This window comes from Vicugna pacos, unplaced genomic scaffold (assembly GCF_048564905.1).
Source record: "Vicugna pacos unplaced genomic scaffold, VicPac4 scaffold_20, whole genome shotgun sequence".
Lineage (NCBI taxonomy): Eukaryota > Metazoa > Chordata > Mammalia > Artiodactyla > Camelidae > Vicugna > Vicugna pacos.
In genome coordinates, this window is record NW_027328741.1 from 58,186,044 (window position 1) to 58,330,222 (window position 144,179).

Here is a 144,179-nt window from a genome sequence, read left to right on the forward strand (position 1 = left end):
TCATGTACGGAACCCGGAATGCCATGTTGATGGAATTCATGTAAATTATATATCTATTAGGTTGAATACACTCCAGAAGTATTCTTCTGTGAAAAATGAATGAATTCGAAACTTGTGTTAGGGAAAGCTTGTGAAAATGTGTACACGAGTCTATATGAAATAAATCCTTTTATAGAGGATGAAAAATCAGTAATCCACATGGTCACAACTCAGGAATGCATGTATGTCGAATCCGTCATGCATGTAACATGTACGGAACACGGAATATCATGTTGAAGGAATCTATTCAAATTACATATCTCTAGGGTAGAATTCGCTCCAAGAGGGTTTTTCTGGGATCAAAGTGTGATTCTTGAAACTGGTGATAGGAGAAGCAACGAAGTCCAAGGAACTATTTCAAAGTGCATAAATAACTTGTTTGGTGGTTGAAACATCTGTCATGCGCATGTTCACAGCTCAGAAATGCATGTTTGAGGAATCCGTGATGCATGAAACATGTTCGGAATACGGAATGCCATGGTTATGTAAACAATGTAAATTACATGTGTATTGGTGAGAATTCGCTCAAAGAGAGTTTTCTACTGCCAAATGTCCGATTTTAGAACCTGGAGATACAAAAAACTTATGAAGTCAGAGTAAATATTTCAAAGTGTAATATATGCCTTCTTTGGTGGATGAAAGTTCACTAATCCACAGCTCACAACTCAGAAACGCATGTTTCTCGAATCCGTCATGCATGTATCATGTACGGAACCCGGAATGCCATGTTGATGGAATTCATGTAAATTAAATATCTATTAGGTTGAATACACTCCAGAAGTATTCTTCTGTGAAAAATGAACGAATTCGAAACTTGTCTTAGGGAAAGTTTGTGAAAATGTGTACACGAGTCTATATGAAATTATTCCTTTTGTAGAGGATGAAAAATCAGTAATCCACATGGTCACAACTCAGGAATGCATGTATGTCGAATCCGTCATGCATGTAACATGTACGGAACACGGAATATCATGTTGAAGGAATCTATTCAAATTACATATCTCTAGGGTAGAATTCGCTCCAAGAGGGTTTTTCTGGGATCAAAGTGTGATTCTTGAAACTGGTGATAGGAGAAGCAACGAAGTCCAAGGAACTATTTCAAAGTGCATAAGTAACTTGTTTGGTGGTTGAAACATCTGTCATGCGCATGTTCACAGCTCAGAAATGCATGTTTGAGGAATCCGTGATGCATGAAACATGTTCGGAATACGGAATGCCATGGTTATGTAAACAATGTAAATTACATGTGTATTGGTGAGAATTCGCTCAAAGAGTGTTTTCTACTGCCAAATGTCCGATTTTAGAACCTGGTGATACAAAAAACTTATGAAGTCAGAGTAAATATTTCAAAGTGTAATATATGCCTTCTTTGGTGGATGAAAGTTCACTAATCCACATGCTCACAACTCAGAAACGCATGTTTCTCGAATCCGTCATGCATGTATCATGTACGGAACCCGGAATGCCATGTTGATGGAATTCATGTAAATTATATATCTATTAGGTTGAATACACTCCAGAAGTATTCTTCTGTGAAAAATGAACGAATTCGAAACTTGTGTTAGGGAAAGCTTGTGAAAATGTGTACACGAGTCTATATGAAATTATTCCTTTTATAGAGGATGAAAAATCAGTAATCCACATGGTCACAACTCAGGAATGCATGTATGTCGAATCCGTCATGCATGTAACATGTACGGAACACGGAATATCATGTTGAAGGAATCTATTCAAATTACATATCTCTAGGGTAGAATTCGCTCCAAGAGGGTTTTCCTGGGATCAAAGTGTGATTCTTGAAACTGGTGATAGGAGAAGCAACGAAGTCGAAGGAACTATTTAAAAGTGCATAAGTAACTTGTTTGGTGGTTGAAATATCTGTCATGCGCATGTTCACAGCTCAGAAATGCATGTTTGAGGAATCCGTGATGCATGAAACATGTTCGGAATACGGAATGCCATGGTTATGTAAACAATGTAAATTACATGTGTATTGGAGAGAATTCGCTCAACGAATGTTTTCTACGGCCAAATGTCCGATTTTAGAACCTGGTGATACAAAAAACTTATGAAGTCAGAGTAAATATTTCAAAGTGTAATATATGCCTTCTTTGGTGGATGAAAGTTCACTAATCCACATGCTCACAACTCAGAAACGCATGTTTCTCGAATCCGTCATGCATGTATCATGTACGGAACCCGGAATGCCATGTTGATGGAATTCATGTAAATTATATATCTATTAGGTTGAATACACTCCAGAAGTATTCTTCTGTGAAAAATGAACGAATTCGAAACTTGTGTTAGGGAAAGCTTGTGAAAATGTGTACACGAGTCTATATGAAATTATTCCTTTTATAGAGGATGAAAAATCAGTAATCCACATGGTCACAACTCAGGAATGCATGTATGTCGAATCCGTCATGCATGTAACATGTACGGAACACGGAATATCATGTTGAAGGAATCTATTCAAATTACATATCTCTAGGGTAGAATTCGCTCCAAGAGGGTTTTTCTGGGATCAAAGTGTGATTCTTGAAACTGGTGATAGGAGAAGCAACGAAGTCCAAGGAACTATTTCAAAGTGCATAAGTAACTTGTTTGGTGGTTGAAACATCTGTCATGCGCATGTTCACAGCTCAGAAATGCATGTTTGAGGAATCCGTGATGCATGAAACATGTTCGGAATACGGAATGCCATGGTTATGTAAACAATGTAAAGTACATGTGTATTGGTGAGAATTCGCTCAAAGAGTGTTTTCTACCTCCAAATGTCCGATTTTAGAACCTCGTGATACAAAAAACTTATGAAGTCAGAGTAAATATTTCAAAGTGTAATATATGCCTTTTTTGGTGGATGAAAGTTCACTAATCCACATGCTCACAACTCAGAAACGCATGTTTCTCGAATCCGTCATGCATGTATCATGTACGGAACCCGGAATGCCATGTTGATGGAATTCATGTAAATTATATATCTATTAGGTTGAATACACTCCAGAAGTATTCTTCTGTGAAAAATGAATGAATTCGAAACTTGTGTTAGGGAAAGCTTGTGAAAATGTGTACACGAGTCTATATGAAATTATTCCTTTTATAGAGGATGAAAAATCAGTAATCCACATGGTCACAACTCAGGAATGCATGTATGTCGAATCCGTCATGCATGTAACATGTACGGAACACGGAATATCATGTTGAAGGACTCTATTCAAATTACATATCTCTAGGGTAGAATTCGCTCCAAGAGGTTTTTTCTGGGATCAAAGTGTGATTCTTGAAACTGGTGATAGGAGAAGCAACGAAGTCGAAGGAACTATTTCAAAGTGCATAAGTAACTTGTTTGGTGGTTGAAACATCTGTCATGCGCATGTTCACAGCTCAGAAATGCATGTTTGAGGAATCCCTGATGCATGAAACATGTTCGGAATATGGAATGCCATGGTTATGTAAACAATGTAAATTACATGTGTATTGGAGACAATTCGCTCAACGAATGTTTTCTACTGCCAAATGTCCGATTTTAGAACCTGGTGATACAAAAAACTTATGAAGTCAGAGTAAATATTTCAAAGTGTAATATATGCCTTCTTTGGTGGATGAAAGTTCACTAATCCACATGCTCACAACTCAGAAACGCATGTTTCTCGAATCCGTCATGCATGTATCATGTACGGAACCCGGAATGCCATGTTGATGGAATTCATGTAAATTATATATCTATTAGGTTGAATACACTCCAGAAGTATTCTTCTGTGAAAAATGAACGAATTCGAAACTTGTGTTAGGGAAAGCTTGTGAAAATGTGTACACGAGTCTATATGAAATTATTCCTTTTATAGAGGATGAAAAATCAGTAATCCACATGGTCACAACTCAGGAATGCATGTATGTCGAATCCGTCATGCATGTAACATGTACGGAACACGGAATATCATGTTGAAGGAATCTATTCAAATTACATATCTCTAGGGTAGAATTCGCTCCAAGAGGGTTTTCCTGGGATCAAAGTGTGATTCTTGAAACTGGTGATAGGAGAAGCAACGAAGTCCAAGGAACTATTTCAAAGTGCATAAGTAACTTGTTTGGTGGTTGAAATATCTGTCATGCGCATGTTCACAGCTCAGAAATGCATGTTTGAGGAATCCCTGATGCATGAAACATGTTCGGAATACGGAATGCCATGGTTATGTAAACAATGTAAATTACATGTGTATTGGAGAGAATTCGCTCAACGAAAGTTTTCTACTGCCAAATGTCCGATTTTAGAACCTGGTGATACAAAAAACTTATGAAGTCAGAGTAAATATTTCAAAGTGTAATATATGCCTTCTTTGGTGGATGAAAGTTCACTAATCCACATGCTCACAACTCAGAAACGCATGTTTCTCGAATCCGTCATGCATGTATCATGTACGGAACCCGGAATGCCATGTTGATGGAATTCATGTAAATTATATATCTATTAGGTTGAATACACTCCAGAAGTATTCTTCTGTGAAAAATGAACGAATTCGAAACTTGTGTTAGGGAAAGCTTGTGAAAATGTGTACACGAGTCTATATGAAATTATTCCTTTTATAGAGGATGAAAAATCAGTAATCCACATGGTCACAACTCAGGAATGCATGTATGTCGAATCCGTCATGCATGTAACATGTACGGAACACGGAATATCATGTTGAAGGAATCTATTCAAATTACATATCTCTAGGGTAGAATTCGCTCCAAGAGGGTTTTTCTGGGATCAAAGTGTGATTCTTGAAACTGGTGATAGGAGAAGCAACGAAGTCCAAGGAACTATTTCAAAGTGCATAAGTAACTTGTTTGGTGGTTGAAACATCTGTCATGCGCATGTTCACAGCTCAGAAATGCATGTTTGAGGAATCCGTGATGCATGAAACATGTTCGGAATACGGAATGCCATGGTTATGTAAACAATGTAAAGTACATGTGTATTGGTGAGAATTCGCTCAAAGAGTGTTTTCTACCTCCAAATGTCCGATTTTAGAACCTCGTGATACAAAAAACTTATGAAGTCAGAGTAAATATTTCAAAGTGTAATATATGCCTTTTTTGGTGGATGAAAGTTCACTAATCCACATGCTCACAACTCAGAAACGCATGTTTCTCGAATCCGTCATGCATGTATCATGTACGGAACCCGGAATGCCATGTTGATGGAATTCATGTAAATTATATATCTATTAGGTTGAATACACTCCAGAAGTATTCTTCTGTGAAAAATGAATGAATTCGAAACTTGTGTTAGGGAAAGCTTGTGAAAATGTGTACACGAGTCTATATGAAATTATTCCTTTTATAGAGGATGAAAAATCAGTAATCCACATGGTCACAACTCAGGAATGCATGTATGTCGAATCCGTCATGCATGTAACATGTACGGAACACGGAATATCATGTTGAAGGAATCTATTCAAATTACATATCTCTAGGGTAGAATTCGCTCCAAGAGGGTTTTTCTGGGATCAAAGTGTGATTCTTGAAACTGGTGATAGGAGAAGCAACGAAGTCGAAGGAACTATTTCAAAGTGCATAAGTAACTTGTTTGGTGGTTGAAACATCTGTCATGCGCATGTTCACAGCTCAGAAATGCATGTTTGAGGAATCCCTGATGCATGAAACATGTTCGGAATATGGAATGCCATGGTTATGTAAACAATGTAAATTACATGTGTATTGGTGAGAATTCGCTCAAAGAGTGTTTTCTACTGCCAAATGTCCGATTTTAGAACCTGGTGATACAAAAAACTTATGAAGTCAGAGTAAATATTTCAAAGTGTAATATATGCCTTCTTTGGTGGATGAAAGTTCACTAATCCACATGCTCACAACTCAGAAACGCATGTTTCTCGAATCCGTCATGCATGTATCATGTACGGAACCCGGAATGCCATGTTGATGGAATTCATGTAAATTATATATCTATTAGGTTGAATACACTCCAGAAGTATTCTTCTGTGAAAAATGAACGAATTCGAAACTTGTGTTAGGGAAAGCTTGTGAAAATGTGTACACGAGTCTATATGAAATTATTCCTTTTATAGAGGATGAAAAATCAGTAATCCACATGGTCACAACTCAGGAATGCATGTATGTCGAATCCGTCATGCATGTAACATGTACGGAACACGGAATATCATGTTGAAGGAATCGATTCAAATTACATATCTCTAGGGTAGAATTCGCTCCAAGAGGGTTTTCCTGGGATCAAAGTGTGATTCTTGAAACTGGTGATAGGAGAAGCAACGAAGTCCAAGGAACTATTTCAAAGTGCATAAGTAACTTGTTTGGTGGTTGAAACATCTGTCATGCGCATGTTCACAGCTCAGAAATGCATGTTTGAGGAATCCGTGATGCATGAAACATGTTCGGAATACGGAATGCCATGGTTATGTAAACAATGTAAATTACATGTGTATTGGTGAGAATTCGCTCAACGAGTGTTTTCTACTGCCAAATGTCCGATTTTAGAACCTGGTGATACAAAAAACTTATGAAGTCAGAGTAAATATTTCAAAGTGTAATATATGCCTTCTTTGGTGGATGAAAGTTCACTAATCCATATGCTCACAACTCAGAAACGCATGTTTCTCGAATCCGTCATGCATGTATCATGTACGGAACCCGGAATGCCATGTTGATGGAATTCATGTAAATTATATATCTATTAGGTTGAATACACTCCAGAAGTATTCTTCTGTGAAAAATGAACGAATTCGAAACTTGTGTTAGGGAAAGCTTGTGAAAATGTGTACACGAGTCTATATGAAATTATTCCTTTTATAGAGGATGAAAAATCAGTAATCCACATGGTCACAACTCAGGAATGCATGTATGTCGAATCCGTCATGCATGTAACATGTACGGAACACGGAATATCATGTTGAAGGAATCTATTCAAATTACATATCTCTAGGGTAGAATTCGCTCCAAGAGGGTTTTTCTGGGATCAAAGTGTGATTCTTGAAACTGGTGATAGGAGAAGCAACGAAGTCGAAGGAACTATTTCAAAGTGCATAAATAACTTGTTTGGTGGTTGAAATATCTGTCATGCGCATGTTCACAGCTCAGAAATGCATGTTTGAGGAATCCCTGATGCATGAAACATGTTCGGAATACGGAATGCCATGGTTATGTAAACAATGTAAATTACATGTGTATTGGAGAGAATTCGCTCAACGAATGTTTTCTACTGCCAAATGTCCGATTTTAGAACCTGGTGATACAAAAAACTTATGAAGTCAGAGTAAATATTTCAAAGTGTAATATATGCCTTCTTTGGTGGATGAAAGTTCACTAATCCACATGCTCACAACTCAGAAACGCATGTTTCTCGAATCCGTCATGCATGTATCATGTACGGAACCCGGAATGCCATGTTGATGGAATTCATGTAAATTATATATCTATTAGGTTGAATACACTCCAGAAGTATTCTTCTGTGAAAAATGAACGAATTCGAAACTTGTGTTAGGGAAAGCTTGTGAAAATGTGTACACGAGTCTATATGAAATTATTCCTTTTATAGAGGATGAAAAATCAGTAATCCACATGGTCACAACTCAGGAATGCATGTATGTCGAATCCGTCATGCATGTAACATGTACGGAACACGGAATATCATGTTGAAGGAATCTATTCAAATTACATATCTCTAGGGTAGAATTCGCTCCAAGAGGGTTTTTCTGGGATCAAAGTGTGATTCTTGAAACTGGTGATAGGAGAAGCAACGAAGTCCAAGGAACTATTTCAAAGTGCATAAGTAACTTGTTTGGTGTTTGAAACATCTGTCATGCGCATGTTCACAGCTCAGAAATGCATGTTTGAGGAATCCGTGATGCATGAAACATGTTCGGAATACGGAATGCCATGGTTATGTAAACAATGTAAAGTACATGTGTATTGGTGAGAATTCGCTCAAAGAGTGTTTTCTACCTCCAAATGTCCGATTTTACAACCTCGTGATACAAAAAACTTATGAAGTCAGAGTAAATATTTCAAAGTGTAATATATGCCTTTTTTGGTGGATGAAAGTTCACTAATCCACATGCTCACAACTCAGAAACGCATGTTTCTCGAATCCGTCATGCATGTATCATGTACGGAACCCGGAATGCCATGTTGATGGAATTCATGTAAATTATATATCTATTAGGTTGAATACACTCCAGAAGTATTCTTCTGTGAAAAATGAATGAATTCTAAACTTGTGTTAGGGAAAGCTTGTGAAAATGTGTACACGAGTCTATATGAAATTATTCCTTTTATAGAGGATGAAAAATCAGTAATCCACATGGTCACAACTCAGGAATGCATGTATGTCGAATCCGTCATGCATGTAACATGTACGGAACACGGAATATCATGTTGAAGGAATCTATTCAAATTACATATCTCTAGGGTAGAATTCGCTCCAAGAGGGTTTTTCTGGGATCAAAGTGTGATTCTTGTAACTGGTGATAGGAGAAGCAACGAAGTCGAAGGAACTATTTCAAAGTGCATAAGTAACTTGTTTGGTGGTTGAAACATCTGTCATGCGCATGTTCACAGCTCAGAAATGCATGTTTGAGGAATCCCTGTTGCATGAAACATGTTCGGAATATGGAATGCCATGGTTATGTAAACAATGTAAATTACATGTGTATTGGAGAGAATTCGCTCAACGAATGTTTTCTACTGCCAAATGTCCGATTTTAGAACCTGGTGATACAAAAAACTTATGAAGTCAGAGTAAATATTTCAAAGTGTAATATATGCCTTCTTTGGTGGATGAAAGTTCACTAATCCACATGCTCACAACTCAGAAACGCATGTTTCTCGAATCCGTCATGCATGTATCATGTACGGAACCCGGAATGCCATGTTGATGGAATTCATGTAAATTATATATCTATTAGGTTGAATACACTCCAGAAGTATTCTTCTGTGAAAAATGAACGAATTCGAAACTTGTGTTAGGGAAAGCTTGTGAAAATGTGTACACGAGTCTATATGAAATTATTCCTTTTATAGAGGATGAAAAATCAGTAATCCACATGGTCACAACTCAGGAATGCATGTATGTCGAATCCGTCATGCATGTAACATGTACGGAACACGGAATATCATGTTGAAGGAATCTATTCAAATTACATATCTCTAGGGTAGAATTCGCTCCAAGAGGGTTTTTCTGGGATCAAAGTGTGATTCTTGAAACTGGTGATAGGAGAAGCAACGAAGTCCAAGGAACTATTTCAAAGTGCATAAGTAACTTGTTTGGTGGTTGAAACATCTGTCATGCGCATGTACACAGCTCAGAAATGCATGTTTGAGGAATCCGTGATGCATGAAACATGTTCGGAATACGGAATGCCATGGTTATGTAAACAGTGTAAAGTACATGTGTATTGGTGAGAATTCGCTCAAAGAGTGTTTTCTACCTCCAAATGTCCGATTTTAGAACCTCGTGATACAAAAAACTTATGAAGTCAGAGTAAATATTTCAAAGTGTAATATATGCCTTCTTTGGTGGATGAAAGTTCACTAATCCACATGCTCACAACTCAGAAACGCATGTTTCTCGAATCCGTCATGCATGTATCATGTACGGAACCCGGAATGCCATGTTGATGGAATTCATGTAAATTATATATCTATTAGGTTGAATACACTCCAGAAGTATTCTGCTGTGAAAAATGAATGAATTCGAAACTTGTGTTAGGGAAAGCTTGTGAAAATGTGTACACGAGTCTATATGAAATTATTCCTTTTATAGAGGATGAAAAATCAGTAATCCACATGGTCACAACTCAGTAATGCATGTATGTCGAATCCGTCATGCATGTAACATGTACGGAACACGGAATATCATGTTGAAGGAATCTATTCAAATTACATATCTCTAGGGTAGAATTCGCTCCAAGAGGGTTTTTCTGGGATCAAAGTGTGATTCTTGAAACTGGTGATAGGAGAAGCAACGAAGTCCAAGGAACTATTTCAAAGTGCATAAGTAACTTGTTTGGTGGTTGAAACATCTGTCATGCACATGATCACAGCTCAGAAATGCATGTTTGAGGAATCCCTGATGCATGAAACATGTTCGGAATACGGAATGCCATGGTTATGTAAACAATCTAAATTACATGTGTATTGGTGAGAATTCGCTCAAAGAGTGTTTTCTACTGCCAAATGTCCGATTTTAGAACCTGGTGATACAAAAAACTTATGAAGTCAGAGTAAATATTTCATAGTGTAATATATGCCTTCTTTGGTGGATGAAAGTTCACTAATCCACATGCTCACAACTCAGAAACGCATGTTTCTCGAATCCGTCATGCATGTATCATGTACGGAACCCGGAATGCCATGTTGATGGAATTCATGTAAGTTATATATCTATTAGGTTGAATACACTCCAGAAGTATTCTTCTGTGAAAAAAGCACGAATTCGAAACTTGTGTTAGGGAAAGCTTGTGAAAATGTGTACACGAGTCTATATGAAATTATTCCTTTTATAGAGGATGAAAAATCAGTAATCCACATGCTCACAACTCAGGAATGCATGTATGTCGAATCCGTCATGCATGTAACATGTACGGAACACGGAATATCATGTTGAAGGAATCTATTCAAATTACATATCTCTAGGGTAGAATTGGCTCCAAGAGGGTTTTCCTGTGATCAAAGTATGATTCTTGAAACTGGTGATAGGAGAAGCAACGAAGTCCAAGGAACTATTTCAAAGTGCATAAGTAACTTGTTTGGTGGTTGAAACATCTGACATGCGCATGTTCACAGCTCAGAAATGCATGTTTGAGGAATCCGTGATGCATGAAACATGTTCGGAATACGGAATGCCATGGTTATGTAAACAGTGTAAATTACATGTGTATTGGTGAGAATTCGCTCAACGAGTGTTTTCTACTGCCAAATGTCCGATTTTAGAACCTGGTGATACAAAAAACTTATGAAGTCAGAGTAAATATTTCAAAGTGTAATATATGCCTTCTTTGGTGGATGAAAGTTCACTAATCCACATGCTCACAACTCAGAAACGCATGTTTCTCGAATCCGTCATGCATGTATCATGTACGGAACCCGGAATGCCATGTTGATGGAATTCATGTAAATTATATATCTATTAGGTTGAATACACTCCAGAAGTATTCTTCTGTGAAAAATGAACGAATTCGAAACTTGTGTTACGGAAAGCTTGTGAAAATGTGTACACGAGTCTATATGAAATTATTCCTTTTATAGAGGATGAAAAATCAGTAATCCACATGGTCACAACTCAGGAATGCATGTTTGTCGAATCCGTCATGCATGTAACATGTACGGAACACGGAATTTCATGTTGAAGGAATCTATTCAAATTACATATCTCTAGGGTAGAATTCGCTCCAAGAGGGTTTTCCTGTGATCAAAGTGGGATTCTTGAAACTGGTGATAGGAGAAGCAACGAAGTCCAAGGAACTATTTCAAAGTGCATAAGTAACTTGTTTGGTGGTTGAAACATCTGTCATGCGCATGTTCACAGCTCAGAAATGCATGTTTGAGGAATCCGTGATGCATGAAACATGTTCGGAATACGGAATGCCATGGTTATGTAAACAATGTAAATTACATGTGTATTGGTGAGAATTCGCTCAAAGAGTGTTTTCTACTGCCAAATGTCCGATTTTAGAACCTGGTGATACAAAAAACTTATGAAGTCAGAGTAAATATTTCAAAGTGTAATATATGCCTTCTTTGGTGGATGAAAGTTCACTAATCCACATGCTCACAACTCAGAAACGCATGTTTCTCGAATCCGTCATGCATGTATCATGTACGGAACCCGGAATGCCATGTTGATGGAATTCATGTAAGTTATATATCTATTAGGTTGAATACACTCCAGAAGTATTCTTCTGTGAAAAAAGCACGAATTCGAAACTTGTGTTAGGGAAAGCTTGTGAAAATGTGTACACGAGTCTATATGAAATTATTCCTTTTATAGAGGATGAAAAATCAGTAATCCACATGCTCACAACTCAGGAATGCATGTATGTCGAATCCGTCATGCATGTAACATGTACGGAACACGGAATATCATGTTGAAGGAATCTATTCAAATTACATATCTCTAGGGTAGAATTGGCTCCAAGAGGGTTTTCCTGTGATCAAAGTATGATTCTTGAAACTGGTGATAGGAGAAGCAACGAAGTCCAAGGAATTATTTCAAAGTGCATAAGTAACTTGTTTGGTGGTTGAAACATCTGACATGCGCATGTTCACAGCTCAGAAATGCATGTTTGAGGAATCCGTGATGCATGAAACATGTTCGGAATACGGAATGCCATGGTTATGTAAACAGTGTAAATTACATGTGTACTGGTGAGAATTCGCTCAACGAGTGTTTTCTACTGCCAAATGTCCGATTTTAGAACCTGGTGATACAAAAAACTTATGAAGTCAGAGTAAATATTTCAAAGTGTAATATATGCCTTCTTTGGTGGATGAAAGTTCACTAATCCACATGCTCACAACTCAGAAACGCATGTTTCTCGAATCCGTCATGCATGTATCATGTACGGAACCCGGAATGCCATGTTGATGGAATTCATGTAAATTATATATCTATTAGGTTGAATACACTCCAGAAGTATTCTTCTGTGAAAAATGAACGAATTCGAAACTTGTGTTAGGGAAAGCTTGTGAAAATGTGTACACGAGTCTATATGAAATTATTCCTTTTATAGAGGATGAAAAATCAGTAATCCACATGGTCACAACTCATGAATGCATGTATGTCGAATCCGTCATGCATGTAACATGTACGGAACACGGAATATCATGTTGAAGGAATCTATTCAAATTACATATCTCTAGGGTAGAATTCGCTCCAAGAGGGTTTTTCTGGGATCAAAGTGTGATTCTTGAAACTGGTGATAGGAGAAGCAACGAAGTCCAAGGAACTATTTCAAAGTGCATAAGTAACTTGTTTGGTGGTTGAAACATCTGTCATGCGCATGTTCACAGCTCAGAAATGCATGTTTGAGGAATCCCTGATGCATGAAACATGTTCGGAATACGGAATGCCATGGTTATGTAAACAATGTAAATTACATGTGTATTGGAGAGAATTCGCTCAACGAATGTTTTCTACTGCCAAATGTCCGATTTTAGAACCTGGTGATACAAAAAACTTATGAAGTCAGAGTAAATATTTCAAAGTGTAATATATGCCTTCTTTGGTGGATGAAAGATCACTAATCCACATGCTCACAACTCAGAAACGCATGTTTCTCGAATCCGTCATGCATGTATCATGTACGGAACCCGGAATGCCATGTTGATGGAATTCATGTAAATTATATATCTATTAGGTTGAATACACTCCAGAAGTATTCTTCTGTGAAAAATGAACGAATTCGAAACATGTGTTAGGGAAATCTTGTGAAAATGTGTACACGAGTCTATATGAAATTATTCCTTTTATAGAGGATGAAAAATCAGTAATCCACATGGTCACAACTCAGGAATGCATGTATGTCGAATCCGTCATGCATGTAACATGTACGGAACACGGAATATCATGTTGAAGGAATCTATTCAAATTACATATCTCTAGGGTAGAATTCGCTCCAAGAGGGTTTTTCTGGGATCAAAGTGTGATTCTTGAAACTGGTGATAGGAGAAGCAACGAAGTCCAAGGAACTATTTCAAAGTGCATAAGTAACTTGTTTGGTGGTTGAAACATCTGTCATGCGCATGTTCACAGCTCAGAAATGCATGTTTGAGGAATCCGTGATGCATGAAACATGTTCGGAATACGGAATGCCATGGTTATGTAAACAATGTAAAGTACATGTGTATTGGTGAGAATTCGCTCAAAGAGTGTTTTCTACCTCCAAATGTCCGATTTTAGAACCTGGTGATACAAAAAACTTATGAAGTCAGAGTAAATATTTCAAAGTGTAATATATGCCTTCTTTGGTGGATGAAAGTTCACTAATCCACATGCTCACAACTCAGAAACGCATGTTTCTCGAATCCGTCATGCATGTAACATGTACGGAACCCGGAATGCCATGTTGATGGAATTCATGTAAATTAAATATCTATTAGGTTGAATACACTCCAGAAGTATTCTTCTGTGAAAAATGAACGAATTCGAATCTTGTCTTAGGGAAAGCTTGTGAAAATGTGTACACGAGTATATATGAAATTATTCCTTTTATAGAGGATGAAAAATCAGTAATCCACATGGTCACAACTCAGGAATGCATGTTTGTCGAATCTGTCATGCATGTAACATGTACGGAACACGGAATATCATGTTGAAGGAATCTATTCAAATTACATATCTCTAGGGTAGAATTCGCTCCAAGAAGGTTTTCCTGGGATCAAAGTGTGATTCTTGAAACTGGTGATAGGAGAAGCAACGAAGTCCAAGGAACTATTTCAAAGTGCATAAGTAACTTGTTTGGTGGTTGAAACATCTGTCATGCGCATGTTCACAGCTCAGAAATGCATGTTTGAGGAATCCGTGATGCATGAAACATGTTCGGAATACGGAATGCCATGGTTATGTAAACAATGTAAAGTACATGTGTATTGGTGAGAATTCGCTCAAAGAGTGTTTTCTACCTCCAAATGTCCGATTTTAGAACCTGGTGATACAAAAAACTTATGAAGTCAGAGTAAATATTTCAAAGTGTAATATATGCCTTCTTTGGTGGATGAAAGTTCACTAATCCACATGCTCACAACTCAGAAACGCATGTTTCTCGAATCCGTCATGCATGTATCATGTACGGAACCCGGAATGCCATGTTGATGGAATTCATGTAAATTATATATCTATTAGGTTGAATACATTCCAGAAGTATTCTTCTGTGAAAAATGAACGAATTCGAAACTTGTGTTAGGGAAAGCTTGTGAAAATGTGTACACGAGTCTATATGAAATTATTCCTTTTATAGAGGATGAAAAATCAGTAATCCACATGCTCACAACTCAGGAATGCATGTATGTCGAATCCGTCATGCATGTAACATGTACGGAACACGGAATATCATGTTGAAGGGATCTATTCAAATTACATATCTCTAGGGTAGAATTCGCTCCAAGAGGGTTTTTCTGGGATCAAAGTGTGATTCTTGAAACTGGTGATAGGAGAAGCAACGAAGTCCAAGGAACTATTTCAAAGTGCATAAGTAACTTGTTTGGTGGTTGAAACATCTGTCATGCGCATGTTCACAGCTCAGAAATGCATGTTTGAGGAATCCGTGATGCATGAATCATGTTCGGAATACGGAATGCCATGGTTATTTAAACAATGTAAATTACATGTGTATTGGTGAGAATTCGCTCAAAGAGTGTTTTCTACTGCCAAATGTCCGATTTTAGAACCTGGTGATACAAAAAACTTATGAAGTCAGAGTAAATATTTCAAAGTGTAATATATGCCTTCTTTGGTGGATGAAAGTTCACTAATCCACATGCTCACAACTCAGAAACGCATGTTTCTCGAATCCGTCATGCATGTATCATGTACGGAACCCGGAATGCCATGTTGATGGAATTCATGTAAATTATATATCTATTAGGTTGAATACACTCCAGAAGTATTCTTCTGTGAAAAATGAACGAATTTGAAAGTTGTGTTAGGGAAAGCTTGTGAAAATGTGTACATGAGTCTATATGAAATTATTCCTTTTATAGAGGATGAAAAATCAGTAATCCACATGGTCACAACTCAGGAATGCATGTATGTCGAATCCGTCATGCATGTAACATGTACGGAACACGGAATATCATGTTGAAGGAATCTATTCAAATTACATATCTCTAGGGTAGAATTCGCTCCAAGAGGGTTTTTCTGGGATCAAAGTGTGATTCTTGAAACTGGTGATAGGAGAAGCAACGAAGTCCAAGGAACTATTTCAAAGTGCATAAGTAACTTGTTTGGTGGTTGAAACATCTGTCATGCGCATGTTCACAGCTCAGAAATGCATGTTTGAGGAATCCGTGATGCATGAAACATGTTCGGAATACGGAATGCCATGGTTATGTAAACAATGTAAATTACATGTGTATTGGTGAGAATTCGCTCAAAGAGTGTTTTCTACTGCAAAATGTCCGATTTTAGAACCTGGTGATACAAAAAACTTATGAAGTCAGAGTAAATATTTCAAAGTGTAATATATGCCTTCCTTGGTGGATGAAAGTTCACTAATCCACATGCTCACAACTCAGAAACGCATGTTTCTCGAATCCGTCATGCATGTATCATGTACGGAACCCGGAATGCCATGTTGATGGAATTCATGTAAATTATATATCTATTAGGTTGAATACACTCCAGAAGTATTCTTCTGTGAAAAATGAACGAATTCGAAACTTGTCTTAGGGAAAGCTTGTGAAAATGTGTACACGAGTCTATATGAAATTATTCCTTTTGTAGAGGATGAAAAATCAGTAATCCACATGGTCACAACTCAGGAATGCATGTATGTCGAATCCGTCATGCATGTAACATGTACGGAACACGGAATATCATGTTGAAGGAATCGATTCAAATTACATATCTCTAGGGTAGAATTCGCTCCAAGAGGGTTTTTCTGGGATCAAAGTGTGATTCTTGAAACTGGTGATAGGAGAAGCAACGAAGTCCAAGGAACTATTTCAAAGTGCATAAGTAACTTGTTTGGTGGTTGAAACATCTGTCATGCGCATGTTCACAGCTCAGAAATGCATGTTTGAGGAATCCGTGATGCATGAAACATGTTCGGAATACGGAATGCCATGGTTATGTAAACAATGTAAATTACATGTGTATTGGTGAGAATTCGCTCAAAGAGTGTTTTCTACTGCCAAATGTCCGATTTTAGAACCTGGTGATACAAAAAACTTATGAAGTCAGAGTAAATATTTCAAAGTGTAATATATGCCTTCTTTGGTGGATGAAAGTTCAATAATCCACATGCTCACAACTCAGAAACGCATGTTTCTCGAATCCGTCATGCATGTATCATGTACGGAACCCGGAATGCCATGTTGATGGAATTCATGTAAATTATATATCTATTAGGTTGAATACACTCCAGAAGTATTCTTCTGTGAAAAATGAACGAATTCGAAACTTGTCTTAGGGAAAGCTTGTGAAAATGTGTACACGAGTCTATATGAAATTATTCCTTTTGTAGAGGATGAAAAATCAGTAATCCACATGGTCACAACTCAGGAATGCATGTTTGTCGAATCCGTCATGCATGTAACATGTACGGAACACGGAATTTCATGTTGAAGGAATCTATTCAAATTACATATCTCTAGGGTAGAATTCGCTCCAAGAGGGTTTTCCTGTGATCAAAGTGGGATTCTTGAAACTGGTGATAGGAGAAGCAACGAAGTCCAAGGAACTATTTCAAAGTGCATAAGTAACTTGTTTGGTGGTTGAAACATCTGTCATGCGCATGTTCACAGCTCAGAAATGCATGTTTGAGGAATCCGTGATGCATGAAACATGTCCGGAATACGGAATGCCATGGTTATGTAAACAATGTAAATTACATGTGTATTGGTGAGAATTCGCTCAAAGAGTGTTTTCCACTGCCAAATGTCCGATTTTAGAACCTGGTGATACACAAAAATTATGAAGTCAGAGTAAATATTTCAAAGTGTAATATATGCCTTCTTTGGTGGATGAAAGTTCACTAATCCACATGCTCACAACTCAGAAACGCATGTTTCTCGAATCCGTCATGCATGTAACATGTACGGAACCCGGAATGCCATGTTGATGGAATTCATGTAAATTATATATCTATTAGGTTGAATACACTCCAGAAGTATTCTTCTGTGAAAAATGAACGAATTCGAAACTTGTGTTAGGGAAAGCTTGTGAAAATGTGTACACGAGTCTATATGAAATTATTCCTTTTATAGAGGATGAAAAATCAGTAATCCACATGGTCACAACTCAGGAATGCATGTTTGTCGAATCCGTCATGCATGTAACATGTACGGAACACGGAATATCATGTTGAAGGAATCTATTCAAATTACATATCTCTAGGGTAGAATTCGCTCCAAGAGGGTTTTCCTGGGATCAAAGTGTGATTCTTGAAACTGGTGATAGGAGAAGCAACGAAGTCCAAGGAACTATTTCAAAGTGCATAAGTAACTTGTTTGGTGGTTGAAACATCTGTCATGTGCATGTTCACATCTCAGAAATGCATGTTTGAGGAATCCGTGATGCATGAAACATGTTCGGAATACGGAATGCCATGGTTATGTAAACAATGTAAATTACATGTGTATTGGTGAGAATTCGCTCAACGAGTGTTTTCTACTGCCAAATGTCCGATTTTAGAACCTGGTGATACAAAAAAATTATGAAGTCAGAGTAAATATTTCAAAGTGTAATATATGCCTTCTTTGGTGGATGAAAGTTCACTAATCCACATGCTCACAACTCAGAAACGCATGTTTCTCGAATCCGTCATGCATGTATCATGTACGGAACCCGGAATGCCATGTTGATGGAATTCATGTAAATTATATATCTATTAGGTTGAATACACTCCAGAAGAATTCTTCTATGAAAAATGAACGAATTTGAAACTTGTGTTAGGGAAAGCTTGTGAAAATGTGTACACGAGTCTATATGAAATTATTCCTTTTATAGAGGATGAAAAATCAGTAATCCACATGTTCACAACTCAGGAATGCATGTTTGTCGAATCCGTCATGCATGTAACATGTACGGAACACGGAATATCATGTTGAAGGAATCTATTCAAATTACATCTCTCTAGGGTAGAATTCGCTCCAAGAGGGTTTTCCTGGGATCAAAGTGTGATTCTTGAAACTGGTGATAGGAGAAGCAACGAAGTCCAAGGAACTATTTCAAAGTGCATAAGTAACTTGTTTGGTGGTTGAAACATCTGTCATGCGCATGTTCACAGCTCAGAAATGCATGTTTGAGGAATCCCTGATGCATGAAACATGTTCGGAATACGGAATGCCATGGTTATGTAAACAATGTAAATTACATGTGTATTGGTGAGAATTCGCTCAAAGATTGTTTTCTACTGCCAAATGTCCGATTTTAGAACCTGGTGATACAAAAAACTTATGAAGTCAGAGTAAATATTTCAAAGTGTAATATATGCCTTCTTTGGTGGATGAAAGTTCACTAATCCACATGCTCACAACTCAGAAACGCATGTTTCTCGAATCCGTCATGCATGTATCATGTACGGAACCCGGAATGCCATGTTGATGGAATTCATGTAAATTATATATCTATTAGGTTGAATACACTCCAGAAGTATTCTTCTGTGAAAAATGAACGAATTCGAAACTTGTGTTAGGGAAAGCTTGTGAAAATGTGTACACGAGTCTATATGAAATTATTCCTTTTATAGAGGATGAAAAATCAGTAATCCACATGGTCACAACTCAGGAATGCATGTTTGTCGAATCCGTCATGCATGTAACATGTACGGAACACGGAATATCATGTTGAAGGAATCTATTCAAATTACATATCTCTAGGGGAGAATTCGCTCCAAGAGGGTTTTTCTGGGATCAAAGTGTGATTCTTGAAACTGGTGATAGGAGAAGCAACGAAGTCCAAGGAACTATTTCAAAGTGCATAAGTAACTTGTTTGGTGGTTGAAACATCTGTCATGCGCATGTTCACAGCTCAGAAATGCATGTTTGAGGAATCCGTGATGCATGAAACATGTTCGGAATACGGAATGCCATGGTTATGTAAACAATGTAAATTACATGTGTATTGGTGAGAATTCGCTCAAAGAGTGTTTTCTACTGCCAAATGTCCGATTTTAGAACCTGGTGATACAAAAAAATTATGAAGTCAGAGTAAATATTTCAAAGTGTAATATATGCCTTCTTTGGTGGATGAAAGTTCACTAATCCACATGCTCACAACTCAGAAACGCATGTTTCTCGAATCCGTCATGCATGTAACATGTACGGAACCCGGAATGCCATGTTGATGGAATTCATGTAAATTATATATCTATTAGGTTGAATACACTCCAGAAGTATTCTTCTGTGAAAAATGAACGAATTCGAAACTTGGGTTAGGGAAAGCTTGTGAAAATGTGTACACGAGTCTATATGAAATTATTCCTTTTATAGAGGATGAAAAATCAGTAATCCACATGGTCACAACTCAGGAATGCATGTTTGTCGAATCCGTCATGCATGTAACATGTACGGAACACGGAATATCATGTTGAAGGAATCTATTCAAATTACATATCTCTAGGGTAGAATTCGCTCCAAGAGGGTTTTCCTGGGATCAAAGTGTGATTCTTGAAACTGGTGATAGGAGAAGCAACGAAGTCCAAGGAACTATTTCAAAGTGCATAAGTAACTTGTTTGGTGGTTGAAACATCTGTCATGCGCATGTTCACAGCTCAGAAATGCATGTTTGAGGAATCCGTGATGCATGAAACATGTTCGGAATACGGAATGCCATGGTTATGTAAACAATGTAAATTACATGTGTATTGGTGAGAATTCGCTCAAAGAGTGTTTTCTACTGCCAAATGTCCGATTTTAGAACCTGGTGATACAAAAAACTTATGAAGTCAGAGTAAATATTTCAAAGTGTAATATATGCCTTCTTTGGTGGATGAAAGTTCACTAATCCACATGCTCACAACTCAGATACGCATGTTTCTCGAATCCGTCATGCATGTATCATGTACGGAACCCGGAATGCCATGTTGATGGAATTCATGTAAATTATATATCTATTAGGTTGAATACACTCCAGAAGTATTCTTCTGTAAAAAATGAACGAATTTGAAACTTGTGTTAGGGAAAGCTTGTGAAAATGTTTACACGAGTCTATATGAAATTATTCCTTTTATAGAGGATGAAAAATCAGTAATCCACATGGTCACAACTCAGGAATGCATGTATGTCGAATCCGTCATGCATGTAACATGTACGGAACACGGAATATCATGTTGAAGGAATCTATTCAAATTACATATCTCTAGGGTAGAATTCGCTCCAAGAGGGTTTTTCTGGGATCAAAGTGTGATTCTTGAAACTGGTGATAGGAGAAGCAACGAAGTCCAAGGAACTATTTCAAAGTGCATAAGTAACTTGTTTGGTGGTTGAAACATCTGTCATGCGCATGTTCACAGCTCAGAAATGCATGTTTGAGGAATCCCTGATGCATGAAACATGTTCGGAATACGGAATGCCATGGTTATGTAAACAATGCAAATTACATGTGTATTGGAGAGAATTCGCTCAACGAATGTTTTCTACTGCCAAATGTCCGATTTTAGAACCTGGTGATACAAAAAACTTATGAAGTCAGAGTAAATATTTCAAAGTGTAATATATGCCTTCTTTGGTGGATGAAAGTTCACTAATCCACATGCTCACAACTCAGAAACGCATGTTTCTCGAATCCGTCATGCATGTATCATGTACGGAACCCGGAATGCCATGTTGATGGAATTCATGTAAGTTATATATCTATTAGGTTGAATACACTCCAGAAGTATTCTTCTGTGAAAAATGAACGAATTCGAAACTTGTGTTAGGGAAAGCTTGTGAAAATGTGTACACGAGTCTATATCAAATTATTCCTTTTATAGAGGATGAAAAATCAGTAATCCACATGGTCACAACTCAGGAATGCATGTATGTCGAATCCGTCATGCATGTAACATGTACGGAACACGGAATATCATGTTGAAGGGATCTATTCAAATTACATATCTCTAGGGTAGAATTCGCTCCAAGAGGGCTTTTCTGGGATCAAAGTGTGATTCTTGAAACTGGTGATAGGAGAAGCAACGAAGTCCAAGGAACTATTTCAAAGTGCATAAGTAACTTGTTTGGTGGTTGAAACATCTGTCATGCGCATGTTCACAGCTCAGAAATGCATGTTTGAGGAATCCGTGATGCATGAATCATGTTCGGAATACGGAATGCCATGGTTATTTAAACAATGTAAATTACATGTGTATTGGTGAGAATTCGCTCAAAGAGTGTTTTCTACTGCCAAATGTCCGATTTTAGAACCTGGTGATACAAAAAACTTATGAAGTCAGAGTAAATATTTCAAAGTGTAATATATGCCTTCTTTGGTGGATGAAAGTTCACTAATCCACATGCTCACAACTCAGAAACGCATGTTTCTCGAATCCGTCATGCATGTATCATGTACGGAACCCGGAATGCCATGTTGATGGAATTCATGTAAATTATATATCTATTAGGTTGAATACACTCCAGAAGTATTCTTCTGTGAAAAATGAACGAATTCGAAACTTGTCTTAGGGAAAGCTTGTGAAAATGTGTACACGAGTCTATATGAAATTATTCCTTTTGTAGAGGATGAAAAATCAGTAATCCACATGGTCACAACTCAGGAATGCATGTATGTCGAATCCGTCATGCATGTAACATGTACGGAACACGGAATATCATGTTGAAGGAATCGATTCAAATTACATATCTCTAGGGTAGAATTCGCTCCAAGAGGGTTTTTCTGGGATCAAAGTGTGATTCTTGAAACTGGTGATAGGAGAAGCAACGAAGTCCAAGGAACTATTTCAAAGTGCATAAGTAACTTGTTTGGTGGTTGAAACATCTGTCATGCGCATGTTCACAGCTCAGAAATGCATGTTTGAGGAATCCGTGATGCATGAAACATGTTCGGAATACGGAATGCCATGGTTATGTAAACAATGTAAATTACATGTGTATTGGTGAGAATTCGCTCAAAGAGTGTTTTCTACTGCCAAATGTCCGATTTTAGAACCTGGTGATACAAAAAACTTATGAAGTCAGAGTAAATATTTCAAAGTGTAATATATGCCTTCTTTGGTGGATGAAAGTTCAATAATCCACATGCTCACAACTCAGAAACGCATGTTTCTCGAATCCGTCATGCATGTATCATGTACGGAACCCGGAATGCCATGTTGATGGAATTCATGTAAATTATATATCTATTAGGTTGAATACACTCCAGAAGTATTCTTCTGTGAAAAATGAACGAATTCGAAACTTGTCTTAGGGAAAGCTTTTGAAAATGTGTACACGAGTCTATATGAAATTATTCCTTTTGTAGAGGATGAAAAATCAGTAATCCACATGGTCACAACTCAGGAATGCATGTTTGTCGAATCCGTCATGCATGTAACATGTACGGAACACGGAATTTCATGTTGAAGGAATCTATTCAAATTACATATCTCTAGGGTAGAATTCGCTCCAAGAGGGTTTTCCTGTGATCAAAGTGGGATTCTTGAAACTGGTGATAGGAGAAGCAACGAAGTCCAAGGAACTATTTCAAAGTGCATAAGTAACTTGTTTGGTGGTTGAAACATCTGTCATGCGCATGTTCACAGCTCAGAAATGCATGTTTGAGGAATCCGTGATGCATGAAACATGTCCGGAATACGGAATGCCATGGTTATGTAAACAATGTAAATTACATGTGTATTGGTGAGAATTCGCTCAAAGAGTGTTTTCCACTGCCAAATGTCCGATTTTAGAACCTGGTGATACACAAAAATTATGAAGTCAGAGTAAATATTTCAAAGTGTAATATATGCCTTCTTTGGTGGATGAAAGTTCACTAATCCACATGCTCACAACTCAGAAACGCATGTTTCTCGAATCCGTCATGCATGTAACATGTACGGAACCCGGAATGCCATGTTGATGGAATTCATGTAAATTATATATCTATTAGGTTGAATACACTCCAGAAGTATTCTTCTGTGAAAAATGAACGAATTCGAAACTTGTGTTAGGGAAAGCTTGTGAAAATGTGTACACGAGTCTATATGAAATTATTCCTTTTATAGAGGATGAAAAATCAGTAATCCACATGGTCACAACTCAGGAATGCATGTTTGTCGAATCCGTCATGCATGTAACATGTACGGAACACGGAATATCATGTTGAAGGAATCTATTCAAATTACATATCTCTAGGGGAGAATTCGCTCCAAGAGGGTTTTTCTGGGATCAAAGTGTGATTCTTGAAACTGGTGATAGGAGAAGCAACGAAGTCCAAGGAACTATTTCAAAGTGCATAAGTAACTTGTTTGGTGGTTGAAACATCTGTCATGCGCATGTTCACAGGTCAGAAATGCATGTTTGAGGAATCCGTGATGCATGAAACATGTTCGGAATACGGAATGCCATGGTTATGTAAACAATGTAAATTACATGTGTATTGGTGAGAATTCGCTCAAAGAGTGTTTTCTACTGCCAAATGTCCGATTTTAGAACCTGGTGATACAAAAAAATTATGAAGTCAGAGTAAATATTTCAAAGTGTAATATATGCCTTCTTTGGTGGATGAAAGTTCACTAATCCACATGCTCACAACTCAGAAACGCATGTTTCTCGAATCCGTCATGCATGTAACATGTACGGAACCCGGAATGCCATGTTGATGGAATTCATGTAAATTATATATCTATTAGGTTGAATACACTCCAGAAGTATTCTTCTGTGAAAAATGAACGAATTCGAAACTTGGGTTAGGGAAAGCTTGTGAAAATGTGTACACGAGTCTATATGAAATTATTCCTTTTATAGAGGATGAAAAATCAGTAATCCACATGGTCACAACTCAGGAATGCATGTTTGTCGAATCCGTCATGCATGTAACATGTACGGAACACGGAATATCATGTTGAAGGAATCTATTCAAATTACATATCTCTAGGGTAGAATTCGCTCCAAGAGGGTTTTCCTGGGATCAAAGAGTGATTCTTGAAACTGGTGATAGGAGAAGCAACGAAGTCCAAGGAACTATTTCAAAGTGCATAAGTAACTTGTTTGGTGGTTGAAACATCTGTCATGCGCATGTTCACAGCTCAGAAATGCATGTTTGAGGAATCCGTGATGCATGAAACATGTTCGGAATACGGAATGCCATGGTTATGTAAACAATGTAAATTACATGTGTATTGGTGAGAATTCGCTCAAAGAGTGTTTTCTACTGCCAAATGTCCGATTTTAGAACCTGGTGATACAAAAAACTTATGAAGTCAGAGTAAATATTTCAAAGTGTAATATATGCCTTCTTTGGTGGATGAAAGTTCACTAATCCACATGCTCACAACTCAGATACGCATGTTTCTCGAATCCGTCATGCATGTATCATGTACGGAACCCGGAATGCCATGTTGATGGAATTCATGTAAATTATATATCTATTAGGTTGAATACACTCCAGAAGTATTCTTCTGTAAAAAATGAACGAATTTGAAACTTGTGTTAGGGAAAGCTTGTGAAAATGTTTACACGAGTCTATATGAAATTATTCCTTTTATAGAGGATGAAAAATCAGTAATCCACATGGTCACAACTCAGGAATGCATGTATGTCGAATCCGTCATGCATGTAAAATGTACGGATCACGGAATATCATGTTGAAGGAATCTATTCAAATTACATATCTCTAGGGTAGAATTGGCTCCAAGAGGGTTTTCCTGTGATCAAAGTATGATTCCTGAAACTGGTGATAGGAGAAGCAACGAAGTCCAAGGAACTATTTCAAAGTGCATAAGTAACTTGTTTGGTGGTTGAAACATCTGTCATGCGCATGTTCACAGCTCAGAAATGCATGTTTGAGGAATCCGTGATGCATGAAACATGTTCGGAATACGGAATGCCATGGTTATGTAAACAATGTAAAGTACATGTGTATTGGTGAGAATTCGCTCAAAGAGTGTTTTCTACTGCAAATGTCCGTAATTAGAACCTGGTGATACAAAAAACTTATGAAGTCAGAGTAAATATTTCAAAGTGTAATATATGCCTTCTTTGGTGGATGAAAGTTCACTAATCCACATTCTCACAACTCAGAAATGCATGTTTCTCGAATCCGTCATGCATGTAACATGTACGGAACCCGGAATGCCATGTTGATGGAATTCATGTAAATTATATATCTATTAGGTTGAATACACTCCAGAAGTATTCTTCTGTGAAAAATGAACGAATTCGTAACTTGTGTTAGGGAAAGCTTGTGAAAATGTGTACACGAGTCTATATGAAATTATTCCTTTTATAGAGGATGAAAAATCAGTAATCCACATGGTCACAACTCAGGAATGCATGTTTGTCGAATCCGTCATGCATGTAAAATGTACGGAACACGGAATATCATGTTGAAGGAATCTATTCAAATTACATATCTCTAGGGTAGAATTCGCTCCAAGAGGGTTTTTCTGGGATCAAAGTGTGATTCTTGAAACTGGTGATAGGAGAAGCAACGAAGTCCAAGGAACTATTTCAAAGTGCATAAGTAACTTGTTTGGTGGTTGAAACATCTGTCATGCGCATGTTCACAGCTCAGAAATGCATGTTTGAGGAATCCGTGATGCATGAAACATGTTCGGAATACAGAATGCCATGGTTACGTAAACAATGTAAATTACATGTGTATTGGTGAGAATTCGCTCAAAGAGAGTTTTCTACGGCCAAATGTCCGATTTTAGAACCTGGTGATACAAAAAACTTATGAAGTCAGAGTAAATATTTCAAAGTGTAATATATGCCTTCTTTGGTGGATGAAAGTTCACTAATCCACATGCTCACAACTCAGAAACGCATGTTTCTCGAATCCGTCATGCATGTATCATGTACGGAACCCGGAATGCCATGTTGATGGAATTCATGTAAATTATATATCTATTAGGTTGAATACACTCCAGAAGTATTCTTCTGTGAAAAATGAACGAATTTGAAACTTGTGTTAGGGAAAGCTTGTGAAAATGTGTACACGAGTCTATATGAAATTATTCCTTTTATAGAGGATGAAAAATCAGTAATCCACAGGGTCACAACTCAGGAATGCATGTATGTCGAATCCGTTATGCATGTAACATGTACGGAACACGGACTATCATGTTGAAGGGATCTATTCAAATTACATATCTCTAGGGTAGAATTCGCTCCAAGAGGGTTTTTCTGGGATCAAAGTGTGATTCTTGAAACTGGTGATAGGAGAAGCAACGAAGTCCAAGGAACTATTTCAAAGTGCATAAGTAACTTGTTTGGTGGTTGAAACATCTGTCATGCGCATGTTCACAGCTCAGAAATGCATGTTTGAGGAATCCGTGATGCATGAAACATGTTCGGAATACGGAATGCCATGGTTATGTAAACAATGTAAATTACATGTGTATTGGTGAGAATTCGCTCAAAGAGTGTTTTCTACTGCCAAATGTCCGATTTTAGAACCTGGTGATACAAAAAACTTATGAAGTCAGAGTAAATATTTCAAAGTGTAATATATGCCTTCTTTGGTGGATGAAAGTTCACTAATCCACATGCTCACAACTCAGAAACGCATGTTTCTCGAATCCGTCATGCATGTATCATGTACGGAACCCGGAATGCCATGTTGATGGAATTCATGTAAGTTATATATCTATTAGGTTGAATACACTCCAGAAGTATTCTTCTGTGAAAAATGAACGAATTCGAAACTTGTGTTAGGGAAAGCTTGTGAAAATGTGTACACGAGTCTATATGAAATTATTCCTTTTATAGAGGATGAAAAATCAGTAATCCACATGCTCACAACTCAGGAATGCATGTATGTCGAATCCGTCATGCATGTAACATGTACGGAACACGGAATATCATGTTGAAGGAATCTATTCAAATTACATATCTCTAGGGTAGAATTGGCTCCAAGAGGGTTTTCCTGTGATCAAAGTATGATTCTTGAAACTGGTGATAGGAGAAGCAACGAAGTCCAAGGAACTATTTCAAAGTGCATAAGTAACTTGTTTGGTGGTTGAAACATCTGTCATGCGCATGTTCACAGCTCAGAAATGCATGTTTGAGGAATCCCTGATGCATGAAACATGTTCGGAATACGGAATGCCATGGTTATGTAAACAATGCAAATTACATGTGTATTGGAGAGAATTCGCTCAACGAATGTTTTCTACTGCCAAATGTCCGATTTTAGAACCTGGTGATACAAAAAACTTATGAAGTCAGAGTAAATATTTCAAAGTGTAATATATGCCTTCTTTGGTGGATGAAAGTTCACTAATCCACATGCTCACAACTCAGAAACGCATGTTTCTCGAATCCGTCATGCATGTATCATGTACGGAACCCGGAATGCCATGTTGATGGAATTCATGTAAATTATATATCTATTAGGTTGAATACACTCCAGAAGTATTCTTCTGTGAAAAATGAACGAATTTGAAACTTGTGTTAGGGAAAGCTTGTGAAAATGTGTACACGAGTCTATATGAAATTATTCCTTTTATAGAGGATGAAAAATCAGTAATCCACATGGTCACAACTCAGGAATGCATGTATGTCGAATCCGTCATGCATATAACATGTACGGAACACGGAATATCATGTTGAAGGGATCTATTCAAATTACATATCTCTAGGGTAGAATTCGCTCCAAGAGGGTTTTTCTGGGATCAAAATGTGATTCTTGAAACTGGTGATAGGAGAAGCAACGAAGTCCAAGGAACTATTTCAAAGTGCATAAGTAACTTGTTTGGTGGTTGAAACATCTGTCATGCGCATGTTCACAGCTCAGAAATGCATGTTTGAGGAATCCGTGATGCATGAAACATGTTCGGAATACGGAATGCCATGGTTACGTAAACAATGTAAATTACATGTGTATTGGTGAGAATTCGCTCAAAGAGTGTTTTCTACTGCCAAATGTCCGATTTTAGAACCTGGTGATACAAAAAACTTATGAAGTCAGAGTAAATATTTCAAAGTGTAATATATGCCTTCTTTGGTGGATGAAAGTTCACTAATCCACATGCTCACAACTCAGAAACGCATGTTTCTCGAATCCGTCATGCATGTATCATGTACGGAACCCGGAATGCCATGTTGATGGAATTCATGTAAATTATATATCTATTAGGTTGAATACACTCCAGAAGTATTCTTCTGTGAAAAATGAACGAATTTGAAACTTGTGTTAGGGAAAGCTTGTGAAAATGTGTACACGAGTCTATATGAAATTATTCCTTTTATAGAGGATGAAAAATCAGTAATCCACAGGGTCACAACTCAGGAATGCATGTATGTCGAATCCGTTATGCATGTAACATGTACGGAACACGGAATATCATGTTGAAGGGATCTATTCAAATTACATATCTCTAGGGTAGAATTCGCTCCAAGAGGGTTTTTCTGGGATCAAAGTGTGATTCTTGAAACTGGTGATAGGAGAAGCAACGAAGTCCAAGGAACTATTTCAAAGTGCATAAGTAACTTGTTTGGTGGTTGAAACATCTGTCATGCGCATGTTCACAGCTCAGAAATGCATGTTTGAGGAATCCGTGATGCATGAAACATGTTCGGAATACGGAATGCCATGGTTATGTAAACAATGTAAATTACATGTGTATTGGTGAGAATTCGCTCAAAGAGTGTTTTCTACTGCCAAATGTCCGATTTTAGAACCTGGTGATACAAAAAACTTATGAAGTCAGAGTAAATATTTCAAAGTGTAATATATGCCTTCTTTGGTGGATGAAAGTTCACTAATCCACATGCTCACAACTCAGAAACGCATGTTTCTCGAATCCGTCATGCATGTATCATGTACGGAACCCGGAATGCCATGTTGATGGAATTCATGTAAATTATATATCTATTAGGTTGAATACACTCCAGAAGTATTCTTCTGTAAAAAATGAACGAATTTGAAACTTGTGTTAGGGAAAGCTTGTGAAAATGTGTACACGAGTCTATATGAAATTATTCCTTTTATAGAGGATGAAAAATCAGTAATCCACATGGTCACAACTCAGGAATGCATGTATGTCGAATCCGTCATGCATGTAACATGTACGGAACACGGAATATCATGTTGAAGGAATCTATTCAAATTACATATCTCTAGGGTAGAATTCGCTCCAAGAGGGTTTTCCTGGGATCAAAGTGTGATTCTTGAAACTGGTGATAGGAGAAGCAACAAAGTCCAAGGAACTATTTCAAAGTGCATAAGTAACTTGTATGGTGGTTGAAACATCTGTCATGCGCTTGTTCACAGCTCAGAAATGCATGTTTGAGGAATCCCTGATGCATGAAACATGTTCGGAATACGGAATGCCATGGTTATGTAAACAATGCAAATTACATGTGTATTGGAGAGAATTCGCTCAACGAATGTTTTCTACTGCCAAATGTCCGATTTTAGAACCTGGTGATACAAAAAACTTATGAAGTCAGAGTAAATATTTCAAAGTGTAATATATGCCTTCTTTGGTGGATGAAAGTTCACTAATCCACATGCTCACAACTCAGAAACGCATGTTTCTCGAATCCGTCATGCATGTATCATGTACGGAACCCGGAATGCCATGTTGATGGAATTCATGTAAGTTATATATCTATTAGGTTGAATACACTCCAGAAGTATTCTTCTGTGAAAAATGAACGAATTCGAAACTTGTGTTAGGGAAAGCTTGTGAAAATGTGTACACGAGTCTATATGAAATTATTCCTTTTATAGAGGATGAAAAATCAGTAATCCACATGCTCACAACTCAGGAATGCATGTATGTCGAATCCGTCATGCATGTAACATGTACGGAACACGGAATATCATGTTGAAGGAATCTATTCAAATTACATATCTCTAGGGTAGAATTGGCTCCAAGAGGGTTTTCCTGTGATCAAAGTATGATTCTTGAAACTGGTGATAGGAGAAGCAACGAAGTCCAAGGAACTATTTCAAAGTGCATAAGTAACTTGTTTGGTGGTTGAAACATCTGTCATGCGCATGTTCACAGCTCAGAAATGCATGTTTGAGGAACCCCTGATGCATGAAACATGTTCGGAATACGGAATGCCATGGTTATGTAAACAATGCAAATTACATGTGTATTGGAGAGAATTCGCTCAACGAATGTTTTCTACTGCCAAATGTCCGATTTTAGAACCTGGTGATACAAAAAACTTATGAAGTCAGAGTAAATATTTCAAAGTGTAATATATGCCTTCTTTGGTGGATGAAAGTTCACTAATCCACATGCTCACAACTCAGAAACGCATGTTTCTCGAATCCGTCATGCATGTATCATGTACGGAACCCGGAATGCCATGTTGATGGAATTCATGTAAATTATATATCTATTAGGTTGAATACACTCCAGAAGTATTCTTCTGTGAAAAATGAACGAATTTTAAACTTGTGTTAGGGAAAGCTTGTGAAAATGTGTACACTATTCTATATGAAATTATTCCTTTTATAGAGGATGAAAAATCAGTAATCCACATGGTCACAACTCAGGAATGCATGTATGTCGAATCCGTCATGCATATAACATGTACGGAACACGGAATATCATGTTGAAGGGATCTATTCAAATTACATATCTCTAGGGTAGAATTCGCTCCAAGAGGGTTTTTCTGGGATCAAAATGTGATTCTTGAAACTGGTGATAGGAGAAGCAACGAAGTCCAAGGAACTATTTCAAAGTGCATAAGTAACTTGTTTGGTGGTTGAAACATCTGTCATGCGCATGTTCACAGCTCAGAAATGCATGTTTGAGGAATCCGTGATGCATGAATCATGTTCCGAATACGGAATGCCATGGTTATGTAAACAATGTAAATTACATGTGTATTGGTGAGAATTCGCTCAAAGAGTGTTTTCTACTGCCAAATGTCCGATTTTAGAACCTGGTGATACAAAAAACTTATGAAGTCAGAGTAAATATTTCAAAGTGTAATATATGCCTTCTTTGGTGGATGAAAGTTCACTAATCCACATGCTCACAACTCAGAAACGCATGTTTCTCGAATCCGTCATGCATGTATCATGTACGGAACCCGGAATGCCATGTTGATGGAATTCATGTAAATTATATATCTATTAGGTTGAATACACTCCAGAAGTATTCTTCTGTGAAAAATGAACGAATTCGAAACTTGTCTTAGGGAAAGCTTGTGAAAATGTGTACACGAGTCTATATGAAATTATTCCTTTTGTAGAGGATGAAAAATCAGTAATCCACATGCTCACAACTCAGGAATGCATGTATGTCGAATCCGTCATGCATGTAACATGTACGGAACACGGAATATCATGTTGAAGGAATCTATTCAAATTACATATCTCTAGGGTAGAATTCGCTCCAAGAGGGTTTTTCTGGGATCAAAGTGTGATTCTTGAAACTGGTGATAGGAGAAGCAACGAAGTCCAAGGAACTATTTCAACGTGCATAAGTAACTTGTTTGGTGGTTGAAACATCTGTCATGCGCATGTTCACAGCTCAGAAATGCATGTTTGAGGAATCCGTGATGCATGAAACATGTTCGGAATACGGAATGCCATGGTTACGTAAACAATGTAAATTACATGTGTATTGGTGAGAATTCGCTCAAAGAGTGTTTTCTACTGCCAAATGTCCGATTTTAGAACCTGGTGATACAAAAAACTTATGAAGTCAGAGTAAATATTTCAAAGTGTAATATATGCCTTCTTTGGTGGATGAAAGTTCACTAATCCACATGCTCACAACTGAGAAACGCATGTTTCTCGAATCCGTCATGCATGTAACATGTACGGAACCCGGAATGCCATGTTGATGGAATTCATGTAAATTAAATATCTATTAGGTTGAATACACTCCAGAAGTATTCTTCTGTGAAAAATGAATGAATTCGAAACTTGTCTTAGGGAAAGCTTGTGAAAATGTGTACACGAGTCTATATGAAATTATTCCTTTTATAGAGGATGAAAAATCAGTAATCCACATGGACACAACTCAGGAATGCATGTTTGTCGAATCTGTCATGCATGTAACATGTACGGAACACGGAATATCATGTTGAAGGAATCTATTCAAATTACATATCTCTAGGGTAGAATTCGCTCCAAGAGGGTTTTCCTGGTATCAAAGTGTGATTCTTGAAACTGGTGATAGGAGAAGCAACGAAGTCCAAGGAACTATTTCAAAGTACATAAGTAACTTGTTTGGTGGTTGAAACATCTGTCATGCGCATGTTCACAGCTCAGAAATGCATGTTTGAGGAATCCGTGATGCATGAAACATGTTCGGAATACGGAATGCCATGGTTATGTAAACAATGTAAATTACATGTGTATTGGTGAGAATTCGCTCAAAGAGTGTTTTCTACTGCCAAATGTCCGATTTTAGAACCTGGTGATACAAAAAACTTATGAAGTCAGAGTAAATATTTCAAAGTGTAATATATGCCTTCTTTGGTGGATGAAAGTTCACTAATCCACATGCTCAAAACTCAGAAACGCATGTTTCTCGAATCCGTCATGCATGTATCATGTACGGAACCCGGAATGCCATGTTGATGGAATTCATGTAAATTATATATCTATTAGGTTGAATACACTCCAGAAGTATTCTTCTGTGAAAAATGAACGAATTTGAAACTTGTGTTAGGGAAAGCTTGTGAAAATGTGTACACGAGTCTATATGAAATTATTCCTTTTATAGAGGATGAAAAATCAGTAATCCACATGGTCACAACTCAGGAATGCATGTATGTCGAATCCGTCATGCATGTAACATGTACGGAACACGGAATATCATGTTGAAGGGATCTATTCAAATTACATATCTCTAGGGTAGAATTCGCTCCAAGAGGGTTTTTCGGGATCAAAGTGTGATTCTTGAAACTGGTGATAGGAGAAGCAACGAAGTCCAAGGAACTATTTCAAAGTGCATAAGTAACTTGTTTGGTGGTTGAAACATCTGTCATGCGCATGTTCACAGCTCAGAAATGCATGTTTGAGGAATCCGTGATGCATGAAACATGTTCGGAATACGGAAAGCCATGGTTATGTAAACAATGTAAATTACATGTGTATTGGTGAGAATTCGCTCAAAGAGTGTTTTCTACTGCCAAATGTCCGATTTTAGAACCTGGTGATACCAAAAACTTATGAAGTCAGAGTAAATATTTCAAAGTGTAATATATGCCTTCTTTGGTGGATGAAAGTTCACTAATCCACATGCTCACAACTCAGAAACGCATGTTTCTCGAATCCGTCATGCATGTATCATGTACGGAACCCGGAATGCCATGTTGATGGAATTCATGTAAATTATATATCTATTAGGTTGAATACACTCCAGAAGTATTCTTCTGTGAAAAATGAACGAATTTGAAACTTGTGTTAGGGAAAGCTTGTGAAAATGTGTACACGAGTCTATATGAAATTATTCCTTTTATAGAGGATGAAAAATCAGTAATCCACAGGGTCACAACTCAGGAATGCATGTATGTCGAATCCGTTATGCATGTAACATGTACGGAACACGGAATATCATGTTGAAGGGATCTATTCAAATTACATATCTCTAGGGTAGAATTCGCTCCAAGAGGGTTTTTCTGGGATCAAAGTGTGATTCTTGAAACTGGTGATAGGAGAAGCAACGAAGTCCAAGGAACTATTTCAAAGTGCATAAGTAACTTGTTTGGTGGTTGAAACATCTGTCATGCGCATGTTCACAGCTCAGAAATGCATGTTTGAGGAACCCCTGATGCATGAAACATGTTCGGAATACGGAATGCCATGGTTATGTAAACAATGCAAATTACATGTGTATTGGAGAGAATTCGCTCAACGAATGTTTTCTACTGCCAAATGTCCGATTTTAGAACCTGGTGATACAAAAAACTTATGAAGTCAGAGTAAATATTTCAAAGTGTAATATATGCCTTCTTTGGTGGATGAAAGTTCACTAATCCACATGCTCACAACTCAGAAACGCATGTTTCTCGAATCCGTCATGCATGTATCATGTACGGAACCCGGAATGCCATGTTGATGGAATTCATGTAAATTATATATCTATTAGGTTGAATACACTCCAGAAGTATTCTTCTGTGAAAAATGAACGAATTTTAAACTTGTGTTAGGGAAAGCTTGTGAAAATGTGTACACTATTCTATATGAAATTATTCCTTTTATAGAGGATGAAAAATCAGTAATCCACATGGTCACAACTCAGGAATGCATGTATGTCGAATCCGTCATGCATATAACATGTACGGAACACGGAATATCATGTTGAAGGGATCTATTCAAATTACATATCTCTAGGGTAGAATTCGCTCCAAGAGGGTTTTTCTGGGATCAAAATGTGATTCTTGAAACTGGTGATAGGAGAAGCAACGAAGTCCAAGGAACTATTTCAAAGTGCATAAGTAACTTGTTTGGTGGTTGAAACATCTGTCATGCGCATGTTCACAGCTCAGAAATGCATGTTTGAGGAATCCGTGATGCATGAATCATGTTCCGAATACGGAATGCCATGGTTATGTAAACAATGTAAATTACATGTGTATTGGTGAGAATTCGCTCAAAGAGTGTTTTCTACTGCCAAATGTCCGATTTTAGAACCTGGTGATACAAAAAACTTATGAAGTCAGAGTAAATATTTCAAAGTGTAATATATGCCTTCTTTGGTGGATGAAAGTTCACTAATCCACATGCTCACAACTCAGAAACGCATGTTTCTCGAATCCGTCATGCATGTATCATGTACGGAACCCGGAATGCCATGTTGATGGAATTCATGTAAATTATATATCTATTAGGTTGAATACACTCCAGAAGTATTCTTCTGTGAAAAATGAACGAATTCGAAACTTGTCTTAGGGAAAGCTTGTGAAAATGTGTACACGAGTCTATATGAAATTATTCCTTTTGTAGAGGATGAAAAATCAGTAATCCACATGCTCACAACTCAGGAATGCATGTATGTCGAATCCGTCATGCATGTAACATGTACGGAACACGGAATATCATGTTGAAGGAATCTATTCAAATTACATATCTCTAGGGTAGAATTCGCTCCAAGAGGGTTTTTCTGGGATCAAAGTGTGATTCTTGAAACTGGTGATAGGAGAAGCAACGAAGTCCAAGGAACTATTTCAACGTGCATAAGTAACTTGTTTGGTGGTTGAAACATCTGTCATGCGCATGTTCACAGCTCAGAAATGCATGTTTGAGGAATCCGTGATGCATGAAACATGTTCGGAATACGGAATGCCATGGTTACGTAAACAATGTAAATTACATGTGTATTGGTGAGAATTCGCTCAAAGAGTGTTTTCTACTGCCAAATGTCCGATTTTAGAACCTGGTGATACAAAAAACTTATGAAGTCAGAGTAAATATTTCAAAGTGTAATATATGCCTTCTTTGGTGGATGAAAGTTCACTAATCCACATGCTCACAACTGAGAAACGCATGTTTCTCGAATCCGTCATGCATGTAACATGTACGGAACCCGGAATGCCATGTTGATGGAATTCATGTAAATTAAATATCTATTAGGTTGAATACACTCCAGAAGTATTCTTCTGTGAAAAATGAATGAATTCGAAACTTGTCTTAGGGAAAGCTTGTGAAAATGTGTACACGAGTCTATATGAAATTATTCCTTTTATAGAGGATGAAAAATCAGTAATCCACATGGACACAACTCAGGAATGCATGTTTGTCGAATCTGTCATGCATGTAACATGTACGGAACACGGAATATCATGTTGAAGGAATCTATTCAAATTACATATCTCTAGGGTAGAATTCGCTCCAAGAGGGTTTTCCTGGTATCAAAGTGTGATTCTTGAAACTGGTGATAGGAGAAGCAACGAAGTCCAAGGAACTATTTCAAAGTACATAAGTAACTTGTTTGGTGGTTGAAACATCTGTCATGCGCATGTTCACAGCTCAGAAATGCATGTTTGAGGAATCCGTGATGCATGAAACATGTTCGGAATACGGAATGCCATGGTTATGTAAACAATGTAAATTACATGTGTATTGGTGAGAATTCGCTCAAAGAGTGTTTTCTACTGCCAAATGTCCGATTTTAGAACCTGGTGATACAAAAAACTTATGAAGTCAGAGTAAATATTTCAAAGTGTAATATATGCCTTCTTTGGTGGATGAAAGTTCACTAATCCACATGCTCAAAACTCAGAAACGCATGTTTCTCGAATCCGTCATGCATGTATCATGTACGGAACCCGGAATGCCATGTTGATGGAATTCATGTAAATTATATATCTATTAGGTTGAATACACTCCAGAAGTATTCTTCTGTGAAAAATGAACGAATTTGAAACTTGTGTTAGGGAAAGCTTGTGAAAATGTGTACACGAGTCTATATGAAATTATTCCTTTTATAGAGGATGAAAAATCAGTAATCCACATGGTCACAACTCAGGAATGCATGTATGTCGAATCCGTCATGCATGTAACATGTACGGAACACGGAATATCATGTTGAAGGGATCTATTCAAATTACATATCTCTAGGGTAGAATTCGCTCCAAGAGGGTTTTTCGGGATCAAAGTGTGATTCTTGAAACTGGTGATAGGAGAAGCAACGAAGTCCAAGGAACTATTTCAAAGTGCATAAGTAACTTGTTTGGTGGTTGAAACATCTGTCATGCGCATGTTCACAGCTCAGAAATGCATGTTTGAGGAATCCGTGATGCATGAAACATGTTCGGAATACGGAAAGCCATGGTTATGTAAACAATGTAAATTACATGTGTATTGGTGAGAATTCGCTCAAAGAGTGTTTTCTACTGCCAAATGTCCGATTTTAGAACCTGGTGATACCAAAAACTTATGAAGTCAGAGTAAATATTTCAAAGTGTAATATATGCCTTCTTTGGTGGATGAAAGTTCACTAATCCACATGCTCACAACTCAGAAACGCATGTTTCTCGAATCCGTCATGCATGTATCATGTACGGAACCCGGAATGCCATGTTGATGGAATTCATGTAAATTATATATCTATTAGGTTGAATACACTCCAGAAGTATTCTTCTGTGAAAAATGAACGAATTTGAAACTTGTGTTAGGGAAAGCTTGTGAAAATGTGTACACGAGTCTATATGAAATTATTCCTTTTATAGAGGATGAAAAATCAGTAATCCACAGGGTCACAACTCAGGAATGCATGTATGTCGAATCCGTTATGCATGTAACATGTACGGAACACGGAATATCATGTTGAAGGGATCTATTCAAATTACATATCTCTAGGGTAGAATTCGCTCCAAGAGGGTTTTTCTGGGATCAAAGTGTGATTCTTGAAACTGGTGATAGGAGAAGCAACGAAGTCCAAGGAACTATTTCAAAGTGCATAAGTAACTTGTTTGGTGGTTGAAACATCTGTCATGCGCATGTTCACAGCTCAGAAATGCATGTTTGAGGAATCCGTGATGCATGAAACATGTTCGGAATACGGAATGCCATGGTTATGTAAACAATGTAAATTACATGTGTATTGGTGAGAATTCGCTCAAAGAGTGTTTTCTACTGCCAAATGTCCGATTTTAGAACCTGGTGATACAAAAAACTTATGAAGTCAGAGTAAATATTTCAAAGTGTAATATATGCCTTCTTTGGTGGATGAAAGTTCACTAATCCACATGCTCACAACTCAGAAACGCATGTTTCTCGAATCCGTCATGCATGTATCATGTACGGAACCCGGAATGCCATGTTGATGGAATTCATGTAAATTATATATCTATTAGGTTGAATACACTCCAGAAGTATTCTTCTGTAAAAAATGAACGAATTTGAAACTTGTGTTAGGGAAAGCTTGTGAAAATGTGTACACGAGTCTATATGAAATTATTCCTTTTATAGAGGATGAAAAATCAGTAATCCACATGGTCACAACTCAGGAATGCATGTATGTCGAATCCGTCATGCATGTAACATGTACGGAACACGGAATATCATGTTGAAGGAATCTATTCAAATTACATATCTCTAGGGTAGAATTCGCTCCAAGAGGGTTTTCCTGGGATCAAAGTGTGATTCTTGAAACTGGTGATAGGAGAAGCAACAAAGTCCAAGGAACTATTTCAAAGTGCATAAGTAACTTGTATGGTGGTTGAAACATCTGTCATGCGCATGTTCACAGCTCAGAAATGCATGTTTGAGGAATCCCTGATGCATGAAACATGTTCGGAATACGGAATGCCATGGTTATGTAAACAATGCAAATTACATGTGTATTGGAGAGAATTCGCTCAACGAATATTTTCTACTGCCAAATGTCCGATTTTAGAACCTGGTGATACAAAAAACTTATGAAGTCAGAGTAAATATTTCAAAGTGTAATATATGCCTTCTTTGGTGGATGAAAGTTCACTAATCCACATGCTCACAACTCAGAAACGCATGTTTCTCGAATCCGTCATGCATGTATCATGTACGGAACCCGGAATGCCATGTTGATGGAATTCATGTAAATTATATATCTATTAGGTTGAATACACTCCAGAAGTATTCTTCTGTGAAAAATGAACGAATTTTAAACTTGTGTTAGGGAAAGCTTGTGAAAATGTGTACACTATTCTATATGAAATTATTCCTTTTATAGAGGATGAAAAATCAGTAATCCACATGGTCACAACTCAGGAATGCATGTATGTCGAATCCGTCATGCATATAACATGTACGGAACACGGAATATCATGTTGAAGGGATCTATTCAAATTACATATCTCTAGGGTAGAATTCGCTCCAAGAGGGTTTTTCTGGGATCAAAATGTGATTCTTGAAACTGGTGATAGGAGAAGCAACGAAGTCCAAGGAACTATTTCAAAGTGCATAAGTAACTTGTTTGGTGGTTGAAACATCTGTCATGCGCATGTTCACAGCTCAGAAATGCATGTTTGAGGAATCCGTGATGCATGAATCATGTTCCGAATACGGAATGCCATGGTTATGTAAACAATGTAAATTACATGTGTATTGGTGAGAATTCGCTCAAAGAGTGTTTTCTACTGCCAAATGTCCGATTTTAGAACCTGGTGATACAAAAAACTTATGAAGTCAGAGTAAATATTTCAAAGTGTAATATATGCCTTCTTTGGTGGATGAAAGTTCACTAATCCACATGCTCACAACTCAGAAACGCATGTTTCTCGAATCCGTCATGCATGTATCATGTACGGAACCCGGAATGCCATGTTGATGGAATTCATGTAAATTATATATCTATTAGGTTGAATACACTCCAGAAGTATTCTTCTGTGAAAAATGAACGAATTCGAAACTTGTCTTAGGGAAAGCTTGTGAAAATGTGTACACGAGTCTATATGAAATTATTCCTTTTGTAGAGGATGAAAAATCAGTAATCCACATGCTCACAACTCAGGAATGCATGTATGTCGAATCCGTCATGCATGTAACATGTACGGAACACGGAATATCATGTTGAAGGAATCTATTCAAATTACATATCTCTAGGGTAGAATTCGCTCCAAGAGGGTTTTTCTGGGATCAAAGTGTGATTCTTGAAACTGGTGATAGGAGAAGCAACGAAGTCCAAGGAACTATTTCAACGTGCATAAGTAACTTGTTTGGTGGTTGAAACATCTGTCATGCGCATGTTCACAGCTCAGAAATGCATGTTTGAGGAATCCGTGATGCATGAAACATGTTCGGAATACGGAATGCCATGGTTACGTAAACAATGTAAATTACATGTGTATTGGTGAGAATTCGCTCAAAGAGTGTTTTCTACTGCCAAATGTCCGATTTTAGAACCTGGTGATACAAAAAACTTATGAAGTCAGAGTAAATATTTCAAAGTGTAATATATGCCTTCTTTGGTGGATGAAAGTTCACTAATCCACATGCTCACAACTGAGAAACGCATGTTTCTCGAATCCGTCATGCATGTAACATGTACGGAACCCGGAATGCCATGTTGATGGAATTCATGTAAATTAAATATCTATTAGGTTGAATACACTCCAGAAGTATTCTTCTGTGAAAAATGAATGAATTCGAAACTTGTCTTAGGGAAAGCTTGTGAAAATGTGTACACGAGTCTATATGAAATTATTCCTTTTATAGAGGATGAAAAATCAGTAATCCACATGGACACAACTCAGGAATGCATGTTTGTCGAATCTGTCATGCATGTAACATGTACGGAACACGGAATATCATGTTGAAGGAATCTATTCAAATTACATATCTCTAGGGTAGAATTCGCTCCAAGAGGGTTTTCCTGGTATCAAAGTGTGATTCTTGAAACTGGTGATAGGAGAAGCAACGAAGTCCAAGGAACTATTTCAAAGTACATAAGTAACTTGTTTGGTGGTTGAAACATCTGTCATGCGCATGTTCACAGCTCAGAAATGCATGTTTGAGGAATCCGTGATGCATGAAACATGTTCGGAATACGGAATGCCATGGTTATGTAAACAATGTAAATTACATGTGTATTGGTGAGAATTCGCTCAAAGAGTGTTTTCTACTGCCAAATGTCCGATTTTAGAACCTGGTGATACAAAAAACTTATGAAGTCAGAGTAAATATTTCAAAGTGTAATATATGCCTTCTTTGGTGGATGAAAGTTCACTAATCCACATGCTCAAAACTCAGAAACGCATGTTTCTCGAATCCGTCATGCATGTATCATGTACGGAACCCGGAATGCCATGTTGATGGAATTCATGTAAATTATATATCTATTAGGTTGAATACACTCCAGAAGTATTCTTCTGTGAAAAATGAACGAATTTGAAACTTGTGTTAGGGAAAGCTTGTGAAAATGTGTACACGAGTCTATATGAAATTATTCCTTTTATAGAGGATGAAAAATCAGTAATCCACATGGTCACAACTCAGGAATGCATGTATGTCGAATCCGTCATGCATGTAACATGTACGGAACACGGAATATCATGTTGAAGGGATCTATTCAAATTACATATCTCTAGGGTAGAATTCGCTCCAAGAGGGTTTTTCGGGATCAAAGTGTGATTCTTGAAACTGGTGATAGGAGAAGCAACGAAGTCCAAGGAACTATTTCAAAGTGCATAAGTAACTTGTTTGGTGGTTGAAACATCTGTCATGCGCATGTTCACAGCTCAGAAATGCATGTTTGAGGAATCCGTGATGCATGAAACATGTTCGGAATACGGAAAGCCATGGTTATGTAAACAATGTAAATTACATGTGTATTGGTGAGAATTCGCTCAAAGAGTGTTTTCTACTGCCAAATGTCCGATTTTAGAACCTGGTGATACCAAAAACTTATGAAGTCAGAGTAAATATTTCAAAGTGTAATATATGCCTTCTTTGGTGGATGAAAGTTCACTAATCCACATGCTCACAACTCAGAAACGCATGTTTCTCGAATCCGTCATGCATGTATCATGTACGGAACCCGGAATGCCATGTTGATGGAATTCATGTAAATTATATATCTATTAGGTTGAATACACTCCAGAAGTATTCTTCTGTGAAAAATGAACGAATTCGAAACTTGTCTTAGGGAAAGCTTGTGAAAATGTGTACACGAGTCTATATGAAATTATTCCTTTTGTAGAGGATGAAAAATCAGTAATCCACATGCTCACAACTCAGGAATGCATGTATGTCGAATCCGTCATGCATGTAACATGTACGGAACACGGAATATCATGTTGAAGGAATCTATTCAAATTACATATCTCTAGGGTAGAATTCGCTCCAAGAGGGTTTTTCTCGGATCAAAGTGTGATTCTTGTAACTGGTGATAGGAGAAGCAACGAAGTCCAAGGAACTATTTCAACGTGCATAAGTAACTTGTTTGGTGGTTGAAACATCTGTCATGCGCATGTTCACAGCTCAGAAATGCATGTTTGAGGAATCCGTGATGCATGAAACATGTTCGGAATACGGAATGCCATGGTTACGTAAACAATGTAAATTACATGTGTATTGGTGAGAATTCGCTCAAAGAGTGTTTTCCACTGCCAAATGTCCGATTTTAGAACCTGGTGATACAAAAAACTTATGAAGTCAGAGTAAATATTTCAAAGTGTAATATATGCCTTCTTTGGTGGATGAAAGTTCACTAATCCACATGCTCAAAACTCAGAAACGCATGTTTCTCGAATCCGTCATGCATGTATCATGTACGGAACCCGGAATGCCATGTTGATGGAATTCATGTAAATTATATATCTATTAGGTTGAATACACTCCAGAAGTATTCTTCTGTGAAAAATGAACGAATTTGAAACTTGTGTTAGGGAAAGCTTGTGAAAATGTGTACACGAGTCTATATGAAATTATTCCTTTTATAGAGGATGAAAAATCAGTAATCCACATGGTCACAACTCAGGAATGCATGTATGTCGAATCCGTCATGCATGTAACATGTACGGAACACGGAATATCATGTTGAAGGGATCTATTCAAATTACATATCTCTAGGGTAGAATTCGCTCCAAGAGGGTTTTTCTGGGATCAAAGTGTGATTGTTGAAACTGGTGATAGGAGAAGCAACGAAGTCCAAGGAACTATTTCAAAGTGCATAAGTAACTTGTTTGGTGGTTGAAACATCTGTCATGCGCATGTTCACAGCTCAGAAATGCATGTTTGAGGAATCCGTGATGCATGAAACATGTTCGGAATACGGAATGCCATGGTTATGTAAACAATGTAAAGTACATGTGTATTGGTGAGAATTCGTTCAAAGAGTGTTTTCTACCTCCAAATGTCCGATTTTAGAACCTGGTGATACAAAAAACTTATGAAGTCAATGTAAATATTTCAAAGTGTTATATATGCCTTCTTTGGTGGATGAAAGTTCACTAATCCACATGCTCAAAACTCAGAAACGCATGTTTCTCGAATCCGTCATGCATGTATCATGTACGGAACCCGGAATGCCATGTTGATGGAATTCATGTAAATTATATATCTATTAGGTTGAATACACTCCAGAAGTATTCTTCTGTGAAAAATGAATGAATTCGAAACTTGTGTTAGGGAAAGCTTGTGAAAATGTGTACACGAGTCTATATGAAATTATTCCTTTTATAGAGGATGAAAAATCAGTAATCCACATGGTCACAACTCAGGAATGCATGTATGTCGAATCCGTCATGCATGTAACATGTACGGAACACGGAATTTCATGTTGAAGGACTCTATTCAAATTACATATCTCTAGGGTAGAATTCGCTCCAAGAGGGTTTTTCTGGGATCAAAGTGTGATTCTTGAAACTGGTGATAGGAGAAGCAACGAAGTCCAAGGAACTATTTCAAAGTACATAAGTAACTTGTTTGGTGGTTGAAACATCTGTCATGCGCATGTTCACAGCTCAGAAATGCATGTTTGAGGAATCCGTGATGCATGAAACATGTTCGGAATACGGAATGCCATGGTTATGTAAACAATGTAAAGTACATGTGTATTGGTGAGAATTCGCTCAAACAGTGTTTTCTACTGCAAATGCCCGTAATTAGAACCTGGTGATACAAAAAACTTATGAAGTCAGAGTAAATATTTCAAAGTGTAATATATGCCTTCTTTGGTGGATGAAAGTTCACTAATCCACATGCTCACAACTCAGAAACGCATGTTTCTCGAATCCGTCATGCATGTAACATGTACGGAACCCGGAATGCCATGTTGATGGAATTCATGTAAATTATATATCTATTAGGTTGAATACACTCCAGAAGTATTCTTCTGTGAAAAATGAACGAATTCGAAACTTGTGTTAGGGAAAGCTTGTGAAAATGTGTACACGAGTCTATATGAAATTATTCCTTTTATAGATGATGAAAAATCAGTAATCCACATGGACACAACTCAGGAATGCATGTATGTCGAATCCGTCATGCATGTAACATGTACGGAACACGGAATATCATGTTGAAGGATCTATTCAAATTACATATCTCTAGGGTAGAATTCGCTCCAAGAGGGTTTTCCTGTGATCAAAGTATGATTCTTGAAACTGGTGATAGGAGAAGCAACGAAGTCCAAGGAACTATTTCAAAGTGCATAAGTAACCTGTTTGGTGGTTGAAACATCTGTCATGCGCATGTTCACAGCTCAGAAATGCATGTTTGAGGAATCCGTGATGCATGAAACATGTTCGGAATACGGAATGCCATGGTTATGTAAACAATGTAAAGTACATGTGTATTGGTGAGAATTCGCTCAAAGAGTGTTTTCTACTGCAAATGTCCGTAATTAGAACCTTGTGATACAAAAAACTTATGAAGTCAGAGTAAATATTTCAAAGTGTAATATATGCCTTCTTTGGTGAATGAAAGTTCACTAATCCACATGCTCACAACTCAGAAACGCATGTTTCTCGAATCCGTCATGCATGTATCATGTACGGAACCCGGAATGCCATGTTGATGGAATTCATGTAAATTATATATCTATTAGGTTGAATACACTCCAGAAGTATTCTTCTGTGAAAAATGAACGAATTTGAAACTTGTGTTAGGGAAAGCTTGTGAAAATGTGTACACGAGTCTATATGAAATTATTCCTTTTATAGAGGATGAAAAATCAGTAATCCACATGGTCACAACTCAGGAATGCATGTATGTCGAATCCGTCATGCATGTAACATGTACGGAACACGGAATATCATGTTGAAGGAATCTATTCAAATTACATATCTCTAGGGTAGAATTCGCTCCAAGAGGGTTTTTCTGGGATCAAAGCGTGATTCTTGAAACTGGTGATAGGAGAAGCAACGAAGTCCAAGGAACTATTTCAAAGTGCATAAGTAACTTGTTTGGTGGTTGAAACATCTGTCATGCGCATGTTCACAACTCAGAAATGCATGTTTGAGGAATCCGTGATGCATGAAACATGTTCGGAATACGGAAAGCCATGGTTATGTAAACAATGTAAATTACATGTGTATTGGTGAGAATTCGCTCAAAGAGTGTTTTCTACTGCCAAATGTCCGATTTTAGAACCTGGTGATACCAAAAACTTATGAAGTCAGAGTAAATATTTCAAAGTGTAATATATGCCTTCTTTGGTGGATGAAAGTTCACTAATCCACATGCTCACAACTCAGAAACGCATGTTTCTCGAATCCGTCATGCATGTATCATGTACGGAACCCGGAATGCCATGTTGATGGAATTCATGTAAATTATATATCTATTAGGTTGAATACACTCCAGAAGTATTCTTCTGTGAAAAATGAACGAATTCGAAACTTGTCTTAGGGAAAGCTTGTGAAAATGTGTACACGAGTCTATATGAAATTATTCCTTTTGTAGAGGATGAAAAATCAGTAATCCACATGCTCACAACTCAGGAATGCATGTATGTCGAATCCGTCATGCATGTAACATGTACGGAACACGGAATATCATGTTGAAGGAATCTATTCAAATTACATATCTCTAGGGTAGAATTCGCTCCAAGAGGGTTTTTCTCGGATCAAAGTGTGATTCTTGTAACTGGTGATAGGAGAAGCAACGAAGTCCAAGGAACTATTTCAACGTGCATAAGTAACTTGTTTGGTGGTTGAAACATCTGTCATGCGCATGTTCACAGCTCAGAAATGCATGTTTGAGGAATCCGTGATGCATGAAACATGTTCGGAATACGGAATGCCATGGTTACGTAAACAATGTAAATTACATGTGTATTGGTGAGAATTCGCTCAAAGAGTGTTTTCCACTGCCAAATGTCCGATTTTAGAACCTGGTGATACAAAAAACTTATGAAGTCAGAGTAAATATTTCAAAGTGTAATATATGCCTTCTTTGGTGGATGAAAGTTCACTAATCCACATGCTCAAAACTCAGAAACGCATGTTTCTCGAATCCGTCATGCATGTATCATGTACGGAACCCGGAATGCCATGTTGATGGAATTCATGTAAATTATATATCTATTAGGTTGAATACACTCCAGAAGTATTCTTCTGTGAAAAATGAACGAATTTGAAACTTGTGTTAGGGAAAGCTTGTGAAAATGTGTACACGAGTCTATATGAAATTATTCCTTTTATAGAGGATGAAAAATCAGTAATCCACATGGTCACAACTCAGGAATGCATGTATGTCGAATCCGTCATGCATGTAACATGTACGGAACACGGAATATCATGTTGAAGGGATCTATTCAAATTACATATCTCTAGGGTAGAATTCGCTCCAAGAGGGTTTTTCTGGGATCAAAGTGTGATTGTTGAAACTGGTGATAGGAGAAGCAACGAAGTCCAAGGAACTATTTCAAAGTGCATAAGTAACTTGTTTGGTGGTTGAAACATCTGTCATGCGCATGTTCACAGCTCAGAAATGCATGTTTGAGGAATCCGTGATGCATGAAACATGTTCGGAATACGGAATGCCATGGTTATGTAAACAATGTAAAGTACATGTGTATTGGTGAGAATTCGTTCAAAGAGTGTTTTCTACCTCCAAATGTCCGATTTTAGAACCTGGTGATACAAAAAACTTATGAAGTCAATGTAAATATTTCAAAGTGTTATATATGCCTTCTTTGGTGGATGAAAGTTCACTAATCCACATGCTCAAAACTCAGAAACGCATGTTTCTCGAATCCGTCATGCATGTATCATGTACGGAACCCGGAATGCCATGTTGATGGAATTCATGTAAATTATATATCTATTAGGTTGAATACACTCCAGAAGTATTCTTCTGTGAAAAATGAATGAATTCGAAACTTGTGTTAGGGAAAGCTTGTGAAAATGTGTACACGAGTCTATATGAAATTATTCCTTTTATAGAGGATGAAAAATCAGTAATCCACATGGTCACAACTCAGGAATGCATGTATGTCGAATCCGTCATGCATGTAACATGTACGGAACACGGAATTTCATGTTGAAGGACTCTATTCAAATTACATATCTCTAGGGTAGAATTCGCTCCAAGAGGGTTTTTCTGGGATCAAAGTGTGATTCTTGAAACTGGTGATAGGAGAAGCAACGAAGTCCAAGGAACTATTTCAAAGTACATAAGTAACTTGTTTGGTGGTTGAAACATCTGTCATGCGCATGTTCACAGCTCAGAAATGCATGTTTGAGGAATCCGTGATGCATGAAACATGTTCGGAATACGGAATGCCATGGTTATGTAAACAATGTAAAGTACATGTGTATTGGTGAGAATTCGCTCAAACAGTGTTTTCTACTGCAAATGCCCGTAATTAGAACCTGGTGATACAAAAAACTTATGAAGTCAGAGTAAATATTTCAAAGTGTAATATATGCCTTCTTTGGTGGATGAAAGTTCACTAATCCACATGCTCACAACTCAGAAACGCATGTTTCTCGAATCCGTCATGCATGTAACATGTACGGAACCCGGAATGCCATGTTGATGGAATTCATGTAAATTATATATCTATTAGGTTGAATACACTCCAGAAGTATTCTTCTGTGAAAAATGAACGAATTCGAAACTTGTGTTAGGGAAAGCTTGTGAAAATGTGTACACGAGTCTATATGAAATTATTCCTTTTATAGATGATGAAAAATCAGTAATCCACATGGACACAACTCAGGAATGCATGTATGTCGAATCCGTCATGCATGTAACATGTACGGAACACGGAATATCATGTTGAAGGATCTATTCAAATTACATATCTCTAGGGTAGAATTCGCTCCAAGAGGGTTTTCCTGTGATCAAAGTATGATTCTTGAAACTGGTGATAGGAGAAGCAACGAAGTCCAAGGAACTATTTCAAAGTGCATAAGTAACCTGTTTGGTGGTTGAAACATCTGTCATGCGCATGTTCACAGCTCAGAAATGCATGTTTGAGGAATCCGTGATGCATGAAACATGTTCGGAATACGGAATGCCATGGTTATGTAAACAATGTAAAGTACATGTGTATTGGTGAGAATTCGCTCAAAGAGTGTTTTCTACTGCAAATGTCCGTAATTAGAACCTTGTGATACAAAAAACTTATGAAGTCAGAGTAAATATTTCAAAGTGTAATATATGCCTTCTTTGGTGAATGAAAGTTCACTAATCCACATGCTCACAACTCAGAAACGCATGTTTCTCGAATCCGTCATGCATGTATCATGTACGGAACCCGGAATGCCATGTTGATGGAATTCATGTAAATTATATATCTATTAGGTTGAATACACTCCAGAAGTATTCTTCTGTGAAAAATGAACGAATTTGAAACTTGTGTTAGGGAAAGCTTGTGAAAATGTGTACACGAGTCTATATGAAATTATTCCTTTTATAGAGGATGAAAAATCAGTAATCCACATGGTCACAACTCAGGAATGCATGTATGTCGAATCCGTCATGCATGTAACATGTACGGAACACGGAATATCATGTTGAAGGAATCTATTCAAATTACATATCTCTAGGGTAGAATTCGCTCCAAGAGGGTTTTTCTGGGATCAAAGCGTGATTCTTGAAACTGGTGATAGGAGAAGCAACGAAGTCCAAGGAACTATTTCAAAGTGCATAAGTAACTTGTTTGGTGGTTGAAACATCTGTCATGCGCATGTTCACAACTCAGAAATGCATGTTTGAGGAATCCGTGATGCATGAAACATGTTCGGAATACGGAATGCCATGGTTATGTAAACAATGTAAAGTACATGTGTATTGGTGAGAATTCGTTCAAAGAGTGTTTTCTACCTCCAAATGTCCGATTTTAGAACCTGGTGATACAAAAAACTTATGAAGTCAGAGTAAATATTTCAAAGTGTTATATATGCCTTCTTTGGTGGATGAAAGTTCACTAATCCACATGCTCACAACTCAGAAACGCATGTTTCTTGAATCCGTCATGCATGTATCATGTACGGAACCCGGAATGCCATGTTGATGGAATTCATGTAAATTATATATCTATTAGGTTGAATACACTCCAGAAGTATTCTTCTGTGAAAAATGAATGAATTCGAAACTTGTGTTAGGGAAAGCTTGTGAAAATGTGTACACGAGTCTATATGAAATTATTCCTTTTATAGAGGATGAAAAATCAGTAATCCACATGGTCACAACTCAGTAATGCATGTATGTCGAATCCGTCATGCATGTAACATGTACGGAACACGGAATATCATGTTGAAGGAATCTATTCAAATTACATATCTCTAGGGTAGAATTCGCTCCAAGAGGGTTTTCCTGGGATCAAAGTGTGATTCTTGAAACTGGTGATAGGAGAAGCAACGAAGTCCAAGGAACTATTTCAAAGTGCATAAGTAACTTGTTTGGTGGTTGAAACATCTGTCATGCGCATGTTCACAGCTCAGAAATGCATGTTTGAGGAATCCGTGATGCATGAAACATGTTCGGAATACGGAATGCCATGGTTATGTAAACAATGTAAATTACATGTGTATTGGTGAGAATTCGCTCAAAGAGTGTTTTCTACTGCCAAATGTCCGATTTTAGAACCTGGTGATACAAAAAACTTATGAAGTCAGAGTAAATATTTCAAAGTGTAATATATGCCTTCTTTGGTGGATGAAAGTTCACTAATCCACATGCTCACAACTCAGAAACGCATGTTTCTCGAATCCGTCATGCATGTAACATGTACGGAACCCGGAATGCCATGTTGATGGAATTCATGTAAATTATATATCTATTAGGTTGAATACACTCCAGAAGTATTCTTCTGTGAAAAATGAACGAATTCGAAACTTGTGTTAGGGAAAGCTTGTGAAAATGTGTACACGAGTCTATATGAAATTATTCCTTTTATAGATGATGAAAAATCAGTAATCCACATGGACACAACTCAGGAATGCATGTATGTCGAATCCGTCATGCATGTAACATGTACGGAACACGGAATATCATGTTGAAGGATCTATTCAAATTACATATCTCTAGGGTAGAATTCGCTCCAAGAGGGTTTTCCTGTGATCAAAGTATGATTCTTGAAACTGGTGATAGGAGAAGCAACGAAGTCCAAGGAACTATTTCAAAGTGCATAAGTAACCTGTTTGGTGGTTGAAACATCTGTCATGCGCATGTTCACAGCTCAGAAATGCATGTTTGAGGAATCCGTGATGCATGAAACATGTTCGGAATACGGAATGCCATGGTTATGTAAACAATGTAAAGTACATGTGTATTGGTGAGAATTCGCTCAAAGAGTGTTTTCTACTGCAAATGTCCGTAATTAGAACCTTGTGATACAAAAAACTTATGAAGTCAGAGTAAATATTTCAAAGTGTAATATATGCCTTCTTTGGTGGATGAAAGTTCACTAATCCACATGCTCACAACTCAGAAATGCATGTTTCTCGAATCCGTCATGCATGTAACATGTACGGAACCCGGAATGCCATGTTGATGGAATTCATGTAAATTATATATCTATTAGGTTGAATACACTCCAGAAGTATTCTTCTGTGAAAAATGAACGAATTCGAAACTTGTGTTAGGGAAAGCTTGTGAAAATGTGTACACGAGTCTATATGAAATTATTCCTTTTATAGAGGATGAAAAATCAGTAATCCACATGGTCACAACTCAGGAATGCATGTATGTCGAATCCGTCATGCATGTAACATGTACAGAACACGGAATATCATGTTGAAGGAATCTATTCAAATTACATATCTCTAGGGTAGAATTCGCTCCAAGAGGGTTTTCCTGGGATCAAAGTGTGATTCTTGAAACTGGTGATAGGAGAAGCAACGAAGTCCAAGGAACTATTTCAAAGTGCATAAGTAACTTGTTTGGTGGTTGAAACATCTGTCATGCGCATGTTCACAGCTCAGAAATGCATGTTTGAGGAATCCGTGATGCATGAAACATGTTCGGAATATGGAATGCCATGGTTATGTAAACAATGTAAATTACATGTGTATTGGTGAGAATTCGCTCAAAGAGTGTTTTCTACTGCCAAATGTCCGATTTTAGAACCTGGTGATACAAAAAACTTATGAAGTCAGAGTAAATATTTCAAAGTGTAATATATGCCTTCTTTGGTGAATGAAAGTTCACTAATCCACATGCTCACAACTCAGAAACGCATGTTTCTCGAATCCGTCATGCATGTATCATGTACGGAACCCGGAATGCCATGTTGATGGAATTCATGTAAATTATATATCTATTAGGTTGAATACACTCCAGAAGTATTCTTCTGTGAAAAATGAACGAATTTGAAACTTGTGTTAGGGAAAGCTTGTGAAAATGTGTACACGAGTCTATATGAAATTATTCCTTTTATAGAGGATGAAAAATCAGTAATCCACATGGTCACAACTCAGGAATGCATGTATGTCGAATCCGTCATGCATGTAACATGTACGGAACACGGAATATCATGTTGAAGGAATCTATTCAAATTACATATCTCTAGGGTAGAATTCGCTCCAAGAGGGATTTCCTGGGATCAAAGTGTGATTCTTGAAACTGGTGATAGGAGAAGCAACGAAGTCCAAGGAACTATTTCAAAGTGCATAAGTAACTTGTTTGGTGGTTGAAACATCTGTCATGCGCATGTTCACAGCTCAGAAATGCATGTTTGAGGAATCCCTGATGCATGAAACATGTTCGGAATACGGAATGCCATGGTTATGTAAACAATGCAAATTATATGTGTATTGGAGAGAATTCGCTCAACGAATGTTTTCTACTGCCAAATGTCCGATTTTAGAACCTGGTGATACAAAAAACTTATGAAGTCAGAGTAAATATTTCAAAGTGTAATATATGCCTTCTTTGGTGGATGAAAGTTCACTAATCCACATGCTCACAACTCAGAAACGCATGTTTCTCGAATCCGTCATGCATGTATCATGTACGGAACCCGGAATGCCATGTTGATGGAATTCATGTAAATTAAATATCTATTAGGTTGAATACACTCCAGAAGTATTCTTCTGTGAAAAATGAACGAATTCGAAACTTGTCTTAGGGAAAGCTTGTGAAAATGTGTACACGAGTCTATATGAAATTATTCCTTTTATAGAGGATGAAAAATCAGTAATCCACATGGACACAACTCAGGAATGCATGTTTGTCGAATGTGTCATACATGTAACATGTACGGAACACGGAATATCATGTTGAAGGAATCTATTCAAATTACATATCTCTAGGGTGGAATTCGCTCCAAGAGGGTTTTCCTGGTATCAAAGTGTGATTCTTGAAACTGGTGATAGGAGAAGCAACGAAGTCCAAGGAACTATTTCAAAGTGCATAAGTAACTTGTTTGGTGGTTGAAACATCTGTCATGCGCATGTTCACAGCTCAGAAATGCATGTTTGAGGAATCCGTGATGCATGAAACATGTTCGGAATACGGAATGCCATGGTTATGTAAACAATGTAAATTACATGTGTATTGGTGAGAATTCGCTCAAAGAGTGTTTTCTACTGCCAAATGTCCGATTTTAGAACCTGGTGATACAAAAAACTTATGAAGTCAGAGTAAATATTTCAAAGTGTAATATATGCCTTCTTTGGTGGATGAAAGTTCACTAATCCACATGCTCACAACTCAGAAACGCATGTTTCTCGAATCCGTCATGCATGTATCATGTACGGAACCCGGAATGCCATGTTGATGGAATTCATGTAAATTATATATCTATTAGGTTGAATACACTCCAGAAGTATTCTTCTGTGAAAAATGAACGAATTCGAAACTTGTGTTAGGGAAAGCTTGTGAAAATGTGTACACGAGTCTATATGAAATTATTCCTTTTATAGAGGATGAAAAATCAGTAATCCACATGGTCACAACTCAGGAATGCATGTATGTCGAATCCGTCATGCATGTAACATGTACGGAACACGGAATATCATGTTGAAGGAATCTATTCAAATTACATATCTCTAGGGTAGAATTCGCTCCAAGAGGGTTTTCCTGGGATCAAAGTGTGATTCTTGAAACTGGTGATAGGAGAAGCAACGAAGTCCAAGGAACTATTTCAAAGTGCATAAGTAACTTGTTTGGTGGTTGAAACATCTGTCATGCGCATGTTCACAGCTCAGAAATGCATGTTTGAGGAATCCCTGATGCATGAAACATGTTCGGAATACGGAATGCCATGGTTATGTAAACAATGCAAATTACATGTGTATTGGAGAGAATTCGCTCAACGAATGTTTTCTACTGCCAAATGTCCGATTTTAGAACCTGGTGATACAAAAAACTTATGAAGTCAGAGTAAATATTTCAAAGTGTAATATATGCCTTCTTTGGTGGATGAAAGTTCACTAATCCACATGCTCACAACTCAGAAACGCATGTTTCTCGAATCCGTCATGCATGTATCATGTACGGAACCCGGAATGCCATGTTGATGGAATTCATGTAAATTAAATATCTATTAGGTTGAATACACTCCAGAAGTATTCTTCTGTGAAAAATGAACGAATTCGAAACTTGTCTTAGGGAAAGCTTGTGAAAATGTGTACACGAGTCTATATGAAATTATTCCTTTTATAGAGGATGAAAAATCAGTAATCCACATGGACACAACTCAGGAATGCATGTTTGTCGAATGTGTCATTCATGTAACATGTACGGAACACGGAATATCATGTTGAAGGAATCTATTCAAATTACATATCTCTAGGGTAGAATTCGCTCCAAGAGGGTTTTCCTGGTATCAAAGTGTGATTCTTGAAACTGGTGATAGGAGAAGCAACGAAGTCCAAGGAACTATTTCAAAGTGCATAAGTAACTTGTTTGGTGGTTGAAACATCTGTCATGCGCATGTTCACAGCTCAGAAATGCATGTTTGAGGAATCCCTGATGCATGAAACATGTTCGGAATACGGAATGCCATGGTTATGTAAACAATGTAAATTACATGTGTATTGGTGAGAATTCGCTCAAAGAGTGTTTTCTACTGCCAAATGTCCGATTTTAGAACCTGGTGATACAAAAAACTTATGAAGTCAGAGTAAATATTTCAAAGTGTAATATATGCCTTCTTTGGTGGATGAAAGTTCACTAATCCACATGCTCACAACTCAGAAACGCATGTTTCTCGAATCCGTCATGCATGTATCATGTACGGAACCCGGAATGCCATGTTGATGGAATTCATGTAAATTATATATCTATTAGGTTGAATACACTCCAGAAGTATTCTTCTGTGAAAAATGAACGAATTTGAAACTTGTGTTAGGGAAAGATTGTGAAAATGTGTACACGAGTCTATATGAAATTATTCCTTTTATAGAGGATGAAAAATCAGTAATCCACATGGTCACAACTCAGTAATGCATGTATGTCGAATCCGTCATGCATGTAACATGTACGGAACACGGAATATCATGTTGAAGGAATCTATTCAAATTACATATCTCTAGGGTAGAATTCGCTCCAAGAGGGTTTTTCTGGGATCAAAGTGTGATTCTTGAAACTGGTGATAGGAGAAGCAACGAAGTCCAAGGAACTATTTCAAAGTGCATAAGTAACTTGTTTGGTGGTTGAAACATCTGTCATGCGCATGTTCACAGCTCAGAAATGCATGTTTGAGGAATCCGTGATGCATGAAACATGTTCGGAATACGGAATGCCATGGTTATGTAAACAATGTAAAGTACATGTGTATTGGTGAGAATTCGCTCAAAGAGTGTTTTCTACCTCCAAATGTCCGATTTTAGAACCTGGTGATACAAAAAACTTATGAAGTCAGAGTAAATATTTCAAAGTGTAATATATGCCTTCTTTGGTGGATGAAAGTTCACTAATCCACATGCTCACAACTCAGAAATGCATGTTTCTCGAATCCGTCATGAATGTATCATGTACGGAACCCGGAATGCCATGTTGATGGAATTCATGTAAATTATATATCTATTAGGTTGAATACACTCCAGAAGTATTCTTCTGTGAAAAATGAATGAATTCGAAACTTGTGTTAGGGAAAGCTTGTGAAAATGTGTACACGAGTCTATATGAAATTATTCCTTTTATAGAGGATGAAAAATCAGTAATCCACATGGTCACAACTCAGGAATGCATGTATGTCGAATCCGTCATGCATGTAACATGTACGGAACACGGAATATCATGTTGAAGGAATCTATTCAAATTACATATCTCTAGGGTAGAATTCGCTCCAAGAGGGTTTTCCTGGGATCAAAGTGTGATTCTTGAAACTGGTGATAGGAGAAGCAACGAAGTCCAAGGAACTATTTCAAAGTGCATAAGTAACTTGTTTGGTGGTTGAAACATCTCTCATGCGCATGTTCACAGCTCAGAAATGCATGTTTCTCGAATCCGTCATGCATGTAACATGTACGGAACCCGGAATGCCATGTTGATGGAATTCATGTAAATTAAATATCTATTAGGTTGAATACACTCCAGAAGTATTCTTCTGTGATAAATGAACGAATTCGAAACTTGTCTTAGGGAAAGCTTGTGAAAATGTGTACACGAGTCTATATGAAATTATTCCTTTTATAGAGGATGAAAAATCAGTAATCCACATGGACACAACTCAGGAATGCATGTTTGTCGAATGTGTCATACATGTAACATGTACGGAACACGGAATATCATGTTGAAGGAATCTATTCAAATTACATATCTCTAGGGTAGAATTCGCTCCAAGAGGGTTTTCCTGGTATCAAAGTGTGATTCTTGAAACTGGTGATAGGAGAAGCAACGAAGTCCAAGGAACTATTTCAAAGTGCATAAGTAACTTGTTTGGTGGTTGAAACATCTGTCATGCGCATGTTCACAGCTCAGAAATGCATGTTTGAGGAATCCGTGATGCATGAAACATGTTCGGAATACGGAATGCCATGGTTATGTAAACAATGTAAATTACATGTGTATTGGTGAGAATTCGCTCAAAGAGTGTTTTCTACTGCCAAATGTCCGATTTTAGAACCTGGTGATACAAAAAACTTATGAAGTCAGAGTAAATATTTCAAAGTGTAATATATGCCTTCTTTGGTGGATGAAAGTTCACTAATCCACATGCTCACAACTCAGAAACGCATGTTTCTCGAATCCGTCATGCATGTATCATGTACGGAACCCGGAATGCCATGTTGATGGAATTCATGTAAATTATATATCTATTAGGTTGAATACACTCCAGAAGTATTCTTCTGTGAAAAATGAACGAATTTGAAACTTGTGTTAGGGAAAGCTTGTGAAAATGTGTACACGAGTCTATATGAAATTATTCCTTTTATAGAGGATGAAAAATCAGTAATCCACATGGTCACAACTCAGGAATGCATGTATGTCGAACCGTCATGCATGTAACATGTACGGAACACGGAATATCATGTTGAAGGAATCTATTCAAATTACATATCTCTAGGGTAGAATTCGCTCCAAGAGGGTTTTCCTGGGATCAAAGTGTGATTCTTGAAACTGGTGATAGGAGAAGCAACGAAGTCCAAGGAACTATTTCAAAGTGCATAAGTAACTTGTTTGGTGGTTGAAACATCTGTCATGCGCATGTTCACAGCTCAGAAATGCATGTTTGAGGAATCCGTGATGCATGAAACATGTTCGGAATACGGAATGCCATGGTTATGTAAACAATGCAAATTACATGTGTATTGGAGAGAATTCGCTCAACGAAAGTTTTCTACTGCCAAATGTCCGATTTTAGAACCTGGTGATACAAAAAACTTATGAAGTCAGAGTAAATATTTCAAAGTGTAATATATGCCTTCTTTGGTGGATGAAAGTTCACTAATCCACATGCTCACAACTCAGAAACGCATGTTTCTCGAATCCGTGATGCATGTATCATGTACGGAACCCGGAATGCCATGTTGATGGAATTCATGTAAATTATATATCTATTAGGTTGAATACACTCCAGAAGTATTCTTCTGTGAAAAATGAACGAATTTGAAACTTGTGTTAGGGAAAGCTTGTGAAAATGTGTACACGAGTCTATATGAAATTATTCCTTTTATAGAGGATGAAAAATCAGTAATCCACATGGTCACAACTCAGTAATGCATGTATGTCAAATCCGTCATGCATGTAACATGTACGGAACACGGAATATCATGTTGAAGGAATCTATTCAAATTACATATCTCTAGGGTAGAATTCGCTCCAAGAGGGTTTTTCTGGGATCAAAGTGTGATTCTTGAAACTGGTGATAGGAGAAGCAACGAAGTCCAAGGAACTATTTCAAAGTGCATAAGTAACTTGTTTGGTGGTTGAAACATCTGTCATGCGCATGTTCACAGCTCAGAAATGCATGTTTGAGGAATCCGTGATGCATGAAACATGTTCGGAATACGGAATGCCATGGTTATGTAAACAATGTAAAGTACATGTGTATTGGTGAGAATTCGCTCAAAGAGTGTTTTCTACCTCCAAATGTCCGATTTTAGAACCTGGTGATACAAAAAACTTATGAAGTCAGAGTAAATATTTCAAAGTGTAATATATGCCTTCTTTGGTGGATGAAAGTTCACTAATCCACATGCTCACAACTCAGAAATGCATGTTTCTCGAATCCGTCATGCATGTATCATGTACGGAACCCGGAATTCCATGTTGATGGAATTCATGTAAATTATATATCTATTAGGTTGAATACACTCCAGAAGTATTCTTCTGTGAAAAATGAATGAATTCGAAACTTGTGTTAGGGAAAGCTTGTGAAAATGTGTACACGAGTCTATATGAAATTATTCCTTTTATAGAGGATGAAAAATCAGTAATCCACATGGTCACAACTCAGGAATGCATGTATGTCGAATCCGTCATGCATGTAACATGTACGGAACACGGAATATCATGTTGAAGGAATCTATTCAAATTACATATCTCTAGGGTATAATTCGCTCCAAGAGGGTTTTTCTGGGATCAAAGTGTGATTCTTGAAACTGGTGATAGGAGAAGCAACGAAGTCCAAGGAACTATTTCAAAGTGCATAAATAACTTGTTTGGTGGTTGAAACATCTGTCATGCGCATGTTCACAGCTCAGAAATGCATGTTTGAGGAATCCGTGATGCATGAAACATGTTCGGAATACGGAATGCCATGGTTATGTAAACAATGTAAATTACATGTGTATTGGTGAGAATTCGCTCAAAGAGTGTTTTCTACTGTCAAATGTCCGATTTTAGAACCTGGTGATACAAAAAACTTATGAAGTCAGAGTAAATATTTCAAAGTGTAATATATGCCTTCTTTGGTGGATGAAAGTTCACTAATCCACATGCTCACAACTCAGAAACGCATGTTTCTCGAATCCGTCATGCATATAACATGTACGGAACCCGGAATGCCATGTTGATGGAATTCATGTAAATTAAATATCTATTAGGTTGAATACACTCCAGAAGTATTCTTCTGTGAAAAATGAACGAATTTGAAACTTGTGTTAGGGAAAGCTTGTGAAAATGTGTACACGAGTCTATATGAAATTATTCCTTTTATAGAGGATGAAAAATCAGTAATCCACATGGTCACAACTCAGGAATGCATGTATGTCGAATCCGTCATGCATGTAACATGTACGGAACACGGAATATCATGTTGAAGGAATCTATTCAAATTACATATCTCTAGGGTATAATTCGCTCCAAGAGGGTTTTTCTGGGATCAAAGTGTGATTCTTGAAACTGGTGATAGGAGAAGCAACGAAGTCCAAGGAACTATTTCAAAGTGCATAAGTAACTTGTTTGGTGGTTGAAACATCTGTCATGCGCATGTTCACAGCTCAGAAATGCATGTTTGAGGAATCCGTGATGCATGAAACATGTTCGGAATACGGAATGCCATGGTTATGTAAACAATGTAAAGTACATGTGTATTGGTGAGAATTCGCTCAAAGAGTGTTTTCTACCTCCAAATGTCCGATTTTAGAACCTGGTGATACAAAAAACTTATGAAGTCAGAGTAAATATTTCAAAGTGTAATATATGCCTTCTTTGGTGGATGAAAGTTCACTAATCCACATGCTCACAACTCAGAAATGCATGTTTCTCGAATCCGTCATGCATGTATCATGTACGGAACCCGGAATGCCATGTTGATGGAATTCATGTAAATTATATATCTATTAGGTTGAATACACTCCAGAAGTATTCTTCTGTGAAAAATGAATGAATTCGAAACTTGTGTTAGGGAAAGCTTGTGAAAATGTGTACACGAGTCTATATGAAATTATTCCTTTTATAGAGGATGAAAAATCAGTAATCCACATGCTCACAACTCAGGAATGCATGTATGTCGAATCCGTCATGCATGTAACATGTACGGAACACGGAATATCATGTTGAAGGAATCTATTCAAATTACATATCTCTAGGGTAGAATTCGCTCCAAGAGGGTTTTTCTGGGATCAAAGTGTGATTCTTGAAACTGGTGATAGGAGAAGCAACGAAGTCCAAGGAACTATTTCAAAGTGCATAAGTAACTTGTTTGGTGGTTGAAACATCTGTCATGCGCATGTTCACAGCTCAGAAATGCATGTTTGAGGAATCCGTGATGCATGAAACATGTTCGGAATACGGAATGCCATGGTTATGTAAACAATGTAAAGTACATGTGTATTGGTGAGAATTCGCTCAAAGAGTGTTTTCTACCTCCAAATGTCCGATTTTAGAACCTGGTGATACAAAAAACTTATGAAGTCAGAGTAAATATTTCAAAGTGTAATATATGCCTTCTTTGGTGGATGAAAGTTCACTAATCCACATGCTCACAACTCAGAAATGCATGTTTCTCGAATCCGTCATGAATGTATCATGTACGGAACCCGGAATGCCATGTTGATGGAATTCATGTAAATTATATATCTATTAGGTTGAATACACTCCAGAAGTATTCTTCTGTGAAAAATGAATGAATTCGAAACTTGTGTTAGGGAAAGCTTGTGAAAATGTGTACACGAGTCTATATGAAATTATTCCTTTTATAGAGGATGAAAAATCAGTAATCCACATGGTCACAACTCAGGAATGCATGTATGTCGAATCCGTCATGCATGTAACATGTACGGAACACGGAATATCATGTTGAAGGAATCTATTCAAATTACATATCTCTAGGGTAGAATTCGCTCCAAGAGGGTTTTCCTGGGATCAAAGTGTGATTCTTGAAACTGGTGATAGGAGAAGCAACGAAGTCCAAGGAACTATTTCAAAGTGCATAAGTAACTTGTTTGGTGGTTGAAACATCTCTCATGCGCATGTTCACAGCTCAGAAATGCATGTTTCTCGAATCCGTCATGCATGTAACATGTACGGAACCCGGAATGCCATGTTGATGGAATTCATGTAAATTAAATATCTATTAGGTTGAATACACTCCAGAAGTATTCTTCTGTGATAAATGAACGAATTCGAAACTTGTCTTAGGGAAAGCTTGTGAAAATGTGTACACGAGTCTATATGAAATTATTCCTTTTATAGAGGATGAAAAATCAGTAATCCACATGGACACAACTCAGGAATGCATGTTTGTCGAATGTGTCATACATGTAACATGTACGGAACACGGAATATCATGTTGAAGGAATCTATTCAAATTACATATCTCTAGGGTAGAATTCGCTCCAAGAGGGTTTTCCTGGTATCAAAGTGTGATTCTTGAAACTGGTGATAGGAGAAGCAACGAAGTCCAAGGAACTATTTCAAAGTGCATAAGTAACTTGTTTGGTGGTTGAAACATCTGTCATGCGCATGTTCACAGCTCAGAAATGCATGTTTGAGGAATCCGTGATGCATGAAACATGTTCGGAATACGGAATGCCATGGTTATGTAAACAATGTAAATTACATGTGTATTGGTGAGAATTCGCTCAAAGAGTGTTTTCTACTGCCAAATGTCCGATTTTAGAACCTGGTGATACAAAAAACTTATGAAGTCAGAGTAAATATTTCAAAGTGTAATATATGCCTTCTTTGGTGGATGAAAGTTCACTAATCCACATGCTCACAACTCAGAAACGCATGTTTCTCGAATCCGTCATGCATGTATCATGTACGGAACCCGGAATGCCATGTTGATGGAATTCATGTAAATTATATATCTATTAGGTTGAATACACTCCAGAAGTATTCTTCTGTGAAAAATGAACGAATTTGAAACTTGTGTTAGGGAAAGCTTGTGAAAATGTGTACACGAGTCTATATGAAATTATTCCTTTTATAGAGGATGAAAAATCAGTAATCCACATGGTCACAACTCAGGAATGCATGTATGTCGAACCGTCATGCATGTAACATGTACGGAACACGGAATATCATGTTGAAGGAATCTATTCAAATTACATATCTCTAGGGTAGAATTCGCTCCAAGAGGGTTTTCCTGGGATCAAAGTGTGATTCTTGAAACTGGTGATAGGAGAAGCAACGAAGTCCAAGGAACTATTTCAAAGTGCATAAGTAACTTGTTTGGTGGTTGAAACATCTGTCATGCGCATGTTCACAGCTCAGAAATGCATGTTTGAGGAATCCGTGATGCATGAAACATGTTCGGAATACGGAATGCCATGGTTATGTAAACAATGCAAATTACATGTGTATTGGAGAGAATTCGCTCAACGAAAGTTTTCTACTGCCAAATGTCCGATTTTAGAACCTGGTGATACAAAAAACTTATGAAGTCAGAGTAAATATTTCAAAGTGTAATATATGCCTTCTTTGGTGGATGAAAGTTCACTAATCCACATGCTCACAACTCAGAAACGCATGTTTCTCGAATCCGTGATGCATGTATCATGTACGGAACCCGGAATGCCATGTTGATGGAATTCATGTAAATTATATATCTATTAGGTTGAATACACTCCAGAAGTATTCTTCTGTGAAAAATGAACGAATTTGAAACTTGTGTTAGGGAAAGCTTGTGAAAATGTGTACACGAGTCTATATGAAATTATTCCTTTTATAGAGGATGAAAAATCAGTAATCCACATGGTCACAACTCAGTAATGCATGTATGTCAAATCCGTCATGCATGTAACATGTACGGAACACGGAATATCATGTTGAAGGAATCTATTCAAATTACATATCTCTAGGGTAGAATTCGCTCCAAGAGGGTTTTTCTGGGATCAAAGTGTGATTCTTGAAACTGGTGATAGGAGAAGCAACGAAGTCCAAGGAACTATTTCAAAGTGCATAAGTAACTTGTTTGGTGGTTGAAACATCTGTCATGCGCATGTTCACAGCTCAGAAATGCATGTTTGAGGAATCCGTGATGCATGAAACATGTTCGGAATACGGAATGCCATGGTTATGTAAACAATGTAAAGTACATGTGTATTGGTGAGAATTCGCTCAAAGAGTGTTTTCTACCTCCAAATGTCCGATTTTAGAACCTGGTGATACAAAAAACTTATGAAGTCAGAGTAAATATTTCAAAGTGTAATATATGCCTTCTTTGGTGGATGAAAGTTCACTAATCCACATGCTCACAACTCAGAAATGCATGTTTCTCGAATCCGTCATGCATGTATCATGTACGGAACCCGGAATTCCATGTTGATGGAATTCATGTAAATTATATATCTATTAGGTTGAATACACTCCAGAAGTATTCTTCTGTGAAAAATGAATGAATTCGAAACTTGTGTTAGGGAAAGCTTGTGAAAATGTGTACACGAGTCTATATGAAATTATTCCTTTTATAGAGGATGAAAAATCAGTAATCCACATGGTCACAACTCAGGAATGCATGTATGTCGAATCCGTCATGCATGTAACATGTACGGAACACGGAATATCATGTTGAAGGAATCTATTCAAATTACATATCTCTAGGGTATAATTCGCTCCAAGAGGGTTTTTCTGGGATCAAAGTGTGATTCTTGAAACTGGTGATAGGAGAAGCAACGAAGTCCAAGGAACTATTTCAAAGTGCATAAATAACTTGTTTGGTGGTTGAAACATCTGTCATGCGCATGTTCACAGCTCAGAAATGCATGTTTGAGGAATCCGTGATGCATGAAACATGTTCGGAATACGGAATGCCATGGTTATGTAAACAATGTAAATTACATGTGTATTGGTGAGAATTCGCTCAAAGAGTGTTTTCTACTGTCAAATGTCCGATTTTAGAACCTGGTGATACAAAAAACTTATGAAGTCAGAGTAAATATTTCAAAGTGTAATATATGCCTTCTTTGGTGGATGAAAGTTCACTAATCCACATGCTCACAACTCAGAAACGCATGTTTCTCGAATCCGTCATGCATATAACATGTACGGAACCCGGAATGCCATGTTGATGGAATTCATGTAAATTAAATATCTATTAGGTTGAATACACTCCAGAAGTATTCTTCTGTGAAAAATGAACGAATTTGAAACTTGTGTTAGGGAAAGCTTGTGAAAATGTGTACACGAGTCTATATGAAATTATTCCTTTTATAGAGGATGAAAAATCAGTAATCCACATGGTCACAACTCAGGAATGCATGTATGTCGAATCCGTCATGCATGTAACATGTACGGAACACGGAATATCATGTTGAAGGAATCTATTCAAATTACATATCTCTAGGGTATAATTCGCTCCAAGAGGGTTTTTCTGGGATCAAAGTGTGATTCTTGAAACTGGTGATAGGAGAAGCAACGAAGTCCAAGGAACTATTTCAAAGTGCATAAGTAACTTGTTTGGTGGTTGAAACATCTGTCATGCGCATGTTCACAGCTCAGAAATGCATGTTTGAGGAATCCGTGATGCATGAAACATGTTCGGAATACGGAATGCCATGGTTATGTAAACAATGTAAAGTACATGTGTATTGGTGAGAATTCGCTCAAAGAGTGTTTTCTACCTCCAAATGTCCGATTTTAGAACCTGGTGATACAAAAAACTTATGAAGTCAGAGTAAATATTTCAAAGTGTAATATATGCCTTCTTTGGTGGATGAAAGTTCACTAATCCACATGCTCACAACTCAGAAATGCATGTTTCTCGAATCCGTCATGCATGTATCATGTACGGAACCCGGAATGCCATGTTGATGGAATTCATGTAAATTATATATCTATTAGGTTGAATACACTCCAGAAGTATTCTTCTGTGAAAAATGAATGAATTCGAAACTTGTGTTAGGGAAAGCTTGTGAAAATGTGTACACGAGTCTATATGAAATTATTCCTTTTATAGAGGATGAAAAATCAGTAATCCACATGCTCACAACTCAGGAATGCATGTATGTCGAATCCGTCATGCATGTAACATGTACGGAACACGGAATATCATGTTGAAGGAATCTATTCAAATTACATATCTCTAGGGTAGAATTCGCTCCAAGAGGGTTTTTCTGGGATCAAAGTGTGATTCTTGAAACTGGTGATAGGAGAAGCAACGAAGTCCAAGGAACTATTTCAAAGTGCATAAGTAACTTGTTTGGTGGTTGAAACATCTGTCATGCGCATGTTCACAGCTCAGAAATGCATGTTTGAGGAATCCGTGATGCATGAAACATGTTCGGAATACGGAATGCCATGGTTATGTAAACAATGTAAAGTACATGTGTATTGGTGAGAATTCGCTCAAAGAGTGTTTTCTACCTCCAAATGTCCGATTTTAGAACCTGGTGATACAAAAAACTTATGAAGTCAGAGTAAATATTTCAAAGTGTAATATATGCCTTCTTTGGTGGATGAAAGTTCACTAATCCACATGCTCACAACTCAGAAATGCATGTTTCTCGAATCCGTCATGAATGTATCATGTACGGAACCCGGAATGCCATGTTGATGGAATTCATGTAAATTATATATCTATTAGGTTGAATACACTCCAGAAGTATTCTTCTGTGAAAAATGAATGAATTCGAAACTTGTGTTAGGGAAAGCTTGTGAAAATGTGTACACGAGTCTATATGAAATTATTCCTTTTATAGAGGATGAAAAATCAGTAATCCACATGGTCACAACTCAGGAATGCATGTATGTCGAATCCGTCATGCATGTAACATGTACGGAACACGGAATATCATGTTGAAGGAATCTATTCAAATTACATATCTCTAGGGTAGAATTCGCTCCAAGAGGGTTTTCCTGGGATCAAAGTGTGATTCTTGAAACTGGTGATAGGAGAAGCAACGAAGTCCAAGGAACTATTTCAAAGTGCATAAGTAACTTGTTTGGTGGTTGAAACATCTCTCATGCGCATGTTCACAGCTCAGAAATGCATGTTTCTCGAATCCGTCATGCATGTAACATGTACGGAACCCGGAATGCCATGTTGATGGAATTCATGTAAATTAAATATCTATTAGGTTGAATACACTCCAGAAGTATTCTTCTGTGATAAATGAACGAATTCGAAACTTGTCTTAGGGAAAGCTTGTGAAAATGTGTACACGAGTCTATATGAAATTATTCCTTTTATAGAGGATGAAAAATCAGTAATCCACATGGACACAACTCAGGAATGCATGTTTGTCGAATGTGTCATACATGTAACATGTACGGAACACGGAATATCATGTTGAAGGAATCTATTCAAATTACATATCTCTAGGGTAGAATTCGCTCCAAGAGGGTTTTCCTGGTATCAAAGTGTGATTCTTGAAACTGGTGATAGGAGAAGCAACGAAGTCCAAGGAACTATTTCAAAGTGCATAAGTAACTTGTTTGGTGGTTGAAACATCTGTCATGCGCATGTTCACAGCTCAGAAATGCATGTTTGAGGAATCCGTGATGCATGAAACATGTTCGGAATACGGAATGCCATGGTTATGTAAACAATGTAAATTACATGTGTATTGGTGAGAATTCGCTCAAAGAGTGTTTTCTACTGCCAAATGTCCGATTTTAGAACCTGGTGATACAAAAAACTTATGAAGTCAGAGTAAATATTTCAAAGTGTAATATATGCCTTCTTTGGTGGATGAAAGTTCACTAATCCACATGCTCACAACTCAGAAACGCATGTTTCTCGAATCCGTCATGCATGTATCATGTACGGAACCCGGAATGCCATGTTGATGGAATTCATGTAAATTATATATCTATTAGGTTGAATACACTCCAGAAGTATTCTTCTGTGAAAAATGAACGAATTTGAAACTTGTGTTAGGGAAAGCTTGTGAAAATGTGTACACGAGTCTATATGAAATTATTCCTTTTATAGAGGATGAAAAATCAGTAATCCACATGGTCACAACTCAGGAATGCATGTATGTCGAACCGTCATGCATGTAACATGTACGGAACACGGAATATCATGTTGAAGGAATCTATTCAAATTACATATCTCTAGGGTAGAATTCGCTCCAAGAGGGTTTTCCTGGGATCAAAGTGTGATTCTTGAAACTGGTGATAGGAGAAGCAACGAAGTCCAAGGAACTATTTCAAAGTGCATAAGTAACTTGTTTGGTGGTTGAAACATCTGTCATGCGCATGTTCACAGCTCAGAAATGCATGTTTGAGGAATCCGTGATGCATGAAACATGTTCGGAATACGGAATGCCATGGTTATGTAAACAATGCAAATTACATGTGTATTGGAGAGAATTCGCTCAACGAAAGTTTTCTACTGCCAAATGTCCGATTTTAGAACCTGGTGATACAAAAAACTTATGAAGTCAGAGTAAATATTTCAAAGTGTAATATATGCCTTCTTTGGTGGATGAAAGTTCACTAATCCACATGCTCACAACTCAGAAACGCATGTTTCTCGAATCCGTGATGCATGTATCATGTACGGAACCCGGAATGCCATGTTGATGGAATTCATGTAAATTATATATCTATTAGGTTGAATACACTCCAGAAGTATTCTTCTGTGAAAAATGAACGAATTTGAAACTTGTGTTAGGGAAAGCTTGTGAAAATGTGTACACGAGTCTATATGAAATTATTCCTTTTATAGAGGATGAAAAATCAGTAATCCACATGGTCACAACTCAGTAATGCATGTATGTCAAATCCGTCATGCATGTAACATGTACGGAACACGGAATATCATGTTGAAGGAATCTATTCAAATTACATATCTCTAGGGTAGAATTCGCTCCAAGAGGGTTTTTCTGGGATCAAAGTGTGATTCTTGAAACTGGTGATAGGAGAAGCAACGAAGTCCAAGGAACTATTTCAAAGTGCATAAGTAACTTGTTTGGTGGTTGAAACATCTGTCATGCGCATGTTCACAGCTCAGAAATGCATGTTTGAGGAATCCGTGATGCATGAAACATGTTCGGAATACGGAATGCCATGGTTATGTAAACAATGTAAAGTACATGTGTATTGGTGAGAATTCGCTCAAAGAGTGTTTTCTACCTCCAAATGTCCGATTTTAGAACCTGGTGATACAAAAAACTTATGAAGTCAGAGTAAATATTTCAAAGTGTAATATATGCCTTCTTTGGTGGATGAAAGTTCACTAATCCACATGCTCACAACTCAGAAATGCATGTTTCTCGAATCCGTCATGCATGTATCATGTACGGAACCCGGAATTCCATGTTGATGGAATTCATGTAAATTATATATCTATTAGGTTGAATACACTCCAGAAGTATTCTTCTGTGAAAAATGAATGAATTCGAAACTTGTGTTAGGGAAAGCTTGTGAAAATGTGTACACGAGTCTATATGAAATTATTCCTTTTATAGAGGATGAAAAATCAGTAATCCACATGGTCACAACTCAGGAATGCATGTATGTCGAATCCGTCATGCATGTAACATGTACGGAACACGGAATATCATGTTGAAGGAATCTATTCAAATTACATATCTCTAGGGTATAATTCGCTCCAAGAGGGTTTTTCTGGGATCAAAGTGTGATTCTTGAAACTGGTGATAGGAGAAGCAACGAAGTCCAAGGAACTATTTCAAAGTGCATAAATAACTTGTTTGGTGGTTGAAACATCTGTCATGCGCATGTTCACAGCTCAGAAATGCATGTTTGAGGAATCCGTGATGCATGAAACATGTTCGGAATACGGAATGCCATGGTTATGTAAACAATGTAAATTACATGTGTATTGGTGAGAATTCGCTCAAAGAGTGTTTTCTACTGTCAAATGTCCGATTTTAGAACCTGGTGATACAAAAAACTTATGAAGTCAGAGTAAATATTTCAAAGTGTAATATATGCCTTCTTTGGTGGATGAAAGTTCACTAATCCACATGCTCACAACTCAGAAACGCATGTTTCTCGAATCCGTCATGCATATAACATGTACGGAACCCGGAATGCCATGTTGATGGAATTCATGTAAATTAAATATCTATTAGGTTGAATACACTCCAGAAGTATTCTTCTGTGAAAAATGAACGAATTTGAAACTTGTGTTAGGGAAAGCTTGTGAAAATGTGTACACGAGTCTATATGAAATTATTCCTTTTATAGAGGATGAAAAATCAGTAATCCACATGGTCACAACTCAGGAATGCATGTATGTCGAATCCGTCATGCATGTAACATGTACGGAACACGGAATATCATGTTGAAGGAATCTATTCAAATTACATATCTCTAGGGTATAATTCGCTCCAAGAGGGTTTTTCTGGGATCAAAGTGTGATTCTTGAAACTGGTGATAGGAGAAGCAACGAAGTCCAAGGAACTATTTCAAAGTGCATAAGTAACTTGTTTGGTGGTTGAAACATCTGTCATGCGCATGTTCACAGCTCAGAAATGCATGTTTGAGGAATCCGTGATGCATGAAACATGTTCGGAATACGGAATGCCATGGTTATGTAAACAATGTAAAGTACATGTGTATTGGTGAGAATTCGCTCAAAGAGTGTTTTCTACCTCCAAATGTCCGATTTTAGAACCTGGTGATACAAAAAACTTATGAAGTCAGAGTAAATATTTCAAAGTGTAATATATGCCTTCTTTGGTGGATGAAAGTTCACTAATCCACATGCTCACAACTCAGAAACGCATGTTTCTCGAATCCGTCATGCATGTATCATGTACGGAACCCGGAATGCCATGTTGATGGAATTCATGTAAATTATATATCTATTAGGTTGAATACACTCCAGAAGTATTCTTCTGTGAAAAATGAACGAATTTGAAACTTGTGTTAGGGAAAGCTTGTGAAAATGTGTACACGAGTCTATATGAAATTATTCCTTTTATAGAGGATGAAAAATCAGTAATCCACATGTTCACAACTCAGGAATGCATGTATGTCGAATCCGTCATGCATGTAACATGTACGGAACACGGAATATCATGTTGAAGGAATCTATTCAAATTACATATCTCTAGGGTAGAATTCGCTCCAAGAGGGTTTTTCTGGGATCAAAGTGTGATTCTTGAAACTGGTGATAGGAGAAGCAACGAAGTCCAAGGAACTATTTCAAAGTGCATAAGTAACTTGTTTGGTGGTTGAAACATCTGTCATGCGCATGTTCACAGCTCAGAAATGCATGTTTGAGGAATCCGTGATGCATGAAACATGTTCGGAATACGGAATGCCATGGTTATGTAAACAATGTAAAGTACATGTGTATTGGTGAGAATTCGCTCAAAGAGTGTTTTCTACCTCCAAATGTCCGATTTTAGAACCTGGTGATACAAAAAACTTATGAAGTCAGAGTAAATATTTCAAAGTGTAATATATGCCTTCTTTGGTGGATGAAAGTTCACTAATCCACATGCTCACAACTCAGAAATGCATGTTTCTCGAATCCGTCATGCATGTATCATGTACGGAACCCGGAATGCCATGTTGATGGAATTCATGTAAATTATATATCTATTAGGTTGAATACACTCCAGAAGTATTCTTCTGTGAAAAATGAATGAATTCGAAACTTGTGTTAGGGAAAGCTTGTGAAAATGTGTACACGAGTCTATATGAAATTATTCCTTTTATAGAGGATGAAAAATCAGTAATCCACATGGTCACAACTCAGGAATGCATGTATGTCGAATCCGTCATGCATGTAACATGTACGGAACACGGAATATCATGTTGAAGGCATCTATTCAAATTACATATCTCTAGGGTAGAATTCGCTCCAAGAGGGTTTTTCTGGGATCAAAGTGTGATTCTTGAAACTGGTGATAGGAGAAGCAACGAAGTCCAAGGAACTATTTCAAAGTGCATAAGTAACTTGTTTGGTGGTTGAAACATCTGTCATGCGCATGTTCACAGCTCAGAAATGCATGTTTGAGGAATCCGTGATGCATGAAACATGTTCGGAATACGGAATGCCATGGTTATGTAAACAATGTAAATTACATGTGTATTGGTGAGAATTCGCTCAAAGAGTGTTTTCTACTGCCAAATGTCCGATTTTAGAACCTGGTGATACAAAAAACTTATGAAGTCAGAGTAAATATTTCAAAGTGTAATATATGCCTTCTTTGGTGGATGAAAGTTCACTAATCCACATGCTCACAACTCAGAAACGCATGTTTCTCGAATCCGTCATGCATATAACATGTACGGAACCCGGAATGCCATGTTGATGGAATTCATGTAAATTAAATATCTATTAGGTTGAATACACTCCAGAAGTATTCTTCTGTGAAAAATGAACGAATTCGAAACTTGTCTTAGGGAAAGCTTGTGAAAATGTGTACACGAGTCTATATGAAATTATTCCTTTTATAGAGGATGAAAAATCAGTAATCCACATGGACACAACTCAGGAATGCATGTTTGTCGAATGTGTCATACATGTAACATGTACGGAACACGGAATATCATGTTGAAGGAATCTATTCAAATTACATATCTCTAGGGTAGAATTCGCTCCAAGAGGGTTTTCCTGGGATCAAAGTGTGATTCTTGAAACTGGTGATAGGAGAAGCAACGAAGTCCAAGGAACTATTTCAAAGTGCATAAGTAACTTGTTTGGTGGTTGAAACATCTGTCATGCGCATGTTCACAGCTCAGAAATGCATGTTTGAGGAATCCGTGATGCATGAAACATGTTCGGAATACGGAATGCCATGGTTATGTAAACAATGTAAATTACATGTGTATTGGTGAGAATTCACTCAAAGAGTGTTTTCTACTGCCAAATGTCCGATTTTAGAACCTGGTGATACAAAAAACTTATGAAGTCAGAGTAAATATTTCAAAGTGTAATATATGCCTTCTTTGGTGGATGAAAGTTCACTAATCCACATGCTAACAACTCAGAAACGCATGTTTCTCGAATCCATCATGCATGTATCATGTACGGAACCCGGAATGCCATGTTGATGCAATTCATGTAAATTATATATCTATTAGGTTGAATACACTCCAGAAGTATTCTTCTGTGAAAAATGAACGAATTTGAAACTTGTGTTAGGGAAAGCTTGTGAAAATGTTTACACGAGTCTATATGAAATTATTCCTTTTATAGAGGATGAAAAATCAGTAATCCACATGGTCACAACTCAGGAATGCATGTATGTCGAATCCGTCATGCATATAACATGTACGGAACACGGAATATCATGTTGAAGGGATCTATTCAAATTACATATCTCTAGGGTAGAATTCGCTCCAAGAGGGTTTTTCTGGGATCAAAGTGTGATTCTTGAAACTGGTGATAGGAGAAGCAACGAAGTCCAAGGAACTATTTCAAAGTGCATAAGTAACTTGTTTGGTGGTTGAAACATCTGTCATGCGCATGTTCACAGCTCAGAAATACATGTTTGAGGAATCCGTGATGCATGAATCATGTTCCGAATACGGAATGCCATGGTTATGTAAACAATGTAAATTACATGTGTATTGGTGAGAATTCGCTCAAAGAGTGTTTTCTACTGCCAAATGTCCGATTTTAGAACCTGGTGATACAAAAAACTTATGAAGTCAGAGTAAATATTTCAAAGTGTAATATATGCCTTCTTTGGTGGATGAAAGTTCACTAATCCACATGCTCACAACTCAGAAACGCATGTTTCTCGAATCCGTCATGCATGTAACATGTACGGAACCCGGAATGCCATGTTGATGGAATTCATGTAAATTATATATCTATTAGGTTGAATACACTCCAGAAGTATTCTTCAGTAAAAAATGAACGAATTCGAAACTTGTCTTAGGGAAAGCTTGTGAAAATGTGTACACGAGTCTATATGAAATTATTCCTTTTGTAGAGGATGGAAAATCAGTAATCCACATGCTCAAAACTCAGGAATGCATGTATGTCGAATCCGTCATGCATGTAACATGTACGGAACACGGAATATCATGTTGAAGGAATCTATTCAAATTACATATCTCTAGGGTAGAATTCGCTCCAAGAGGGTTTTCCTGGTATCAAAGTGTGATTCTTGAAACTGGTGATAGGAGAAGCAACGAAGTCCAAGGAACTATTTCAAAGTACATAAGTAACTTGTTTGGTGGTTGAAACATCTGTCATGCGCATGTTCACAGCTCAGAAATGCATGTTTGAGGAATCCGTGATGCATGAAACATGTTCGGAATACGGAATGCCATGGTTATGTAAACAATGTAAATTACATGTGTATTGGTGAGAATTCGCTCAACGAGTGTTTTCTACTGCCAAATGTCCGATTTTAGAACCTGGTGATACAAAAAACTTATGAAGTCAGAGTAAATATTTCAAAGTGTAATATATGCCTTCTTTGGTGGATGAAAGTTCACTAATCCACATGCTCACAACTCAGAAACGCAAGTTTCTCGAATCCGTCATGCATGTATCATGTACGGAACCCGGAATGCCATGTTGATGGAATTCATGTAAATTATACATCTATTAGGTTGAATACACTCCAGAAGTATTCTTCTGTGAAAAATGAACGAATTCGAAACTTGTGTTAGGGAAAGCTTGTGAAAATGTGTACACGAGTCTATATGAAATTATTCCTTTTATAGAGGATGAAAAATCAGTAATCCACTTGCTCACAACTCAGGAATGCATGTATGTCGAATCCGTCATGCATATAACATGTACGGAACACGGAATATCATGTTGAAGGGATCTATTCAAATTACATATCTCTAGGGTAGAATTCGCTCCAAGAGGGTTTTTCTGGGATCAAAGTGTGATTCTTGAAACTGGTGATAGGAGAAGCAACGAAGTCCAAGGAACTATTTCAAAGTGCATAAGTAACTTGTTTGGTGGTTGAAACATCTGTCATGCGCATGTTCACAGCTCAGAAATACATGTTTGAGGAATCCGTGATGCATGAATCATGTTCCGAATACGGAATGCCATGGTTATGTAAACAATGTAAATTACATGTGTATTGGTGAGAATTCGCTCAAAGAGTGTTTTCCACTGCCAAATGTCCGATTTTAGAACCTGGTGATACAAAAAACTTATGAAGTCAGAGTAAATATTTCAAAGTGTAATATATGCCTTCTTTGGTGGATGAAAGTTCACTAATCCACATGCTCACAACTCAGAAACGCATGTTTCTCGAATCCGTCATGCATGTATCATGTACGGAACCCGGAATGCCATGTTGATGGAATTCATGTAAATTATACATCTATTAGGTTGAATACACTCCAGAAGTATTCTTCTGTGAAAAATGAACGAATTCGAAACTTGTGTTAGGGAAAGCTTGTGAAAATGTGTACACGAGTCTATATGAAATTATTCCTTTTATAGAGGATGAAAAATCAGTAATCCACTTGCTCACAACTCAGGAATGCATGTATGTCGAATCCGTCATGCATATAACATGTACGGAACACGGAATATCATGTTGAAGGGATCTATTCAAATTACATATCTCTAGGGTAGAATTCGCTCCAAGAGGGTTTTTCTGGGATCAAAGTGTGATTCTTGAAACTGGTGATAGGAGAAGCAACGAAGTCCAAGGAACTATTTCAAAGTGCATAAGTAACTTGTTTGGTGGTTGAAACATCTGTCATGCGCATGTTCACAGCTCAGAAATACATGTTTGAGGAATCCGTGATGCATGAATCATGTTCCGAATACGGAATGCCATGGTTATGTAAACAATGTAAATTACATGTGTATTGGTGAGAATTCGCTCAAAGAGTGTTTTCCACTGCCAAATGTCCGATTTTAGAACCTGGTGATACAAAAAACTTATGAAGTCAGAGTAAATATTTCAAAGTGTAATATATGCCTTCTTTGGTGGATGAAAGTTCACTAATCCACATGCTCACAACTCAGAAACGCATGTTTCTCGAATCCGTCATGCATGTAACATGTACGGAACCCGGAATGCCATGTTGATGGAATTCATGTAAATTATATATCTATTAGGTTGAATACACTCCAGAAGTATTCTTCTGTGAAAAATGAACGAATTCGAAACTTGTCTTTGGGAAAGCTTGTGAAAATGTGTACACGAGTCTATATGAAATTATTCCTTTTATAGAGGATGAAAAATCAGTAATCCACATGGACACAACTCAGGAATGCATGTTTGTCGAATCTGTCATGCATGAAACATGTACGGATCACGGAATATCATGTTGAAGGAATCTATTCAAATTACATATCTCTAGGGTAGAATTCGCTCCAAGAGGGTTTTCCTGGTATCAAAGTGTGATTCTTGAAACTGGTGATAGGAGAAGCAACGAAGTCCAAGGAACTATTTCAAAGTACATAAGTAACTTGTTTGGTGGTTGAAACATCTGTCATGCGCATGTTCACAGCTCAGAAATGCATGTTTGAGGAATCCGTGATGCATGAAACATGTTCGGAATACGGAATGCCATGGTTATGTAAACAATGTAAATTACATGTGTATTGGTGAGAATTCGCTCAAAGAGTGTTTTCTACTGCCAAATGTCCGATTTTAGAACCTGGTGATACAAAAAACTTATGAAGTCAGAGTAAATATTTCAAAGTGTAATATATGCCTTCTTTGGTGGATGAAAGTTCACTAATCCACATGCTCACAACTCAGAAACGCATGTTTCTCGAATCCGTCATGCATGTATCATGTACGGAAACTGGAATGCCATGCTGATGGAATTCATGTAAATTATATATCTATTAGGTTGAATACACTCCAGAAGTATTCTTCTGTGAAAAATGAACGAATTCGAAACTTGTGTTAGGGAAAGCTTGTGAAAATGTGTACACGAGTCTATATGAAATTATTCCTTTTATAGAGGATGAAAAATCAGTAATCCACATGCTCACAACTCAGGAATGCATGTATGTCGAATCCGTCATGCATGTAACATGTACGGAACACGGAATATCATGTTGAAGGAATCTATTCAAATTACATATCTCTAGGGTAGAATTCGCTCCAAGAGGGTTTTCCTGTGATCAAAGTGTGATTCTTGAAACTGGTGATTGGAGAAGCAACGAAGTCCAAGGAACTATTTCAAAGTGCATAAGTAAATTGTTTGGTGGTTGAAACATCTGTCATGCGCATGTTCACAGCTCAGAAATGCATGTTTGAGGAATCCGTGATGCATGAAACATGTTCGGAATACGGAATGCCATGGTTATGTAAACAATGTAAATTACATGTGTATTGCTGAGAATTCGCTCAAAGAGTGTTTTCCACTGCCAAATGTCCGATTTTAGAACCTGGTGATACAAAAAACTTATGAAGTCAGAGTAAATATTTCAAAGTGTAATATATGCCTTCTTTGGTGGATGAAAGTTCACTAATCCACATGCTCACAACTCAGAAACGCATGTTTCTCGAATCCGTCATGCATGTATCATGTACGGAACCCGGAATGCCATGTTGATGGAATTCATGTAAATTATATATCTATTAGGTTGAATACACTCCAGAAGTATTCTTCTGTGAAAAATAAACGAATTCGAAACTTGTGTTAGGGAAAGCTTGTGAAAATGTGTACACGAGTCTATATGAAATTATTCCTTTTATAGAGGATGAAAAATCAGTAATCCACTTGCTCACAACTCAGGAATGCATGCATGTCGAATCCGTCATGCATGTAACATGTACGGAACACGGAATATCATGTTGAAGGAATCTATTCAAATTACATATCTCTAGGGTAGAATTCGCTCCAAGAGGGTTTTCCTGTGATCAAAGTGTGATTCTTGAAACTGGTGATAGGAGAAGCAACGAAGTCCAAGGAACTATTTCAAAGTGCATAAGTAACTTGTTTGGTGGTTGAAACATCTGTCATGTGCATGTTCACAGCTCAGAAATGCATGTTTGAGGAATCCGTGATGTATGAATCATGTTCGGAATACGGAATGCCGTGGTTATGTAAACAATGTAAATTATATGTGTATTGGTGAGAATTCGCTCAAAGAGTGTTTTCCACTGCCAAATGTCCGATTTTAGAACCTGGTGATACAAAAAACTTATGAAGTCAGAGTAAATATTTCAAAGTGTAATATATGCCTTCTTTGGTGAATGAAAGTTCACTAATCCACATGCTCACAACTCAGAAACGCATGTTTCTCGAATCCGTCATGCATGTATCATGTACGGAACCCGGAATGCCATGTTGATGGAATTCATGTAAATTATATATCTATTAGGTTGAATACACTCCAGAAGTATTCTTCTGTGAAAAATGAACGAATTCGAAACTTGTGTTAGGGAAAGCTTGTGAAAATGTGTACACGAGTCTATATGAAATTATTCCTTTTATAGAGGATGAAAAATCAGTAATCCACATGCTCACAACTCAGGAATGCATGTATGTCGAATCCGTCATGCATGTAACATGTACGGAACACGGAATATCATGTTGAAGGAATCTATTCAAATTACATATCTCAAGGGTAGAATTCACTCCAAGAGGGTTTTCCTGGGATCAAAGTGTGATTCTTGAAACTGGTGATAGGAGAAGCAACGAAGTCCAAGGAACTATTTCAAAGTGCATAAGTAACTTGTTTGGTGGTTGAAACATCTGTCATGCGCATGTTCACAGCTCAGAAATGCATGTTTGAGGAATCCGTGATGCATGAAACATGTTCGGAATACGGAATGCCATGGTTATGTAAACAATGTAAATTACATGTGTATTGCTGAGAATTCGCTCAAAGAGTGTTTTCCACTGCCAAATGTCCGATTTTAGAACCTGGTGATACAAAAAACTTATGAAGTCAGAGTAAATATTTCAAAGTGTAATATATGCCTTCTTTGGTGGATGAAAGTTCACTAATCCACATGCTCACAACTCAGAAACGCATGTTTCTCGAATCCGTCATGCATGTATCATGTACGGAGCCCGGAATGCCATGTTGATGGAATTCATGTAAATTATATATCTATTAGGTTGAATACACTCCAGAAGTATTCTTCTGTGAAAAATGAACGAATTCGAAACTTGTGTTAGGGAAAGCTTGTGAAAATGTGTACACGAGTCTATATGAAATTATTCCTTTTATAGAGGATGAAAAATCAGTAATCCACTTGCTCACAACTCAGGAATGCATGTATGTCGAATCCGTCATGCATGTAACATGTACGGAACACGGAATATCATGTTGAAGGAATCTATTCAAATTACATATCTCTAGGGTAGAATTCGCTCCAAGAGGGTTTTCCTGTGATCAAAGTGTGATTCTTGAAACTGGTGATAGGAGAAGCAACGAAGTCCAAGGAACTATTTCAAAGTGCATAAGTAACTTGTTTGGTGGTTGAAACAACTGTCATGCGCATGTTCACAGCTCAGAAATGCATGTTTGAGGAATCCGTGATGCATGAAACATGTTCGGAATACGGAATGCCATGGTTATGTAAACAATGTAAATTACATGTGTATTGCTGAGAATTCGCTCAAAGAGTGTTTTCCACTGCCAAATGTCCGATTTTAGAACCTGGTGATACAAAAAACTTATGAAGTCAGAGTAAATATTTCAAAGTGTAATATATGCCTTTTTGGTGGATGAAAGTTCACTAATCCACATGCTCACAACTCAGAAACGCATGTTTCTCGAATCCGTCATGCATGTATCATGTACGGAACCCGGAATGCCATGTTGATGGAATTCATGTAAATTATATATCTATTAGGTTGAATACACTCCAGAAGTATTCTTCTGTGAAAAATGAACGAATTCGAAACTTGTGTTAGGGAAAGCTTGTGAAAATGTGTACACGAGTCTATATGAAATTATTCCTTTTATAGAGGATGAAAAATCAGTAATCCACTTGCTCACAACTCAGGAATGCATGTATGTCGAATCCGTCATGCATGTAACATGTACGGAACACGGAATATCATGTTGAAGGAATCTATTCAAATTACATATCTCTAGGGTAGAATTCGCTCCAAGAGGGTTTTTCTGGGAACAAAGTGTGATTCTTGAAACTGGTGATAGGAGAAGCAACGAAGTCCAAGGAACTAATTCAAAGTGCATAAGTAACTTGTTTGGTGGTTGAAACATCTGTCATGCGCATGTTCACAGTTCAGAAATGCATGTTTGAGGAATCCGTGATGCATGAAACATGTTCGGAATACGGAATGCCATGGTTATGTAAACAATGTAAATTACATTTGTATCGGTGAGAATTCGCTCAAAGAGTGTTTTCCACTGCCAAATGTCCGATTTTAGAACCTGGTGATACAAAAAACTTATGAAGTCAGAGTAAATATTTCAAAGTGTAATATATGCCTTTTTTGGTGGATGAAAGGTCACTAATCCACATGCTCACAACTCAAAAACGCATGTTTCTCGAATCCGTCATGCATGTATCATGTACGGAACCCGGAATGCCATGCTGATGGAATTCATGTAAATTATATATCTATTAGGTTGAATACACTCCAGAGGTTTTCTTCTGTGAAAAATGAACGAATTCGAAACTTGTGTTAGGGAAAGCTTGTGAAAATGTGTACACGAGTCTATATGAAATTATTCCTTTTATAGAGGATGAAAAATCAGTAATCCACATGCTCACAACTCAGGAATGCATGTATGTCGAATCCGTCATGCATGTAACATATACGGAACACGGAATATCATGTTGAAGGAATCTATTCAAATTACATATCTCTAGGGTAGAATTCACTCCAAGAGTGTTTTCCTGGGATCAAAGTGTGATTCTTGAAACTGGTGATAGGAGAAGCAACGAAGTACAAGGAACTATTTCAAAGTGCATAAGTAACTTGTTTGGTGGTTGAAACATCTGTCATGCGCATGTTCACAGCTCAGAAATGCATGTTTGAGGAATCTGTGATGCATGAAACATGTTCGGAATACGGAATGCCATGGTTATGTAAACAATGTAAATTGCATGTGTATTGGTGAGAATTCGCTCAAAGAGTGTTTTCCACTGCCAAATGTCCGATTTTAGAACCTGGTGATACAAAAAACTTATGAAGTCAGAGTAAATATTTCAAAGTGTAATATATGCCTTCTTTGGTGGATGAAAGTTCACTAATCCACATGCTCACAACTCAGAAACGCATGTTTCTCGAATCCGTCATGTATGTATCATGTACGGAACCCGGAATGCCATGTTGATGGAATTCATGTAAATTATATATCTATTAGGTTGAATACACTCCAGAAGTATTCTTCTGTGAAAAATGAACGAATTCGAAACTTGTGTTAGGGAAAGCTTGTGAAAATGTGTACACGAGTCTATATGAAATTATTCCTTTTATAGAGGATGAAAAATCAGTAATCCACTTGCTCACAACTCAGGAATGCATGTATGTCGAATCCGTCATGCATGTAACATGTACGGAACACGGAATATCATGTTGAAGGAATCTATTCAAATTACATATCTCTAGGGTAGAATTCGCTCCAAGAGGGTTTTCCTGTGATCAAAGTGTGATTCTTGAAACTGGTGATAGGAGAAGCAACGAAGTCCAAGGAACTATTTCAAAGTGCATAAGTAACTTGTTTGGTGGTTGAAACATCTGTCATGCGCATGTTCACAGCTCAGAAATGCATGTTTCAGGAATCCGTGATGCATGAAACATGTTCGGAATACGGAATGCCATGGTTATGTAAACAATGTAAATTACATGTGTATTGGTGAGAATTCGCTCAAAGAGTGTTTTCCACTGCCAAATGTCCGATTTTAGAACCTGGTGATACAAAAAACTTATGAAGTCAGAGTAAATATTTCAAAGTGTAATATATGCCTTCTTTGGTGAATGAAAGTTCACTAATCCACATGCTCACAACTCAGAAACGCATGTTTCTCGAATCCGTCATGCATGTATCATGTACGGAACCCGGAATGCCATGTTGATGGAATTCATGTAAATTATATATCTATTAGGTTGAATACACTCCAGAAGTATTCTTCTGTGAAAAATGAACGAATTCGAAACTTGTGTTAGGGAAAGCTTGTGAAAATGTGTACACGAGTCTATATGAAATTATTCCTTTTATAGAGGATGAAAAATCAGTAATCCACATGCTCACAACTCAGGAATGCATGTATGTCGAATCCGTCATGCATGTAACATGTACGGAACACGGAATATCATGTTGAAGGAATCTATTCAAATTACATATCTCTAGGGTAGAATTCGCTCCAAGAGGGTTTTCCTGGGATCAAAGTGTGATTCTTGAAACTGGTGATAGGAGAAGCAACGAAGTCCAATGAACTATTTCAAAGTGCATAATTAACATGTTTGGTGGTTGAAACATCTGTCATGCGCATGTTCACAGCTCAGAAATGCATGTTTGAGGAATCCGTGATGCATGAAACATGTTCGGAATACGGAATGCCATGGTTATGTAAACAATGTAAATTACATGTGTATTGCTGAGAATTCGCTCAAAGAGTGTTTTCCACTGCCAAATGTCCGATTTTAGAACCTGGTGATACAAAAAACTTATGAAGTCAGAGTAAATATTTCAAAGTGTAATATATGCCTTCTTTGGTGGATGAAAGTTCACTAATCCACATGCTCACAACTCAGAAACGCATGTTTCTCGAATCCGTAATGCATGTATCATGTACGGAGCCCGGAATGCCATGTTGATGGAATTCATGTAAATTATATATCTATTAGGTTGAATACACTCCAGAAGTATTCTTCTGTGAAAAATGAACGAATTCGAAACTTGTGTTAGGGAAAGCTTGTGAAAATGTGTACACGAGTCTATATGAAATTATTCCTTTTATAGAGGATGAAAAATCAGTAATCCACATGGTCACAACTCAGGAATGCATGTATGTCGAATCCGTCATGCATGTAACATGTACGGAACACGGAATATCATGTTGAAGGAATCTATTCAAATTACATATCTCTAGGGTAGAATTCGCTCCAAGAGGGTTTTCCTGTGATCAAAGTGTGATTCTTGAAACTGGTGATAGGAGAAGCAACGAAGTCCAAGGAACTATTTCAAAGTGCATAAGTAACTTGTTTGGTGGTTGAAACAACTGTCATGCGCATGTTCACAGCTCAGAAATGCATGTTTGAGGAATCCGTGATGCATGAAACATGTTCGGAATACGGAATGCCATGGTTATGTAAACAATGTAAATTACATGTGTATTGCTGAGAATTCGCTCAAAGAGTGTTTTCCACTGCCAAATGTCCGATTTTAGAACCTGGTGATACAAAAAACTTATGAAGTCAGAGTAAATATTTCAAAGTGTAATATATGCCTTTTTGGTGGATGAAAGTTCACTAATCCACATGCTCACAACTCAGAAACGCATGTTTCTCGAATCCGTCATGCATGTATCATGTACGGAACCCGGAATGCCATGTTGATGGAATTCATGTAAATTATATATCTATTAGGTTGAATACACTCCAGAAGTATTCTTCTGTGAAAAATGAACGAATTCGAAACTTGTGTTAGGGAAAGCTTGTGAAAATGTGTACACGAGTCTATATGAAATTATTCCTTTTATAGAGGATGAAAAATCAGTAATCCACATGGTCACAACTCAGGAATGCATGTATGTCGAATCCGTCATGCATGTAACATGTACGGAACACGGAATATCATGTTGAAGGAATCTATTCAAATTACATATCTCTAGGGTAGAATTCGCTCCAAGAGGGTTTTTCTGGGAACAAAGTGTGATTCTTGAAACTGGTGATAGGAGAAGCAACGAAGTCCAAGGAACTAATTCAAAGTGCATAAGTAACTTGTTTGGTGGTTGAAACATCTGTCATGCGCATGTTCACAGTTCAGAGATGCATGTTTGAGGAATCCGTGATGCATGAAACATGTTCGGAATACGGAATGCCATGGTTATGTAAACAATGTAAATTACATTTGTATCGGTGAGAATTCGCTCAAAGAGTGTTTTCCACTGCCAAATGTCCGATTTTAGAACCTGGTGATACAAAAAACTTATGAAGTCAGAGTAAATATTTCAAAGTGTAATATATGCCTTTTTTGGTGGATGAAAGGTCACTAATCCACATGCTCACAACTCAAAAACGCATGTTTCTCGAATCCGTCATGCATGTATCATGTACGGAACCCGGAATGCCATGCTGATGGAATTCATGTAAATTATATATCTATTAGGTTGAATACACTCCAGAGGTTTTCTTCTGTGAAAAATGAACGAATTCGAAACTTGTGTTAGGGAAAGCTTGTGAAAATGTGTACACGAGTCTATATGAAATTATTCCTTTTATAGAGGATGAAAAATCAGTAATCCACATGCTCACAACTCAGGAATGCATGTATGTCGAATCCGTCATGCATGTAACATATACGGAACACGGAATATCATGTTGAAGGAATCTATTCAAATTACATATCTCTAGGGTAGAATTCACTCCAAGAGTGTTTTCCTGGGATCAAAGTGTGATTCTTGAAACTGGTGATAGGAGAAGCAACGAAGTACAAGGAACTATTTCAAAGTGCATAAGTAACTTGTTTGGTGGTTGAAACATCTGTCATGCGCATGTTCACAGCTCAGAAATGCATGTTTGAGGAATCTGTGATGCATGAAACATGTTCGGAATACGGAATGCCATGGTTATGTAAACAATGTAAATTGCATGTGTATTGGTGAGAATTCGCTCAAAGAGTGTTTTCCACTGCCAAATGTCCGATTTTAGAACCTGGTGATACAAAAAACTTATGAAGTCAGAGTAAATATTTCAAAGTGTAATATATGCCTTCTTTGGTGGATGAAAGTTCACTAATCCACATGCTCACAACTCAGAAACGCATGTTTCTCGAATCCGTCATGTATGTATCATGTACGGAACCCGGAATGCCATGTTGATGGAATTCATGTAAATTATATATCTATTAGGTTGAATACACTCCAGAAGTATTCTTCTGTGAAAAATGAACGAATTCGAAACTTGTGTTAGGGAAAGCTTGTGAAAATGTGTACACGAGTCTATATGAAATTATTCCTTTTATAGAGGATGAAAAATCAGTAATCCACTTGCTCACAACTCAGGAATGCATGTATGTCGAATCCGTCATGCATGTAACATGTACGGAACACGGAATATCATGTTGAAGGAATCTATTCAAATTACATATCTCTAGGGTAGAATTCGCTCCAAGAGGGTTTTCCTGTGATCAAAGTGTGATTCTTGAAACTGGTGATTGGAGAAGCAACGAAGTCCAAGGAACTATTTCAAAGTGCATAAGTAACTTGTTTGGTGGTTGAAACATCTGTCATGCGCATGTTCACAGCTCAGAAATGCATGTTTGTGGAATCCGTGATGCATGAAACATGTTCGGAATACGGAATGCCATGGTTATGTAAACAATGTAAATTACATGTGTATTGCTGAGAATTCGCTCAAAGAGTGTTTTCCACTGCCAAATGTCCGATTTTAGAACCTGGTGATACAAAAAACTTATGAAGTCAGAGTAAATATTTCAAAGTGTAATATATGCCTTCTTTGGTGGATGAAAGTTCACTAATCCACATGCTCACAACTCAGAAACGCATGTTTCTCGAATCCGTCATGCATGTATCATGTACGGAACCCGGAATGCCATGTTGATGGAATTCATGTAAATTATATATCTATTAGGTTGAATACACTCCAGAAGTATTCTTCTGTGAAAAATGAACGAATTCGAAACTTGTGTTAGGGAAAGCTTGTGAAAATGTGTACACGAGTCTATATGAAATTATTCCTTTTATAGAGGATGAAAAATCAGTAATCCACTTGCTCACAACTCAGGAATGCATGCATGTCGAATCCGTCATGCATGTAACATGTACGGAACACGGAATATCATGTTGAAGGAATCTATTCAAATTACATATCTCTAGGGTAGAATTCGCTCCAAGAGGGTTTTCCTGGGATCAAAGTGTGATTCTTGAAACTGGTGATAGGAGAAGCAACGAAGTCCAATGAACTATTTCAAAGTGCATAATTAACTTGTTTGGTGGTTGAAACATCTGTCATGCGCATGTTCACAGCTCAGAAATGCATGTTTGAGGAATCCGTGATGCATGAAACATGTTCGGAATACGGAATGCCATGGTTATGTAAACAATGTAAATTACATGTGTATTGCTGAGAATTCGCTCAAAGAGTGTTTTCCACTGCCAAATGTCCGATTTTAGAACCTGGTGATACAAAAAACTTATGAAGTCAGAGTAAATATTTCAAAGTGTAATATATGCCTTCTTTGGTGGATGAAAGTTCACTAATCCACATGCTCACAACTCAGAAACGCATGTTTCTCGAATCCGTAATGCATGTATCATGTACGGAGCCCGGAATGCCATGTTGATGGAATTCATGTAAATTATATATCTATTAGGTTGAATACACTCCAGAAGTATTCTTCTGTGAAAAATGAACGAATTCGAAACTTGTGTTAGGGAAAGCTTGTGAAAATGTGTACACGAGTCTATATGAAATTATTCCTTTTATAGAGGATGAAAAATCAGTAATCCACATGCTCACAACTCAGGAATGCATGTATGTCGAATCCGTCATGCATGTAACATGTACGGAACACGGAATATCATGTTGAAGGAATCTATTCAAATTACATATCTCTAGGGTAGAATTCGCTCCAAGAGGGTTTTTCTGGGAACAAAGTGTGATTCTTGAAACTGGTGATAGGAGAAGCAACGAAGTCCAAGGAACTATTTCAAAGTGCATAAGTAACTTGTTTGGTGGTTGAAACATCTGTCATGCGCATGTTCACAGCTCAGAAATGCATGTTTGAGGAATCCGTGATGCATGAAACATGTTCGGAATACGGAATGCCATGGTAATGTAAACAATGTAAATTACATGTGTATCGGTGAGAATACGCTCAAAGAGAGTTTTTCACTGCCAAATGTCCGATTTTAGAACCTGGTGATACAAAAAACTTATGAAGTCAGAGTAAATATTTCAAAGTGTAATATATGCCTTCTTTGGTGGATGAAAGTTCACTAATCCACATGCTCACAACTCAGAAACGCATGTTTCTCGAATCCGTAATGCATGTATCATGTACGGAGCCCGGAATGCCATGTTGATGGAATTCATGTAAATTATATATCTATTAGGTTGAATACACTCCAGAAGTATTCTTCTGTGAAAAATGAACGAATTCGAAACTTGTGTTAGGGAAAGCTTGTGAAAATGTGTACACGAGTCTATATGAAATTATTCCTTTTATAGAGGATGAAAAATCAGTAATCCACATGGTCACAACTCAGGAATGCATGTATGTCGAATCCGTCATGCATGTAACATGTACGGAACACGGAATATCATGTTGAAGGAATCTATTCAAATTACATATCTCTAGGGTAGAATTCGCTCCAAGAGGGTTTTTCTGGGAACAAAGTGTGATTCTTGAAACTGGTGATAGGAGAAGCAACGAAGTCCAAGGAACTATTTCAAAGTGCATAAGTAACTTGTTTGGTGGTTGAAACATCTGTCATGCGCATGTTCACAGCTCAGAAATGCATGTTTGAGGAATCCGTGATGCATGAAACATGTTCGGAATACGGAATGCCATGGTAATGTAAACAATGTAAATTACATGTGTATCGGTGAGAATACGCTCAAAGAGAGTTTTTCACTGCCAAATGTCCGATTTTAGAACCTGGTGATACAAAAAACTTATGAAGTCAGAGTAAATATTTCAAAGTGTAATATATGCCTTCTTTAGTGAATGAAAGTTCACTAATCCACATGCTCACAACTCAGAAATGCATGTTTCTCGAATCCGTCATGCATGTATCATGTACGGAAACCGGAATGCCATGCTGATGGAATTCATGTAAATTATATATCTATTAGGTTGAATACACTCCAGAAGTATTCTTCTGTGAAAAATGAACGAATTCGAAACTTGTGTTAGGGAAAGCTTGTGAAAATGTGTACACGAGTCTATATGAAATTATTCATTTTATAGAGGATGAAAAATCAGTAATCCACATGCTCACAACTCAGGAATGCATGTATGTCGAATCCGTCATGCATGTAACATGTACGGAACACGGAATATCATGTTGAAGGAATCTATTCAAATTACATATCTCTAGGGTAGAATTCACTCCAAGAGGGTTTTCCTTGGATCAAAGTGTGATTCTTGAAACTGGTGATAGGAGAAGCAACGAAGTCCAAGGAACTATTTCAAAGTGCATAAGTAACTTGTTTGGTGGTTGAAACATCTGTCATGCGCATGTTCACAGCTCAGAAATGCATGTTTGAGGAATCCGTGATGCATGAAACATGTTCGGAATACGGAATGCCATGGTTATGTAAACAATGTAAATTACATGTGTATTGGTGAGAATTCGCTCAAAGAGTGTTTTCCACTGCCAAATGTCCGATTTTAGAACCTGGTGATACAAAAAACTTATGAAGTCAGAGTAAATATTTCAAAGTGTAATATATGCCTTCTTTGGTGGATGAAAGTTCACTAATCCACATGCTCACAACTCAGAAATGCATGTTTCTCGAATCCGTCATGCATGTATCATGTACGGAACCCGGAATGCCATGTTGATGGAATTCATGTAAATTATATATCTATTAGGTTGAATACACTCCAGAAGTATTCTTCTGTGAAAAATGAACGAATTCGAAACTTGTGTTAGGGAAAGCTTGTGAAAATGTGTACACGAGTCTATATGAAATTATTCCTTTTATAGAGGATGAAAAATCAGTAATCCACTTGCTCACAACTCAGGAATGCATGTATGTCGAATCCGTCATGCATGTAACATGTACGGAACACGGAATATCATGTTGAAGGAATCTATTCAAATTACATATCTCTAGGGTAGAATTCGCTCCAAGAGGGTTTTCCTGTGATCAAAGTGTGATTCTTGAAACTGGTGATAGGAGAAGCAACGAAGTCCAAGGAACTATTTCAAAGTGCATAAGTAACTTGTTTGGTGGTTGAAACATCTGTCATGCGCATGTTCACAGCTCAGAAATGCATGTTTGAGGAATCCGTGATGCATGAAACATGTTCGGATTACGGAATGCCATGGTTATGTAAACAATGTAAATTACATGTGTATTGGTGAGAATTCGCTCAAAGAGTGTTTTCCACTGCCAAATGTCCGATTTTAGAACCTGGTGATACAAAAAACTTATGAAGTCAGAGTAAATATTTCAAAGTGTAATATATGCCTTCTTTGGTGAATGAAAGTTCACTAATCCACATGCTCACAACTCAGAAACGCATGTTTCTCGAATCCGTGATGCATGTATCATGTACGGAACCCGGAATGCCATGTTGATGGAATTCATGTAAATTAAATATCTATTAGGTTGAATACACTCCAGAAGTATTCTTCTGTGAAAAATGAACGAATTCGAAACTTGTGTTAGGGAAAGCTTGTGAAAATGTGTACACGAGTCTATATGAAATTATTCCTTTTATAGAGGATGAAAAATCAGTAATCCACATGCTCACAACTCAGGAATGCATGTATGTCGAATCCGTCATGCATGTAACATGTACGGAACACGGAATATCATGTTGAAGGAATCTATTCAAATTACATATCTCTAGGGTAGAATTCGCTCCAAGAGGGTTTTCCTGGGATCAAAGTGTGATTCTTGAAACTGGTGATAGGAGAAGCAACGAAGTCCAAGGAACTATTTCAAAGTGCATAAGTAACTTGTTTGGTGGTTGAAACATCTGTCATGCGCATGTTCACAGCTCAGAAATGCATGTTTGAGGAATCCGTGATGCATGAAACATGTTCGGAATACGGAATGCCATGGTTATGTAAACAATGTAAATTACATGTGTATTGCTGAGAATTCGCTCAAAGAGTGTTTTCCACTGCCAAATGTCCGATTTTAGAACCTGGTGATACAAAAAACTTATGAAGTCAGAGTAAATATTTCAAAGTGTAATATATGCCTTCTTTGGTGGATGAAAGTTCACTAATCCACATGCTCACAACTCAGAAACGCATGTTTCTCGAATCCGTCATGCATGTATCATGTACGGAACCCGGAATGCCATGTTGATGGAATTCATGTAAATTATATATCTATTAGGTTGAATACACTCCAGAAGTATTCTTCTGTGAAAAATGAACGAATTCGAAACTTGTGTTAGGGAAAGCTTGTGAAAATGTGTACACGAGTCTATATGAAATTATTCCTTTTATAGAGGATGAAAAATCAGTAATCCACTTGCTCACAACTCAGGAATGCATGTATGTCGAATCCGTCATGCATGTAACATGTACGGAACACGGAATATCATGTTGAAGGAATCTATTCAAATTACATATCTCTAGGGTAGAATTCGCTCCAAGAGGGTTTTCCTGGGATCAAAGTGTGATTCTTGAAACTGGTGATAGGAGAAGCAACGAAGTCCAAGGAACTATTTCAAAGTGCATAAGTAATTTGTTTGGTGGTTGAAATATCTGTCATGTGCATGTTCACAGCTCAGAAATGCATGTTTGAGGAATCCGTGATGCATGAAACATGTTCGGAATACGGAATCCCATGGTTATGTAAACAATGTAAATTACATGTGTATTGGTGAGAATTCGCTCAAAGAGTGTTTTCCACTGCCAAATGTCCGATTTTAGAACCTGGTGATACAAAAAACTTATGAAGTCAGAGTAAATATTTCAAAGTGTAATATATGCCTTCTTTGGTGGATGAAAGGTCACTAATCCACATGCTCACAACTCAAAAACGCATGTTTCTCGAATCCGTCATGCATGTATCATGTACGGAACCCGGAATGCCATGTTGATGGAATTCATGTAAATTATATATCTATTAGGTTGAATACACTCCAGAAGTATTCTTCTGTGAAAAATGAACGAATTCGAAACTTGTGTTAGGGAAAGCTTGTGAAAATGTGTACACGAGTCTATATGAAATTATTCCTTTTATAGAGGATGAAAAATCAGTAATCCACATGCTCACAACTCAGGAATGCATGTATGTCGAATCCGTCATGCATGTAACATGTACGGAACACGGAATATCATGTTGAAGGAATCTATTCAAATTACATATCTGTAGGGTAGAATTCACTCCAAGAGGGTTTTCCTGGGATCAAAGTGTGATTCTTGAAACTGGTGATAGGAGAAGCAACGAAGTCCAAGGAACTATTTCAAAGTGCATAAGTAACTTGTTTGGTGGTTGAAACATTTGTCATGCGCATGTTCACAGCTCAGACATGCATGTTTGAGGAATCCGTGATGCATGAAACATGTTCGGAATACGGAATGCCATGGTTATGTAAACAATGTAAATTACATGTGTATTGGTGAGAATTCGCTCAAAGAGTGTTTTCCACTGCCAAATGTCCGATTTTAGAACCTGGTGATACAAAAAACATATGAAGTCAGAGTAAATATTTCAAAGTGTAATATATGCCTTCTTTGGTGGATGAAAGTTCACTAATCCACATGCTCACAACTCAGAAACGCATGTTTCTCGAATCCGTCATGCATGTATCATGTACGGAACCCGGAATGCCATGTTGATGGAATTCATGTAAATTATATATCTATTAGGTTGAATACACTCCAGAAGTATTCTTCTGTGAAAAATGAACGAATTCGAAACTTGTGTTAGGGAAAGCTTGTGAAAATGTGTACACGAGTCTATATGAAATTATTCCTTTTATAGAGGATGAAAAATCAGTAATCCACATGCTCACAACTCAGGAATGCATGTATGTCGAATCCGTCATGCATGTAACATGTACGGAACACGGAATATCATGTTGAAGGAATCTATTCAAATTACATATCTCTAGGGTAGAATTCGCTCCAAGAGGGTTTTCCTGTGATCAAAGTGTGATTCTTGAAACTGGTGATAGGAGAAGCAACGAAGTCCAAGGAACTATTTCAAAGTGCATAAGTAACTTGTTTGGTGGTTGAAACATCTGTCATGCGCATGTTCACAGCTCAGAAATGCATGTTTGAGGAATCCGTGATGCATGAAACATGTTCGGATTACGGAATGCCATGGTTATGTAAACAATGTAAATTACATGTGTATTGGTGAGAATTCGCTCAAAGAGTGTTTTCCACTGCCAAATGTCCGATTTTAGAACCTGGTGATACAAAAAACTTATGAAGTCAGAGTAAATATTTCAAAGTGTAATATATGCCTTCTTTGGTGAATGAAAGTTCACTAATCCACATGCTCACAACTCAGAAACGCATGTTTCTCGAATCCGTGATGCATGTATCATGTACGGAACCCGGAATGCCATGTTGATGGAATTCATGTAAATTAAATATCTATTAGGTTGAATACACTCCAGAAGTATTCTTCTGTGAAAAATGAACGAATTCGAAACTTGTGTTAGGGAAAGCTTGTGAAAATGTGTACACGAGTCTATATGAAATTATTCCTTTTATAGAGGATGAAAAATCAGTAATCCACATGCTCACAACTCAGGAATGCATGTATGTCGAATCCGTCATGCATGTAACATGTACGGAACACGGAATATCATGTTGAAGGAATCTATTCAAATTACATATCTCTAGGGTAGAATTCGCTCCAAGAGGGTTTTCCTGGGATCAAAGTGTGATTCTTGAAACTGGTGATAGGAGAAGCAACGAAGTCCAAGGAACTATTTCAAAGTGCATAAGTAACTTGTTTGGTGGTTGAAACATCTGTCATGCGCATGTTCACAGCTCAGAAATGCATGTTTGAGGAATCCGTGATGCATGAAACATGTTCGGAATACGGAATGCCATGGTTATGTAAACAATGTAAATTACATGTGTATTGCTGAGAATTCGCTCAAAGAGTGTTTTCCACTGCCAAATGTCCGATTTTAGAACCTGGTGATACAAAAAACTTATGAAGTCAGAGTAAATATTTCAAAGTGTAATATATGCCTTCTTTGGTGGATGAAAGTTCACTAATCCACATGCTCACAACTCAGAAACGCATGTTTCTCGAATCCGTCATGCATGTATCATGTACGGAACCCGGAATGCCATGTTGATGGAATTCATGTAAATTATATATCTATTAGGTTGAATACACTCCAGAAGTATTCTTCTGTGAAAAATGAACGAATTCGAAACTTGTGTTAGGGAAAGCTTGTGAAAATGTGTACACGAGTCTATATGAAATTATTCCTTTTATAGAGGATGAAAAATCAGTAATCCACTTGCTCACAACTCAGGAATGCATGTATGTCGAATCCGTCATGCATGTAACATGTACGGAACACGGAATATCATGTTGAAGGAATCTATTCAAATTACATATCTCTAGGGTAGAATTCGCTCCAAGAGGGTTTTCCTGGGATCAAAGTGTGATTCTTGAAACTGGTGATAGGAGAAGCAACGAAGTCCAAGGAACTATTTCAAAGTGCATAAGTAATTTGTTTGGTGGTTGAAATATCTGTCATGTGCATGTTCACAGCTCAGAAATGCATGTTTGAGGAATCCGTGATGCATGAAACATGTTCGGAATACGGAATCCCATGGTTATGTAAACAATGTAAATTACATGTGTATTGGTGAGAATTCGCTCAAAGAGTGTTTTCCACTGCCAAATGTCCGATTTTAGAACCTGGTGATACAAAAAACTTATGAAGTCAGAGTAAATATTTCAAAGTGTAATATATGCCTTCTTTGGTGGATGAAAGGTCACTAATCCACATGCTCACAACTCAAAAACGCATGTTTCTCGAATCCGTCATGCATGTATCATGTACGGAACCCGGAATGCCATGTTGATGGAATTCATGTAAATTATATATCTATTAGGTTGAATACACTCCAGAAGTATTCTTCTGTGAAAAATGAACGAATTCGAAACTTGTGTTAGGGAAAGCTTGTGAAAATGTGTACACGAGTCTATATGAAATTATTCCTTTTATAGAGGATGAAAAATCAGTAATCCACATGCTCACAACTCAGGAATGCATGTATGTCGAATCCGTCATGCATGTAACATGTACGGAACACGGAATATCATGTTGAAGGAATCTATTCAAATTACATATCTGTAGGGTAGAATTCACTCCAAGAGGGTTTTCCTGGGATCAAAGTGTGATTCTTGAAACTGGTGATAGGAGAAGCAACGAAGTCCAAGGAACTATTTCAAAGTGCATAAGTAACTTGTTTGGTGGTTGAAACATTTGTCATGCGCATGTTCACAGCTCAGACATGCATGTTTGAGGAATCCGTGATGCATGAAACATGTTCGGAATACGGAATGCCATGGTTATGTAAACAATGTAAATTACATGTGTATTGGTGAGAATTCGCTCAAAGAGTGTTTTCCACTGCCAAATGTCCGATTTTAGAACCTGGTGATACAAAAAACATATGAAGTCAGAGTAAATATTTCAAAGTGTAATATATGCCTTCTTTGGTGGATGAAAGTTCACTAATCCACATGCTCACAACTCAGAAACGCATGTTTCTCGAATCCGTCATGCATGTATCATGTACGGAACCCGGAATGCCATGTTGATGGAATTCATGTAAATTATATATCTATTAGGTTGAATACACTCCAGAAGTATTCTTCTGTGAAAAATGAACGAATTCGAAACTTGTGTTAGGGAAAGCTTGTGAAAATGTGTACACGAGTCTATATGAAATTATTCCTTTTATAGAGGATGAAAAATCAGTAATCCACATGCTCACAACTCAGGAATGCATGTATGTCGAATCCGTCATGCATGTAACATGTACGGAACACGGAATATCATGTTGAAGGAATCTATTCAAATTACATATCTCTAGGGTAGAATTCACTCCAAGAGGGTTTTCCTGGGATCAAAGTGTGATTCTTGAAACTGGTGATAGGAGAAGCAACGAAGTCCAAGGAACTATTTCAAAGTGCATAAGTAACTTGTTTGGTGGTTGAAACATCTGTCATTCGCATGTTCACAGCTCAGAAATGCATGTTTGAGGAATCCGTGATGCATGAAACATGTTCGGAATACGGAATGCCATGGTTATGTAAACAATGTAAATTACATGTGTATTGCTGAGAATTCGCTCAAAGAGTGTTTTCCACTGCCAAATGTCCGATTTTAGAACCTGGTGATACAAAAAACTTATGAAGTCAGAGTAAATATTTCAAAGTGTAATATATGCCTTCTTTGGTGGATGAAAGTTCACTAATCCACATGCTCACAACTCAGAAACGCATGTTTCTCGAATCCATCATGCATGTATCATGTACGGAACCCGGAATGCCATGTTGATGGAATTCATGTAAATTATATATCTATTAGGTTGAATACACTCCAGAAGTATTCTTCTGTGAAAAATGAACGAATTCGAAACTTGTGTTAGGGAAAGCTTGTGAAAATGTGTACACGAGTCTATATGAAATTATTCCTTTTATAGAGGATGAAAAATCAGTAATCCACTTGCTCACAACTCAGGAATGCATGTATGTCGAATCCGTCATGCATGTAACCTGTACGGAACACGGAATATCATGTTGAAGGAATCTATTCAAATTACATATCTCTAGGGTAGAATTCGCTCCAAGAGGGTTTTCCTGTGATCAAAGTGTGATTCTTGAAACTGGTGATAGGAGAAGCAACGAAGTCCAAGGAACTATTTCAAAGTGCATAAGTAACTTGTTTGGTGGTTGAAACATCTGTCATTCGCATGTTCACAGCTCAGAAATGCATGTTTGAGGAATCCGTGATGCATGAAACATGTTCGGAATACGGAATCCCATGGTTATGTAAACAATGTAAATTACATGTGTATTGGTGAGAATTCGCTCAAAGAGTGTTTTCTACTGCCAAATGTCCGATTTTAGAACCTGGTGATACAAAAAACTTATGAAGTCAGAGTAAATATTTCAAAGTGTAATATATGCCTTCTTTGGTGGATGAAAGGTCACTAATCCACATGCTCACAACTCAAAAACGCATGTTTCTCGAATCCGTCATGCATGTATCATGTACGGAACCCGGAATGCCATGTTGATGGAATTCATGTAAATTATATATCTATTAGGTTGAATACACTCCAGAAGTATTCTTCTGTGAAAAATGAACGAATTCGAAACTTGTGTTAGGGAAAGCTTGTGAAAATGTGTACACGAGTCTATATGAAATTATTCCTTTTATAGAGGATGAAAAATCAGTAATCCACATGCTCACAACTCAGGAATGCATGTATGTCGAATCCGTCATGCATGTAACATGTACGGAACACGGAATATCATGTTGAAGGAATCTATTCAAATTACATATCTCTAGGGTAGAATTCACTCCAAGAGGGTTTTCCTGGGATCAAAGTGTGATTCTTGAAACTGGTGATAGGAGAAGCAACGAAGTCCAAGGAACTATTTCAAAGTGCATAAGTAACTTGTTTGGTGGTTGAAACATCTGTCATGTGCATGTTCACAGCTCAGAAATGCATGTTTGAGGAATCCGTGATGCATGAAACATGTTCGGAATACGGAATGCCATGGTTATGTAAACAATGTAAATTACATGTGTATTGGTGAGAATTCACTCAAAGAGTGTTTTCCACTGCCAAATGTCCGATTTTAGAACCTGGTGATACAAAAAACTTATGAAGTCAGAGTAAATATTTCAAAGTGTAATATATGCCTTCTTTAGTGAATTAAAGTTCACTAATCCACATGCTCACAACTCAGAAACGCATGTTTCTCGAATCCGTCATGCATGTATCATGTACGGAACCCGGAATGCCATGTTGATGGAATTCATGTAAATTATATATCTATTAGGTTGAATACACTCCAGAAGTATTCTTCTGTGAAAAATGAACGAATTCGAAACTTGTGTTAGGGAAAGCTTGTGAAAATGTGTACACGAGTCTATATGAAATTATTCCTTTTATAGAGGATGAAAAATCAGTAATCCACATGCTCACAACTCAGGAATGCATGTATGCCGAATCCGTCATGCATGTAACATGTACGGAACACGGAATATCATGTTGAAGGAATCTATTCAAATTACATATCTCTAGGGTAGAATTCACTCCAAGAGGGTTTTCCTGGGATCAAAGTGTGATTCTTGAAACTGGTGATAGGAGAAGCAACGAAGTCCAAGGAACTATTTCAAAGTGCATAAGTAACTTGTTTGGTGGTTGAAACATCTGTCATGCGCATGTTCACAGCTCAGAAATGCATGTTTGAGGAATCCGTGATGCATGAAACATGTTCGGAATACGGAATGCCATGGTTATGTAAACAATGTAAATTACATGTGTATTGCTGAGAATTCGCTCAAAGAGTGTTTTCCACTGCCAAATGTCTGATTTTAGAACCTGGTGATACAAAAAACTTATGAAGTCAGAGTAAATATTTCGAAGTGTAATATATGCCTTCTTTGGTGGATGAAAGTTCACTAATCCACATGCTCACAACTCAGAAACGCATGTTTCTCGAATCCGTCATGCATGTATCATGTACGGAACCCGGAATGCCATGTTGATGGAATTCATGTAAATTATATATCTATTAGGTTGAATACACTCCAGAAGTATTCTTCTGTGAAAAATGAACGAATTCGAAACTTGTGTTAGGAAAAGCTTGTGAAAATGTGTACACGAGTCTATATGAAATTATTCCTTTTATAGAGGATGAAAAATCAGTAATCCACTTGCTCACAACTAAGGAATGCATGTATGTCGAATCCGTCATGCATGTAACATGTACGGAACACGGAATATCATGTTGAAGGAATCTATTCAAATTACATATCTCTAGGGTAGAATTCGCTCCAAGAGAGTTTTCCTGGGATCAAAGTGTGATTCTTGAAACTGGTGATAGGAGAAGCAACGAAGTCCAAGGAACTATTTCAAAGTGCATAAGTAACTTGTTTGGTGGTTGAAACATCTGTCATGCGCATGTTCACAGCTCAGAAATGCATGTTTGAGGAATCCGTGATGCATGAAACATGTTCGGAATACGGAATGCCATGGTTATGTAAACAATGTAAATTACATGTGTATTGGTGAGAATTCGCTCAAAGAGTGTTTTCCACTGCCAAATGTCCGATTTTAGAACCTGGTGATACAAAAAACTTATGAAGTCAGAGTAAATATTTCAAAGTGTAATATATGCCTTCTTTGGTGAATGAAAGTTCACTAATCCACATGCTCACAACTCAGAAACGCATGTTTCTCGAATCCGTGATGCATGTATCATGTACGGAACCCGGAATGCCATGTTGATGGAATTCATGTAAATTATATATCTATTAGGTTGAATACACTCCAGAAGTATTCTTCTGTGAAAAATGAACGAATTCGAAACTTGTGTTAGGGAAAGCTTGTGAAAATGTGTACACGAGTCTATATGAAATTATTCCTTTTATAGAGGATGAAAAATCAGTAATCCACATGCTCACAACTCTGGAATGCATGTATGTCGAATCCGTCATGCATGTAACATGTACGGAACACGGAATATCATGTTGAAGGAATCTATTCAAATTACATATCTCTAGGGTAGAATTCACTCCAAGAGGGTTTTCCTGGGATCAAAGTGTGATTCTTGAAACTCGTGATAGGAGAAGCAACGAAGTCCAAGGAACTATTTCAAAGTGCATAAGTAACTTGTTTGGTGGTTGAAACATCTGTCATGTGCATGTTCACAGCTCAGAAATGCATGTTTGAGGAATCCGTGATGCATGAAACATGTTCGGAATACGGAATGCCATGGTTATGTAAACAATGTAAATTACATGTGTATTGGTGAGAATTCGCTCAAAGAGTGTTTTCCACTGCCAAATGTCCGATTTTAGAACCTGGTGATACAAAAAACTTATGAAGTCAGAGTAAATATTTCAAAGTGTAATATATGCCTTCTTTGGTGAATGAAAGTTCACTAATCCACATGCTCACAACTCAGAAACGCATGATTCTCGAATCCGTCATGCATGTATCATGTACGGAACCCGGAATGCCATGTTGATGGAATTCATGTAAATTATATATCTATTAGGTTGAATACACTCCAGAAGTATTCTTCTGTGAAAAATGAACGAATTCGAAACTTGTGTTAGGGAAAGCTTGTGAAAATGTGTACACGAGTCTATATGAAATTATTCCTTTTATAGAGGATGAAAAATCAGTAATCCACTTGCTCACAACTCAGGAATGCATGTATGTCGCATCCGTCATGCATGTAACATGTACGGAACACGGAATATCATGTTGAAGGAATCTATTCAAATTACATATCTCTAGGGTAGAATTCGCTCCAAGAGGGTTTTCCTGTGATCAAAGTGTGATTCTTGAAACTGGTGATAGGAGAAGCAACGAAGTTCAAGGAACTATTTCAAAGTGCATAAGTAACTTGTTTGGTGGTTGAAACATCTGTCATGTGCATGTTCACAGCTCAGAAATGCATGTTTGAGGAATCCGTGATGCATGAAACATGTTCGGAATACGGAATCCCATGGTTATGTAAACAATGTAAATTACATGTGTATTGGTGAGAATTCGCTCAAAGAGTGTTTTCTACTGCCAAATGTCCGATTTTAGAACCTGGTGATACAAAAAACTTATGAAGTCAGAGTAAATATTTCAAAGTGTAATATATGCCTTCTTTGGTGGATGAAAGGTCACTAATCCACATGCTCACAACTCAAAAACGCATGTTTCTCGAATCCGTCATGCATGTATCATGTACGGAACCCGGAATGACATGTTGATGGAATTCATGTAAATTATATATCTATTAGGTTGAATACACTCCAGAAGTATTCTTCTGTGAAAAATGAACGAATTCGAAACTTGTGTTAGGGAAAGCTTGTGAAAATGTGTACACGAGTCTATATGAAATTATTCCTTTTATAGAGGATGAAAAATCAGTAATCCACATGCTCACAACTCAGGAATGCATGTATGTCGAATCCGTCATGCATGTAACATGTACGGAACACGGAATATCATGTTGAAGGAATCTATTCAAATTACATATCTCTAGGGTAGAATTCACTCCAAGAGGGTTTTCCTGGGATCAAAGTGTGATTCTTGAAACTGGTGATAGGAGAAGCAACGAAGTCCAAGGAACTATTTCAAAGTGCATAAGTAACTTGTTTGGTGGTTGAAACATCTGTCATGCGCATGTTCACAGCTCAGAAATGCATGTTTGAGGAATCCGTGATGCATGAAACATGTTCGGAATACGGAATGCCATGGTTATGTAAACAATGTAAATTACATGTGTATTGCTGAGAATTCGCTCAAAGAGTGTTTTCCACTGCCAAATGTCCGATTTTAGAACCTGGTGATACAAAAAACTTATGAAGTCAGAGTAAATATTTCAAAGTGTAATATATGCCTTCTTTGGTGGATGAAAGTTCACTAATCCACATGCTCACAACTCAGAAACGCATGTTTCTCGAATCCGTCATGCATGTATCATGTACGGAACCCGGAATGCCATGTTGATGGAATTCATGTAAATTATATATCTATTAGGTTGAATACACTCCAGAAGTATTCTTCTGTGAAAAATGAACGAATTCGAAACTTGTGTTAGGGAAAGCTTGTGAAAATGTGTACACGAGTCTATATGAAATTATTCCTTTTATAGAGGATGAAAAATCAGTAATCCACTTGCTCACAACTCAGGAATGCATGTATGTCGAATCCGTCATGCATGTAACATGTACGGAACACGGAATATCATGTTGAAGGAATCTATTCAAATTACATATCTCTAGGGTAGAATTCGCTCCAAGAGGGTTTTCCTGTGATCAAAGTGTGATTCTTGAAACTGGTGATAGGAGAAGCAACGAAGTCCAAGGAACTATTTCAAAGTGCATAAGTAACTTGTTTGGTGGTTGAAACATCTGTCATGCGCATGTTCACAGCTCAGAAATGCATGTTTGAGGAATCCGTGATGCATGAAACATGTTCGGAATACGGAATGCCATGGTTATGTAAACAATGTAAATTACATGTGTATTGGTGAGAATTCGCTCAAAGAGTGTTTTCCACTGCCAAATGTCCGATTTTAGAACCTGGTGATACAAAAAACTTATGAAGTCAGAGTAAATATTTCAAAGTGTAATATATGCCTTCTTTGGTGGATGAAAGTTCACTAATCCACATGCTCACAACTCAGAAACGCATGTTTCTCGAATCCGTCATGCATGTATTATGTACGGAACCCGGAATGCCATGCTGATGGAATTCATGTAAATTATATATCTATTAGGTTGAATACACTCCAGAAGTATTCTTCTGTGAAAAATGAACGAATTCGAAACATGTGTTAGGGAAAGCTTGTGAAAATGTGTACACGAGTCTATATGAAATTATTCCTTTTATAGAGGATGAAAAATCAGTAATCCACTTGCTCACAACTCAGGAATGCATGTATGTCGAATCCGTCATGCATGTATCATGTACGGAACACGGAATATCATGTTGAAGGGATCTATTCAAATTACATATCTCTAGGGTATAATTCGCTCCAAGAGGGTTTTTCTGGGATCAAAGTGTGATTCTTGAAACTGGTGATAGGAGAAGCAACGAAGTCCAAGGAACTATTTCAAAGTGCATAAGTAACTTGTTTGGTGGTTGAAACATCTGTCATGCGCATGTTCACAGCTCAGAAATGCATGTTTGAGGAATCCGTGATGCATGAAACATGTTCGGAATACGGAATGCCATGGTTATGTAAACAATGTAAATTACATGTGTATTGGTGAGAATTCGCTCAAAGAGTGTTTTCTACTGTCAAATGTCCGATTTTAGAACCTGGTGATACAAAAAACTTATGAAGTCAGAGTAAATATTTCAAAGTGTAATATATGCCTTCTTTGGTGGATGAAAGTTCACTAATCCACATGCTCACAACTCAGAAACGCATGTTTCTCGAATCCGTCATGCATATAACATGTACGGAACCCGGAATGCCATGTTGATGGAATTCATGTAAATTAAATATCTATTAGGTTGAATACACTCCAGAAGTATTCTTCTGTGAAAAATGAACGAATTTGAAACTTGTGTTAGGGAAAGCTTGTGAAAATGTGTACACGAGTCTATATGAAGATATTCCTTTTATAGAGGATGAAAAATCAGTAATCCACATGGTCACAACTCAGTAATGCATGTATGTCGAATCCGTCATGCATGTAACATGTACGGAACACGGAATATCATGTTGAAGGAATCTATTCAAATTACATATCTCTAGGGTAGAATTCGCTCCAAGAGGGTTTTTCTGGGATCAAAGTGTGATTCTTGAAACTGGTGATAGGAGAAGCAACGAAGTCCAAGGAACTATTTCAAAGTGCATAAGTAACTTGTTTGGTGGTTGAAACATCTGTCATGCGCATGTTCACAGCTCAGAAATGCATGTTTGAGGAATCCGTGATGCATGAAACATGTTCGGAATACGGAATGCCATGGTTATGTAAACAATGTAAAGTACATGTGTATTGGTGAGAATTCGCTCAAAGAGTGTTTTCTACCACCAAATGTCCGATTTTAGAACCTGGTGATACAAAAAACTTATGAAGTCAGAGTAAATATTTCAAAGTGTAATATATGCCTTCTTTGGTGGATGAAAGTTCACTAATCCACATGCTCACAACTCAGAAACGCATGTTTCTCGAATCCGTCATGCATGTATCATGTACGGAACCCGGAATGCCATGTTGATGGAATTCATGTAAATTAAATATCTATTAGGTTGAATACACTCCAGAAGTATTCTTCTGTGAAAAATGAACGAATTTGAAACTTGTGTTAGGGAAAGCTTGTGAAAATGTGTACACGAGTCTATATGAAATTATTCCTTTTATAGAGGATGAAAAATCAGTAATCCACATGGTCACAACTCAGTAATGCATGTATGTCGAATCCGTCATGCATGTAACATGTACGGAACACGGAATATCATGTTGAAGGAATCTATTCAAATTACATATCTCTAGGGTAGAATTCGCTCCAAGAGGGTTTTTCTGGGATCAAAGTGTGATTCTTGAAACTGGTGATAGGAGAAGCAACGAAGTCCAAGGAACTATTTCAAAGTGCATAAGTAACTTGTTTGGTGGTTGAAACATCTGTCATGCGCATGTTCACAGCTCAGAAATGCATGTTTGAGGAATCCGTGATGCATGAAACATGTTCGGAATACGGAATGCCATGGTTATGTAAACAATGTAAAGTACATGTGTATTGGTGAGAATTCGCTCAAAGAGTGTTTTCTACCACCAAATGTCCGATTTTAGAACCTGGTGATACAAAAAACTTATGAAGTCAGAGTAAATATTTCAAAGTGTAATATATGCCTTCTTTGGTGGATGAAAGTTCACTAATCCACATGCTCACAACTCAGAAATGCATGTTTCTCGAATCCGTCATGCATGTATCATGTACGGAACCCGGAATGCCATGTTGATGGAATTCATGTAAATTATATATCTATTAGGTTGAATACACTCCAGAAGTATTCTTCTGTGAAAAATGAATGAATTCGAAACTTGTGTTAGGGAAAGCTTGTGAAAATGTGTACACGAGTCTATATGAAATTATTCCTTTTATAGAGGATGAAAAATCAGTAATCCACATGCTCACAACTCAGGAATGCATGTATGTCGAATCCGTCATGCATGTAACATGTACGGAACACGGAATATCATGTTGAAGGAATCTATTCAAATTACATATCTCTAGGGTAGAATTCGCTCCAAGAGGGTTTTTCTGGGATCAAAGTGTGATTCTTGAAACTGGTGATAGGAGAAGCAACGAAGTCCAAGGAACTATTTCAAAGTGCATAAGTAACTTGTTTGGTGGTTGAAACATCTGTCATGCGCATGTTCACAGCTCAGAAATGCATGTTTGAGGAATCCGTGATGCATGAAACATGTTCGGAATACGGAATGCCATGGTTATGTAAACAATGTAAAGTACATGTGTATTGGTGAGAATTCGCTCAAAGAGTGTTTTCTACCTCCAAATGTCCGATTTTAGAACCTGGTGATACAAAAAACTTATGAAGTCAGAGTAAATATTTCAAAGTGTAATATATGCCTTCTTTGGTGGATGAAAGTTCACTAATCCACATGCTCACAACTCAGAAACGCATGTTTCTCGAATCCGTCATGCATATAACATGTACGGAACCCGGAATGCCATGTTGATGGAATTCATGTAAATTAAATATCTATTAGGTTGAATACACTCCAGAAGTATTCTTCTGTGAAAAATGAACGAATTTGAAACTTGTGTTAGGGAAAGCTTGTGAAAATGTGTACACGAGTCTATATGAAGATATTCCTTTTATAGAGGATGAAAAATCAGTAATCCACATGGTCACAACTCAGTAATGCATGTATGTCGAATCCGTCATGCATGTAACATGTACGGAACACGGAATATCATGTTGAAGGAATCTATTCAAATTACATATCTCTAGGGTAGAATTCGCTCCAAGAGGGTTTTTCTGGGATCAAAGTGTGATTCTTGAAACTGGTGATAGGAGAAGCAACGAAGTCCAAGGAACTATTTCAAAGTGCATAAGTAACTTGTTTGGTGGTTGAAACATCTGTCATGCGCATGTTCACAGCTCAGAAATGCATGTTTGAGGAATCCGTGATGCATGAAACATGTTCGGAATACGGAATGCCATGGTTATGTAAACAATGTAAAGTACATGTGTATTGGTGAGAATTCGCTCAAAGAGTGTTTTCTACCACCAAATGTCCGATTTTAGAACCTGGTGATACAAAAAACTTATGAAGTCAGAGTAAATATTTCAAAGTGTAATATATGCCTTCTTTGGTGGATGAAAGTTCACTAATCCACATGCTCACAACTCAGAAACGCATGTTTCTCGAATCCGTCATGCATGTATCATGTACGGAACCCGGAATGCCATGTTGATGGAATTCATGTAAATTAAATATCTATTAGGTTGAATACACTCCAGAAGTATTCTTCTGTGAAAAATGAACGAATTTGAAACTTGTGTTAGGGAAAGCTTGTGAAAATGTGTACACGAGTCTATATGAAATTATTCCTTTTATAGAGGATGAAAAATCAGTAATCCACATGGTCACAACTCAGTAATGCATGTATGTCGAATCCGTCATGCATGTAACATGTACGGAACACGGAATATCATGTTGAAGGAATCTATTCAAATTACATATCTCTAGGGTAGAATTCGCTCCAAGAGGGTTTTTCTGGGATCAAAGTGTGATTCTTGAAACTGGTGATAGGAGAAGCAACGAAGTCCAAGGAACTATTTCAAAGTGCATAAGTAACTTGTTTGGTGGTTGAAACATCTGTCATGCGCATGTTCACAGCTCAGAAATGCATGTTTGAGGAATCCGTGATGCATGAAACATGTTCGGAATACGGAATGCCATGGTTATGTAAACAATGTAAAGTACATGTGTATTGGTGAGAATTCGCTCAAAGAGTGTTTTCTACCACCAAATGTCCGATTTTAGAACCTGGTGATACAAAAAACTTATGAAGTCAGAGTAAATATTTCAAAGTGTAATATATGCCTTCTTTGGTGGATGAAAGTTCACTAATCCACATGCTCACAACTCAGAAATGCATGTTTCTCGAATCCGTCATGCATGTATCATGTACGGAACCCGGAATGCCATGTTGATGGAATTCATGTAAATTATATATCTATTAGGTTGAATACACTCCAGAAGTATTCTTCTGTGAAAAATGAATGAATTCGAAACTTGTGTTAGGGAAAGCTTGTGAAAATGTGTACACGAGTCTATATGAAATTATTCCTTTTATAGAGGATGAAAAATCAGTAATCCACATGCTCACAACTCAGGAATGCATGTATGTCGAATCCGTCATGCATGTAACATGTACGGAACACGGAATATCATGTTGAAGGAATCTATTCAAATTACATATCTCTAGGGTAGAATTCGCTCCAAGAGGGTTTTTCTGGGATCAAAGTGTGATTCTTGAAACTGGTGATAGGAGAAGCAACGAAGTCCAAGGAACTATTTCAAAGTGCATAAGTAACTTGTTTGGTGGTTGAAACATCTGTCATGCGCATGTTCACAGCTCAGAAATGCATGTTTGAGGAATCCGTGATGCATGAAACATGTTCGGAATACGGAATGCCATGGTTATGTAAACAATGTAAAGTACATGTGTATTGGTGAGAATTCGCTCAAAGAGTGTTTTCTACCTCCAAATGTCCGATTTTAGAACCTGGTGATACAAAAAACTTATGAAGTCAGAGTAAATATTTCAAAGTGTAATATATGCCTTCTTTGGTGGATGAAAGTTCACTAATCCACATGCTCACAACTCAGAAATGCATGTTTCTCGAATCCGTCATGCATGTATCATGTACGGAACCCGGAATGCCATGTTGATGGAATTCATGTAAATTATATATCTATTAGGTTGAATACACTCCAGAAGTATTCTTCTGTGAAAAATGAATGAATTCGAAACTTGTGTTAGGGAAAGCTTGTGAAAATGTGTACACGAGTCTATATGAAATTATTCCTTTTATAGAGGATGAAAAATCAGTAATCCACATGCTCACAACTCAGGAATGCATGTATGTCGAATCCGTCATGCATGTAACATGTACGGAACACGGAATATCATGTTGAAGGAATCTATTCAAATTACATATCTCTAGGGTAGAATTCGCTCCAAGAGGGTTTTTCTGGGATCAAAGTGTGATTCTTGAAACTGGTGATAGGAGAAGCAACGAAGTCCAAGGAACTATTTCAAAGTGCATAAGTAACTTGTTTGGTGGTTGAAACATCTGTCATGCGCATGTTCACAGCTCAGAAATGCATGTTTGAGGAATCCGTGATGCATGAAACATGTTCGGAATACGGAATGCCATGGTTATGTAAACAATGTAAAGTACATGTGTATTGGTGAGAATTCGCTCAAAGAGTGTTTTCTACCTCCAAATGTCCGATTTTAGAACCTGGTGATACAAAAAACTTATGAAGTCAGAGTAAATATTTCAAAGTGTAATATATGCCTTCTTTGGTGGATGAAAGTTCACTAATCCACATGCTCACAACTCAGAAATGCATGTTTCTCGAATCCGTCATGCATGTATCATGTACGGAACCCGGAATGCCATGTTGATGGAATTCATGTAAATTATATATCTATTAGGTTGAATACACTCCAGAAGTATTCTTCTGTGAAAAATGAATGAATTCGAAACTTGTGTTAGGGAAAGCTTGTGAAAATGTGTACACGAGTCTATATGAAATTATTCCTTTTATAGAGGATGAAAAATCAGTAATCCACATGCTCACAACTCAGGAATGCATGTATGTCGAATCCGTCATGCATGTAACATGTACGGAACACGGAATATCATGTTGAAGGAATCTATTCAAATTACATATCTCTAGGGTAGAATTCGCTCCAAGAGGGTTTTTCTGGGATCAAAGTGTGATTCTTGAAACTGGTGATAGGAGAAGCAACGAAGTCCAAGGAACTATTTCAAAGTGCAAAAGTAACTTGTTTGGTGGTTGAAACATCTGTCATGCGCATGTTCACAGCTCAGAAATGCATGTTTGAGGAATCCGTGATGCATGAAACATGTTCGGAATACGGAATGCCATGGTTATGTAAACAATGTAAAGTACATGTGTATTGGTGAGAATTCGCTCAAAGAGTGTTTTCTACCTCCAAATGTCCGATTTTAGAACCTGGTGATACAAAAAACTTATGAAGTCAGAGTAAATATTTCAAAGTGTAATATATGCCTTCTTTGGTGGATGAAAGTTCACTAATCCACATGCTCACAACTCAGAAATGCATGTTTCTCGAATCCGTCATGCATGTATCATGTACGGAACCCGGAATGCCATGTTGATGGAATTCATGTAAATTATATATCTATTAGGTTGAATACACTCCAGAAGTATTCTTCTGTGAAAAATGAATGAATTCGAAACTTGTGTTAGGGAAAGCTTGTGAAAATGTGTACACGAGTCTATATGAAATTATTCCTTTTATAGAGGATGAAAAATCAGTAATCCACATGCTCACAACTCAGGAATGCATGTATGTCGAATCCGTCATGCATGTAACATGTACGGAACACGGAATATCATGTTGAAGGAATCTATTCAAATTACATATCTCTAGGGTAGAATTCGCTCCAAGTGGGTTTTTCTGGGATCAAAGTGTGATTCTTGAAACTGGTGATAGGAGAAGCAACGAAGTCCAAGGAACTATTTCAAAGTGCATAAGTAACTTGTTTGGTGGTTGAAACATCTGTCATGCGCATGTTCACAGCTCAGAAATGCATGTTTGAGGAATCCGTGATGCATGAAACATGTTCGGAATACGGAATGCCATGGTTATGTAAACAATGTAAATTACATGTGTATTGGTGAGAATTCGCTCAAAGAGTGTTTTCTACTGCCAAATGTCCGATTTTAGAACCTGGTGATACAAAAAACTTATGAAGTCAGAGTAAATATTTCAAAGTGTAATATATGCCTTCTTTGGTGGATGAAAGTTCACTAATCCACATGCTCACAACTCAGAAACGCATGTTTCTCGAATCCGTCATGCATATAACATGTACGGAACCCGGAATGCCATGTTGATGGAATTCATGTAAATTAAATATCTATTAGGTTGAATACACTCCAGAAGTATTCTTCTGTGAAAAATGAACGAATTCGAAACTTGTCTTAGGGAAAGCTTGTGAAAATGTGTACACGAGTCTATATGAAATTATTCCTTTTATAGAGGATGAAAAATCAGTAATCCACATGGACACAACTCAGGAATGCATGTTTGTCGAATGTGTCATACATGTAACATGTACGGAACACGGAATATCATGTTGAAGGAATCTATTCAAATTACATATCTCTAGGGTAGAATTCGCTCCAAGAGGGTTTTCCTGGGATCAAAGTGTGATTCTTGAAACTGGTGATAGGAGAAACAACGAAGTCCAAGGAACTATTTCAAAGTGCATAAGTAACTTGTTTGGTGGTTGAAACATCTGTCATGCGCATGTTCACAGCTCAGAAATGCATGTTTGAGGAATCCGTGATGCATGAAACATGTTCGGAATACGGAATGCCATGGTTATGTAAACAATGCAAATTACATGTGAATTGGAGAGAATTCGCTCAACGAAATTTTTCTACTGCCAAATGTCCGATTTTAGAACCTGGTGATACAAAAAACTTATGAAGTCAGAGTAAATATTTCAAAGTGTAATATATGCCTTCTTTGGTGGATGAAAGTTCACTAATCCACATGCTCACAACTCAGAAACGCAAGTTTCTCGAATCCGTCATGCATGTATCATGTACGGAACCCGGAATGCCATGTTGATGGAATTCATGTAAATTATATATCTATTAGGTTGAATACACTCCAGAAGTATTCTTCTGTGAAAAATGAATGAATTCGAAACTTGTGTTAGGGAAAGCTTGTGAAAATGTGTACACGAGTCTATATGAAATTATTCCTTTTATAGAGGATGAAAAATCAGTAATCCACATGGTCACAACTCAGGAATGCATGTATGTCGAATCCGTCATGCATGTAACATGTACGGAACACGGAATATCATGTTGAAGGCATCTATTCAAATTACATATCTCTAGGGTAGAATTCGCTCCAAGAGGGTTTTTCTGGGATCAAAGTGTGATTCTTGAAACTGGTGATAGGAGAAGCAACGAAGTCCAAGGAACTATTTCAAAGTGCATAAGTAACTTGTTTGGTGGTTGAAACATCTGTCATGCGCATGTTCACAGCTCAGAAATGCATGTTTGAGGAATCCATGATGCATGAAACATGTTCGGAATACGGAATGCCATGGTTATTTAAACAATGTAAATTACATGTGTATTGGTGAGAATTCGCTCAAAGAGTGTTTTCTACTGCCAAATGTCCGATTTTAGAACCTGGTGATACAAAAAACTTATGAAGTCAGAGTAAATATTTCAAAGTGTAATATATGCCTTCTTTGGTGGATGAAAGTTCACTAATCCACATGCTCACAACTCAGAAACGCATGTTTCTCGAATCCGTCATGCATATAATATGTACGGAACCCGGAATGCCATGTTGATGGAATTCATGTAAATTAAATATCTATTAGGTTGAATACACTCCAGAAGTATTCTTCTGTGAAAAATGAACGAATTCGAAACTTGTCTTAGGGAAAGCTTGTGAAAATGTGTACACGAGTCTATATGAAATTATTCCTTTTATAGAGGATGAAAAATCAGTAATCCACATGGACACAACTCAGGAATGCATGTTTGTCGAATGTGTCATACATGTAACATGTACGGAACACGGAATATCATGTTGAAGGAATCTATTCAAATTACATATCTCTAGGGTAGAATTCGCTCCAAGAGGGTTTTCCTGGGATCAAAGTGTGATTCTTGAAACTGGTGATAGGAGAAGCAACGAAGTCCAAGGAACTATTTCAAAGTGCATAAGTAACTTGTTTGGTGGTTGAAACATCTGTCATGCGCATGTTCACAGCTCAGAAATGCATGTTTGAGGAATCCGTGATGCATGAAACATGTTCGGAATACGGAATGCCATGGTTATGTAAACAATGCAAATTACATGTGTATTGGAGAGAATTCGCTCAACGAAATTTTTCTACTGCCAAATGTCCGATTTTAGAACCTGGTGATACAAAAAACTTATGAAGTCAGAGTAAATATTTCAAAGTGTAATATATGCCTTCTTTGGTGGATGAAAGTTCACTAATCCACATGCTCACAACTCAGAAACGCATGTTTCTCGAATCCGTCATGCATGTATCATGTACGGAACCCGGAATGCCATGTTGATGGAATTCATGTAAATTATATATCTATTAGGTTGAATACACTCCAGAAGTATTCTTCTGTGAAAAATGAACGAATTTGAAACTTGTGTTAGGGAAAGTTTGTGAAAATGTGTACACGAGTCTATATGAAATTATTCCTTTTATAGAGGATGAAAAATCAGTAATCCACATGTTCACAACTCAGGAATGCATGTATGTCGAATCCGTCATGCATGTAACATGTACGGAACACGGAATATCATGTTGAAGGAATCTATTCAAATTACATATCTCTAGGGTAGAATTCGCTCCAAGAGGGTTTTTCTGGGATCAAAGTGTGATTCTTGAAACTGGTGATAGGAGAAGCAACGAAGTCCAAGGAACTATTTCAAAGTGCATAAGTAACTTGTTTGGTGGTTGAAACATCTGTCATGCGCATGTTCACAGCTCAGAAATGCATGTTTGAGGAATCCGTGATGCATGAAACATGTTCGGAATACGGAATGCCATGGTTATGTAAACAATGTAAAGTACATGTGTATTGGTGAGAATTCGCTCAAAGAGTGTTTTCTACCTCCAAATGTCCGATTTTAGAACCTGGTGATACAAAAAACTTATGAAGTCAGAGTAAATATTTCAAAGTGTAATATATGCCTTCTTTGGTGGATGAAAGTTCACTAATCCACATGCTCACAACTCAGAAATGCATGTTTCTCGAATCCGTCATGCATGTATCATGTACGGAACCCGGAATGCCATGTTGATGGAATTCATGTAAATTATATATCTATTAGGTTGAATACACTCCAGAAGTATTCTTCTGTGAAAAATGAATGAATTCGAAACTTGTGTTAGGGAAAGCTTGTGAAAATGTGTACACGAGTCTATATGAAATTATTCCTTTTATAGAGGATGAAAAATCAGTAATCCACATGGTCACAACTCAGGAATGCATGTATGTCGAATCCGTCATGCATGTAACATGTACGGAACACGGAATATCATGTTGAAGGCATCTATTCAAATTACATATCTCTAGGGTAGAATTCGCTCCAAGAGGGTTTTTCTGGGATCAAAGTGTGATTCTTGAAACTGGTGATAGGAGAAGCAACGAAGTCCAAGGAACTATTTCAAAGTGCATAAGTAACTTGTTTGGTGGTTGAAACATCTGTCATGCGCATGTTCACAGCTCAGAAATGCATGTTTGAGGAATCCGTGATGCATGAAACATGTTCGGAATACGGAATGCCATGGTTATCTAAACAATGTAAATTACATGTGTATTGGTGAGAATTCGCTCAAAGAGTGTTTTCTACTGCCAAATGTCCGATTTTAGAACCTGGTGATACAAAAAACTTATGAAGTCAGAGTAAATATTTCAAAGTGTAATATATGCCTTCTTTGGTGGATGAAAGTTCACTAATCCACATGCTCACAACTCAGAAACGCATGTTTCTCGAATCCGTCATGCATATAACATGTACGGAACCCGGAATGCCATGTTGATGGAATTCATGTAAATTAAATATCTATTAGGTTGAATACACTCCAGAAGTATTCTTCTGTGAAAAATGAACGAATTCGAAACTTGTCTTAGGGAAAGCTTGTGAAAATGTGTACACGAGTCTATATGAAATTATTCCTTTTATAGAGGATGAAAAATCAGTAATCCACATGGACACAACTCAGGAATGCATGTTTGTCGAATGTGTCATACATGTAACATGTACGGAACACGGAATATCATGTTGAAGGAATCTATTCAAATTACATATCTCTAGGGTAGAATTCGCTCCAAGAGGGTTTTCCTGGGATCAAAGTGTGATTCTTGAAACTGGTGATAGGAGAAGCAACGAAGTCCAAGGAACTATTTCAAAGTGCATAAGTAACTTGTTTGGTGGTTGAAACATCTGTCATGCGCATGTTCACAGCTCAGAAATGCATGTTTGAGGAATCCGTGATGCATGAAACATGTTCGGAATACGGAATGCCATGGTTATGTAAACAATGTAAATTACATGTGTATTGGTGAGAATTCACTCAAAGAGTGTTTTCTACTGCCAAATGTCCGATTTTAGAACCTGGTGATACAAAAAACTTATGAAGTCAGAGTAAATATTTCAAAGTGTAATATATGCCTTCTTTGGTGGATGAAAGTTCACTAATCCACATGCTAACAACTCAGAAACGCATGTTTCTCGAATCCATCATGCATGTATCATGTACGGAACCCGGAATGCCATGTTGATGGAATTCATGTAAATTATATATCTATTAGGTTGAATACACTCCAGAAGTATTCTTCTGTGAAAAATGAACGAATTTGAAACTTGTGTTAGGGAAAGCTTGTGAAAATGTTTACACGAGTCTATATGAAATTATTCCTTTTATAGAGGATGAAAAATCAGTAATCCACATGGTCACAACTCAGGAATGCATGTATGTCGAATCCGTCATGCATATAACATGTACGGAACACGGAATATCATGTTGAAGGGATCTATTCAAATTACATATCTCTAGGGTAGAATTCGCTCCAAGAGGGTTTTTCTGGGATCAAAGTGTGATTCTTGAAACTGGTGATAGGAGAAGCAACGAAGTCCAAGGAACTATTTCAAAGTGCATAAGTAACTTGTTTGGTGGTTGAAACATCTGTCATGCGCATGTTCACAGCTCAGAAATACATGTTTGAGGAATCCGTGATGCATGAATCATGTTCCGAATACGGAATGCCATGGTTATGTAAACAATGTAAATTACATGTGTATTGGTGAGAATTCGCTCAAAGAGTGTTTTCTACTGCCAAATGTCCGATTTTAGAACCTGGTGATACAAAACACTTATGAAGTCAGAGTAAATATTTCAAAGTGTAATATATGCCTTCTTTGGTGGATGAAAGTTCACTAATCCACATGCTCACAACTCAGAAACGCATGTTTCTCGAATCCGTCATGCATGTAACATGTACGGAACCCGGAATGCCATGTTGATGGAATTCATGTAAATTATATATCTATTAGGTTGAATACACTCCAGAAGTATTCTTCAGTAAAAAATGAACGAATTCGAAACTTGTCTTAGGGAAAGCTTGTGAAAATGTGTACACGAGTCTATATGAAATTATTCCTTTTGTAGAGGATGGAAAATCAGTAATCCACATGCTCACAACTCAGGAATGCATGTATGTCGAATCCGTCATGTATGTAACATGTACGGAACACGGAATATCATGTTGAAGGAATCTATTCAAATTACATATCTCTAGGGTAGAATTCGCTCCAAGAGGGTTTTCCTGGTATCAAAGTGTGATTCTTGAAACTGGTGATAGGAGAAGCAACGAAGTCCAAGGAACTATTTCAAAGTACATAAGTAACTTGTTTGGTGGTTGAAACATCTGTCATGCGCATGTTCACAGCTCAGAAATGCATGTTTGAGGAATCCGTGATTCATGAAACATGTTCGGAATACGGAATGCCATGGTTATGTAAACAATGTAAATTACATGTGTATTGGTGAGAATTCGCTCAAAGAGTGTTTTCTACTGCCAAATGTCCGATTTTAGAACCTGGTGATACAAAAAACTTATGAAGTCAGAGTAAATATTTCAAAGTGTAATATATGCCTTCTTTGGTGGATGAAAGTTCACTAATCCACATGCTCACAACTCAGAAACGCAAGTTTCTCGAATCCGTCATGCATGTATCATGTACGGAACCCGGAATGCCATGTTGATGGAATTCATGTAAATTATACATCTATTAGGTTGAATACACTCCAGAAGTATTCTTCTGTGAAAAATGAACGAATTCGAAACTTGTGTTAGGGAAAGCTTGTGAAAATGTGTACACGAGTCTATATGAAATTATTCCTTTTATAGAGGATGAAAAATCAGTAATCCACTTGCTCACAACTCAGGAATGCATGTATGTCGAATCCGTCATGCATATAACATGTACGGAACACGGAATATCATGTTGAAGGGATCTATTCAAATTACATATCTCTAGGGTAGAATTCGCTCCAAGAGGGTTTTTCTGGGATCAAAGTGTGATTCTTGAAACTGGTGATAGGAGAAGCAACGAAGTCCAAGGAACTATTTCAAAGTGCATAAGTAACTTGTTTGGAGGTTGAAACATCTGTCATGCGCATGTTCACAGCTCAGAAATACATGTTTGAGGAATCCGTGATGCATGAATCATGTTCCGAATACGGAATGCCATGGTTATGTAAACAATGTAAATTACATGTGTATTGGTGAGAATTCGCTCAAAGAGTGTTTTCCACTGCCAAATGTCCGATTTTAGAACCTGGTGATACAAAAAACTTATGAAGTCAGAGTAAATATTTCAAAGTGTAATATATGCCTTCTTTGGTGGATGAAAGTTCACTAATCCACATGCTCACAACTCAGAAACGCATGTTTCTCGAATCCGTCATGCATGTAACATGTACGGAACCCGGAATGCCATGTTGATGGAATTCATGTAAATTATATATCTATTAGGTTGAATACACTCCAGAAGTATTCTTCTGTGAAAAATGAACGAATTCGAAACTTGTCTTAGGGAAAGCTTGTGAAAATGTGTACACGAGTCTATATGAAATTATTCCTTTTGTAGAGGATGGAAAATCAGTAATCCACATGCTCACAACTCAGGAATGCATGTATGTCGAATCCGTCATGCATGTAACATGTACGGAACACGGAATATCATGTTGAAGGAATCTATTCAAATTACATATCTCTAGGGTAGAATTCGCTCCAAGAGGGTTTTCCTGGTATCAAAGTGTGATTCTTGAAACTGGTGATAGGAGAAGCAACGAAGTCCAAGGAACTATTTCAAAGTACATAAGTAACTTGTTTGGTGGTTGAAACATCTGTCATGCGCATGTTCACAGCTCAGAAATGCATGTTTGAGGAATCCGTGATGCATGAAACATGTTCGGAATACGGAATGCCATGGTTATGTAACCAATGTAAATTACATGTGTATTGGTGAGAATTCGCTCAAAGAGTGTTTTCTACTGCCAAATGTCCGATTTTAGAACCTGGTGATACAAAAAACTTATGAAGTCAGAGTAAATATTTCAAAGTGTAATATATGCCTTCTTTGGTGGATGAAAGTTCACTAATCCACATGCTCACAACTCAGAAACGCAAGTTTCTCGAATCCGTCATGCATGTATCATGTACGGAACCCGGAATGCCATGTTGATGGAATTCATGTAAATTATACATCTATTAGGTTGAATACACTCCAGAAGTATTCTTCTGTGAAAAATGAACGAATTCGAAACTTGTGTTAGGGAAAGCTTGTGAAAATGTGTACACGAGTCTATATGAAATTATTCCTTTTATAGAGGATGAAAAATCAGTAATCCACTTGCTCACAACTCAGGAATGCATGTATGTCGAATCCGTCATGCATATAACATGTACGGAACACGGAATATCATGTTGAAGGGATCTATTCAAATTACATATCTCTAGGGTAGAATTCGCTCCAAGAGGGTTTTTCTGGGATCAAAGTGTGATTCTTGAAACTGGTGATAGGAGAAGCAACGAAGTCCAAGGAACTATTTCAAAGTGCATAAGTAACTTGTTTGGTGGTTGAAATATCTGTCATGCGCATGTTCACAGCTCAGAAATACATGTTTGAGGAATCCGTGATGCATGAATCATGTTCCGAATACGGAATGCCATGGTTATGTAAACAATGTAAATTACATGTGTATTGGTGAGAATTCGCTCAAAGAGTGTTTTCCACTGCCAAATGTCCGATTTTAGAACCTGGTGATACAAAAAACTTATGAAGTCAGAGTAAATATTTCAAAGTGTAATATATGCCTTCTTTGGTGGATGAAAGTTCACTAATCCACATGCTCACAACTCAGAAACGCATGTTTCTCGAATCCGTCATGCATGTAACATGTACGGAACCCGGAATGCCATGTTGATGGAATTCATGTAAATTATATATCTATTAGGTTGAATACACTCCAGAAGTATTCTTCTGTGAAAAATGAACGAATTCGAAACTTGTCTTTGGGAAAGCTTGTGAAAATGTGTACACGAGTCTATATGAAATTATTCCTTTTATAGAGGATGAAAAATCAGTAATCCACATGGACACAACTCAGGAATGCATGTTTGTCGAATCTGTCATGCATGAAACATGTACGGAACACGGAATATCATGTTGAAGGAATCTATTCAAATTACATATCTCTAGGGTAGAATTCGCTCCAAGAGGGTTTTCCTGGTATCAAAGTGTGATTCTTAAAACTGGTGATAGGAGAAGCAACGAAGTCCAAGGAACTATTTCAAAGTACATAAGTAACTTGTTTGGTGGTTGAAACATCTGTCATGCGCATGTTCACAGCTCAGAAATGCATGTTTGAGGAATCCGTGATGCATGAAACATGTTCGGAATACGGAATGCCATGGTTATGTAAACAATGTAAATTACATGTGTATTGGTGAGAATTCGCTCAAAGAGTGTTTTCTACTGCCAAATGTCCGATTTTAGAACCTGGTGATACAAAAAACTTATGAAGTCAGAGTAAATATTTCAAAGTGTAATATATGCCTTCTTTGGTGGATGAAAGTTCACTAATCCACATGCTCACAACTCAGAAACGCAAGTTTCTCGAATCCGTCATGCATGTATCATGTACGGAACCCGGAATGCCATGTTGATGGAATTCATGTAAATTATACATCTATTAGGTTGAATACACTCCAGAAGTATTCTTCTGTGAAAAATGAACGAATTCGAAACTTGTGTTAGGGAAAGCTTGTGAAAATGTGTACACGAGTCTATATGAAATTATTCCTTTTATAGAGGATGAAAAATCAGTAATCCACATGCTCACAACTCAGGAATGCATGTATGTCGAATCCGTCATGCATGTAACATGTACGGAACACGGAATATCATGTTGAAGGAATCTATTCAAATTACATATCTCTAGGGTAGAATTCACTCCAAGAGGGTTTTCCTGGGATTAAAGTGTGATTCTTGAAACTGGTGATAGGAGAAGCAACGAAGTCCAAGGAACTATTTCAAAGTGCATAAGTAACTTGTTTGGTGGTTGAAACATCTGTCATGCGCATGTTCACAGCTCAGAAATGCATGTTTGAGGAATCCGTGATGCATGAAACATGTTCGGAATACGGAATGCCATGGTTATGTAAACAATGTAAATTACATGTGTATAGGTGAGAATTCGCTCAAAGAGTGTTTTCCACTGCCAAATGTCCGATTTTAGAACCTGGTGATACAAAAAACTTATGAAGTCAGAGTAAATATTTCAAAGTGTAATATATGCCTTCTTTGGTGGATGAAAGTTCACTAATCCACATGCTCACAACTCAGAAACGCATGTTTCTCGAATCCGTCATGCATGTATCATGTACGGAGCCCGGAATGCCATGTTGATGGAATTCATGTAAATTATATATCTATTAGGTTGAATACACTCCAGAAGTATTCTTCTGTGAAAAATGAACGAATTCGAAACTTGTGTTAGGGAAAGCTTGTGAAAATGTGTACACGAGTCTATATGAAATTATTCCTTTTATAGAGGATGAAAAATCAGTAAACCACTTGCTCACAACTCAGGAATGCATGTATGTCGAATCCGTCATGCATGTAACATGTACGGAACACGGAATATCATGTTGAAGGAATCTATTCAAATTACATATCTCTAGGGTAGAATTCGCTCCAAGAGGGTTTTCCTGTGATCAAAGTGTGATTCTTGAAACTGGTGATTGGAGAAGCAACGAAGTCCAAGGAACTATTTCAAAGTGCATAAGTAACTTGTTTGGTGGTTGAAACATCTGTCATGCGCATGTTCACAGCTCAGAAATGCATGTTTGAGGAATCCGTGATGCATGAAACATGTTCGGAATACGGAATGCCATGGTTATGTAAACAATGTAAATTACATGTGTATTGCTGAGAATTCGCTCAAAGAGTGTTTTCCACTGCCAAATGTCCGATTTTAGAACCTGGTGATACAAAAAACTTATGAAGTCAGAGTAAATATTTCAAAGTGTAATATATGCCTTCTTTGGTGGATGAAAGTTCACTAATCCACATGCTCACAACTCAGAAACGCATGTTTCTCGAATCCGTCATGCATGTATCATGTACGGAACCCGGAATGCCATGTTGATGGAATTCATGTAAATTATATATCTATTAGGTTGAATACACTCCAGAAGTATTCTTCTGTGAAAAATGAACGAATTCGAAACTTGTGTTAGGGAAAGCTTGTGAAAATGTGTACACGAGTCTATATGAAATTATTCCTTTTATAGAGGATGAAAAATCAGTAATCCACATGGTCACAACTCAGGAATGCATGTATGTCGAATCCGTCATGCATGTAACATGTACGGAACACGGAATATCATGTTGAAGGAATCTATTCAAATTACATATCTCTAGGGTAGAATTCGCTCCAAGAGGGTTTTCCTGTGATCAAAGTGTGATTCTTGAAACTGGTGATAGGAAAAGCAACGAAGTCCAAGGAACTAATTCAAAGTGCATAAGTAACTTGTTTGGTGGTTGAAACATCTGTCATGCGCATGTTCACAGCTTAGAAATGCATGTTTGAGGAATCCGTGATGCATGAAACATGTTCGGAATACGGAATGCCATGGTTATGTAAACAATGTAAATTACATGTGTATTGCTGAGAATTCGCTCAAAGAGTGTTTTCCACTGCCAAATGTCCGATTTTAGAACCTGGTGATACAAAAAACTTATGAAGTCAGAGTAAATATTTCAAAGTGTAATATATGCCTTCTTTGGTGGATGAAAGTTCACTAATCCACATGCTCACAACTCAGAAACGCATGTTTCTCGAATCCGTCATGCATGTATCATGTACGGAACCCGGAATGCCATGTTGATGGAATTCATGTAAATTATATATCTATTAGGTTGAATACACTCCAGAAGTATTCTTCTGTGAAAAATGAACGAATTCGAAACTTGTGTTAGGGAAAGCTTGTGAAAATGTGTACACGAGTCTATATGAAATTATTCCTTTTATAGAGGATGAAAAATCAGTAATCCACTTGCTCACAACTCAGGAATGCATGCATGTCGAATCCGTCATGCATGTAACATGTACGGAACACGGAATATCATGTTGAAGGAATCTATTCAAATTACATATCTCTAGGGTAGAATTCGCTCCAAGAGGGTTTTCCTGTGATCAAAGTGTGATTCTTGAAACTGGTGATAGGAGAAGCAACGAAGTCCAAGGAACTATTTCAAAGTGCATAAGTAACTTGTTTGGTGGTTGAAACATCTGTCATGTGCATGTTCACAGCTCAGAAATGCATGTTTGAGGAATCCGTGATGCATGAATCATGTTCGGAATACGGAATGCCATGGTTATGTAAACAATGTAAATTATATGTGTATTGGTGAGAATTCGCTCAAAGAGTGTTTTCCACTGCCAAATGTCCGATTTTAGAACCTGGTGATACAAAAAACTTATGAAGTCAGAGTAAATATTTCAAAGTGTAATATATGCCTTCTTTGGTGAATGAAAGTTCACTAATCCACATGCTCACAACTCAGAAACGCATGTTTCTCGAATCCGTCATGCATGTATCATGTACGGAACCCGGAATGCCATGTTGATGGAATTCATGTAAATTATATATCTATTAGGTTGAATACACTCCAGAAGTATTCTTCTGTGAAAAATGAACGAATTCGAAACTTGTGTTAGGGAAAGCTTGTGAAAATGTGTACACGAGTCTATATGAAATTATTCCTTTTATAGAGGATGAAAAATCAGTAATCCACATGCTCACAACTCAGGAATGCATGTATGTCGAATCCGTCATGCATGTAACATGTACGGAACACGGAATATCATGTTGAAGGAATCTATTCAAATTACATATCTCTAGGGTAGAATTCACTCCAAGAGGGTTTTCCTGGGATCAAAGTGTGATTCTTGAAACTGGTGATAGGAGAAGCAACGAAGTCCAAGGAACTATTTCAAAGTGCATAAGTAACTTGTTTGGTGGTTGAAACATCTGTCATGTGCATGTTCACAGCTCAGAAATGCATGTTTGAGGAATCCGTGATGCATGAAACATGTTCGGAATACGGAATGCCATGGTTATGTAAACAATGTAAATTACATGTGTATTGGTGAGAATTCACTCAAAGAGTGTTTTCCACTGCCAAATGTCCGATTTTAGAACCTGGTGATACAAAAAACTTATGAAGTCAGAGTAAATATTTCAAAGTGTAATATATGCCTTCTTTAGTGAATTAAAGTTCACTAATCCACATGCTCACAACTCAGAAACGCATGTTTCTCGAATCCGTCATGCATGTATCATGTACGGAACCCGGAATGCCATGTTGATGGAATTCATGTAAATTATATATCTATTAGGTTGAATACACTCCAGAAGTATTCTTCTGTGAAAAATGAACGAATTCGAAACTTGTGTTAGGGAAAGCTTGTGAAAATGTGTACACGAGTCTATATGAAATTATTCCTTTTATAGAGGATGAAAAATCAGTAATCCACATGCTCACAACTCAGGAATGCATGTATGCCGAATCCGTCATGCATGTAACATGTACGGAACACGGAATATCATGTTGAAGGAATCTATTCAAATTACATATCTCTAGGGTAGAATTCACTCCAAGAGGGTTTTCCTGGGATCAAAGTGTGATTCTTGAAACTGGTGATAGGAGAAGCAACGAAGTCCAAGGAACTATTTCAAAGTGCATAAGTAACTTGTTTGGTGGTTGAAACATCTGTCATGCGCATGTTCACAGCTCAGAAATGCATGTTTGAGGAATCCGTGATGCATGAAACATGTTCGGAATACGGAATGCCATGGTTATGTAAACAATGTAAATTACATGTGTATTGCTGAGAATTCGCTCAAAGAGTGTTTTCCACTGCCAAATGTCTGATTTTAGAACCTGGTGATACAAAAAACTTATGAAGTCAGAGTAAATATTTCGAAGTGTAATATATGCCTTCTTTGGTGGATGAAAGTTCACTAATCCACATGCTCACAACTCAGAAACGCATGTTTCTCGAATCCGTCATGCATGTATCATGTACGGAACCCGGAATGCCATGTTGATGGAATTCATGTAAATTATATATCTATTAGGTTGAATACACTCCAGAAGTATTCTTCTGTGAAAAATGAACGAATTCGAAACTTGTGTTAGGAAAAGCTTGTGAAAATGTGTACACGAGTCTATATGAAATTATTCCTTTTATAGAGGATGAAAAATCAGTAATCCACTTGCTCACAACTAAGGAATGCATGTATGTCGAATCCGTCATGCATGTAACATGTACGGAACACGGAATATCATGTTGAAGGAATCTATTCAAATTACATATCTCTAGGGTAGAATTCGCTCCAAGAGAGTTTTCCTGGGATCAAAGTGTGATTCTTGAAACTGGTGATAGGAGAAGCAACGAAGTCCAAGGAACTATTTCAAAGTGCATAAGTAACTTGTTTGGTGGTTGAAACATCTGTCATGCGCATGTTCACAGCTCAGAAATGCATGTTTGAGGAATCCGTGATGCATGAAACATGTTCGGAATACGGAATGCCATGGTTATGTAAACAATGTAAATTACATGTGTATTGGTGAGAATTCGCTCAAAGAGTGTTTTCTACTGCCAAATGTCCGATTTTAGAACCTGGTGATACAAAAAACTTATGAAGTCAGAGTAAATATTTCAAAGTGTAATATATGCCTTCTTTGGTGGATGAAAGTTCACTAATCCACATGCTCACAACTCAGAAACGCATGTTTCTCGAATCCGTCATGCATATAACATGTACGGAACCCGGAATGCCATGTTGATGGAATTCATGTAAATTAAATATCTATTAGGTTGAATACACTCCAGAAGTATTCTTCTGTGAAAAATGAACGAATTCGAAACTTGTCTTAGGGAAAGCTTGTGAAAATGTGTACACGAGTCTATATGAAATTATTCCTTTTATAGAGGATGAAAAATCAGTAATCCACATGGACACAACTCAGGAATGCATGTTTGTCGAATGTGTCATACATGTAACATGTACGGAACACGGAATATCATGTTGAAGGAATCTATTCAAATTACATATCTCTAGGGTAGAATTCGCTCCAAGAGGGTTTTCCTGGGATCAAAGTGTGATTCTTGAAACTGGTGATAGGAGAAACAACGAAGTCCAAGGAACTATTTCAAAGTGCATAAGTAACTTGTTTGGTGGTTGAAACATCTGTCATGCGCATGTTCACAGCTCAGAAATGCATGTTTGAGGAATCCGTGATGCATGAAACATGTTCGGAATACGGAATGCCATGGTTATGTAAACAATGCAAATTACATGTGAATTGGAGAGAATTCGCTCAACGAAATTTTTCTACTGCCAAATGTCCGATTTTAGAACCTGGTGATACAAAAAACTTATGAAGTCAGAGTAAATATTTCAAAGTGTAATATATGCCTTCTTTGGTGGATGAAAGTTCACTAATCCACATGCTCACAACTCAGAAACGCAAGTTTCTCGAATCCGTCATGCATGTATCATGTACGGAACCCGGAATGCCATGTTGATGGAATTCATGTAAATTATATATCTATTAGGTTGAATACACTCCAGAAGTATTCTTCTGTGAAAAATGAATGAATTCGAAACTTGTGTTAGGGAAAGCTTGTGAAAATGTGTACACGAGTCTATATGAAATTATTCCTTTTATAGAGGATGAAAAATCAGTAATCCACATGGTCACAACTCAGGAATGCATGTATGTCGAATCCGTCATGCATGTAACATGTACGGAACACGGAATATCATGTTGAAGGCATCTATTCAAATTACATATCTCTAGGGTAGAATTCGCTCCAAGAGGGTTTTTCTGGGATCAAAGTGTGATTCTTGAAACTGGTGATAGGAGAAGCAACGAAGTCCAAGGAACTATTTCAAAGTGCATAAGTAACTTGTTTGGTGGTTGAAACATCTGTCATGCGCATGTTCACAGCTCAGAAATGCATGTTTGAGGAATCCATGATGCATGAAACATGTTCGGAATACGGAATGCCATGGTTATTTAAACAATGTAAATTACATGTGTATTGGTGAGAATTCGCTCAAAGAGTGTTTTCTACTGCCAAATGTCCGATTTTAGAACCTGGTGATACAAAAAACTTATGAAGTCAGAGTAAATATTTCAAAGTGTAATATATGCCTTCTTTGGTGGATGAAAGTTCACTAATCCACATGCTCACAACTCAGAAACGCATGTTTCTCGAATCCGTCATGCATATAATATGTACGGAACCCGGAATGCCATGTTGATGGAATTCATGTAAATTAAATATCTATTAGGTTGAATACACTCCAGAAGTATTCTTCTGTGAAAAATGAACGAATTCGAAACTTGTCTTAGGGAAAGCTTGTGAAAATGTGTACACGAGTCTATATGAAATTATTCCTTTTATAGAGGATGAAAAATCAGTAATCCACATGGACACAACTCAGGAATGCATGTTTGTCGAATGTGTCATACATGTAACATGTACGGAACACGGAATATCATGTTGAAGGAATCTATTCAAATTACATATCTCTAGGGTAGAATTCGCTCCAAGAGGGTTTTCCTGGGATCAAAGTGTGATTCTTGAAACTGGTGATAGGAGAAGCAACGAAGTCCAAGGAACTATTTCAAAGTGCATAAGTAACTTGTTTGGTGGTTGAAACATCTGTCATGCGCATGTTCACAGCTCAGAAATGCATGTTTGAGGAATCCGTGATGCATGAAACATGTTCGGAATACGGAATGCCATGGTTATGTAAACAATGCAAATTACATGTGTATTGGAGAGAATTCGCTCAACGAAATTTTTCTACTGCCAAATGTCCGATTTTAGAACCTGGTGATACAAAAAACTTATGAAGTCAGAGTAAATATTTCAAAGTGTAATATATGCCTTCTTTGGTGGATGAAAGTTCACTAATCCACATGCTCACAACTCAGAAACGCATGTTTCTCGAATCCGTCATGCATGTATCATGTACGGAACCCGGAATGCCATGTTGATGGAATTCATGTAAATTATATATCTATTAGGTTGAATACACTCCAGAAGTATTCTTCTGTGAAAAATGAACGAATTTGAAACTTGTGTTAGGGAAAGTTTGTGAAAATGTGTACACGAGTCTATATGAAATTATTCCTTTTATAGAGGATGAAAAATCAGTAATCCACATGTTCACAACTCAGGAATGCATGTATGTCGAATCCGTCATGCATGTAACATGTACGGAACACGGAATATCATGTTGAAGGAATCTATTCAAATTACATATCTCTAGGGTAGAATTCGCTCCAAGAGGGTTTTTCTGGGATCAAAGTGTGATTCTTGAAACTGGTGATAGGAGAAGCAACGAAGTCCAAGGAACTATTTCAAAGTGCATAAGTAACTTGTTTGGTGGTTGAAACATCTGTCATGCGCATGTTCACAGCTCAGAAATGCATGTTTGAGGAATCCGTGATGCATGAAACATGTTCGGAATACGGAATGCCATGGTTATGTAAACAATGTAAAGTACATGTGTATTGGTGAGAATTCGCTCAAAGAGTGTTTTCTACCTCCAAATGTCCGATTTTAGAACCTGGTGATACAAAAAACTTATGAAGTCAGAGTAAATATTTCAAAGTGTAATATATGCCTTCTTTGGTGGATGAAAGTTCACTAATCCACATGCTCACAACTCAGAAATGCATGTTTCTCGAATCCGTCATGCATGTATCATGTACGGAACCCGGAATGCCATGTTGATGGAATTCATGTAAATTATATATCTATTAGGTTGAATACACTCCAGAAGTATTCTTCTGTGAAAAATGAATGAATTCGAAACTTGTGTTAGGGAAAGCTTGTGAAAATGTGTACACGAGTCTATATGAAATTATTCCTTTTATAGAGGATGAAAAATCAGTAATCCACATGGTCACAACTCAGGAATGCATGTATGTCGAATCCGTCATGCATGTAACATGTACGGAACACGGAATATCATGTTGAAGGCATCTATTCAAATTACATATCTCTAGGGTAGAATTCGCTCCAAGAGGGTTTTTCTGGGATCAAAGTGTGATTCTTGAAACTGGTGATAGGAGAAGCAACGAAGTCCAAGGAACTATTTCAAAGTGCATAAGTAACTTGTTTGGTGGTTGAAACATCTGTCATGCGCATGTTCACAGCTCAGAAATGCATGTTTGAGGAATCCGTGATGCATGAAACATGTTCGGAATACGGAATGCCATGGTTATCTAAACAATGTAAATTACATGTGTATTGGTGAGAATTCGCTCAAAGAGTGTTTTCTACTGCCAAATGTCCGATTTTAGAACCTGGTGATACAAAAAACTTATGAAGTCAGAGTAAATATTTCAAAGTGTAATATATGCCTTCTTTGGTGGATGAAAGTTCACTAATCCACATGCTCACAACTCAGAAACGCATGTTTCTCGAATCCGTCATGCATATAACATGTACGGAACCCGGAATGCCATGTTGATGGAATTCATGTAAATTAAATATCTATTAGGTTGAATACACTCCAGAAGTATTCTTCTGTGAAAAATGAACGAATTCGAAACTTGTCTTAGGGAAAGCTTGTGAAAATGTGTACACGAGTCTATATGAAATTATTCCTTTTATAGAGGATGAAAAATCAGTAATCCACATGGACACAACTCAGGAATGCATGTTTGTCGAATGTGTCATACATGTAACATGTACGGAACACGGAATATCATGTTGAAGGAATCTATTCAAATTACATATCTCTAGGGTAGAATTCGCTCCAAGAGGGTTTTCCTGGGATCAAAGTGTGATTCTTGAAACTGGTGATAGGAGAAGCAACGAAGTCCAAGGAACTATTTCAAAGTGCATAAGTAACTTGTTTGGTGGTTGAAACATCTGTCATGCGCATGTTCACAGCTCAGAAATGCATGTTTGAGGAATCCGTGATGCATGAAACATGTTCGGAATACGGAATGCCATGGTTATGTAAACAATGTAAATTACATGTGTATTGGTGAGAATTCACTCAAAGAGTGTTTTCTACTGCCAAATGTCCGATTTTAGAACCTGGTGATACAAAAAACTTATGAAGTCAGAGTAAATATTTCAAAGTGTAATATATGCCTTCTTTGGTGGATGAAAGTTCACTAATCCACATGCTAACAACTCAGAAACGCATGTTTCTCGAATCCATCATGCATGTATCATGTACGGAACCCGGAATGCCATGTTGATGGAATTCATGTAAATTATATATCTATTAGGTTGAATACACTCCAGAAGTATTCTTCTGTGAAAAATGAACGAATTTGAAACTTGTGTTAGGGAAAGCTTGTGAAAATGTTTACACGAGTCTATATGAAATTATTCCTTTTATAGAGGATGAAAAATCAGTAATCCACATGGTCACAACTCAGGAATGCATGTATGTCGAATCCGTCATGCATATAACATGTACGGAACACGGAATATCATGTTGAAGGGATCTATTCAAATTACATATCTCTAGGGTAGAATTCGCTCCAAGAGGGTTTTTCTGGGATCAAAGTGTGATTCTTGAAACTGGTGATAGGAGAAGCAACGAAGTCCAAGGAACTATTTCAAAGTGCATAAGTAACTTGTTTGGTGGTTGAAACATCTGTCATGCGCATGTTCACAGCTCAGAAATACATGTTTGAGGAATCCGTGATGCATGAATCATGTTCCGAATACGGAATGCCATGGTTATGTAAACAATGTAAATTACATGTGTATTGGTGAGAATTCGCTCAAAGAGTGTTTTCTACTGCCAAATGTCCGATTTTAGAACCTGGTGATACAAAACACTTATGAAGTCAGAGTAAATATTTCAAAGTGTAATATATGCCTTCTTTGGTGGATGAAAGTTCACTAATCCACATGCTCACAACTCAGAAACGCATGTTTCTCGAATCCGTCATGCATGTAACATGTACGGAACCCGGAATGCCATGTTGATGGAATTCATGTAAATTATATATCTATTAGGTTGAATACACTCCAGAAGTATTCTTCAGTAAAAAATGAACGAATTCGAAACTTGTCTTAGGGAAAGCTTGTGAAAATGTGTACACGAGTCTATATGAAATTATTCCTTTTGTAGAGGATGGAAAATCAGTAATCCACATGCTCACAACTCAGGAATGCATGTATGTCGAATCCGTCATGTATGTAACATGTACGGAACACGGAATATCATGTTGAAGGAATCTATTCAAATTACATATCTCTAGGGTAGAATTCGCTCCAAGAGGGTTTTCCTGGTATCAAAGTGTGATTCTTGAAACTGGTGATAGGAGAAGCAACGAAGTCCAAGGAACTATTTCAAAGTACATAAGTAACTTGTTTGGTGGTTGAAACATCTGTCATGCGCATGTTCACAGCTCAGAAATGCATGTTTGAGGAATCCGTGATGCATGAAACATGTTCGGAATACGGAATGCCATGGTTATGTAAACAATGTAAATTACATGTGTATTGGTGAGAATTCGCTCAAAGAGTGTTTTCTACTGCCAAATGTCCGATTTTAGAACCTGGTGATACAAAAAACTTATGAAGTCAGAGTAAATATTTCAAAGTGTAATATATGCCTTCTTTGGTGGATGAAAGTTCACTAATCCACATGCTCACAACTCAGAAACGCAAGTTTCTCGAATCCGTCATGCATGTATCATGTACGGAACCCGGAATGCCATGTTGATGGAATTCATGTAAATTATACATCTATTAGGTTGAATACACTCCAGAAGTATTCTTCTGTGAAAAATGAACGAATTCGAAACTTGTGTTAGGGAAAGCTTGTGAAAATGTGTACACGAGTCTATATGAAATTATTCCTTTTATAGAGGATGAAAAATCAGTAATCCACTTGCTCACAACTCAGGAATGCATGTATGTCGAATCCGTCATGCATATAACATGTACGGAACACGGAATATCATGTTGAAGGGATCTATTCAAATTACATATCTCTAGGGTAGAATTCGCTCCAAGAGGGTTTTTCTGGGATCAAAGTGTGATTCTTGAAACTGGTGATAGGAGAAGCAACGAAGTCCAAGGAACTATTTCAAAGTGCATAAGTAACTTGTTTGGAGGTTGAAACATCTGTCATGCGCATGTTCACAGCTCAGAAATACATGTTTGAGGAATCCGTGATGCATGAATCATGTTCCGAATACGGAATGCCATGGTTATGTAAACAATGTAAATTACATGTGTATTGGTGAGAATTCGCTCAAAGAGTGTTTTCCACTGCCAAATGTCCGATTTTAGAACCTGGTGATACAAAAAACTTATGAAGTCAGAGTAAATATTTCAAAGTGTAATATATGCCTTCTTTGGTGGATGAAAGTTCACTAATCCACATGCTCACAACTCAGAAACGCATGTTTCTCGAATCCGTCATGCATGTAACATGTACGGAACCCGGAATGCCATGTTGATGGAATTCATGTAAATTATATATCTATTAGGTTGAATACACTCCAGAAGTATTCTTCTGTGAAAAATGAACGAATTCGAAACTTGTCTTAGGGAAAGCTTGTGAAAATGTGTACACGAGTCTATATGAAATTATTCCTTTTGTAGAGGATGGAAAATCAGTAATCCACATGCTCACAACTCAGGAATGCATGTATGTCGAATCCGTCATGCATGTAACATGTACGGAACACGGAATATCATGTTGAAGGAATCTATTCAAATTACATATCTCTAGGGTAGAATTCGCTCCAAGAGGGTTTTCCTGGTATCAAAGTGTGATTCTTGAAACTGGTGATAGGAGAAGCAACGAAGTCCAAGGAACTATTTCAAAGTACATAAGTAACTTGTTTGGTGGTTGAAACATCTGTCATGCGCATGTTCACAGCTCAGAAATGCATGTTTGAGGAATCCGTGATGCATGAAACATGTTCGGAATACGGAATGCCATGGTTATGTAACCAATGTAAATTACATGTGTATTGGTGAGAATTCGCTCAAAGAGTGTTTTCTACTGCCAAATGTCCGATTTTAGAACCTGGTGATACAAAAAACTTATGAAGTCAGAGTAAATATTTCAAAGTGTAATATATGCCTTCTTTGGTGGATGAAAGTTCACTAATCCACATGCTCACAACTCAGAAACGCAAGTTTCTCGAATCCGTCATGCATGTATCATGTACGGAACCCGGAATGCCATGTTGATGGAATTCATGTAAATTATACATCTATTAGGTTGAATACACTCCAGAAGTATTCTTCTGTGAAAAATGAACGAATTCGAAACTTGTGTTAGGGAAAGCTTGTGAAAATGTGTACACGAGTCTATATGAAATTATTCCTTTTATAGAGGATGAAAAATCAGTAATCCACTTGCTCACAACTCAGGAATGCATGTATGTCGAATCCGTCATGCATATAACATGTACGGAACACGGAATATCATGTTGAAGGGATCTATTCAAATTACATATCTCTAGGGTAGAATTCGCTCCAAGAGGGTTTTTCTGGGATCAAAGTGTGATTCTTGAAACTGGTGATAGGAGAAGCAACGAAGTCCAAGGAACTATTTCAAAGTGCATAAGTAACTTGTTTGGTGGTTGAAATATCTGTCATGCGCATGTTCACAGCTCAGAAATACATGTTTGAGGAATCCGTGATGCATGAATCATGTTCCGAATACGGAATGCCATGGTTATGTAAACAATGTAAATTACATGTGTATTGGTGAGAATTCGCTCAAAGAGTGTTTTCCACTGCCAAATGTCCGATTTTAGAACCTGGTGATACAAAAAACTTATGAAGTCAGAGTAAATATTTCAAAGTGTAATATATGCCTTCTTTGGTGGATGAAAGTTCACTAATCCACATGCTCACAACTCAGAAACGCATGTTTCTCGAATCCGTCATGCATGTAACATGTACGGAACCCGGAATGCCATGTTGATGGAATTCATGTAAATTATATATCTATTAGGTTGAATACACTCCAGAAGTATTCTTCTGTGAAAAATGAACGAATTCGAAACTTGTCTTTGGGAAAGCTTGTGAAAATGTGTACACGAGTCTATATGAAATTATTCCTTTTATAGAGGATGAAAAATCAGTAATCCACATGGACACAACTCAGGAATGCATGTTTGTCGAATCTGTCATGCATGAAACATGTACGGAACACGGAATATCATGTTGAAGGAATCTATTCAAATTACATATCTCTAGGGTAGAATTCGCTCCAAGAGGGTTTTCCTGGTATCAAAGTGTGATTCTTAAAACTGGTGATAGGAGAAGCAACGAAGTCCAAGGAACTATTTCAAAGTACATAAGTAACTTGTTTGGTGGTTGAAACATCTGTCATGCGCATGTTCACAGCTCAGAAATGCATGTTTGAGGAATCCGTGATGCATGAAACATGTTCGGAATACGGAATGCCATGGTTATGTAAACAATGTAAATTACATGTGTATTGGTGAGAATTCGCTCAAAGAGTGTTTTCTACTGCCAAATGTCCGATTTTAGAACCTGGTGATACAAAAAACTTATGAAGTCAGAGTAAATATTTCAAAGTGTAATATATGCCTTCTTTGGTGGATGAAAGTTCACTAATCCACATGCTCACAACTCAGAAACGCAAGTTTCTCGAATCCGTCATGCATGTATCATGTACGGAACCCGGAATGCCATGTTGATGGAATTCATGTAAATTATACATCTATTAGGTTGAATACACTCCAGAAGTATTCTTCTGTGAAAAATGAACGAATTCGAAACTTGTGTTAGGGAAAGCTTGTGAAAATGTGTACACGAGTCTATATGAAATTATTCCTTTTATAGAGGATGAAAAATCAGTAATCCACATGCTCACAACTCAGGAATGCATGTATGTCGAATCCGTCATGCATGTAACATGTACGGAACACGGAATATCATGTTGAAGGAATCTATTCAAATTACATATCTCTAGGGTAGAATTCACTCCAAGAGGGTTTTCCTGGGATTAAAGTGTGATTCTTGAAACTGGTGATAGGAGAAGCAACGAAGTCCAAGGAACTATTTCAAAGTGCATAAGTAACTTGTTTGGTGGTTGAAACATCTGTCATGCGCATGTTCACAGCTCAGAAATGCATGTTTGAGGAATCCGTGATGCATGAAACATGTTCGGAATACGGAATGCCATGGTTATGTAAACAATGTAAATTACATGTGTATAGGTGAGAATTCGCTCAAAGAGTGTTTTCCACTGCCAAATGTCCGATTTTAGAACCTGGTGATACAAAAAACTTATGAAGTCAGAGTAAATATTTCAAAGTGTAATATATGCCTTCTTTGGTGGATGAAAGTTCACTAATCCACATGCTCACAACTCAGAAACGCATGTTTCTCGAATCCGTCATGCATGTATCATGTACGGAGCCCGGAATGCCATGTTGATGGAATTCATGTAAATTATATATCTATTAGGTTGAATACACTCCAGAAGTATTCTTCTGTGAAAAATGAACGAATTCGAAACTTGTGTTAGGGAAAGCTTGTGAAAATGTGTACACGAGTCTATATGAAATTATTCCTTTTATAGAGGATGAAAAATCAGTAAACCACTTGCTCACAACTCAGGAATGCATGTATGTCGAATCCGTCATGCATGTAACATGTACGGAACACGGAATATCATGTTGAAGGAATCTATTCAAATTACATATCTCTAGGGTAGAATTCGCTCCAAGAGGGTTTTCCTGTGATCAAAGTGTGATTCTTGAAACTGGTGATTGGAGAAGCAACGAAGTCCAAGGAACTATTTCAAAGTGCATAAGTAACTTGTTTGGTGGTTGAAACATCTGTCATGCGCATGTTCACAGCTCAGAAATGCATGTTTGAGGAATCCGTGATGCATGAAACATGTTCGGAATACGGAATGCCATGGTTATGTAAACAATGTAAATTACATGTGTATTGCTGAGAATTCGCTCAAAGAGTGTTTTCCACTGCCAAATGTCCGATTTTAGAACCTGGTGATACAAAAAACTTATGAAGTCAGAGTAAATATTTCAAAGTGTAATATATGCCTTCTTTGGTGGATGAAAGTTCACTAATCCACATGCTCACAACTCAGAAACGCATGTTTCTCGAATCCGTCATGCATGTATCATGTACGGAACCCGGAATGCCATGTTGATGGAATTCATGTAAATTATATATCTATTAGGTTGAATACACTCCAGAAGTATTCTTCTGTGAAAAATGAACGAATTCGAAACTTGTGTTAGGGAAAGCTTGTGAAAATGTGTACACGAGTCTATATGAAATTATTCCTTTTATAGAGGATGAAAAATCAGTAATCCACATGGTCACAACTCAGGAATGCATGTATGTCGAATCCGTCATGCATGTAACATGTACGGAACACGGAATATCATGTTGAAGGAATCTATTCAAATTACATATCTCTAGGGTAGAATTCGCTCCAAGAGGGTTTTCCTGTGATCAAAGTGTGATTCTTGAAACTGGTGATAGGAAAAGCAACGAAGTCCAAGGAACTAATTCAAAGTGCATAAGTAACTTGTTTGGTGGTTGAAACATCTGTCATGCGCATGTTCACAGCTTAGAAATGCATGTTTGAGGAATCCGTGATGCATGAAACATGTTCGGAATACGGAATGCCATGGTTATGTAAACAATGTAAATTACATGTGTATTGCTGAGAATTCGCTCAAAGAGTGTTTTCCACTGCCAAATGTCCGATTTTAGAACCTGGTGATACAAAAAACTTATGAAGTCAGAGTAAATATTTCAAAGTGTAATATATGCCTTCTTTGGTGGATGAAAGTTCACTAATCCACATGCTCACAACTCAGAAACGCATGTTTCTCGAATCCGTCATGCATGTATCATGTACGGAACCCGGAATGCCATGTTGATGGAATTCATGTAAATTATATATCTATTAGGTTGAATACACTCCAGAAGTATTCTTCTGTGAAAAATGAACGAATTCGAAACTTGTGTTAGGGAAAGCTTGTGAAAATGTGTACACGAGTCTATATGAAATTATTCCTTTTATAGAGGATGAAAAATCAGTAATCCACTTGCTCACAACTCAGGAATGCATGCATGTCGAATCCGTCATGCATGTAACATGTACGGAACACGGAATATCATGTTGAAGGAATCTATTCAAATTACATATCTCTAGGGTAGAATTCGCTCCAAGAGGGTTTTCCTGTGATCAAAGTGTGATTCTTGAAACTGGTGATAGGAGAAGCAACGAAGTCCAAGGAACTATTTCAAAGTGCATAAGTAACTTGTTTGGTGGTTGAAACATCTGTCATGTGCATGTTCACAGCTCAGAAATGCATGTTTGAGGAATCCGTGATGCATGAATCATGTTCGGAATACGGAATGCCATGGTTATGTAAACAATGTAAATTATATGTGTATTGGTGAGAATTCGCTCAAAGAGTGTTTTCCACTGCCAAATGTCCGATTTTAGAACCTGGTGATACAAAAAACTTATGAAGTCAGAGTAAATATTTCAAAGTGTAATATATGCCTTCTTTGGTGAATGAAAGTTCACTAATCCACATGCTCACAACTCAGAAACGCATGTTTCTCGAATCCGTCATGCATGTATCATGTACGGAACCCGGAATGCCATGTTGATGGAATTCATGTAAATTATATATCTATTAGGTTGAATACACTCCAGAAGTATTCTTCTGTGAAAAATGAACGAATTCGAAACTTGTGTTAGGGAAAGCTTGTGAAAATGTGTACACGAGTCTATATGAAATTATTCCTTTTATAGAGGATGAAAAATCAGTAATCCACATGCTCACAACTCAGGAATGCATGTATGTCGAATCCGTCATGCATGTAACATGTACGGAACACGGAATATCATGTTGAAGGAATCTATTCAAATTACATATCTCAAGGGTAGAATTCACTCCAAGAGGGTTTTCCTGGGATCAAAGTGTGATTCTTGAAACTGGTGATAGGAGAAGCAACGAAGTCCAAGGAACTATTTCAAAGTGCATAAGTAACTTGTTTGGTGGTTGAAACATCTGTCATGCGCATGTTCACAGCTCAGAAATGCATGTTTGAGGAATCCGTGATGCATGAAACATGTTCGGAATACGGAATGCCATGGTTATGTAAACAATGTAAATTACATGTGTATTGCTGAGAATTCGCTCAAAGAGTGTTTTCCACTGCCAAATGTCCGATTTTAGAACCTGGTGATACAAAAAACTTATGAAGTCAGAGTAAATATTTCAAAGTGTAATATATGCCTTCTTTGGTGGATGAAAGTTCACTAATCCACATGCTCACAACTCAGAAACGCATGTTTCTCGAATCCGTCATGCATGTATCATGTACGGAGCCCGGAATGCCATGTTGATGGAATTCATGTAAATTATATATCTATTAGGTTGAATACACTCCAGAAGTATTCTTCTGTGAAAAATGAACGAATTCGAAACTTGTGTTAGGGAAAGCTTGTGAAAATGTGTACACGAGTCTATATGAAATTATTCCTTTTATAGAGGATGAAAAATCAGTAATCCACTTGCTCACAACTCAGGAATGCATGTATGTCGAATCCGTCATGCATGTAACATGTACGGAACACGGAATATCATGTTGAAGGAATCTATTCAAATTACATATCTCTAGGGTAGAATTCGCTCCAAGAGGGTTTTCCTGTGATCAAAGTGTGATTCTTGAAACTGGTGATAGGAGAAGCAACGAAGTCCAAGGAACTATTTCAAAGTGCATAAGTAACTTGTTTGGTGGTTGAAACAACTGTCATGCGCATGTTCACAGCTCAGAAATGCATGTTTGAGGAATCCGTGATGCATGAAACATGTTCGGAATACGGAATGCCATGGTTATGTAAACAATGTAAATTACATGTGTATTGCTGAGAATTCGCTCAAGGAGTGTTTTCCACTGCCAAATGTCCGATTTTAGAACCTGGTGATACAAAAAACTTATGAAGTCAGAGTAAATATTTCAAAGTGTAATATATGCCTTTTTGGTGGATGAAAGTTCACTAATCAACATGCTCACAACTCAGAAACGCATGTTTCTCGAATCCGTCATGCATGTATCATGTACGGAACCCGGAATGCCATGTTGATGGAATTCATGTAAATTATATATCTATTAGGTTGAATACACTCCAGAAGTATTCTTCTGTGAAAAATGAACGAATTCGAAACTTGTGTTAGGGAAAGCTTGTGAAAATGTGTACACGAGTCTATATGAAATTATTCCTTTTATAGAGGATGAAAAATCAGTAATCCACATGGTCACAACTCAGGAATGCATGTATGTCGAATCCGTCATGCATGTAACATGTACGGAACACGGAATATCATGTTGAAGGAATCTATTCAAATTACATATCTCTAGGGTAGAATTCGCTCCAAGAGGGTTTTTCTGGGAACAAAGTGTGATTCTTGAAACTGGTGATAGGAGAAGCAACGAAGTCCAAGGAACTAATTCAAAGTGCATAAGTAACTTGTTTGGTGGTTGAAACATCTGTCATGCGCATGTTCACAGTTCAGAAATGCATGTTTGAGGAATCCGTGATGCATGAAACATGTTCGGAATACGGAATGCCATGGTTATGTAAACAATGTAAATTACATTTGTATCGGTGAGAATTCGCTCAAAGAGAGTTTTCCACTGCCAAATGTCCGATTTTAGAACCTGGTGATACAAAAAACTTATGAAGTCAGAGTAAATATTTCAAAGTGTAATATATGCCTTTTTTGGTGGATGAAAGGTCACTAATCCACATGCTCACAACTCAGAAACGCATGTTTCTCGAATCCGTCATGCATGTATCATGTACGGAACCCGGAATGCCATGCTGATGGAATTCATGTAAATTATATATCTATTAGGTTGAATACACTCCAGAGGTTTTCTTCTGTGAAAAATGAACGAATTCGAAACTTGTGTTAGGGAAAGCTTGTGAAAATGTGTACACGAGTCTATATGAAATTATTCCTTTTATAGAGGATGAAAAATCAGTAATCCACATGCTCACAACTCAGGAATGCATGTATGTCGAATCCGTCATGCATGTAACATATACGGAACACGGAATATCATGTTGAAGGAATCTATTCAAATTACATATCTCTAGGGTAGAATTCACTCCAAGAGTGTTTTCCTGGGATCAAAGTGTGATTCTTGAAACTGGTGATAGGAGAAGCAACGAAGTACAAGGAACTATTTCAAAGTGCATAAGTAACTTGTTTGGTGGTTGAAACATCTGTCATGCGCATGTTCACAGCTCAGAAATGCATGTTTGAGGAATCTGTGATGCATGAAACATGTTCGGAATACGGAATGCCATGGTTATGTAAACAATGTAAATTGCATGTGTATTGGTGAGAATTCGCTCAAAGAGTGTTTTCCACTGCCAAATGTCCGATTTTAGAACCTGGTGATACAAAAAACTTATGAAGTCAGAGTAAATATTTCAAAGTGTAATATATGCCTTCTTTGGTGGATGAAAGTTCACTAATCCACATGCTCACAACTCAGAAACGCATGTTTCTCGAATCCGTCATGTATGTATCATGTACGGAACCCGGAATGCCATGTTGATGGAATTCATGTAAATTATATATCTATTAGGTTGAATACACTCCAGAAGTATTCTTCTGTGAAAAATGAACGAATTCGAAACTTGTGTTAGGGAAAGCTTGTGAAAATGTGTACACGAGTCTATATGAAATTATTCCTTTTATAGAGGATGAAAAATCAGTAATCCACTTGCTCACAACTCAGGAATGCATGTATGTCGAATCCGTCATGCATGTAACATGTACGGAACACGGAATATCATGTTGAAGGAATCTATTCAAATTACATATCTCTAGGGTAGAATTCGCTCCAAGAGGGTTTTCCTGTGATCAAAGTGTGATTCTTGAAACTGGTGATAGGAGAAGCAACGAAGTCCAAGGAACTATTTCAAAGTGCATAAGTAACTTGTTTGGTGGTTGAAACATCTGTCATGCGCATGTTCACAGCTCAGAAATGCATGTTTCAGGAATCCGTGATGCATGAAACATGTTCGGAATACGGAATGCCATGGTTATGTAAACAATGTAAATTACATGTGTATTGGTGAGAATTCGCTCAAAGAGTGTTTTCCACTGCCAAATGTCCGATTTTAGAACCTGGTGATACAAAAAACTTATGAAGTCAGAGTAAATATTTCAAAGTGTAATATATGCCTTCTTTGGTGAATGAAAGTTCACTAATCCACATGCTCACAACTCAGAAACGCATGTTTCTCGAATCCGTCATGCATGTATCATGTACGGAACCCGGAATGCCATGTTGATGGAATTCATGTAAATTATATATCTATTAGGTTGAATACACTCCAGAAGTATTCTTCTGTGAAAAATGAACGAATTCGAAACTTGTGTTAGGGAAAGCTTGTGAAAATGTGTACACGAGTCTATATGAAATTATTCCTTTTATAGAGGATGAAAAATCAGTAATCCACATGCTCACAACTCAGGAATGCATGTATGTCGAATCCGTCATGCATGTAACATGTACGGAACACGGAATATCATGTTGAAGGAATCTATTCAAATTACATATCTCTAGGGTAGAATTCGCTCCAAGAGGGTTTTCCTGGGATCAAAGTGTGATTCTTGAAACTGGTGATAGGAGAAGCAACGAAGTCCAATGAACTATTTCAAAGTGCATAATTAACTTGTTTGGTGGTTGAAACATCTGTCATGCGCATGTTCACAGCTCAGAAATGCATGTTTGAGGAATCCGTGATGCATGAAACATGTTCGGAATACGGAATGCCATGGTTATGTAAACAATGTAAATTACATGTGTATTGCTGAGAATTCGCTCAAAGAGTGTTTTCCACTGCCAAATGTCCGATTTTAGAACCTGGTGATACAAAAAACTTATGAAGTCAGAGTAAATATTTCAAAGTGTAATATATGCCTTCTTTGGTGGATGAAAGTTCACTAATCCACATGCTCACAACTCAGAAACGCATGTTTCTCGAATCCGTAATGCATGTATCATGTACGGAGCCCGGAATGCCATGTTGATGGAATTCATGTAAATTATATATCTATTAGGTTGAATACACTCCAGAAGTATTCTTCTGTGAAAAATGAACGAATTCGAAACTTGTGTTAGGGAAAGCTTGTGAAAATGTGTACACGAGTCTATATGAAATTATTCCTTTTATAGAGGATGAAAAATCAGTAATCCACATGGTCACAACTCAGGAATGCATGTATGTCGAATCCGTCATGCATGTAACATGTACGGAACACGGAATATCATGTTGAAGGAATCTATTCAAATTACATATCTCTAGGGTAGAATTCGCTCCAAGAGGGTTTTTCTGGGAACAAAGTGTGATTCTTGAAACTGGTGATAGGAGAAGCAACGAAGTCCAAGGAACTATTTCAAAGTGCATAAGTAACTTGTTTGGTGGTTGAAACATCTGTCATGCGCATGTTCACAGCTCAGAAATGCATGTTTGAGGAATCCGTGATGCATGAAACATGTTCGGAATACGGAATGCCATGGTAATGTAAACAATGTAAATTACATGTGTATCGGTGAGAATACGCTCAAAGAGAGATTTTCACTACCAAATGTCCGATTTTAGAACCTGGTGATACAAAAAACTTATGAAGTCAGAGTAAATATTTCAAAGTGTAATATATGCCTTCTTTAGTGAATGAAAGTTCACTAATCCACATGCTCACAACTCAGAAATGCATGTTTCTCGAATCCGTCATGCATGTATCATGTACGGAAACCGGAATGCCATGCTGATGGAATTCATGTAAATTATATATCTATTAGGTTGAATACACTCCAGAAGTATTCTTCTGTGAAAAATGAACGAATTCGAAACTTGTGTTAGGGAAAGCTTGTGAAAATGTGTACACGAGTCTATATGAAATTATTCCTTTTATAGAGGATGAAAAATCAGTAATCCACATGCTCACAACTCAGGAATGCATGTATGTCGAATCCGTCATGCATGTAACATGTACGGAACACGGAATATCATGTTGAAGGAATCTATTCAAATTACATATCTCTAGGGTAGAATTCACTCCAAGAGGGTTTTCCTTGGATCAAAGTGTGATTCTTGAAACTGGTGATAGGAGAAGCAACGAAGTCCAAGGAACTATTTCAAAGTGCATAAGTAACTTGTTTGGTGGTTGAAACATCTGTCATGCGCATGTTCACAGCTCAGAAATGCATGTTTGAAGAATCCGTGATGCATGAAACATGTTCGGAATACGGAATGCCATGGTTATGTAAACAATGTAAATTACATGTGTATTGGTGAGAATTCGCTCAAAGAGTGTTTTCCACTGCCAAATGTCCGATTTTAGAACCTGGTGATACAAAAAACTTATGAAGTCAGAGTAAATATTTCAAAGTGTAATATATGCCTTCTTTGGTGGATGAAAGTTCACTAATCCACATGCTCACAACTCAGAAATGCATGTTTCTCGAATCCGTCATGCATGTATCATGTACGGAACCCGGAATGCCATGTTGATGGAATTCATGTAAATTATATATCTATTAGGTTGAATACACTCCAGAAGTATTCTTCTGTGAAAAATGAACGAATTCGAAACTTGTGTTAGGGAAAGCTTGTGAAAATGTGTACACGAGTCTATATGAAATTATTCCTTTTATAGAGGATGAAAAATCAGTAATCCACATGCTCACAACTCAGGAATGCATGTATGTCGAATCCGTCATGCATGTAACATGTACGGAACACGGAATATCATGTTGAAGGAATCTATTCAAATTACATATCTCTAGGGTAGAATTCGCTCCAAGAGGGTTTTCCTGGGATCAAAGTGTGATTCTTGAAACTGGTGATAGGAGAAGCAACGAAGTCCAAGGAACTATTTCAAAGTGCATAAGTAATTTGTTTGGTGGTTGAAATATCTGTCATGTGCATGTTCACAGCTCAGAAATGCATGTTTGAGGAATCCGTGATGCATGAAACATGTTCGGAATACGGAATCCCATGGTTATGTAAACAATGTAAATTACATGTGTATTGGTGAGAATTCGCTCAAAGAGTGTTTTCCACTGCCAAATGTCCGATTTTAGAACCTGGTGATACAAAAAACTTATGAAGTCAGAGTAAATATTTCAAAGTGTAATATATGCCTTCTTTGGTGGATGAAAGGTCACTAATCCACATGCTCACAACTCAGAAACGCATGTTTCTCGAATCCGTCATGTATGTATCATGTACGGAACCCGGAATGCCATGTTGATGGAATTCATGTAAATTATATATCTATTAGGTTGAATACACTCCAGAAGTATTCTTCTGTGAAAAATGAACGAATTCGAAACTTGTGTTAGGGAAAGCTTGTGAAAATGTGTACACGAGTCTATATGAAATTATTCCTTTTATAGAGGATGAAAAATCAGTAATCCACTTGCTCACAACTCAGGAATGCATGTATGTCGAATCCGTCATGCATGTAACATGTACGGAACACGGAATATCATGTTGAAGGAATCTATTCAAATTACATATCTCTAGGGTAGAATTCGCTCCAAGAGGGTTTTCCTGTGATCAAAGTGTGATTCTTGAAACTGGTGATAGGAGAAGCAACGAAGTCCAAGGAACTATTTCAAAGTGCATAAGTAACTTGTTTGGTGGTTGAAACATCTGTCATGCGCATGTTCACAGCTCAGAAATGCATGTTTCAGGAATCCGTGATGCATGAAACATGTTCGGAATACGGAATGCCATGGTTATGTAAACAATGTAAATTACATGTGTATTGGTGAGAATTCGCTCAAAGAGTGTTTTCCACTGCCAAATGTCCGATTTTAGAACCTGGTGATACAAAAAACTTATGAAGTCAGAGTAAATATTTCAAAGTGTAATATATGCCTTCTTTGGTGAATGAAAGTTCACTAATCCACATGCTCACAACTCAGAAACGCATGTTTCTCGAATCCGTCATGCATGTATCATGTACGGAACCCGGAATGCCATGTTGATGGAATTCATGTAAATTATATATCTATTAGGTTGAATACACTCCAGAAGTATTCTTCTGTGAAAAATGAACGAATTCGAAACTTGTGTTAGGGAAAGCTTGTGAAAATGTGTACACGAGTCTATATGAAATTATTCCTTTTATAGAGGATGAAAAATCAGTAATCCACATGCTCACAACTCAGGAATGCATGTATGTCGAATCCGTCATGCATGTAACATGTACGGAACACGGAATATCATGTTGAAGGAATCTATTCAAATTACATATCTCTAGGGTAGAATTCGCTCCAAGAGGGTTTTCCTGGGATCAAAGTGTGATTCTTGAAACTGGTGATAGGAGAAGCAACGAAGTCCAATGAACTATTTCAAAGTGCATAATTAACTTGTTTGGTGGTTGAAACATCTGTCATGCGCATGTTCACAGCTCAGAAATGCATGTTTGAGGAATCCGTGATGCATGAAACATGTTCGGAATACGGAATGCCATGGTTATGTAAACAATGTAAATTACATGTGTATTGCTGAGAATTCGCTCAAAGAGTGTTTTCCACTGCCAAATGTCCGATTTTAGAACCTGGTGATACAAAAAACTTATGAAGTCAGAGTAAATATTTCAAAGTGTAATATATGCCTTCTTTGGTGGATGAAAGTTCACTAATCCACATGCTCACAACTCAGAAACGCATGTTTCTCGAATCCGTAATGCATGTATCATGTACGGAGCCCGGAATGCCATGTTGATGGAATTCATGTAAATTATATATCTATTAGGTTGAATACACTCCAGAAGTATTCTTCTGTGAAAAATGAACGAATTCGAAACTTGTGTTAGGGAAAGCTTGTGAAAATGTGTACACGAGTCTATATGAAATTATTCCTTTTATAGAGGATGAAAAATCAGTAATCCACATGGTCACAACTCAGGAATGCATGTATGTCGAATCCGTCATGCATGTAACATGTACGGAACACGGAATATCATGTTGAAGGAATCTATTCAAATTACATATCTCTAGGGTAGAATTCGCTCCAAGAGGGTTTTTCTGGGAACAAAGTGTGATTCTTGAAACTGGTGATAGGAGAAGCAACGAAGTCCAAGGAACTATTTCAAAGTGCATAAGTAACTTGTTTGGTGGTTGAAACATCTGTCATGCGCATGTTCACAGCTCAGAAATGCATGTTTGAGGAATCCGTGATGCATGAAACATGTTCGGAATACGGAATGCCATGGTAATGTAAACAATGTAAATTACATGTGTATCGGTGAGAATACGCTCAAAGAGAGATTTTCACTGCCAAATGTCCGATTTTAGAACCTGGTGATACAAAAAACTTATGAAGTCAGAGTAAATATTTCAAAGTGTAATATATGCCTTCTTTAGTGAATGAAAGTTCACTAATCCACATGCTCACAACTCAGAAATGCATGTTTCTCGAATCCGTCATGCATGTATCATGTACGGAAACCGGAATGCCATGCTGATGGAATTCATGTAAATTATATATCTATTAGGTTGAATACACTCCAGAAGTATTCTTCTGTGAAAAATGAACGAATTCGAAACTTGTGTTAGGGAAAGCTTGTGAAAATGTGTACACGAGTCTATATGAAATTATTCCTTTTATAGAGGATGAAAAATCAGTAATCCACATGCTCACAACTCAGGAATGCATGTATGTCGAATCCGTCATGCATGTAACATGTACGGAACACGGAATATCATGTTGAAGGAATCTATTCAAATTACATATCTCTAGGGTAGAATTCACTCCAAGAGGGTTTTCCTTGGATCAAAGTGTGATTCTTGAAACTGGTGATAGGAGAAGCAACGAAGTCCAAGGAACTATTTCAAAGTGCATAAGTAACTTGTTTGGTGGTTGAAACATCTGTCATGCGCATGTTCACAGCTCAGAAATGCATGTTTGAAGAATCCGTGATGCATGAAACATGTTCGGAATACGGAATGCCATGGTTATGTAAACAATGTAAATTACATGTGTATTGGTGAGAATTCGCTCAAAGAGTGTTTTCCACTGCCAAATGTCCGATTTTAGAACCTGGTGATACAAAAAACTTATGAAGTCAGAGTAAATATTTCAAAGTGTAATATATGCCTTCTTTGGTGGATGAAAGTTCACTAATCCACATGCTCACAACTCAGAAATGCATGTTTCTCGAATCCGTCATGCATGTATCATGTACGGAACCCGGAATGCCATGTTGATGGAATTCATGTAAATTATATATCTATTAGGTTGAATACACTCCAGAAGTATTCTTCTGTGAAAAATGAACGAATTCGAAACTTGTGTTAGGGAAAGCTTGTGAAAATGTGTACACGAGTCTATATGAAATTATTCCTTTTATAGAGGATGAAAAATCAGTAATCCACATGCTCACAACTCAGGAATGCATGTATGTCGAATCCGTCATGCATGTAACATGTACGGAACACGGAATATCATGTTGAAGGAATCTATTCAAATTACATATCTCTAGGGTAGAATTCGCTCCAAGAGGGTTTTCCTGGGATCAAAGTGTGATTCTTGAAACTGGTGATAGGAGAAGCAACGAAGTCCAAGGAACTATTTCAAAGTGCATAAGTAATTTGTTTGGTGGTTGAAATATCTGTCATGTGCATGTTCACAGCTCAGAAATGCATGTTTGAGGAATCCGTGATGCATGAAACATGTTCGGAATACGGAATCCCATGGTTATGTAAACAATGTAAATTACATGTGTATTGGTGAGAATTCGCTCAAAGAGTGTTTTCCACTGCCAAATGTCCGATTTTAGAACCTGGTGATACAAAAAACTTATGAAGTCAGAGTAAATATTTCAAAGTGTAATATATGCCTTCTTTGGTGGATGAAAGGTCACTAATCCACATGCTCACAACTCAAAAACGCATGTTTCTCGAATCCGTCATGCATGTATCATGTACGGAACCCGGAATGCCATGTTGATGGAATTCATGTAAATTATATATCTATTAGGTTGAATACACTCCAGAAGTATTCTTCTGTGAAAAATGAACGAATTCGAAACTTGTGTTAGGGAAAGCTTGTGAAAATGTGTACACGAGTCTATATGAAATTATTCCTTTTATAGAGGATGAAAAATCAGTAATCCACATGCTCACAACTCAGGAATGCATGTATGTCGAATCCGTCATGCATGTAACATGTACG